The sequence below is a fragment of the Podarcis bocagei genome (genome assembly GCF_964188305.1).
Source record: "Podarcis bocagei genome assembly, chromosome: 12".
NCBI lineage: Eukaryota > Metazoa > Chordata > Lepidosauria > Squamata > Lacertidae > Podarcis > Podarcis bocagei.
In genome coordinates, this window is record NC_138137.1 from 52417599 (window position 1) to 52560498 (window position 142900).

Consider the following 142900-nt stretch of genomic DNA (forward strand, 5'->3'; position numbering starts at 1 on the left):
CTGCATGTGCTGTACTTTGTTAATACATTCCATGTAAACAGTGCATACTTTTTCATGAAGAGTCAATTTTGGCCACTTCTCGAGACAGATTTCCTAGAGAAGACAACGCTATTGTACAGTTGAGTAAAACAGTCTCTGTAACGTAAGCCCAAAGGGTTAAATCCCTTGAGGTTTGTTGATTGTCTTTCAGCTGTGATCGGAGCAAAAATCAGTAGATTGAGTGATAATAGGGTCAGTACAATGGTGCAGTGCATCATAATGGAATATTTCAAGCCCTTTAACTAGAGTTTTAAAAATGTAACTTCTGTAGTTCCGTTTCCCCCCCTAAGGTGGCTCATTGATCACAATTCCAAGCAATTGTGCTCTACGTTTTAACATCGTGGCGCATTCTAGAAACTTGTGGTAATGATGGGGAAAAAAGGAGTCGCAGATTTTCCTCCTATGGTTTTTATATGCATTTTTTGGATGTTTTTGTTGATGTTGCAAACTGTATACAGCTTAGCTTTTCTTTTCAACCATTTCTTAAAAAGAAAAAATACATTTTACAGCTTTTTCATATTCTCATACTCTTGTAGAATCTAACTTATTGTAAGCGGGAGCAGGGGAACACTTCGATCTTCTGGGCAAGAAAAGCTGAGTTTGAATTCAAAGTTCAACTGGAAAAGAAACATCCCGATAACAAAATATTGTAAAGTGGTTTTTATTTGAAACAGAAGCACAAGTGCCTTTTTAAAAGAGGCAGTATTAGTAAAGTTAGGTCCCTGCCTGCTAGATGAGCACTCCTCTTTTCCTTAATGGTGGCAGCTAGATGTAAGCTATAGCCTGCAAGCAGCATGGGAGCTGCTTAAAATTGAGCAACATGCAGGCCGGTGGCATGCTTTTAATACTTCCCATGTCATCTAGTAATTATCCACAAATGAATGTTGCACCAACCAAGTGGAAAATATCCAGAGTCTGATACTTACGAGTCATTTGACTGCCTTTTATGGGTGTTTCGAGGATTATGTGTCCTTCCCCCACCCTCCCACGCCAGCTGTGGTAGAAAGACAAAATGCAACATTACAGCACCTTTTGGATATTTTCCTCTTAGTTTTTGTCTAGGGGTGGTTGAGTACCCCATGGAGCACTTGCTTTTATACACATCAGATTGTCAAAGCAACTGCCATGTTACAGAAAGATGAGCTTTGGGTTGTCCCTAAACCTTTGTCGCTTGTGCTCCAGATGACACGAAGCACTGCTCTAAACAAGATCTGGTTAGAAATTAAGCTTGCATGCGCCTTTCCCATCTTGACATCACTTTCCATTTGTAAATCCCATTTGTGTGTACAGCAATCTAGTTTGCCACATCTGTGCTACACTGCACACTTTAGTGAAGTTGGTAAATTCATTGGTTAAACAACTGTAAATTTGTCCTGAATTGATTAATATTGGAGAGGGGCTTTGTTCTTATCGACCTAATTTTAAATTTTGTGCTCTCCATGTCTTCATTGAAAGTTAACTTTAACTCCCCCCTCTCCCTCTCCCTTTTGTGTGTGTTTTTAAAAAATCAGCCAAGATTCTAAACTTTTTATTTTCTACAATCCCAGCAATGTAGTTTCAGGAAAGGTTGACAGAGGGCCTGTAATGCCAAAAGGATGAACATGTATTGAACAATTGTATAGAAATAATAATAAAAATCTTTAGCTAACATTCCTAAGCAGCTTTGGTCATTTTTGTTTTAAATATGTGATCATATATTCCTTGGCCAGGTCTTGCCAGAAAGCTCTTCAAAGTTCCTGAAACCAAAATTAGCGCACAGAACTGTGGATCTTTTGCACACTTGCCCTATCAACTGCACCACAGTGTCAGATATGTATGTATATTAAGAGTATTTCTGCTTAGTCCTCAAGTCAGGCTACAAAGTTGGTCTCTGTGCTGCTTTTTTTGGTTGTGTTTGAGCACTAGCTATGCAGGCAGAAGGTCCCAGGTCTAGTCTCTGGCATCTCTACATAGATTGGGAAAGACCTAACAATCTCAGGAGAGCTGCTGCTTGTCTGTGTTGACAAATACTAAGCTCAACAACTGGGACTATCCATTTAATTTTTTTCTGGTTCTTCAATAGTGGAGGAAGAGGATCCTGTGTGGGTTGTCAGTGCCCAGCTCTCCACTGGCAGGAAGTCAAACTTTCAAGGGGGTATGCCAGGTTACTCTTTACGAGGGCCCCTGGGTGGGTGGCTCTTTTGGGCATCACATCCCATTTCACCAAGAGCACAGCTGCCTCAACAGTGTTCTGGACCCGACCCCTCCCAAGTGACAGTTGGGGGGTGGAGGCTATTGGATACATAGATTTGAGGATCAACCTCCCTTCCCCTTCTCCTAAGCCCCATACCAGGGTTTCTTCTCGTTCTCCATCTGTGCTACCCTTATAGAGCAACCATTAGGGCCTCTTGGTACTTGGCCCCAGGGATTTGCTGACACAGAGTGGTGTGCACAAGTTGTTTTTTCCTCTTCCTCTTCTATTGCTTATTTTTGACTATTCGGTTACTTGCTTAAGCACAAATTGAACTGGCAAAGGGTGTACTCTTGCCCACCAGGTATACCTACCTGCTCAAAATTTTGACTGCCTGCCTGTCGAGAGGTGAGCATTGACAACCTACACAGGATCCCCTTCTTCTCTACAGGGAAGGAACTTATTGCATTAAGTACCAATGTTTGCTTCTTGTTCTCAGGTGTTGTTTTTAAACACACACACACAGTGGTACCTCGGGTTAAGTGCTTAACCTGGAAGTCCGTTCTTAACCTGAAACTGTTCTTAACCTGAAGCACCACTCTAGCTAATGGGGCCTCCTGCTGCCGCCGCGCTGCTGGAGCACAGTTTCTGTTCTCATCCTGAAGCAAAGTTCTTAACCTGAAGCACTATTTCTGGGTTAGCGGAGTCTGTAACCTGAAGCGTATGTAACCTGAAGCGTGTGTAACCCGAGGTACCTCTGTGTGTGTGTGTATATATATATAATCTTTGCCTAGTTCTCCAAGTTCTGAAACCATGAAATATAAGGTGTACAAGATAATCCTGGCTCTAAGGAGTTCTTATTCCTATCCAAACTCTGAATAGAACACTTTGGAAGGTGCTACTGCTGGCTGATGAGTGTGGCTGGGAGTTTTGAGGACTGGGCCCTAGCTCATGAGACTGACCTGAAAACGGTTTGGAAAAGATGTATCTCCTTGCCCTAGTAATTTCCCTTGGGGGGTGATGACTTTGCACGAACTTAGGTTATAGTGGGTGGGGGACTTGCTCTGGCTGACCTACATCAAGACACCTATTGTGGCAGATCGAGAGTTTGGATTGCACATTATTCTGGGAGCTAGTGAATAATAAGCAGGACCAAAACGGCAACTTAACTTCTGCAGGGAGTACTTTTAACAAGTATTTTCCAAAAATGGTTTATTTTTAATCTTCAACAAACAGAAGCAGAGAATCAAAAACCATTTTGAAATATACCATTCAACACAGCTAGTGTGATATAGAACATCTGTTATTCATGTTGAATAAAGCCGTGTTCAGAGCTCAGGAGAGGAATCAGCCTCCCTAAAAAGCAACAGTCTTGCCATCGGGTACAATCCTACATGATATTAGCTTATTTGCTCAAGTCAACACATACCTGTCATTAGAACACACTTAATTTGAAAAGAAAAACTGAAATTCAATTATTTTACCATGCATGCATGTTTAGAATTGTCACCTTTAATTTGCAGAGGCTCAGAAGAAATATTTCAGCCACAGCTAACCCCAAGTATAAAACTATAAGTTGCTTACGTTCACCTTGAAACTATTCTTTCAAGAGAGATTTCTAACAAGTAAGGTATCCAACAGGAGAATGAAGTAGCTGTTTGGGTTCATTTCCTACCTCTTTGGCATGAGTATATTCAAGAGGTCTGCATGCACCTCCCTGTCTCCCAGATAACTTTAATGTGGCATTGACTAGAGGAGGAGGATTGTGGGGGCTATGCCACCCCACCTGCATGTGCCAGGGATGGAGTTAAGAGTACTGTAGCAGCTCTTCTGCAAGGAAGCACTGTAACCTGGATTGCAGCCTTGGAAGTTGAAAACACATTAGCCTCTTCTACATGGGTGCCCAGAGAGAGTCAAATTGTAAAGCATTATTTGGGAATTTTAAACATTAAATATTTTGACATATAAAATCAAGGTGAACAGTTGTCACAATTAAAATTGAAACCTAGAAAGAGGGCTAAAAGGTTCTGCTAAAATCAAGCCACTGTGTGCTTGCTAGCTGCATTTTTTATAAAAAAAACAAACTGTCTTGCTATTAGCTTTTGGGCAGACAGCAAACTCTTCACACAAAACAGCATTTTTAAAGAACTTATTCCAAGTCAAATTATCAGTGTTATTGCTGAGCAGTAGTTGCAGATGTTGAAACCTATCAGACAATGAAAGGCTGGCTCAAGATCACTGGAAACAGCTTGAATTCTTGCAGTATTACTGTAATATAGCAACACAATGGATGTCACTGGGTATCAAAAGCCTTATTGTCTGGTACCAATGTCCTTACAGCTGATAGCAAGTGCTGTCACTTTTAGCACTAGATCTGTGCAGTTTCTTCTGTCAATTCCTTGGCCTTTTCATCTTCACTGTCAGGTTGTAAAGCTTTGGTCATTTGCGGGCTCTCAGTCCCATCTAAAAGCAGAAGTGTTTCTTGAGCACCGCCATCAGCTTTAGAAGTTGCATTTACAGAGATATCCACAGGAAGGGATGGCAAAACAGAAACTGAAGGTGCTGCATCCAACTCTGGCTGAGGACTCGAGCCCTCTGCATAAGATATTGAATCTTCTGAAACTGGAATAGAGGCCTGGTCTGAAAAGCAGAAATCAAAATTACAGAAAAAACAATGCCTGTAATTCTCAAAACATGAAGCCCCTGCAGGTGACTGAAGAAAGCAACATGAAATCAGTAACTAAGCTACCATGTACTCTCTAGAATTAACTCTGCTAAATTATGAGCAATTGTGACTTCTTCCATGCTTACCCAACAAACACATCAGATTTTAACTAGCTTATTTAAAATAGGACGGCAGATCAGATTCCGGTAGATTGCTCTGTGACTTGCAGTAGATGAGCAAGGTTTTTAACTATAACAACAATTTTCTCAGCTAAATTAGTCTGCTGGAATGAAGAAAGGAACCAGAAGTGCACTTTTGCATGAAACAATACTCAGCACAGTTAGATCCTGGCACTGAAAACAAATCCCTAGGCTCAGAGGCACCCTTTTTTCTTCTTCTCTAATTCTAACACTGATTTCAACAGGGCTGCCCTGAATACACCAATATTTCATATTGTCTTTAGTCTTTATGATGCCAGAAGATTCTTTGTTTATTTTTCTAAAAAATTGTTGTCAGTAACCAGAATTTAGTAAGGAGGTATTAAAGGTGATCACACAATCAATATGTTGGTTGTGGATTTGCATACTTCTTACTTAACTTTACTTTCTCATTATAAACACTTCAAGCTTTCATATCTGAGCAAAAAGCAGACTAAAAATTGCCAATTTTTACTAAGACCCATGAACAGTCATACCATGGGTTGCAAACGCTACGGGTTGCGCATTTTCAGGTTGCGGACCGCGCAAAACCCGGAAGTACTAGAACGGGTTACTTCCGGGTTTCGGCACATGCATAGAAGCACAAAATGACATCATGCGCAGAAGTGCTGAATCGCGTCACACACGTGCACAGACATAGTGCTTCAGGCTGTGAATGCTGCGGGTTGCGAATGTGCCTCCCGCATGGATTATGTTCGCAACCAGAGGTATGACTGTAGTAAATGCTGCAATCTTTTGTGTTTAATTTAAACACAAACATTTACAGTAAATGATGTTTGTGTTTGAATTACCCAAGTGCTTGCTTACCAAAGTGTGAATCAATTCCGTTGTTAGATACCAAGCTATCAGTTGCTGCAACAGTGTCTGGCAAGTTGAAAGAAGCAGAGGAAGGCACCTTGACTGTTTTCACTAAGTCAATTAATTCAGGAAAAGAAGCTCCAGACATATCTATAAAACCTGGAAAGCAATGGGGAAGAGAGAAAAGTATAGCCAATAATTTACAAGAGAAATAAATTGTTTAAAGGTGAAATTTCTTTCCTATTCCTAAAGGTAAAGGTAAAGGTACCCCTGCCCGAACGGGCCAGTCTTGACAGACTCTGGGGTTTGTGCGCCCATCTCACATCTATTGGCCGGGGGCCAGCGCTGTCCGGAGACACTTCCGGGTCACGTGGCCAGCGTGACAAAGCTGCATCTGGCGAGCCAGCGCAGCACACGGAACGCCGTTTACCTTCCCGCTGGTAAGCGGTACCTATTTATCTACTTGCACCCGAAGGTGCTTTCGAACTGCTAGGTTGGCAGGCGCTGGGACCGAGCAGCGGGAGCGCACCCCGCCGCGGGGATTCGAACCGCCGACCTTTCGATCGGCAAGCCCTAGGCGCTGAGGCTTTAGCCCACAGCGCCACCCGCGTCCCCGCGTTCCTATTCCTAGCTACCACCAAAATGACTTGTAACTTAGAATGCGAATGCCATCAAGAAATTTCTGCTTACCCCTCTGTTAGCCATGAACAGCCTGATACAAATATGCTGAAATCAGTGTAAGGTGTTATCTGACCCTTCTGGAATTACGGCATGAAGTCATTCTTACTTTGGCAAGCGCCTTGGCAAAGGTATTCCTAACCCTCCACACCCATCTCTGTTTGTAGGCTTATGATTCATGGGGTGGTAGGTGAGATTCTGAAGGATCCTGTCACTGCAGGGGTTGGACAGCACCACAGTCAAGTTACTATTCCCATCAGTGTCCTGCATTGTTCCTCTCCCCATAAGCAGACTACATTCTGCAAATTCATAGTCAACACAGCTCTTCTTCATTACAGAATTTCTGCACATATGAACCTGCATATAAAAACCAGTCACACAACTTTTATGCTCTAAAGGTCAACAGGTGAACAGATTACCTGGATCCATGACTCTCTGCACAGGAGGAGGAGGCTGAAGAGAATTTTCTACTGAATACATATTTACACTTTGATCTGTGCTGTACTCTAAGCTTGCTGGTTCTTCGCTTTGGGAGTTTGGTGCTAACAGAGGAGCCTGAAATAATTTATAAAACAGAAAGAGTTGCATGCTTCAGAACAAGGAACACATTCATTATCACTAAGCAAAGCAACTACAAAGTGGGCAGATGACATGACCTCATTAGGGGGCCAGAGGCTTATATTATAACCTCAACCTGGGCAGAGTTTCCAAGGGGGAAAGGCTGCTTTCCCCTCTGACCCAGAAGTGCAATGCAAGCCAATCAGCCCAGCAAACCCTAAACAATGGTGTCCACAGATGCTCAAGAAGAATGTAACTTAGCTTATAGGCAGGTAAGTGGGACACGTCATGGCCCTCTGGAGGAAGGAACAAAAGTGAGTAGGTGGAGAGACTGTATGTGAGCTGCCCATAACTCCTGGGAGTATTACAGCAGCTGCACCCTGCCCTTCGCATATTAAAAATAGCAGCACCCACAAGCACTGCAGTCATCTTTCACTGTGAAATGCCTACCTCTGTATAGCCATTGGTTGGTGGTTCAGGAGGTGTGTCTCCCAAGGGCAAAGGAGAAGGAGGACCAGCTTCTGCCTTTTTCTTTGGTATAGAAGGCTGTGTTGGAATTCTGTGCAAATAGCCATATCCAATGCCACACCCTAAACTGCACAAGAAGATAAAAGAAAAGAAAAAGAAACAAGCTTGCACCCTTGAAAAATTTGTTTTCAAAGTAACTGACAGAAGCCCATTTGACTCAGATCACAAGTAGAAGTCTATCTCTCTAAACTGGAGTGTGCAGCCCTTCTTGGCCCCTCTAACTTTGGGGCAGAGAAAAATCTTAAGGCTATAAGTGATGTATATTAGTTATGAAGCTTCCAGTCCGCACTCGCCCCCAGGAAGCAGGGCAACTTGCTTTCCTCCACTTTTCCCTCAGCACAAATAAATACCATGGCACCCAAGAGACCTAGGCATTGCGGGGAGGCACTGTGTCTGGTAAGCAGTCACACCAGACCTCAGCAGCCACTTTCAAGAGGATTTTTTGTTAAGGTTTTAGGGTGTCAAAAGGGAAAAGGCAGAATGCTGCACGAAAGAAACATTTCAAGTCTCTTTATCCTAATGCAGCAACTTACAAAAAGGACTTTTCCCAGTAGCATAGCATTGTGGGTGGTCAGAGGGGCAACAGAATGCTGGCAACATTCCAGTTTTAAAGACTCTTGACCCAGTGTGTTCTGATTGACAGATGGCTCTGTCTAACCAATAGAATGAGTGGCACGTAACCAATAAAGGTGCTGTTTACCTTGGGAAACTGGAATCAAGTGTTAAAATTACTGCCAGATTTCCCCAACTCCCTTGTGGGATGACAAACTTCCCTCAGCTTGTGTACTGCAGTAACCTAGGAAATGAAAGCTGAGTAAACTGGAATTGTTTATAAAGGGTCAGGCTGCCCCTTGGTCATTCACAGAGGACTAAAATACATATTCATGAATCGAGTCCCCTACTTACTGAAGCCTGAATGGCAACAGGATAGGAAAAGGAGAGAGTCTGCCCTAAACATGCAGGAAAATACAGGTTGGCAAGGGGGCAGAAACTCCAAAATCCAGCACATGCACACTTCCTCTTGGCTCTTAGCTCAAAAGCAGGGACTGGGGTGGGTGGGGGACTATTAGGGGCAGCTTCCCCCACCTAGTTCATACACACCTGTATTTCACAAAAGGTCCCTCCACACTGCTTGAGGCTCAGTATCAATGAATGTGAATTAGCTCACACCTCAACCACATGCAAAGGACCATAAGGAAATACGGCAGCTAGGATCAGGGGCTGGGTGCAGTTACCAAGACCAGTAGAGAAAATATGGCCTCTCAGTTGCACACCTTTATCACTGGTCTATTTCTGAACTGCCACCCCACCTCTTATTGAAGCAACACCACCACCTCAGATTTTGTTTCTAGGCTGCCTGCTACCCTTCCTCTGCTCCATCCCTGACACATCAATCAACACACACCTTGGATCCTCATCTGTCTTTTACATTGCATTAAAATGCAAAGAAGGTAAACCCCTGGATGAGAACTGCTGCTTCTGTGTTGTGCTGGTGCCAAGGCAAGTGTTCAACAGGGATAACACGAAACACAGGAACTGTAATGGCTTTCTAGGGTGCATAATTCTCCCACACTGTGGATCCCATGGGGCTAAACATCTTCACAGCAATGTACAGGAAAGCATACTGTGATAAGTAAACCTTGACCTCATTTACAGACTATCCTGTCACTCACAAATCCATACCTTCCTTCTCCACCCCAGGCTCCATTGGGGGTCACAAAAACCTCTCGACAGGAATCAGCTTCTGTGTTATAGACCATCAGTTTCAACGGCTTCCCCTCATGGGTTTCAATCAATGAGAAAAAATCTTCTGACTGAGAGAAAAAGAAGACTTGTCATCAACCCAACAGCTGCACTCTAGAACCTCTCCCTGCCTGCCATTACATGATTTTCAGGTGTCCTGTTGCTGTGTAGGACAAAGAATGACTAGCTAGAATTAGCAGCATGTTCTTTGGATATGCCCCTCACAAGGTGTCCTATAGGTAGCTGCCAAAGTACAAAGCAGCAGGAAGCAGGTCATTGCATTAATCTGTCAAGCTTCCATGTGCAATGGACAGGTCAGAAAAGAGGACAAGATATGAAGCAGTTAAAGCCAGAATGGTGAATCTGTGGCCATTCAGATGTTGCTGGACTACAATTCTCATCCCAGACCACTGACCATGCAGGTTAGGATTGATGATAGTTGGAGTTCAACATCTAGAGGGCCACAGGTTCCACCATTACTGCTGCGTAGGGCAGGATGGTTTGACACCGCAAGTGCAAATGCAGGAGGGGGAAGCAGGTGCTTGGGGAAAGTAAGAAGATCACCCATGAAATGGTATTGGGCAGGAGTGGATGTAACTCCTTATAGGACTGTTGGTTTTAAACCTCACCGCTACTGCCATCAATCCTCTGTGCTAAACACCTTTGGCTCAGCAGTGCAGAACTCCCCAGCCCAAGGGCCCAATTCAGTGTGCCAGGTCATTTCAGCCAAGCCATGCTGTCACCTGACGTCAAGTGCAAGACAGACAAAGCCAAATTCAAATGGGAAGATTGGTAACAAACTCTGAACTCTTCCTTTGCTTCCTCAACTTGAATTCAATGCTTTTTCAGTTTGGCTCCTCTTTTCCCTTGCTGCCCTCCCAGCCCAAACCATCTGTCAAAACGGCATGCAGAGTTGGGCCAATTCTCCACCCTGGGTTTAACTGAAATATCTGTAGAGATGGATCCAGCTTTTCTTCTCTTTGTTTCTGCATTCAGCTTTCCCAACCCTTGAGAACAAGAGTGGGTGAACCTGGATAGCTCAGTTGGTTGGAGCATGGGTGAATATTTAAAGACAGCTACACAATTTGCTGTCAGATCGTGAAGTTGAGGCTCCAATACTTTGGCCACCTCATGAGAAGAGAAGACTCCCTGGAAAAGACCCTGATGTTGGGAAAGATGGAGGGCACAAGGAGAAGGGGACGACAGAGGACAAGATGGTTGGACAGTGTTCTCGAAGCTACAAACATGAGCCTGACCAAACTGCGGGAGGCAGTGGAAGACAGGAGTGCCTGGCGTGCTCTGGTCCATGGGGTCATGAAGAGTCGGACACGACTAAACAACTAAACAACACAATTTGCACAGAGAAATTTATATCTAGTCCCAAAGCAAAGACTGGGAAGGAGACTGCATGTGTAGAATAGCTTAAGCCTGGGGAATACTTGCTACAATGATCATAGTGCAATTATAGGCATATCTACTCTGAAACTGAATTAAATGGGGCTTTCTCCCAGGTAAGTGGCTATGAGATTGCAGCAGCGATCACTGAAAACTGTCTAGCCCCACCCCCCCTTTCAGCCAATGGTGCAACTGATGACTCACTTTACCTCCTGCAGTATCTGATCCGATCCAACAATATAATCAGTGTGCGGCTGCAGGCCAGCCAGCGCTGCTGGGGAAGCCGGTTCCACATCCTAGAGAGACATTGATCAGTTATGTTACCTACGCCTAGTCAACAAATCAAGCAGTGAAAAGCATATACCCAGTTGTTTGCAAACCATGTTCCCAGAAACCCTTGCAAGCTCATCCTCAATAAGAGATAAGATAATAGCAGACCAATTCCAGGAAAGTTGTCTACTGTTACCAGACCCACCCAGCATGGCAGAGGTGAGTGCATGCTAGCAAAACACTTTTTCCTGGGGAGGGGGAAAATGGGCGCCATCTGGTGCACCCTAGAATGCTCTGCAATGTGCAGTCAAGTCAATGTGGAAATGTTTCCCTGCAGAAGAGGAAGTTTGACAAACGATGCCTTTATTCAAAAAATATCACCATGAAAGGGGAGGGGGACGAAGAAAATAAGCCCAGAGCTGACCATCTCAAAATCCGCTCACCAGAGGGGTTCCCATGTTAGTCTGTTGCAGCAAAAGCAGCAAAGGGTCTTGTGGCACCTTAAAGGCTAACACTATATTTTGCAATAAAACTGGTTAGTCTTTAAGGTGCCACAAAACTCTTTGCTGAAGGATTCTTTCTTGGGATAAAACAATCAAACCCTAAATTCAAAGTGACAGAGTAAGGAAGTATAGTAAAAATGCACAACCATCTTTTCCTACTTACCAGCACATGCCACACATGCTCACTGGCTCTTTGGAAGCTACAGAACCTCACGCTGGCTCCCAGGAGTCCCTGCCCTCCCCACATGTTGCTGGGGACCACCTCCACTTCACGCACTTTCATCGTTTTAATGTTGTACACCTCCAATTTCACAGCCTTCTCAACATTGGCTTTCAGCAAATCTTTTAAGATGTCCCCTTCTTTGTTCTCAAAAAAAAAAAAAAAAAAAAAAAGAATGGAAGGAAAGGAAATGTAAGAGGTTTGTTTCTGGACAGTAGCCAACAGACTGCTAGGCCGCCGCCAACAACAACAACCACAAAATATATTTATAATTTGTTTTTTAATGATTTTATGATTTTTTAAATGATTTTATAAGTTTCCCCAGCCACACTGGGTGGCTCCCAGCAGAATAGCAAAATCACTATAAAACATCAAACGTTCAAAACTTCCCTAAACAGGGCTGAAACCAGTTTAAAGATTCACAGAGGCTATGTGGAGGGGCAGGCCAGCAGCTGCAGAAATTGAGGTTGAAGTATCAACTTGCCTTCCATAAAGTAGATATTTCCTAATACCTTATGGAACTGACAGCCACAAGATGTGCTATGGCCACTAACTTTAAGATGAATTAATTTTATTAATTCATTAAACATATCTCCTGCCTGCTTTTCCAAGAGAATGCACTGGAGGAGAACAGCAATAAAAATAAATTCAGCACTTCTTGAGGCAATAAATTCTGTTAAGTTTATTTTTAAAAGAACAGCCCCAACTGAAAACAGAGGTCCCATATAGCTAAGGCAATTTACCAATACCTCTGAATACCAGGTTCTGGGGATCACAACAGGAGGAGGGCTGTGGCCTTTATGTCCCATTTGTGAGCTTTTAGTCATGCAGCGATTAGGACATTTAACAATAGAGGTACTTATTTCAAAGCAAATCCCTCTGAAATAAACAGGAGTTGCTTCTAATCAAGCATGATTAGGTCATAAAAGAAATGTGCAAAAAAATAAACACCACCATTTGCCATGTCTTTTTCCAATGAAACGAAGTATATTTGGTAGCCATAATATACGTGGGCCAAGAAGCTTCAAACATGTTAATTATTTACAGGGTGATATTTGAACAAGTGCTGAAAACTAGTTTTGTGACGTGATAACAGGTCAACACCCTCCTTCCCTTCCCTCCACAGCGCAACACACCCACCAGCTCTGATGAACAAGAGATGTTTGCAGCACAAACAGATCCCAACCTGAGCAAGTGTACCCAGCCATTTACTAGAGGAGAAGTTGGGGCATATCTGATATCGGGAGAAATCTCCTTTCCAGAGCCCAATATGGCCTTGTCCGTTACATCCACGATCAGAATTTCCAAAACAAACAGACACATGTAAAGGATGGAATTCTGCTATTTGAACAGATTTTTTTACGAGGCACCTAATCACAGAACCACCCTTAATCTCATGCAAACTCAGAAGCACAAGTTAGTAAAAAACCTGAAACCTTTGTTCATACAGGACACTCACAGCCAGCCATTTCAGATGCTTCCATGGCCATCAGTGGGAAGGACCTGCTTGCAAGTTCACGCTCTGCCCTTCTGAGTCACAGGTACTATGACCAACCAAGCCCTGCATAGGAGCAGCCTCCCTTATGACTAAACTTCCAAGCAGATGAACCTACAACATTGTACGGTCCTACTATGTTTTTCAGAAGGGAAACATGAGCAGCTGGGCAGAACCATAGCCCATATCTCCCAAGTGCTCTGTGCCTATCCGGCAGTTCTACTTGCTGACTCCTAGTTTTCATTTATTACGGTAATTCATTAGTTCCACTTATGCACCAACTTTCTTCCACCACAGAGTTTAAGGTAACATACCGTATTTTTCGCTCCATAGGACGCACCTGACCAAAAGATGCACCAAGTTTTTAGAGCAGGAAAATAAGAAAAAAAAAATCTGACTCAAATGTTGTACTAAACTATTTAAAACAGCAAAGTGGGTGGCTCCTGTCCACTTTGCTGCTTTAAAGCAAGCCACGGTATGAAGAGATTGGAAAAAGGACAGACATTCCATTATAATGTAGCTGTTTTCATTATCACTGGGAAGTCAGTATTGGCAGCAGTCACAAAAATTAAAATTTGAGCATTTTACTGTTATTAATCAAGAATATTAATAGTCAGGGAGAGAAACCAGGGCTGTGCAAATGAGAAGTGCTTGGAGTATGGAGGAACAACAAAGAGATCAAATGATTGTGCTCCAGTTCCTAAATCTCTGAAGTTTTCTCAAAACAGGCATGGTTGTTTTGAAAGGAAGATTCAAAATGGGGTGACTCAGCAAAGAACTGAGGAGGAAAAGAGGGCAAATAAATAGCTTCCATTCAATAACAAGAGAACACAATGTTTTTGGTTTGGTATAGGTGGACTGTATTTGTAAGAATTTTTTTAATGAATTATAGATTTGGAGTGGAATATCAGTGCCTCTTTTCAGCAAGAAAGATTAGCTGCGAGGAACATGGTCCACACACAAACACACAGGATGTCCAGTTATAGTTGTGCAGTTTAAACTGTTCCTGAGCCAGATGCCTGCTCAGTTTTAGCTGAGCTCACTATTACTGGTTTGTGGAGATGCTTTGCATGTATCTATGACTATTTCTGCAAAACTGCTACTTGAAGAAATCCCCAAACTTAATATTTTTAAACTTCAAATGGAGCTCAGAATCCAGTTAGGCAATCCTTTGCAGTTGAATTAGGAGGCAGCGAGAGACAGCAATTTGCTGCTCCCCCACCCCCACCCCCACGAGCAGCCCAGGAACACACAGCCTTCCCTCTGCTTGCAAACCTTGCCGGGTTTTCAGGGGAAAGCAAAGGCTGTAGGCAGAGAGGTGTGGCTCCCCCCCCCCCCAAAGAGCAGCCCAGGAACACACAGCCTTCCCTCTGCTTGCAAACCTTGCCGGGTTTTCAGGGGAAAGCAAAGGCTGTAGGCAGAGAGGTGTGGCTCCTCCCCCCCCCCCCAAAGAGCAGCCCAGGAACACACAGCCTTCCCTCTGCTTGCAAACCTTGCCGGGGCTTGAGGGGAAAGTAAAGGCTGTAGGCAGAGAGGTGTGGCTCCCCCCCCCCCCAAAGAGCAGCCCAGGAACACACAGCCTTCCCTCTGCTTGCAAACCTTGCCGGGGCTTCAGGGGAAAGCAAAGGCTGTAAGCAGAGAGGTGTGGCTCCTCCCCCCCCCCCCAAAGAGCAGCCCAGGAACAAACAGCCTTCCCGCTGCTTGCAAACCTTGCCGGGGCTTCAGGGGAAAGCAAAGGCTGTAGGCAGAGCAGTGTGGCTTCCCCCCCACCCCCAAAGAGCACCCCAGGAGCGCGGGGCAAAGGCGCACAGCCTTCCCGCTGCTTGCAAACTTTGTCGGGGCTTCAGGGGAAAGCAGAGGTTGCCGGCAGAGCACCGTGGCTCCTCCCCCCATCCCCGAAGAGCAGCCCAGGAGCACACAGCCTTCCCGCTGCTTGCAAACGTTGCCGGGGCTTCAGGGGAAAGCAGAGGCTGCCGGCAGAGCACCGTGGCTCCTCCCCCCATCCCCGAAGAGCACCCCAGCAGCGCAGGGCAACAGCGATTTGGCTCCAGGGACCACACATTCGCTCCATAAGACGCACAGACATTTTCCCTTCCTTTTTAGGAGGAAAAAAGTGCGTCCAATGGTGCGAAAAATACGGTACATGCTATCATTGGGGGGGGGCAGAAATCTGTCATCCAAGCACTGAGCAGATCTACTTAGCTTCAGAAAAGTGGCAGCTTCATGTACCTTCAGGTCATGCTTTTGGATGCACTTATTTATAGCACACCAGCAACATACTTACCTGCTAGAGCTCAGCATTAAAAAAAACCCCAGTGACTTTTGTTAAGCTACTTACCAGTCTGGTGTGTCCTATTGTGAGGATGAAATCAAAGAACGGCTCCAGTCCAGCCTGCTGAGCAGGGGAGTTTTCCTGAACCTGAAAAATGGCAGAGTTTTACATATAGATGAACCAAATGAAAAAAATGTCAGTGGAAGCACACGTTTTCTAAATTATGTAATGCAAAAAGTATTCATACCAAGCATGCTTATGAGCTGACAATAAGAGACTTGTCTTTCGGCAGTTGGGAGAAGTTATACTGGCCTAGAGCAAAAAGAAAATACCACAGCCAACCATCCTAACAAACATGATCGATGTATTGCTCAGAACCCCTCTCCTCCCTAGCCAAACAGAAGCCAAAAGGAACTTTGAAAGGCAGACATGCGGTCCATCTAGCTTAGTATTGTCTACACTGATGGTCAGTGGCTCTACGGAGTGTCAGGCAGGAGTCTCTCCCAGTGCTACCTGGAGCTGCTGGGAATTGAAACTGGTGCTCCACCACTCAGTTACATCACTTCCCAAAATAACACATGCATCTAAGAGATGCAGTTTCACAACAATCAAAGAGGAAACCTGTGGAAGACAAAGTGCACAGCACAGAGATAATACTATGCAGTGCAAGTCACAGGGAGAAACTTTTAAGCTCTTCCTTCAAAGAGGAGACCAGGTATAAGCTGTGTACAAAACACCAACTGTGAAATACCAATCTGCTGCTGCCTCCATGCTTGATATGCTTTCAAGCTCTACAGGCCAAGTTGGGAGCACCGGACTGGTCTACCTCACAATTCAATTTTATCTAAGTAATTCTTTTGTTGCACAGATGGGCTGGGCAGACATTACAAAGAAATGCACGGTCCACCTATTTCCAACGGCAACCAGGAAATACCAATATATATTGCACCCACAGGAAGCACAGTGTGGCTTACACAAGGGATCCCAAGTAATTTCTCAGACACCAACTGTCAAGTAGAAAGACGTGCTTAGCTTTAACAATAAAACAATGTAGTTCTTGTGCTCTCAAGATTATTCACCTACAATCAGAAGCTGTTTGTGGTAGGTTTACTGAATGACAACGTGTACAAATGTGATTTGCTAAGAAAAAACTGCAAGCATAGCTAAGCACTACAGAGGCTGGATCCAGCTGCACATAAGTTAGTTGCACTTAATTCTCATTAAAACCAACGGGACTTAAGCCACAACCAACCCATCACATTGATTTTAATAAGGCCTATGTGCAATTAATGTGGCCCAACCCATTCTATTATATGTATTTATATCTCATTTTTCTATGTTAAACATTCATTTAAACTGGCTTACAAATTTTGTTTTAAGATATAGTGAATGGTAAGAGAAGCATCATAATGTACCATTTTGAAATAGTAAAAGCAGCTGGAAGGCAAGACATACAGTGCTTCGAAACAGGGACTTAATATTGCAAATGAGCAGTGGAGAGCTATTCCAAATGGCTTGTTGGCAACAAAGGGTTTTTTTAATACAAGATTTTCTCTTGTGTATTTTGTGCAGTTTGATACCAACCATGTGTGGATACTGCAAAGCAAAAAAGAAAACTTGCATGCATGAGGAGCACTAATCCCACAATAAACACCCACATTTAGAGATTTTACTTTAAGAATGGCCACTGAAGCAACACTGTTTTCAGCAGACTTTTAAAAAACATAGGCTTAGCTCCTTTGGGAATATACATTCTGTTAGAATTATGCAGTGCACATCTGCATGAAGTTATTTTTAACAGTTAATTTTTCTCCAGAGCTCTTGGTTTCCAAAGGAACCAAAGATTTTTGCACACAAACAGAAGAGGAAAGAGTATCATAACTGGATAGTCAGGATATGTGCCAAGGGGTGTCACAGGGCAAAAATAAATAACTATGGGTGAGAGTGCTGGACAAGGAAATAGCACATCATCCCTTAACCAGTGGAAGCATTTTCCTATTCCCCCATATGTGTTTGAGCCCCATTTTTTTTTTAAGGTTCCCTCCACAAACAAAAAAAATGTAAGAACTGGTTTAAAGATTACTGAAAGCTTCTGTTCTCAGTGTGCCATGTTCTGCAACACAAAACAGATTCCACAAGACTTTGAACAGCATATGCACAGCCCTGGGGAGAGACCTTATTTACACAGCTCTCCCTGAAAAATAAAAATAAAATTGAATGCAGCAGAACTTTGTGCATTCGTAGTTCATCACTTCTGCACAGAACAGGCAAATCAGAGTGCACAGTTCATTCCAAGCTAGACATGTTAACCATACTCTCCCACAGGAACATACAGTGGTGCCCCGCAAGACGAATGCCTCGCAAGACAGAAAACCCGCTAGACGAAAGGGGTTTCCGTTTTGGAGGTGCTTCGCAAAACGAATCTCCTATGGGCTTGCTTCGCAAGACAACAATGTCTTGCGAGTTCCTGCTAGTTTTTTTCCCCTTTCCCCCCCTTTTTCTAAGCCGCTAAGCCACTTATCAGCTGATCTGATCAGCAGATAAGCCGCTAAAAGCCGCTAATAGCGCTAATCAGTCAATGGGCTTGCTTTGCAAGACGAAAAAACCGCTAGACGAAGAGAATCACAGAACGGATTCTTTTCGTCTTGCGAGGCACCACTGTATTTGAAGAGACAGTGCATACCATTCTAGAACATTCACAGGGCAGGAGTACTGAGCAGGTGGAAGGGGAGACCAATCCAGTACAAGAATTTATATACATTAACATGAATTACCAACTGCACAGGTTGGTAAAGTGTGCTTCAAATTCACTAGCTGTTACTTTTTAAGCACTAAGCAGCTGGAAGGACCATCTGCATCCATATGAGCCTGCCCTGCCCTTAAGATTGACCACAGAGGCCTTGCTTGCAGACCTGGTGATAAAATCTATCAGGTCTGTGGGTACCAGAGTGAGGGCCTTCTCAGTGGTGGCTCCATCATTACAGAATTCCTACCCATGGGAACTGCACTTGGTTCTCTCAATGATTGCCTTATAACAGGCTCTGGAAAACCTTATCTGTTTACATCTGCTTTTAACCAATCAATGTCTTGATTTCTGTTATTATTCCCCCTGCCCTTTCATTCTACTGTACTGCTGGTTTTTATATGAAATTTGTATTGTATTATTTTGTTAAATGATGTGAACCACCTTGACAGGGCCCTGATGCCCTGATAATAGTTCCTCTGATGTAGCATTCTAGGCTAGTCAAATGTCTCTGACATCTACAAGCAAAAGCATACCCCTGCTGTGTGTTCTCAGCCTTTGTGAACATGGAGGTTTCATTTCACTTTTACAGCTGATAACCAGTGAGAACTGGTAAACCCCTTCCTCCATGAATAAGGACCTTATAACTTCTTTTTAAATGGATGAGGTTTTCATTTAAACTGAAAAACTGTTCATTTGAATACGACCAAAGCTCCCGTTGATCCAGCCCCACCATAACCCAAAACCACAGCATTAAGATGACATTATGATGAAAATGAATCATGCATGGTGTGGATAAAGTTTAACAGTTAGCTGTGCTCCCTCACAACCAGCGTTCAAACTCCCATTGTTCTAGGTGCATTTTGCAACAAGGAATTTCATTAGTGCAAGCAGTTTTTGAGCTTTATGGGGGCAGTCCTGCGCCTAAGATTTCAGATTAAAACTGCAGAGTGGAACAAAAGGAGGACCTTTTTCTGCCTCTCCACTTCCAGGCATTCTCTGAGGACTGGAGAAGAGACCCTATTAAGAATATTGGGGGGGGGGGAGAGGCAGCGGAAGCATGGCTTTGTTTTTTGCAGTCGTCAGATTAGGACTAGACCATGTGAAAAATGAATATAAGATTTTAGCTCATTTATTTTCAGCTTTGTATTCTAGTTAAAAAAGAAGTGCAGCGACATTCCGCTGTTGCGCCCATAACCTAGGTTTAAGGTGCCACTTAGCTCCTAGCTTTCATATCTCTGTTTCTAACACTTCTCACAACTCAAGATACATCCATCAATTTCTGGAGATAAAAGAACACATTTCTTTCAACGTGTGGAATTTACATGGAATTCAAGTAATGCATGGCCATCTTAATTGGGGAATGCTTTAATGTTGCGCTTATCGTATTTTTAGTGCAGTTATTGCATTGCTTTTATTCCGTGAGCCAGAGACCTTTTTATGTTATAGGCCAGCCTATAAATAATGGAAATCAGTAAACGATTTCACCACTACAAGAGACAGCTATGGCTGATGACTTTATAGGGGTATTGGGTTGGGGGCAGCACTCAAGAGGATTCATCTGTCAATGGCTACCAACCACAATGGCTACATGAAGCCTCCACCTTAGTAAGCACAGAAAGGAAAAGGAAGGAAGGGAGGGAGGGAGGACGCAACAGTGGGAGAGGGGTGCTGCCCGCCTGCCCTGCACTTGTGGGCATCTGGTTGGCCACTGTGGGAAGTCGAATCATAGCTGTCAACTTTTGGATTTGAAAATAAGGGATCAGCAGCCTCACCTGCCCCAGGAACAGTCTACAGGATATATAACAATCCGGGATAGCAGTGGGAAGCGGTGCTGAAATAAAGGAATTTCCCGCAAAAAAAGGGAAGATTGACAGCTATGAGTCGAATGCTGGAATCCACGGGCCTCGGAGGGTCTTTTCCAGCAGGATTCCGCTTATGACGCTGGCGCTCAGATAGACTGCCTCTGCATGCGGAGGTTCCACCTGGCCGTAACAAACCGCTGATGGAGGAGAAGAAGAAGAGGAGGAGTTTGGATTTGATATCCCGCTTTATCGCTACCCGAAGGAGTCTTAAAGCGGCTAACATTCTCCTTTCCCTTCCTCCCCCACAACAAACACTCTGTGAAATGAGTGATGCTGAGAGACTTCAGAGACGTGTGACTAGCCCAAGGTCACCCAGCAGCTGTATGTGGAGGAGCAGGGAAATGAACCCGGTTCACCAGATTACAAGACTACCGCTCTTAACCACTACACCACACTGGCTCTCAGAGGCTTTCTAAGCATACATTACACCTATTCATAAGCACTCCATTAAAATCTGACACCAAGGTGATCCCAACATTTGTGCAAGATCTCATACCCAATCCACAACCTGCTCTTAAGAACATAAAGAAGAGCCCTGATGGATCAGGCCCAATGGCCCATCCAGTCCAGCGTCCTTTTCTCATGGTAGCCAACCAGATGTGTATGGGGAACTGGCAAGCAGGACTTGAATACAAGAGCATCTCTCCCTTCCTGTGGTTTCCAGCAACTGCTGTTCAAAGGCATTACAGTGGTACCTTGGGTTAAGAACTTAATTCGTTCCAGAGGTCCGTTCTTAACCTGAAACTGTTCTTAACCTGAAGCACCACTTTAGCTAATGGGGCCTCCAGCTGCCGCCATGCCGCCATCATGCAATTTCTGTTCTCATCCTGAAGCAAAGTTCTTAACCCGAGGTACTATTTCTGGGTTAGCCAAGTCTGTAATCTGAAACATCTGTAACCCTGAGGTACCACTGTACTGCCTCTGACCATGGAAGCAGACCATAGCCTCCAACATGACTGGTAAGCATTGATCGCCACAAATCTGTTTCTAAAGAAATTGCTTCTATGTTCAGGACCTCCCTCAGCAATTGTAGAGTTGGAAGGGGCCCCCAAAGGTTATCTAGTTCAAGCCCCTGCGATTCAGGAATCTCAGCTAAAGCATCCAGGGCAGGTGGCCATCCAAACCTCTGCTTAAAAACCTCCAAGGAAGGAGAGTCCAGGAGAGTCCAGAAGAAGAAGAAGAAGAAGAAGAAGAAGAAGAGGAGGAGGAGGAGGAGGAGGAGGAGGAGGAGGAGGAGTTTGGATTTGATATCCTGCCTTTCACTCCCTTTAAGGAGTCTCAAAGCGGCTAACATTCTCCTTTCCCTTCCTCCCCCACAACAAACACTCTGTGAGGTGAGTGAGGCTGAGAGACTTCAGAGAAGTGTGACTGGCCCAAGGTCACCCAGCAGCTGCATGTGGAGGAGCGGAGACGCGAACCCGGTTCCCCAGATTACAGTGGTACCTCTGGTTAAATACTTAATTCGTTCCAGAGGTCCGTTCTTAACCTGAAACTGTTCTTAACCTGAAGCACCACTTTAGCTAATGGGGCCTCCTCCTGCCACCGCGCCGCCCGAGCACGATTTCTGTTCTCATCCTGAAGCAAAGTTCTTAACCTGAAGCACCATTTCTGGGTTAGCGGAGTGTGTAACCTGAAGCGTATGTAACCCGAGGTCCCACTGTACTAGTCTACCGCTCTTAACCACTACACCACACTGCCTCTCCTGCGAGCTCCCTGGGATAATAAGGCAGTAATACTGAATGACAACAACTGGCAGGAGGAAGCCGGGCTGCGCTTCCCTTCCTCCTCCAGCTGCTTCAGCGACCGCGTCCGGGGAGCTCGCCCTTACCCCGTGCACGTGATATCCCTCGGAGCCCCCGTCGGGGACTTCGGAGCTGGAGCCCAGCCCCATGAGGGCCACCTCAGGAACTCGGAGGAGACACCGCCGGCGACGCCATCCTCGCCCTCCCTCAAGTTCCAACGCTGCAGCGCCGACTGAGCATGCGCAGGGAGGGCAGGCGGTTGGGCGGAGGGACGCCAGCTGACCACGGAGCAAGCCGACGCGCTCGCGCTCTATAGGCTGAGGCCGCCCCCCTCCACGTGACGGGCGGCCCGCGCGCGCGGACAGGCTACCCGTAGTTAACCACAGGGAGGGCGGGGGCCTTCGCGCCTCGAGAAAGATGACGGGGAGGATAGGAGGGAGCGCGAGAGGTGGCTTAGCAACGGGGAGCGGAGAGGGGCGTGGCCGCAGGTAACCACGCACGCCGGGCGGCGGTTGGCTGCTCGAGGTGTTCGTCTTGAGGAAGGGAAGGCGGCGCGTGCCGTTGTGGCGGTTGGCGTTTCGAACGCTGCTGTCGGCGGCCATGGCTGACGAAGACCCTCAGGCCCTGGTACTGCCTTTCCCATCCCAAAGGGAGAGAAGCCGCCTCACGGCTTGGCTGCGGCTGGTGGCAGGCCCCCGTTATTAATTCGTGGGAGCCTTTCCTGTAGACGGCTCCCCAGGTGGCTCTCACGCCGACTTTCGCCCGCCCCGCCCCCCTCCTTCGCCTACCTCACAGGGTTGTTGTGAAGAGAAAGCGGAGAGGGGGCACTGCGTACGCCATGCGCTGCCCTGTATCCATTGTGCTGAGCCTCCCCACCTGAGCGGGGCGAGATTCCAGCGGTCCAAGGCGATTACCCAGGGTCTGGGTTCCTGGGGCAGCGGAGATCGCGGTGTATTTATTGTTGTTGTTGTTTAGTCGCGTCCGACTCTTCGTGACCCCATGGACCAGAGCACGCCAGGCACTCCTTTCTTCCACTGCCTCCCACAGTTTGGTCAAACTCATGCTGGTAGCTTCGAGAACACTGTCCAACCATCTTGTCCTCTGTCGCCCCCTTCTCCCTGTGCCCTCCATCTTTCCCAACACCAGGGTCTTTTCCAGGGAGTCTTCTCTTCTCATGAGGTGGCCAAAGTATTGGAGCCTCAGCTTCACAGTCTGTCCTTCCAGTGAGCACTCAGGGCTGATTTCCTTAAGAATGGAGAGGTTTGATCTTCTTGCAGTCCATGGGACTCTCAAGAGTCTCCTCCAGCACCATTGTGCTGTATATAATTGCAATACATAAAATAATAAAGTGACAAAGTGAATTCTGAGAAATTTCGGGAGCAAACCCATTTCCTTTCCCACCCCCTCTTCTTAAGCAGAGACTATATGTGACCCTGACTGTTCTGCATGCCCACACATTCCTCTCCCCCGCCCTATCGAGGGAGGTCCAAGAATTGTGTCTTGTATTTATGATACACCGTTTATTGGCACACATACACATCCTGATCCTGCGACAGAAAGGTCTTGCTCCTCCCATAGCCACCACCTTGGATTCAAGCAGAAACCAACCATGAGACCCCCGAGTATAGGGCGGTGTGTTCAATTAGAAACAATAATTAACCAGAAGCTGCAGTTAGTGCAGAATGTTGCACTGCGATTGCTGAAAGGAGTGAGACCTTGCCAGTATATAACATTTGTGCCCGGAGATCTGCATTGGCTGTCAATTTTCTACAGGATCAGGACTATTAATATATAATGCCCATAATAACTTGAAACCTGTGAGATCACCTTATATTTGCCTTCTCAACCACTACAGTCTGGGGAACTAGCACTGTTACAGGTGCCACATAATACCCATTCCACATCTGTAATAAATCATTTTAGTGTGGCTGTACCTACACGTTGGAACTCCCTGCCTATTGATACTGGGCAGGTGCCTTCACTGTACACTTTAGCACATACTAAACATATTTGTTTGGGCAAGCCTGCCCAGTTACCTAGAATGCTGGTGTGTTTTTAGTTTATTGCTGGTTTTAATTTTTTGAAAGCTTTAATTGTTTACTAATAATGTTATTGTTTTATTCTTTTTCTAAACTGCTTTAAGGAATTTTACAAAACTGGTATATAATTTTTATGAAATGCATAATAAGCAAGCAAGCAATGATTTTCTCTTTCTCTCCCCCTCAAGGCTAAAATTCTATACTATGCTCAAGAAAAATACTTCAACTATGTTGTTCAAGTGACAAACATTGAACTGGCAAAACATGCTAATGATCCAGTGCTGTTGTTTTTCAAGGGTTTTGGAACATTGCTTCTTGGTAAATACTTTAAATCAATAAACTTTGAAAGTGCATCTTTCTAGAAACAAAATACAATGTAAAAGCCTAATTGAGCTAAATGAGGTTTTTTTTTTAATGCATCTGAGTTCTGCATACCAAGGTAACTTGAGAACTGGAAAGTTTTAAAAAAGATGATACCTGAGCATATCAAAGGCTAGGAAACACTAAGTTTCACATTAGGAACTCACCCCAGACTGAGGTGTGGAAGTGAAAACAGAAAGCGCACCATGCTTGCATATATCTCTGGTATTGTTTTAGCATTCTGATAACCCACCATAAAAATCTGGCACTCCCATGAGTCAATTGTATTACATCCTTGCAGGCCGAATTCAAGAAGGCATTGTACTACTAGAGAATGCCCGGAAGCGCCATGTAGATGTTTCCTTATGTTGCCTCCTGGGTCTCATTTATGCGCACAAAAGATGTGAAAATGTTGGTAAGTTCTGTGCTATTAAATACATTTTGTGCCATTCATCACAAGTTGTCAGAAATGAGAGATTTGGTGTTTCCAATAACAGTATTAAAATCAATCAAACAAAAATTGAGGGCAGGGGTAATGTAAAAAAAATAAATAAATCAAAAAGAGGGTATGATCCTGCCATCTTGAGTATGGAAGCTTGGCAGAAGACACAAGTCCAGGAAAGAAATGTAAAACTTCAGTGCACAGTTTTGCTAGTTACACTTAAAATTAACTACACTTTGGGAATAACAACCAAGACCTAGAGTTTTAGAAGTTCCGTCAGTTTCAAATGCAATTTGACTTAAACAGTTTTCACATTTAGAACATAACATGAAAAAGACCTGCAATTCTCTAAGTATTTCATACCTTGCACACTTCATGATGTAACTTTCCTCCCCAAATTGTTTTCCTTGAATCAGCCCTAGGAGCTTATTTGTTGGCGTATCTTGTGTGATACGTGAAAACCAGACAAGTGGATAACAAGGGTAGCATATACCACTACCCGTCCTGTTTACTTTCAGATACTTCTGCTCTTTTGGACTTGGACACCAAATTAAAGGAAGTGCGGAAGACGGCCGGAAGTAATGCATTGTATTATGCTGGAATGTTTCTGTGGCTCCTGAATAAAAATGATAAAGCAAAGGAGTATGTTGACAGAATGCTGAAAGTGTCTAATGGAGCAAGAGAGGTAAAGTGATCAGGCTAGTCACTGAACATTGAAATGTGCCAGACCTATTCAATACTTCATAGAATGTAAGCCAGAAAAGCATAGTTATAACCTTCTTGCAAGTGTCATCCTTGTTCAAAGACAGCCTTCCTCATGCATTGCCCTTCTGGATCAGAAGGACTCAAGCACACAAAAAGGAGCTGGGAGCAGGGAGATATCTGCATCCAGCACTCAAGGTTGTATGCATAGTCACCCTGGAATGTGTACCAACTACCAAACAGATGGTAAACATTGTCAGTTCTGACAGCACCAAACTGTCAGCACTTCTGTTTCAGGAAGGCCAGAGAGTGACTCTAGACATCTCCTTCACCCTTCCCACTGTGACAGATGTTCAGTGCTGGCAAAGCTGACAGTGCCAACCATCTGTTCAGTTGAGGAAGTCAGCTGAAATATATGTGATCAGCCTTCTGAACTGGGGCCAGTGTACTACCTAATCTTCACTGTGTTTCTCATTGCTTATTATGAAATCAGACCTGTTCTTTCACATCATCGTGAATCAGTCGATAAACTGCATTATCTTATAAACGTATACACAGCAGTAATTCCCAGTGAGTTAAATGCAAGCTCCCTGGTAAGTGTGCAGAGGAGGATAACAACTTGGTACTTCCATGTTTTAATACCAGGTCCTTCATTCTTAAAAACTCTTAACTGTCATCACCCTAGTTTCACTAGACAGCTCATGATTGAACTGAAAGTGATGAAGCCAAATCTCACAAAGTGGATTTCTCCACTTTGGTACAAACGCAAATTAAATTAAAATTGGTTTTGTTTGTTAAATGAAAGCACCCCTTATTTGATCGGAACAGACATTCCTTAATTGGTGGTTTTTAAGCAGAGGTAGGATGGCCATCTGTTGTGGATGTTTTAAGTTGAGATTCCTGCATTGCAGGGATTGAACTAGATGACCCTCAGGTTCCCTTCCAACTATACAATTCTATAATTCTATGACAGCAGGATGCAGGAGAATTCTAGAAAGTATCCTTTGGATCTGAGGATGCTGGAAGGGAAGCAAGTGCAGGAGTTGGTAATGTGGGGGAATGAAAGCTTTGCTTCTGTTTCAGTAGAGGTCTTCACAGTACTATGTTCTTCATAGATTGCTTCCTGTAATCATTCAAAGTCCCAATGAGTCTTGTGGTCTCTGGCTCCAAGAGCTTCTCAAATCTTAGTTCTGGGAGAGGGAGAAGTTTTAAATACAAAACCTACAACCTTAATTATCAGTGTGTTCCAAACGTGTATCACACTCTTCCTGCTCAGTTGGTGGTGAAACAGCAGAATGTGAATTGTCTTGGCAGAAGGATGGTATTTGTTCTTAGTTATATTTTATCAGAAAATACTAGTGTCTTAAGGTTTCTTATATATTTGGTTTCTAATTGCGTTTAACTTTTGTATCTGAAAAAAAGTAATTGTATGGGAACTATTAAATTGGCATTCTGTTGGCATACTAATGCTGTAATTGAAGAGTTTCATTACTTTGCTGAGGAGGTGTTTGTTTTTTCCACCTCTGCAGGGACTAGTTTTGAAAGGATGGATATATGTTACCAGTGACAAAGCTCATGCTGCTAAGAAGGCTATAAAATATTTGGATGAAGGGATTCAAGACAATACAGAAATATTTGGGATGATGGGAAAGGTAGATAATTTCCTTTTAGCTTTGCTATCATTCTCTCTCTCTCCTTTTAGACAGGATAACCAAGTGGTTAGAACTATATCCCTGGAGGCTGAAACCTTGGGGTACTGCAAATCCAACTCCAAAATCCTTTAACTTGATCCTATGCAGAGCTAGGTGCACTGAAACCCATTGAAATCAGTGGTCATATCTGTCACTAACTCTATGTCAGATCGCCTGGATATATCCTACAAAGTCAAATTTAGGAGGTTTGGTCTGAGTAGAACAGAGATGACCAAATGTCATTTGATTATATATTTGCTTGTTTATTTAAAAGACTTTTAGATCACTCTTCAAGCAAAGTTGCCTCTTAAAATGGTTTAGAACCATGTACAAATATAAACTCATAAACTCTCACAGTTAAAGCAGTTAAAACATATCAGATTTTAACCAAGAAACATACAAGCCAACATACCAACAAAATAACTCATCTAGTTCTAAAAATATCATTTGATAAGGCCATGATGAAAAAATGGGCTGCCATTATTTTTATTAATACCTTTCCTAGAGGAGCCCAGGATAGCAAATAAGTGATAAAACAAAAACATTTTAAAAACCTCTTAAAAACAGTATTATTTTACTGTTGTTAGCCGCTCTGAGCCTGGTTTTGGCTGGGGGGGGATATAATTTATTTATTTATTTATTTATTTATTTATTTATTTATTCTTTAAAAGAATAAAATGTGATTGACTGAAACTCCACTTATTTGCCACGTTGATGACAGCATGTGTACACCATACTTGTTTTTTAAAAATGAAACTTCTGCCATAGGCATCTCTCACCGGGTAGCTGCCTTCTGACTACAAAACTGTATTGGATTGATTTTGCTGGCAAAATCCAGGATAGGTGAATGTGATGTGACTCCATTATGAACTGGCCACAGAAAGTGGTATATATCTTGTGTTGACTGCAGTGGCATACATCCACTCAAGTACCTATTTCAAATGATACATATTTTTTCTCTCCTCACCCCCCCCCTTCCCACTTTCTATAGGCAAAATATTTCATGGTGCAACAGAATTACTCCGGAGCTCTGGAAATAATTAGCCAGTTAGTAGTTACTTTCCCTTTATTTACACCAGCCATTGTCATCAAGATGAGACTACATTTAGCATCACAGGACTGGGAGCAAACTGCAGAAGAAAGTAAACGGTAGGAGATGATTTTCAGCAACGGAAGAAATTGAAACGTGCCATTTCATTTGTAAACAGGTTGGCCAACCTTTGTATAGGAAGCTGCCTCTCACTATGAGTCCTGTATTCCTGACTAGCATGGTGACTTTGGAATCTCAGGCACATACTTCGTTGTGACCCTGCAGGCTGGGTATGAATCTTGAGGCATCTGCCCTTTTGAGGGATAGTGGGTGGCTTGGTTTTCCCTTAGACTCCACCAGGGGCTTATCTGCTGGCACTCAGGCTGGAACCCACTCTGAGGGCTCTTCTGGAGAATCCTCTGGAAGCAGGTTCACCAGGGAGTCTCAGGATCTTCATGGCTGGCAGCAGGAGACATATCTGCTTCTCCAAGTCTTTGGCTAATGGGAGAGATGGCAGTGGTCAGGGATTCTGAGAGCTGTCAGTTAAAGCATCTGGAGGGCAGCAGTTTGGGAAGAGAGGAGTCTTTCCTAGTCCTAGAGATATCAGAGATTGAACCTGGAATGTTTTACATGCAAAGCTTGTGCTCTTCCATTGACCTTTGGTTCTTTCCCTATAAAGTGTTTATTTAAAATATAATCCTAATTCTTAAGGATGTTCAACATAATGGCCAGTAGGTGTCCCCAGTACCTGCACAATTACAGACTGTTGGCTACCGTGTTCTGTGCTTCATTGCCTTCCTGGTGTTCCTAAGTCTTCTAACTCTTTCCACGTTCAGCCGATGTTGATATGTCACAAAATCCATTTCCCCCTAAAACAATCTTTCCCACTCTCCAATTTGTCTTTTAAAATTATGAGATAAATCCTGTCTTTCTAAACCTTAAACTTGTTTTCTCCTTTATCTGAGTGTGACTGTAGCAATAAGTATGTAGCTTTTAATTAATAATAGATTTTCTTTCTTTCAATAATAGGCATAATTGAAATTAAAATAGCATAAATAAGTCATTTATGCTATAATTTGCTTTTCTCTCTTAATACTTTTGAACAAATTCTTGTTTAAGAATCCTAAGTAAGGATCCAAATGATATAGATGGACTCCAGTACATGGTTGTAAATCATCTTGCTATTACTGGGAATAAAGTTTTGGTGAGTGTTATATATTTTTTGATATTTGGAATATAAAATTGGTGTCCTAGAATTTTAAAACAAATGTAGTCTTCATGGTGCTCTTTGCCCACAATGATTTGATGGGAAGTTTATCATTAGTAATGTTGCCTTTGTGTACTTTTTATATTAAGCATATCTATACTTGAGGATATGTTTGCTTCATAGATACTAATACATGTATGTAGCATAATGTGAAGAATTGGACTCAAAATCCCAGATTTTGTTTTTAAAATCAAGTGCCTAACTCTTATGTTTAAAATGTGTACATAGTTTTTCACCTTTGGCTAACTCCCTACTTGTTATGCCATTCAGTGTATTAGATATAAAATCAGTGGCAGTGTCTCTGATTTTAAAATATTAAACTTTTTAATGCAGGCACTGCAAATGCTTAGAGAATTTATTGTTGCTTTGGAGTTGAAGGAGCCCCAAAGATCCGAACTTCACCTTCAAAAAATCCTTGTAATCAGCAGACTGGTAAGGGCATGTTTACCATTACTATGACCTATCTTGCTTAGTAATAATTTGTTTTCTTTCCTATCTTTGGTGCCTTCCCCATTTGAAATATTGTGGGTGCCCCCTGCCAAAGAAGTTCTTACAAATGTGTGGGGAAATCTAATTTACTAGCTAGCTGTATAAATTGATAATGCTTAGGTCCCCCCCCCCCCACATAATGAACAAATGTAATTATGCATTTTCAATACTTCCATCCCACCACATGGCATTTTTGATCATATATGTGCTTCATGAGCATGACATTAATTTTTTGCCCTTTAAATTATGTTCTGTTTAGTGCGGGAAGAATCAAAATATCCTCCGGGAAGTGTATGAGTTTGTTAATGACTCAGGTAGCAACCTAATATCTAGCAATGCACATTATGCAAATGAGTTAGGATATCTGCTAATCCTTCAAGGGAGTTGGAAGGAAGCATCTGAATGGTATGCAAAAGCCTCAGAGTTGAATGAAAACACTGCAGATTCAATGACAGGTAGGCTGTTAAGAATTTATTTATTTTTAGTTTACTTTAATTTAGTATCTGTCTTTCTTCAACCTAATAAAATAAAAACCTTTGGACCGTGTGCCAACCTCAAGTTACTTTTAGGTCTGGTGCATGGAGTTACCTGGACTCTGGAGGAGTGGATACATATCTGTCATCTACTATATACAATAGTGACATCTGATGGGATGCTCAGTGTGTGGGGCCATATGTGTGTTGGCCTGATATTTCTCTCCCTCAGAAAAAGGGGGCATAAGAACCAATTTGTCCCCTTATTCATACAGTCTTACATGAGGATTTTTCACATCAGATGCTACACTATGTGTGTGCTGGAGGCAGAGGAGGTTATGCATTTGCTCACCCACTGTGCAAAGAAGATCCACCACCCAGAAAGATTTATGTTCTTAGACACAGACCATCTTGTTAGGACCATAGCAGTCTCTCCTGAGAATTTTCTCACTTTATAGTTTTGATGGAGAAAGGCTGGAATGAGTCTCTAGCATTTAATGAAGAGCTCAGTGTGTGTAAAGAGTGTGATTCATCCAGGCAGGGACATGTGACTTGAAGCTAGTAATATGTAATTTGGCTGCAGCCTCTAGCTCAGACCTGCCCAGCTGTTACAGGCAGTAATATGCAAATTGGCAACAACTTCTAGCTCAAGACTGCCCAAACAGTTAATAAGATTAGTGAACTGCACTGGAGGCTTGTCTGTTAGAGCAAATAGGGCTCTGCCCCACCAAGCTCAGCCAGCCCTTAGCTAACCCCCACCTGCCTACTTTCTTCCAACAAATCCAGGGAGTGGAACTGACTGACTGTCACTTTCCTGCTTCTTAGTCCCAGTGTTGCTCTCATATAACTCAGCAGGTAGGAGGATGGAGTCAAAATCAGAATTAATTAAGTCCAATTGTAAGGGGCTATTTTAACTGTGACACTGCAAAAAGAAGCTGCTGCACTTTAAGGTAGCATTGGGTGCGAGGCCACAGCTCTACCCTACTCAAATTCATGATACTTTCCCAATATGACCCCTCATCCCCTTAGCGATTTAGAATTTAACATTTGTGGTTGTAATCCAAAGTACATTTAATCATACTTACGAACATGTAATTTATTGCTGATAATTACTTTTCAGGATCTATATGGTGCCAGGTGCTTGGAGGGAAAATAGAAGAAGCAGAGAATCAACTGGAGTTTCTAAAGGAAGTTCAGCAGTCTACGGGAAAATCTGCAGTTAGATTACACTTATTTCCTTTGATTTCTTATGTATATGCTTACCATGAATTGTCAAATGCAGGTGAACACCTGCCCAACCCCATGTAATTGTGTTTCTTTGGGCAGTGGTCACTGCAGTCTCTTCTGTATTTTCCACCCTGCTTAATATTGCTAGGCTCCAAAAATTTCAGAAGGGTTGGCAGCTAACAGACCCTGGGATGAATTTGGCCAAAGAATGCCACTGTTCATGTTAATCCCCACCTACCTCAGGTCACCAGTTTTATTGGGTAGAAGTCTGTTCAATTGCATTTCAGCGCTCTTGTTGGCTGTGCTCAGAAGTCCTACCATAACTATAACTGTATAACTATTTAATACTGCATTTGTTCCCAGCACATCTTCGGCTTGGCACATTAGTTTGCTGAAATGCAGCATGATGTAAAGGAATGCTGGAATGCCCTAATTGGTGGGGCAGGGAATGACCTTGTTCTCATCCCTGGCTTCTTTTAGAGAAAATATGCCACTCAGCTAGTCTTCCTGGTACATTATTAGAGTTGTAATTTCCCCATAACATTTAGTGGCAAAGACATTCTCTGCTATTTTTGGATGGATACAATGCCTGCTTTGCAAACCATCAAATTGTACTCTTGTCACACAATAATTTCTGCATCTTAGGTGGCACTGTGGGCTGCTGTACAATAAAGGCATTTATGTGCATAATGATAAATCCATAAGTATATTTGCTGTTTAGCACTTTTGCATGACTTCACCATATATTATTGTGTGGATGTAAAATATATCAGCTTCTAAGGACTGGGAAAGTGTCTATTACCGTATCTCCCTCTACAGTCTTTGCCAACCTTGATCAGAAGAATGCAGGGATGCTTTTAATTCATTTTGAGGACCATGATTGAAACTAGTTTAACAAAGCAAGTTTAGGTGCTTCCTGAGTTAAAATCCAGCCTGAGCTAATAACCTAAGCAGAAAGAGAAGGGTTGGGTGGGTCCTCTCCACACATGAAGTAGGAGAGAGATGAACCTGCCCTCCCAGTTCCCAAACCCTAGTTTATTTGTACATCTGCAGTTCTGCACATTCTCATAGATTATCTGAAGGGAAGCTTTGGGTTGAACTTAAAACAAATCTCTTGTTCATTAAAAATTCTGTGTGCTGTTTTCCCACAGCTTCTAGCTTATCTTCAAGGTGTGATTGCTTCAAGGAAAAACAATGATCAGGCTGCCTGTGCCTTTCTCAACCAAGCTGCAGAACTTCATTGTTCTGCTTTGCATGGACTTCCTCTAAGCATTGAATACTATGAAAAGCTGAATCCCATGTTTATGATTGAAATTGTGAAAGAATATTTGGTCTTCTGTCCCAAGCAGGTAGAAACTTGAGTTTTGCACTCCCCATTTTGCTAAATAGTAGGATTTATTGGGGGTTGAAAGGTGGCAGCCTTTTACATGATGGATTTGCTTGTGAGGAGAGAGCTGGAGACTTATAGTCAGTGTTTGAAGTAGGATGAGATTGTGTGGGATGCCATCCTGCTTATTTTTCAGGTACACCTAAAATTATCCTGTTGTCAGTAATGTAAAACCATTTCAGGATGCTGCGCAAAGCAAGATTGTACAAACACTACAAAAGTAGACTGTAGCAGAGCAGAGTTATTTGTGGAGCTGGGAGAGGCAGGCACTTGCAAAGATAGCAGTCCCACAACAACCAAAATCCTGACCATGAGCACTGCAACCTCTCTCTATTTACCAGCACGAGGCAGGAAAACTGTGCTAGGATTTACAGAAGCACCACCTCTCTCAGTAAGCATCTTTCCCAGTCTGATGCTTGTGAGATTTCTGTTTCCTTTGCTAGCTACATTCCAGCTGCCCTGCTGTTTCTCCCCGCTTCACCCAAGCAGTTGTGGGGCCCAGAATTAGATTATTTATATACTACCCTTCTCACAAACCACAGGGTGGTTTATGACAAAATCAAATAAAGCTAAAAAGAATCTATAAAAAGGCACAACCCTTTAAAAATGACAACACAATAACTCATAATGAATCACTACATAACAATTACTGATAGCAGCAGAAGGAACGACATAAATGTTCCCATAAGCACTCAGATATATTCATAGAAATCATGTGCAATGGGTAGGCAGATTGAAGTTCATAAGTACCATGACCTCTGGGCTAGACTTGGGGATTGTTTACCAAATACATTAATTGTACTCTGTATTTTATTTTTCTGGAAAATAATGCCATTTCACTTTCTCTTTGTAGCCTCGGTTACCAGGTCAAGTTTTATCTTCACTTCTTAAGCAAGTAACTATAATTTTGAATCCACTTGTGAAAGCCACCCCTGGAATGATTGAGCCTCTTTATCTAATGGCACAGGTTAAATATTTATCAGGTAAATTGAGTTCTGAGTGTCTACTCAAGAAAAAAGTAAAAAATGCTTCTGGATTTTAGATTGCTGGGAGTTGCTTGCAGGGAATGAGCTTTTAACTATTACTGTTTCCTGCCCTTCACCTTAAGTTCCTAGGGTGGGTTACAGCAATTAAAACACAATATTACAAACAGTTTAAAAGAATTTAACTGCAACTGAATTAAAAAGCCCAAGCTTCTTATTGTTACCGGAAAAATCCGAGGGCTCCCTTGGACAAAAAGTAAAGACACCAACCAGAGTAAATTGGAGCAAATCAGCAGCCTGTAGGCTTGGCCTTTATTGAACTGTTGCAACAGGGTGTTCCCCTCACTTGCAGGAGAGAGGAAAGACACAGAAAAATGGTGTGCAAGGCCTTATAAAAACTTTTGAAATTCCCACCCTGTAGATCAATACCACCCCCAGAAACATCATACATACATCACAGAAAGGAGGGGTTGAGGGAGGGGTGGTGGTGGTGGTAACCTGAGTCACCTGGCTGGTTCCCTTCTCCCCCTCCCCATGAGTCATTTTCAGAAGAGAAAAGGTAGTCGCAGTTTCCTGCCCCCTGAGGGAAGATCTGATCATTGTCCTTTGTTCCAGTCCATGCTGAATCTACTCCCATATGCAAGTTCTTTGTGATCTTGATTGTCTTCTGTCTAGGACCATCAGGGCTGGCATAGCAACTGGGCAGGGCTCCTGTGGATGTGCTGGGATGTTCAAGGGATTATGGCTGGCCTGTATCAAACCTTCCCCATTTTGTAGTCCTTCTTTCATGGAGTAAAATAAAAGTGGAACAGTGCAAATCCAATGTATGGTTGATTTTTCTATGAATTTATAACAGAAGCGTAGCGTATGTAGTGTGTGAGTGTGTGTGAAGTTTGTACAAACTGAATGATTGGGGGGGGGGTTCCTGCTACATTATTAAGCTAAGAAGCAATAATGGTTCTGATCCTTGACTTGGGGATACAAAGATCAAAGACAAAGGGGCAGAGTCAGAGCTATACACTATACTTTCCAATCCCCAAGAGAACAAAATCACATTAAAAATGGGGTTGGTCCAGTTCCCAACTGAGAGCTCCCAGCTCACCTTGCACTACTGGAGGGGCGATAGCACAAATCTCAATTCTCACGAACCATAAATATGAAGAAGACCGTATTTAAAAGAGCACTCAGGGGGTGAACCCATCTTTGCAATTTGCATGTCATTCCAGCTAATCTGGTATTTATGTATGCCATTTGGGTAAGGACTGTAGCTCAGTGGTAGAACATCTGCTTTGTATGTATAAGGTCTCAGGTTCAATACCTGAGGGGGAAACTCTATCTTAAACCCTGAAGAGCTGCTGCCAGTTAGTGTAGACCAGGCTTCCTCAACCGCGGCCCTCCAGATGTTTTTCGCCTACAACTCCCATGATCCCTAGCTAGCAGGACCAGTGGTCAGGGATGATGAGAACTGTAGTCTCAAAACATCTGAAGGGCCAAGGTTGAAGAAGCCTGGTGCAGACAGTACTGAGCTAGATGGACCATTCATCTGATTGGATGTACAGCAGCTTCCTATATAAGATGCTTGTTCACCCATCAGTCATGCTTCCTCATGCTTTTGAGCAGGCTGTCTACTTTTTTAAAAAAAATCATGTGTATATTTGTTTACAAAATTATCCTTTGCTTTATTAAAAACAAAACCTGTAAATGTTTATAAAACAGTTGCAAAACTGCTCTAGGAGTTGGTTGGTGATATCATAGTAACTAAGCTACCAATACACCTTTCACGGTTGTTTTTACTCGAGTTCAAACTGAAAATGCTACAGACATGCAGAACCGAGTTTTCAGATCTCAGGAGACGAAACAGTACATATTATAATCACCATTGTTCATTACTGCTCCCAAAATATTCCATCTGTCTTCACCTTAACCACACTGAATAGCATGGGATCAAGTTAGTAAACTGTTGTGCTTGCTCAGAAAGGCCTACATAAGATTAAGTAAAGTATAACTTGGTTTTTGTAAAAAAATGGCCTGTTGAGAGCAAAACAACATGTTAGGCTATTTTGCAGGAGAACTAGAAACTGCCCAGGGGACTCTGCATCGTTGTTTAGAATTGGATCCGACATCAACAGATGCCAATCTTCTTATGGCCCAGATCCACCTCTCTCAAGGAAACATCAAAGAATGTGTCCACTCACTTGAAATTGGAGTCAGCTACAATTTTGAGGTAAGATGGAGCCCAAAAGGAACAATGTAAATGCTTGTGAGAACAGTCTTTACTCTGGCCTTGCCTGTGGGTCTGCTTGTGAGGACCAAGCTTACAAGCCTTTTCCTTGTTACTCTACGTGCATGTGACCAGCACACATGCAATTTTAGGATGAAGTTTCATTATTTATGTTTTATTTATGAATTATTTATGTTTTATTTATTATTTATGTTTTCTTTATTTTAGTTTCATTTATGAAGCAATTTTAGGATGAAAAATTTTAGGATGAAGTTTGCATTGGATGTTCTTACTAATGTCCCTTTTTTCATTTTTGGGCAGCTTCGTTATTCTCCATGGTATCACTTCATCAGGGCTAGAGCACTGAATAAAGCTGGGGAGTATCCTGAAGCCATCAAAGTCTTAAAAATGCTTATCAGTTTACCTCAAATGAAAGGGGAAGCTAAGAAAGGCCAAGGGCCCCGTATAGTTATAAGTGAACAAGTCTCCATCTATCTGGAACTCGCTGAAGCTCTTCGATTCAACGGGGAACTGGTAAGAAGTTCTATATATTATCTGCTCAGTAAATGCAATGTATAATATTTTTAAAGGAAGCAAGACCTTCTGGGGTAAAGAGCAAACCTGATGAACTCACTCATTTTAAAAGTAAACTGGTCAAAAATAAACTGGAGAAACTAGCAATTACATAACTTCAGATGTTCTTTTATGTTCTTTGAAGGGAAGATTATTGGAAATGATTTCTGCAAGAGGTTGAATCAGATCCTGCAGTTTTATTCAAAACCTAATGGGCTTATCTGTCCTGAGCCCATTCACTGGTAGCAGATTCAGGACACAATGGGAAGGACTTGCGTCAGGTAGCGCATTATACCATTGTCTTTTGGAACTCCCATTTCAAAAGGCACCAGTTTAGATAGAACCATAGAATTGCAGATTGCTACAATGCAGGAGATGGGATGCAGGTGGCGCTGTGGGTTAAACCACAGAGCCTAGGGCTTGCCAGTCAGATGGTTGGCGGTTCAAATCCCCACGATGGGGTGAGCTCCTGTTGCTCGGTCCCTGCTCCTGCCAACCTAGCAGTTCGAAAGCATGCAGTGCAAGTAGATAAATAGGTACCGCTCCGGCGGGAAGGTAAATGGCGTTTCCGTGCGCTGCTCTGGTTTGCCAGAAATGGCTTAGTCATGCTGGCCACATGACCCAGAAGCTGTACGCTGGCTCCCACGGTCCATAAAGCAAGATGAGCGCCGCAACCCCAGAGTCATCCGCGAACTGGACCCTAACAGTCAGGGGTCCCTTTACCTTTACAGTGGTGCCCCGCAAGACGAATGCCTCGCAAGACGAAAAACTCTCTAGACGAAAGGGTTTTGCGTTTTTTGAGTCGTTCCGCAAGACGAATTTCCCTATGGGCTTGCTTCGCAAGACGAAACGTCTTGCGAGTTCTTGCGAGTTTGTTTCCTTTTTCTTAAAGCCGCTAAGCCGTTAATAGCCGCTAAGCCGTTAATAGCCGCTAAGCCGCTAATAGCCAAGCCGCTAAGCCGCTAATAGCTGTGCTTCGCAAGACGAAAAAACCGCAAGACGAAGAGACTCGCGGAAGGGATTAATTTCGTCTTGCGAGGCACCACTGTACAATGCAGGAATCTTAACTAAAGCATCCATGACAGGTGGCCATCCAACCTCTGCTTAAAAACCTCCAGTGAAGGAGAATCCACCATCATGTGAGGGAGTCAAATGATTTCTTTCTGAATATTTGAGCCTTTGCTCATGGAACTCAAATAGATCAGTAATTTGCCTTGTATTAAGGAAAAGCATATAAGGAACACAGTGATTAAAATAATAGGTTAAAGCTGAGGTTTGAAACAGGAAGTCTCCAGTTCAAATTTTGCCTTTCATGAACTCACTCATCAAACCACTCTCAGCTTCAGTTCTCTGCAATATGGTGATAGTAATACTGATCTGCTTTACAGAGCTGTTATAAAGTTGACTTAGATTAATGTATATGGAGGGTTTTGAGTGTTCAAAAACTGCTATATAAATGTTAATTCCTATTATTATTATTATTATTATTATTATTATTATTATTAGCAGTAGCATTACCTTTTCTATGTAGCATTTAAGTTTTTGAAAAATTTCCATGTATTGTTTTAACATTCTAGCATGAAGCTACTAAGATAATGCAAGATGCCATTATTGAATTTAATGGGACACCAGAAGAAACCCGCGTCATGGTTGCTAATGTAGATTTGGCTCTCAGCAAAGGGGAAGTTGATTCAGCCCTAACTATGCTGAGGAATGTCACACCATGCCAGCCGTATTACACTGAGGTTAAGGAAAAAATGGCTCAGATATACCTTCAAGTCCGAAAGGATAAGAGACTGTATATTGGATGCTATTGGTAATGTTTCAAGTTATTTTTGCTTTTTGCAAGTATTCTTTTTCATATTTTGCTTGAGGGGCAGGAATGAATCCAGAGCATTAGAGCAAGGATTATTTGAGAGACTATCAGAACCTTTTAGAACAGAGGTGCCTAACCTTTGCAGCGCAAGGCCTGCAAAGTTAGTCACTGCCCTGAGAATCACATGCCAGTGATGGGCATGGCTAATACACACTTTCTTGTGTGTACAACACACATACGGACCACATTCACTCAGACAGCCCCACAGCCTCATCCTTCTTTCAAACAATAGTGTAGAAGGGGGTGATTCTTCCCCATCAAACCACTGTGTTGGGAGGACAGATTTTCCTGCTCCAAGTACAGCACTGTGATGCAGACCCTCCAAGTGTCCCTATTTTCCAGAGACATCCTGATTTAGAGAAGCCGTCCCAGTTTCTGATTTGATCCCAGAATGTCCTGCTTTTCCTTAGAACACCCCTATTTTCACTGGAGAAATGTTGGAGGGTATGGAGTTATCTGACCCTCAAGCCGTCTGAAGGCAATCCTGTATAGGGACGGTTTTTAAAAATGTTTTATTATGTTTTTATATATGTTGGAAGCTGCCCAGAGTGGCTGGGGCAACCCAGTCAGATGGTTTGGGTACAAATAGTAAAATTCTCATTCTGGAATGGGACGTCCCTGTTTTCAGCAGAGAAATGTTGGAGAGTATGTGTGATGAAGAGGAAAAACATTATCTGTTCTTCAGGCAAACCTCTATTCCTAACACAGCATTGTATTGGGGAGGAAAGCCCCCATCTGCTTACCTTTCAAAGATGCCTTCTTCTGATTCAGCACCATTTCTAGGAGCTCTTAGCACTTGGGAAACGGGAATATGTGCTTTTTTACTCTTACTATATCTTACTTTATTGGATGATCACTGGTTCTAGTATTATTAAAGAGGAAGAAAAGATTATCTCTACCTACTTTCTCCAAACCATGTGTAATTTTATACCCCTCTATCATTTTTTATTTAATTTTATAAATTTTATACACTGCTTGATTGTAAATAAAAACACACACACTCAAAGCAGTTCACCAAAAGGTAAAACAATAAAATAAAGAAAAATATACTTAAAATGTATAAAAAGTGAAAACACTAAAGCAGTTTAAAATTCACCTCAACTTTGTTAGCATCTGAGTAGACTTCTCAAAACAAGAATGTTTTTTAGCTGGTGCTGAAAAGAGTACAGTGCCTCTATCATATACCCACCTTCATTTCCCCCCCCCCTCGAAACTACAAACCCCCAAATGTTGGACCATCCCAAAGGGGAGGTGTTACAGCCCTTTGTATGACTTTAAACATAACACATTCCCCCAGAGTCAGTTCACATATTCAGCAGACAGTCATCAGGTGTAGAGAAGTGGAATTATGCATATGCATGTATGAATGAGGCTTTAATGTACTAGTGGAGCACCAGTTGCTCACTTCCTCAGGATGTGGTACAAAGTGACCTCGCATATATCTGATCCTGCAAACCAGGTTTATGTTTGAAGGGTAATTCACTGGCTTTATTCTGGTGTTGTTTGGGGGTTCATAATCTGTAGCTGTATCCATTTTAGGGACTATTACAGTTAAGGCTGCTGTGCCAATTTAAAAGTGTGAAGCTCTAAAATCTTCTTGTGTTTACTGAGTCTGTTTGTCATTTCTTAAATGACATTCCATTTTTTAATCTAGTGAGTTGTGTGAAAATATGCCAAGTCCTCATACAAGCCTTCTGTTGGGGGATGCCTACATGAATATTCAAGAGGTTAGTGTACAGTGATAAAATGAAAATTTTATACCTAAAAAAACTAAAATGCTACCCCAACTCCCAAATGAAATTGAAACTAAGACTGTAGTCCTGTGCATTTTTACTTGACAGTTATACCTGTTGAACTCAGTAGGCCTGACTTGCAAGTAAACATGCATAGGATCAATCTACTCATCACTGAAGAACACCAAACAAAAAACTCCAAAAATAACCATATTAATATTACAAAAATAACTGCAATTTTTCTGTCCCTTATTATAGCCTGAGAAAGCTTTGGAAGTTTATGAAGCAGCTCAGAAGAAGAATCCTTTGGATGCAACAGTAGCAAGGAAAATTGGGAAAGCTTTCGTGTCCACCCATCAGTATAACAAGGTTGAGAAATAGATGGTTCTTTTTGCTAAAAATTGTTCAGGTCCAAGCCAGGGAAGCAAGCAGCCTGGTGTCTTCTCTTGATCCGTCCAACGAATAGAGTTTTTACAGCAGTCTGTATTCAGATGTGTATTTTGAGACATGGCCTGGGATCAGTCTGCTTGGTTTCAGAGTTCCAAGGTGCCAAGTAAGGAATTTATACATTGATTCAACTATGTGTGTGTATCCCAGGAGACAACTGGGGATGTCTACTCAGTTTCAAAAGAAAAGAAAAAATAGATCTAAGCTACACAAACAGAAGAATTTGGTATAGCTCTTACTGGGCTTTGTCACATCAGGCTAGCGGTTGGTGGCTGTGTGTTTGAATGCTTCCCCATTTTAAAAATCCTATCAGGGAGATGTATTTTAACCTAGCCCTCTCCCTGATATTATTTTTTCCCCCCAGGCAGGAAGTTTTTCTTACATTGGAGAACATTAAATCTGCAGCAGAATGTAACAAACCAGTATAAGCAGCACAGCTCTAAGACTTGCAAATATCACAAAATATGTGTTTCATTTGTAACTCATAGCTGAAGTTAATCTGTTCACATGTACTAATTTATTTCAGGCTGTCAATTACTATGAAGTTGCTCTAAAAATGAGTGAGCAGGACTTCTTGTTCCATGATCTTGCCGATCTCCTGTTGAAGCTGAAAAAATTTGGCAAAGCAGAGAAAGTTCTAAACCAAGCACTAGATCATGACCCTGGTAACGTCTCTCTCTTTTTTTTGGAATCTTCCACTGGAGCTTTCATCTTGACTTAAAGCATAAAGATATTTTCTGCATGCCTAGACATTTGGAGAGGAACAGCCCCAGCGAAATGACACCCTAGTGCTGTCACATTGAAAGATCCTGATTGGCCACTTGTTTATGACCAGATATTAAGCAATCCTACTGTTTGCAGAGCAGTGTGTTGACACTTGTTCCACAAGGGATGAATAATAATTCATGTCACTGTGTGTCGTATTACTCCTTTTTGGGTATGCCTGACACCAGTCAAATGCTAATGATGCAAGTATCCTCTAGAGAGAACACACCATTTGAATGGCAATGCCCATCAACTTTGTGGGGGCAGCCCCCTCAAATATTTTATTGGGGGGCAAAGACTCTTCAGCCCCTAGGCGTTGGCTCCTATGTTCCAAGGCAATATCAGTTCAGCTTCCTAAGTTCTCACCAGTTCTTTCAGCACATCTGTACAAAATTACTTGTCCAGCCCTTAAACCATAACAATTCCAGTAAAATGTTTTTCTTTCTAGCTACTACCTAGGAGTACGGTAAAGGTAAAGGTACCCCTGCCCGTATGGGCCAGTCGTGTCCGACTCTAGCATTGTGCGCTCATCTCACTCTAGAGGCTGGAAGCCAGCGCTGTCCGCAGACACTTCCGGGTCACGTGGCCAGCGTGACGAAGCTGCTCTGGCGAGCCAGCACCAGCGCAGCACACGGAACGCCGTTTACCTTCCCGCTAGAAAGCGGTACCTATTTATCTACTTGCACTTAACTGTGCTTTCGAACTGCTAGGTGGGCAGGAGCTGGGACCGAATGACGGGAGCTCATCCCGCTGCAGGGATTCGAACCGCCGACAATGCGATCAGCAAGTCCTAGGCGCTGAGGTTTTACCCACAGCGCCACTCACATCCCTTACCTAGGAGTATTGTTGGTCATTAAACTTTTGCACTGCAGAAAATCATAGCCAGTGTTTTACTGATGGTCGAAACACCATACTGGTATAAAATAATGATTGCTTTGTTTAATTTTGCAGTTGATGATCTGCCATCAATGAAGAAGGATGTTAGGAACCTGATGTTACTAGCAAAGATTTGTGAGACAACTAAAAGAGGAGAAGTTGTTCTGGATACTCTGAACACGGTAGAAAACCAATGTTGTATAAGCCTCATGTACTCCTGGGGATGATTCTAAAGTGATTTCTGAAATAAATATAAATAATAAATAGACTTGGGTTTTTAACCCAAGTTTGAATTAAGTAGAAACTTTTTATACTAATTAACTAATTCTAATACAGTTTAAAGACTGTGTAACTTACAGTATACTTCAGATACAGAAGTAGACCAACTGGAAGGAAGTAGTACAAAGCACTAAATAGAATGCTTATTCAGCAGTCCTCATTCTTGTATACAATATCTAATAAAGATGCTAGGATGGGTATACCCCACAATGCCTTCACTTGGTATATTTGTTCATTTTTAAGGCATATGACATCCAGCAAAGGATACTGAAGCGTGTCCGTGTAGAGCAGCCTGAATTGATTCCTTCCCAGAAACAGGTGTTGTTAATGATCTGTGTACAGTTTGCCAAGTTCTACCAAGCAGAGAAGGAATATGAAAAAGCTTTGAAGTACTACACGGAAGCTCTATCCTGCGTTCCAACCGATAGTAAGGTAAACATGATCTTCAGTCTCCAACTGAAAGGAATGCAAAGGAATGTCTGTACTAAGGTTGAGTAAAATGTTCCCTACCCAGCCTTTCTGGTTGTTGGGATTATTGCAATAAACAAATGTTTGATTCATTTCATTCTGCATGCTCCAGATCATTTAACACGGCTTATCTATGCCTCAACTTTCAAAGAGACTAGGATTCATCTTGTTATTTATTAAATGTATTGGTTGCTTTTTCTTGCCAAAGGCAACTCAAAGCAATTTACAACGAAGTCCTAGTGTGTGTATTCAAAACATGTTAGTGGATCAAACAGGGGAAATGGATTACGTAGGACTGAAGGTGCAAATTCTAAACAGTGAGGCCTAAGCCTTCAGACCCAAGTCCAGGGCCCTGCAGTCTAGTCCAGTCTCTCCAGTGACCACCCAGAGAGTGTCAGATGTTGGGGGCATTGGCAAATGGGCTGATACTGGCATGCTGAGGCCCACTGATGCCGATCACCAGTTATCTGTCCTTAATTTTTTTATTTAAAAAACCCATTTTATAGACAGGGAGTGAGTTCTATGGAATGAGGACTACAAACATCTGCCACAGTTATCATTACCAAAATGATCATTACCAAAGATCCATTGCTGCTTAAAATACTTTTCCATTTTATTTTCAGATAATGTTGGAATTAGCTCAGCTGTATTTGATGCAAGAAGATACAGAGCAGTGTGAGCATTATTGTACTCTCCTGCTTCAAGATGACGAGAGCAATGAAATTGGAACAATGGTAAACACTGTTATTCTTTCTTCCACTAAACTTAAGCTTTGCTGGTGTACTGTATATCTTTATGAGCCACCAGGTAGGAGGGGTTTTGAAAAGCTTCTGAAGTAAAGCCCAGCTGTTTCTACACACCTATGCAACTGTGTGGAAGGGATAGGAGGATTCACATCAGTCTTAAACTACACAATTTTGACTAACATATTAGTGACACAGAGCATGCTCAAACATAGTAATGTCTTTCAGATACCAAATAGTGCTTCCCCTTCCTGGATACTGCACCTCATGCATCTATTACAGGTGCTTTAAAGAGCAGAAGGAGCTATTTTATGTCAGAGTTTGCTTTGGGAAAAGCCTTTAACAGTGCAGGGGAACCACTACTGAAGAAAATTGCTGCCCAAAGAGATATTTAATTTGATTTTGTATTGTCCCTCATGTATGAAAATGGTGGGTCAGAGAAGACTTATTGGTGGGTTGTCAATCAGCAGCTAAGGGTGGGGATTGCAGATGGAATTATGGAAATACACTTTCAGATCATAAGGACGATGAGTGGGGAGGAAGAAATTAATACATACAGACAAGCATAAACAAACATGGTCAAGTCTGCCACACATATGCATGGGAACATAGGGCCTTTGTAAACACGATGAACTACTGTACTTTGATAGTATATGTGTTGGGGGGGGGGGAAATACAAATCACATGGAATCATAGACTTGTAGAATTGGAAGGGACCCTGTGTATCATGTAGTCCAACCGAATATGCAGCTGCCTCATATGGGGACAGAACCTGCAACCTTGGCATTTTGAGCACTGTGCTCTAACCAACTGAGCTATTTCATGTTTTGTGACAACATTCATGTTTTCCTGGGTATGTTGTGCATGCATACTATGTGTATAAGCAGTGAAATATGTGTATAAGCTGTCACACGTGAATGTGTATGGTTTTCACTTGTTTTACAGTCAAGAAGTGTTGTCCGTGTAAGAAATTGATCACATTTGAATCATCCCTCAATCCCTTGAATCACCCTGATACTAACACAGGGCTAAACTTAAGAGTCCTCATTGTTCCATCTCCATCCTGGAAGGCTGGATTTTCATAAACGTATTTGTCAGAGCTGCTTCAAGATCCTAGCTCACAGAGGATCACGCTAGCCAGCGGTCATTAAGTAAAAGTCTTTATTGAATTACAGTTTCCATTCTCACGCTGCTGTCTGCAACTCTACGTCTACTAGCTAGATCGGCGAGGCTCCGTCTGAGTCTCCGCCCCGTGCGCACCAACTTAATATCCTAGCCTTGCTCCACCTTTTCCTCCTGACTGTCCTCCTCTGGGTCCCTCTACCCCCCGGGGCTTCTTCCTTCCGGGATTCTTCTGACGCTGACCCGGACCCTTCTGCCTCCTTGCGCCGGGCTTTAGGACCTGGTTCCCTTTCGGGGCTGCTCACTGCGCCGCCTTCCTCTGCATTTGAACTTGGCGCGCGCGCCCAACCTTCCACTTTCCTCTTAACCGTTTCTTCGCTCCCCGATGGAGGTGTGGCCACTCCTGACTCCTGCCCTCCCTCCTGTGGTGAGCTGCCAGCGCTTCCCCCCTGGCTCCTTTCCTCTTCCCTGCTTCCTGGCGGTGACGCTGGTCCCGATTTCCAGCTGCTCCCCCCTGAGTCTCCTCTGGCTCTATCTTCCTGGGGTGCCTCTCTAGATTCCCCCCTTGCCCTGGCCACTGGTGCTCCTTTCTGTGAATCCTCTGATTCACTGGAAAGACTGGGAGATCTCGGGTCGTCGTCATCACTCATCCTTTCCTCTGTCTCCTCCCCTTCGCTCTCTGTTTCCTCCCTTGCCCGTGCCTCTGCACCTAAACCCCTGACATCCATCCCCCCCTCGAAGCCCCCCAGTCCCCCCTCCCCTCCTTCCGGTGCTGGAGCTGGGGGCTGCTGTTGCAAAGGGACGAACGTCGGATATCGGTCGCTTCCCGTGGCAGGCCTCCATCGGAACTCTTCCGGGTCTTCCTCCCTGCTCTCGTTGACGACAGTCACCTCCTCTTCCATCTCTGTGCCGCCGTGCTCGAAACCAGGGTCGTCCCCGAAAATGTCCATGTCCGTCTCTCCCGCACTTCCTCCAGGCGGCAGTCTCCGCCCCGTGCGCACCAACTTAATATCCTAGCCTTGCTCCACCTTTTCCTCCTGACTGTCCTCCTCTGGGTCCCTCTACCCCCCGGGGCTTCTTCCTTCCGGGATTCTTCTGACGCTGACCCGGACCCTTCTGCCTCCTTGCGCCGGGCTTTAGGACCTGGTTCCCTTTCGGGGCTGCTCACTGCGCCGCCTTCCTCTGCATTTGAACTTGGCGCGCGCGCCCAACCTTCCACTTTCCTCTTAACCGTTTCTTCGCTCCCCGATGGAGGTGTGGCCACTCCTGACTCCTGCCCTCCCTCCTGTGGTGAGCTGCCAGCGCTTCCCCCCTGGCTCCTTTCCTCTTCCCTGCTTCCTGGCGGTGACGCTGGTCCCGATTTCCAGCTGCTCCCCCCTGAGTCTCCTCTGGCTCTATCTTCCTGGGGTGCCTCTCTAGATTCCCCCCTTGCCCTGGCCACTGGTGCTCCTTTCTGTGAATCCTCTGATTCACTGGAAAGACTGGGAGATCTCGGGTCGTCGTCATCACTCATCCTTTCCTCTGTCTCCTCCCCTTCGCTCTCTGTTTCCTCCCTTGCCCGTGCCTCTGCACCTAAACCCCTGACAGTATTTATGACTTGTGAAAAGTCAAAAATCTGGCCCTTTCTGAAGCATTGATACCATTTGGTCTGAGTGTGAAATAGCTGTTCCTTTTCTAGATGATGGCCAACCTTATGTTCAGAAAAGAGGCATACGAAGAAGCTATAAGTCTGTACCGGAATGTTCTGGAGAAATCTCCAGGTATTTTGTAGCATTTATATACTGGAGGGGTTTGGGGGGGGCATAAAAAGGGCCTCTAAAGCATCTCATGAGATAAATACAGTAAACAGGAGCATTTTGATGAAAGGGTGTCTGTGTGTCTGGATGGGTGCATGGCAAAATGCAGATTTGTTTGTTTCTTCATTTTTCAACAGAAGAGTGTTTCTTCTTTCAGACTCTTATATGTGAACAAATTATCTGTGAAATAAGTTGGAAATACATATTTTAAAAATTGTGTGCTTTTAGATAACTTCTTGGTAATGGAGAATTTGATTGATTTACTGAGAAGAAGTGGTAAACTTGATGAAGCAACACACTTTTTTGAACTGGCCAAGAGAAAATCACCTCGAACAGCTTTGGATCCCGGTTATAACTACTGCATGGGACTTTATTGCTGGTAAATCATAGAAACCAGTACTAATGGGAGTCACAGACCAAAGGCCCAACCAGAAATGATGAGGCTGTTCCATGATAAAGATCTATTGTTGCTTAGAAGCTACTGGGGAGAAGGGAATTTAGAACATAACCATAGCACTGTGAGAGACAATTTAGTGGCTCTTTCTTCCTGTGCTGTTCTTCACTGCAAGTTCTCTCCATCTCCAAGTTGCTATTTGTCCTCTTTCTGTGAGTGAAAACATAGGGTGCTTCCAGACATGGGCTTAAGAATGCGAATGAGTCATGATTTCGCAAATGGGTAGTTGGCAACAAGTTTGGTTCAATAAATAAAAAACTTAATGGATAAATCTGGATTAAATGGCCAGTGTTATGAGGCCCACTGGCTATCTTGTGGAAGCTCTGGAAAAAATTGCATGCTTAAGGATTGCCAAGCCCTCAAACCAGTCTAGAAATATCCTTACCTGTGAGCTGGGAGGGGTGGTTTGCATCAGAAAAAATAGTACAGGTGGAAAGGTGTTTTGTTTTCTAAAAAGTTGTGCTGTGGTTCCAGTTCCAGGTCCTTGCAGGTGCGATGTTTTTGTTACTGTTCCTATTGTGAAAGTTCCTAACCATGAATCTCTTGTGCCTCATCTGATACGGTCCTTAAATCCTGTGCAATAGCCCTGCACAAATAAACCAAGGAAACGCGTTGTACAGTCTCCTTAATAAACGTATCCTTTTTGTTTTTTCAAACTAGTGAGCTACTTTGTTTCCCCACTTGGAAGTATGCTTGAGAATTTGACCGCTCTTACTTTTACACACTTTTCAATTGCACACACTGGATTTGTTGTGCCTAGAATTTCCTTTGGCTTAAATAAAGTCTATCTCCTTTTTTTTTCTCATGGTCCCGCAATAGGAAATTTCTCGCCGCTTCTGACCAGTTCAACACAGAATTAAGTGCATCTGAGTCCTATGATTGCTTGCAGCTTAAGCACACTTTCCTCTTTATTGAATTGAGGCCGTCACCTTGCACTGAACCCTTAGATTGGATTTGGCAGGGAAGAAGAATACCGTATTTTTCGCCCCATAAGACGCACTTTTTCCCCTCCAAAAATGAAGGGGAAATCGGGGTGCGTCTTATGGGGCGAATGCCTGCAAGCCTCGCGCGCCCGGCAGGAGGTCCGACCGGGTGCGCGAGGCTTGGGGCGGCAGCCTGTCGCCCGAAGCACGGGGAGCCCTCTGGAGGGCTCCCCCTGCTTCGGGCGAGTGTCTGCAAGCCTCGCGCACCCGGCAGGAGGTCCCACCGGGTGCGCGAGGCTTGGGGCGGCAGCGGACTGCTTGCGCGCACCTAGAAGCTTGGGGCGGGCTGAGCTCAGCTGGCCCCAAGCTTCTAGGTGCGCGCAAGCAGTCCGCTGCCGCCCCAAGCCTCGCGCACCCGGCGGGACCTCCTGCCGGGTGCGGGAGGCTTGGGGCGGCAGCGGACTGCTTGCCGGCATGCAGAAGCTTGGGGCGTGCTGAGCTCAGCACGCCCCAAGCTTCTAGGTGCGCGCAAGCAGTCCGCTGCCGCCCCAAGCCTTGCGCACCCAGCGGGACCTCCTGCCGGGTGCGGGAGGCTTGGGGCGGCAGCGGACTGCTTGCCGGCACGCAGAAGCTTGGGGCGCGCTGACCTCAGCTTGCCCCAAGCTTCTGGATTAGCGCAGCGCACCTGGGGGGGAAATAAATTTTTTTCCCTTTATTTCCCCCCCTAAAATCTAGGTGCGTCTTATGGGCCGGTGCGTCTTATGGGGCGAAAGATACGGTATGTGGATATATGCTTGTTAACAAGACTGATATTTTAAGGGTCTCACATTTCACCTAGGTCTTCAATACTTTCTCCCCACAAACAGGCACATGATGCAGCCCAATCAGGCACTGAAGTTCTTCAACAAAGCACGTAAGGATAGTGACTGGGGCCAGAAAGCCCTTGGCCATATGATTCAGATATGCCTAAATCCTGACAATGACATAATAGGCAGAGAGACTTTAGGAAACCAGAATACCATGGATACTAGGTAAGGAAAAGTCCTGTAACAGAATATGAAAATCACATTCTTAAAGTCAACTTGAAGTACAGGCATCCCCTCGTTTACACAGGGATTCCATTCTGGACCCCTGTGCACTTAAGTGAAATCACGTAAAGTAGGGAGCACCCTTTAAAAGCCCTCTCTGCCGCTCCCTCTTCAATCCATGCCAAAAATACTGTATTCAAAAATATCCAAAACTAGAATTGAAACTCGGGGGCCCAGTGGTGGAGCATATGCCCACGCTGCCCAGGGCAGGCACCCCCCCCCATGCCCCAGAGTTCAGGGTAAGAGAGTGGTTGGGTTACTGCTGCTCACTCTTAGTGTATTTATAGTCTTTGTTGGAAGACACCCAGAGTGGCTGGGGAAACCCAGCCAGATAGGTGGGGCACAAATAATAAATTATTATTATTATTATTATTATTATTATTATGGCAGAGACATCACCTTGCCAACAAAGGTCTGTATAGTTAAAGCTATGGTTTTCCCAGTAGTGATGTATGGAAGTGAGAGCTGGACTATAAAGAAGGCTGATCGCCGAAGAATTGATGCTTTTGAATTCTGGTGCTGGAGGAGACTCTTGAGAGTCCCATGGACTGCAAGAAGATCAAACCTCTCCATTCTGAAGGAAATCAGCCCTGAGTGCTCACTAGAAAGAACAGATCGTGAAGCTGAGGCTCCAATACTTTGGTCACCTCATGAGAAGAGAAGACTCCCTGGAAAAGACCCTGATGTTGGGAAAGATGGAGGGCACAAGGAGAAGTGGATGACAGAGGACGAGATGGTTGGACAGTGTTGAAGCTACCGGCATGTGTTTGACCAAACTGCGGGAGGCAGTGGAAGACAGGAGTGCCTGGTGTGCTCTGGTCCATGGGGTCATGAAGAGTCAGACACAACTAAACAACAAATTATTATTATTATTATTATTACTCTCCTCCTGCTCTCTGCAGCCAGGTCAGATATGACCCAACAACAGAGCTGCTGTGACCACGGCTGAGGAGGGTTGCTCTCTGCCGCTGGGTTGGAAGAGCTGCTGCCGCCAGGCATGAGGTGTACTGCCCATTAGCCTGCCATTTTGTTACCCCACTCAGTCATGACACCTGGGGTGGCTGCACCCACCGCACTCCCCTTCCTTTGCCTCTGCTGGGGCCAGCTGGAGGCTTCCTGGGAAAGCGACTGTTGCTGTTGCGCTACCCTGCAACTAGCTGTTAGGTGGGGATGCTGAGCAGCTTAAACAAAGCCCATTGCACCTCCGGCCTCTTTGGGGCTTCCTCCGCCTTCCAGAAATAGTGCTTCAGGTTAAGAACTTTGCTTCAGGATGAGAACAGAAATCGTGTTCCGGCAGCGCGGCAGCAGCAAGAGGCCCCATTAGCTAAAGTGGTGCTTCAGGTTAAGAACAGTTTCAGGTTAAGGACGGACCTCCGGAACGAATTAAGTACTTAACCCGAGGTATTGGGAGAGGGAGGAAGCAACTTGTATGTAGCCTTCTGCTGAACTCATAGCAGTTCCCTAGATTAGGATATAGGTGTATGTAAATGCTTTAATCTAAATCAAATAATGGTCATACTATTGTTATAGAGTCAAGAGAAGGTCTTTGATAGCCTAGGAAACAGAAACTGTTTTCTTCTTGCTAGTAATCTCAAGGAAAAGAAAGAATCTGAACAGCATGGCATACGTACAGCCGAGAAGCTTCTCAAAGAGTTTTATCCTCACTCACAAGAAGGGCAGAATCAAGTAGAGATGTTACAGAGCTACTGCTTAATGGCCACGAGAGAGACACATAATGTGGAGAAGGCCCTGAAAGTATTTACTGAAATGTGCCAAAATGAGGTAAAGATAGTTTCTTCCATGAGTGGTAAGCAGCTTGGAGAGGACATTTATATTCATGGTAGTGGCTGCTGGCTAACAGTAAAAAAAGCACTGGATATTTCTATGGATGTTTGACACCAGAAACTGTAGTATATTGCTATCTCATAGATGAGACTCCTTAGGGATTATGGGAGTTGTAGTCTAAAATAACTGGAGGGCCTCAGGTTGGGGAAGGCTTCTGTATAATGACAAGCTACACCATGCAGTTTCTTTTGCGTGGGGTAGCAACATTTTATTTTTTCCGCACATACTGTATTTTCTGGCGTATAAGACTACTTTTTAACCCAGGAAAATGTTCTCAAAAGTCAGGGGTCGCCTTATACGCCGGCTACAGCAGCAGTTCCTGCAGCAGCTCCCCACCAAAGGATAAAACGACAGCAAATTAAATCAGAGGACACCAAACTCTCTAGATGAAGCAGAAATATGCTTGAAAAATGGCCCCAGAAGCCCCTAGCCACTGGGAAGTGGAGTGGATTTCCGAGCCGGACTGGAGATTGTTTTTTTAAATTTTTATTTGGTGTGCATTGGAAGAGGGGTAGTCTTATACGGCGAGTATATCCCAAACTCTATATTTTAACTGGAAAAGTTGGGGGGGGGGTCATCTTATACGCCCAGTCATCTTATACACCGGAAAATACAGTATATTTTCTTCACACCACTACTTTATGCCCATTTACGTAATGCACCTAAATCTTCAGTTTATTCAGACGGGATGCATAATCTGTTGCTACCCTTAGTCTGGTAGGTTCCTCACTGTTAGAAGGCCAAGACACTGGTGTTCTCTTACTTCATAGATTTCATATGCAAATGATCTGTGATTATAAAAGAAAAGTGATGACAGTTAGCTGAATTGTTCATTTTAAAAACAAAACTTGTCTTTTATATATCTAAATCAGAGGGACAGCGTTTCAGCCATTTTAGCAGTGTCTCAAGCATACATGCTTCTTAAGCAGCCACTCAAAGCCAGGAACCAGCTGAAGCGCTTGATGAAAGCAAAATGGAATTTGACAGAAGCTGATGACTTAGAGAAGTGTTGGATTTTGTTGGCAGACAGCTACACTGCATGTGGGAAGTTTGACTGTGCAACTGAGCTAGTGAAGCGCTGCTTGCGGCACAATAAGGTAAGAGGCTGGGAGTCTATTATAGTGGCAGAAGCACTTCCCTCTGGATTGTGCTCTTAGAGAAAAAAATGCTTAAAATACTAACAGTCCAGGAGTGATTTGTTTTTGCACTATATTTTTTTTTCTTTTAAGTCGTGCTCTAAAGCTTATGAATGCTTGGGATATATCGCAGAAAAGGAAAAGGCCTACAAAGATGCTGCAGCCAATTATGAATTAGCTTGGAAACATAGTCACCAAGCAAATCCTACTGTTGGTAAGTAAAAAAGTTATTGCTTTGGTTCTATAGCTCTATGGGCTGAGGCAGTTAGGATAGTGAAAACAGTGAAATTGCTCTCAACCAGTTGTGGAAAATTGAGGGTCTAGCAGAAATAGAAGTACACGTGCAAAATACTAAAACAGTAATATTATTCCTGTTATCAGTAATAATATTTCTTATACCAGTTACCGCCATACATATTGAACAGTACATTTTATACATATTGAACAGTACATTTTATAACTCTCCAGTTTAATAAAATATCATTTTGATCTAGTTTCTGCTTGTTTAATTTGCCAGGTTTATGATTCTTACAGTGCAATCGTGTGTATATCTAGGTTAGAAGGAAAGCCCAGCTCCCAACTGTGTATAGGATTGCAACATTAACTAGTCATTGTATAGTTTTCTGATGTTATGCATGGCAATTATCTTCAGATTATTTTTAAAAAGCACTGAAGACATTAACTGCCCTTCCCACAAAATCATTTCACTGCGTCCATCATTTACTATTTTGTTTTTAGTTAGCAATTGATATTAAGCAGAACACTAACCTTTTCCTTTCTTGCTGTAGGATTTAAACTTGCTTTCAACTATCTAAAAGATAAGAGATACGTGGAAGCAATAGATGTGTGCCATGATGTAAGTACTCCAAACATAAATCTGTAAACAGTGCTTGCTATAGACCAGAATTTTCAGTTTTTATTCTCAGGGTACCCTATTGCCCTTGATTTTGCGGTCATGCAACCCACTATGATTTTGCTCTGGAACCCCTCCACCCAGCACAAAACTGAGGGTATGTCCAACACTTTCTTGCAGTTTCACATAGCTGCAAAAAACTGACTTTCAATGAAGCTAGTCTGCCTTTCCTGATCTTTTTGAGAAAAACGGCAAGCTTCTTTGTTCCTAGGAACACAAGGCTGGATCTATCGTAAGTTGCACTTAGTTGTCATTGATATCAGTGAGACTTAAGTCAGGACTAACTTGCTCCATTGATTTCATGGAGATTAGCCTGGATCAGATGCAGAGTTTGATAGCTGCCAAATTGTGGTTGATTAATATTAAGAGAGTTTTTAAAATGTGTTAAGATATTTATTTACAACATTTTTTTAAAAGCTAATCATTAATTTCTTGTTTATTAAAGGTTCTGAAGGCATGCCCAGAATATCCAAAAATTAGAGAAGAAATTTTGGAAAAGGCTCAAACAGCAATTAAACCTTAGAGTGTTGATTATATCACTCCTGCGCTATCTAAAACTCTGTCAGTGGAGTTTGAACATAACACCATAATTTTCAATAAAGTTGTCTTGTGCAGTTTAAAGCAGCTTAATTGGTAGTATTACAAGCTGCAGTAGCCCTTTGCCAAAGTAGCTTACTGGGAAGGAAATTGGCTTTAGCTACGATTGCTAAATAAGCCTATCCAATTAGGATTCAAACCGTGACTTTTGTTTGAATGGGCTGCCTTGGTCCCCTGACCATGGCAGAGTGCCTTGCATTTTGCCTGTCGAGCTGGCTGATGCTCCATTCAGTGTTTCTCAGCCTTGGGTCCCCAGATGTTGTTGGACTACAACTCCCACCATCCATGACCACTGGTCCTGCTAGCTATGGATGATGGGAGTTGTAGTCCAATAACAGCTGAGGATCCAAGGTTGAGAAAGGATGCTCCATGCACACCTTACATTTGAAGCACATGACATTTAAAGCACATGACCTGAAGAATCCTAGGAACAGGTGCTAAGGTGGTGCAGTGTGAAGAGGGCTAAACCATTGGGGGGGGGGGTTATAAAGTCCCTTCACTTGCCCTGAATTTGAATGGGTATCCTTCAAATTTAAATCTCCCTTCACCAGACCACTTTTCCATTTATGAATAGTGTTGAAACGAGCTATGAAAAAGAAGGGGGGAAATGAACGTGTTTTTAGTTCCAACTGCTGTTAGCTTCAGAAAGTTAAGGTTTCTGATTAAAGTAGGTAGGATGTAAAAGTGCTTAACCTGGTCTAGATGATTCCTAGAGTGTCCAAGAATTGATACTTGACATTATAACCATCACTGTTTAGGACAAATGCTTAGGCACTGGATCCTGGCTTTCAAACTTGTCATGACTGATATTAAGTGTGGCCATTCAACTTCATTTTCAGCCTGAGCAATCCTCTCTTCATCTGTTAAAAAGGAAATCAGATGGCAGCTTTAGGGGCCCAAAGCTGCAAGAGATTGTTGTTTGTACATAAAAGGGGATTACAGATCCCCAAACCCTGAGGCAATGCCATTGGAAGCCTGCAGTGGGAGGCCCTCAGCCCTTAAATTAAACTTCGCTTTCTTGCTGTTTTTCTTTCTTTCTGTCTGCCTTTAAGAATTGAGCACTGGCGCCATTTGGAAATCAGAAAAAAATCACTTGTCCAAGCATACCAAAGGCCCTTCTGCACAGTACACTACAACAACTGATGTTTCCCAGGAAGAATACAGGAGGCTGTGTCCAATCCCATCTCTTCAATGAACATACCTGTAGGATACATGCATTTTCAGACACCTGTTAATCACATTCAGACGTTTAGGTGGACAGTTACAAAATCTTAGTGGAATAGCCTTGCCAGCCAAGCAAATTAATGATTAATTCATTCCACAGTTTTCAGTGCATTTCCCTATCACTTTCCAAACTGCATAAAGTGAAGCTGCTTTTTAAAAAGTAGATTTGCCTTGAGGTACCTTAATTCTAAGTAAGCATGCAAAAGTTTGTGCGTTAGCATAGGTCCCAGTCCTTTTCCATTTCTTTTCTTCCCCTAGATCTGTTGCCCAGCCTGCCATTCAGGAAGTCAGAGATTTCCTTCTGAATCAAATTCTAGATCACACAATAAAATATGTACCCCAACAAATTATGCAAACATGATAACATTTTGCACATTTGTCTGAGTGGTTTCATTTATCCCAGTTGCAGAACCTTTACAGCAGTGGTCAGCAAACTTTTTCAGCAGGGGGCCGGTCCATTGTCCCTCAGACCTTGTGGGGGGCCGGACTATATTTGGGGGGGGGAATGAATGAATGCCCCACAAATAACCCAGGGATGCATTTTAAATAAAAGCACACATTCTACTCATTTAAAAACAACAGGCAGGCCCCACAAATAACCCAGAGATGCATATTATAAAAAGGACACATTCTGCTCATGTAAAAACATGCTGATTCCCGGTGTTACCAGAAAAATCCGAGGGCTCCCTTGGACAAAAACAAAGACACCAACCAGGATAACTTGGAGCAAAACAGCAACCTGTAGGCTTGGCCTTTATTGAACTGTTGCAACAGGGTGTTCCCCTCACTTGCAGGAGAGAGGAAAGACACAGAAAAATGGTGTGCAAGGCCTTATAAAAACTTTTGAAATTCCCATCCTGTAGGTCAAGCCCACCCCCAGAAACATCATGCATACATTACAGAAAGGAGGGGTTGAGGGAGGAGTTGTGGTGGTAACCTGAGTGTCCTGTCACCTGGCTGGTTCCCTTCTCCCCCTCCCCATGAGTCATTTTCAGAAGACAAAAGGTAGTCGCAGTTTCCTGCCCCCTGAGGGAAGATCTGATCATTGTCCTTTGTTCCAGTCCATGCTGAATCCACTCCCATATGGAAGTTCTTTGTGATCTTGATTGTCTTCTGTCTAGGACCATCAGGGTTGGCATAGCAACTGGGCAGGGCTCCTGTGGATGTGCTGGGATGTTCAAGGGATTATGGCTGGCCTGTATCAAACCTTCCCCATTTTGTAGTCCTTCCTTCATGGAGTAAAAGTGGAACAGTGCAAATCCAATGTATGGTTGATTTTTCTATGAATTTATAACAGAAGCGTAGCGTATGTAGTGTGTGAGTGTGTGTGAAGTTTGTACAAACTGAATGATGGGGGGGGGGTCCTGCTACACCGGACCATCCACGGGCCGGATTTAGAAGGCTATTGGGCCGGATCCAGCCCCCAGGCCTTAGTTTGCCTACCCATGCTTTACAGTTTAAGGCTTTCGCAATGCCAAACCACATGCTGCAGTACCCCAGTGTCTCTTTAAACTCAGAAACCTGCTTTGGGAAGTAGCTGTGTGTCAGGCAGGGGGTGGGGAGAGAAAGAAATGAGCTTGCGAGGGCAAGTACACACTTTAAAGCTCATCACAGGAGCTAAAACCACTTGAGGGCAGTTTTGAAGTGGGAAGAGAGCAGTTGGGGAAAGGACTGAACACCTCAAAACATTTTTTCTATTTTATTTTAACCCACTAAAATTGCTTCAAAGATGTTATGCACAAATGTCTGCGTAGCGTGAGAAAAGGGTGCCATTTCCAACTCATGCCACTAGGTGGAGATGTCGCTACACAAAGGTACACCTTAAATCTTAACATAAAATAGAAACATCAGCACTGAATGATATATGCAGGTGCCACACTGAGTTATACTTTACTCCACTGCTGTGTGTTTGGGAATGACGGGGAACTGAATTAATGAGGATTCATTGCCTTGCTTCCAAATATTATCCCGGGACTGATAATATTTGGTGAAAGGTGGACTCTCCCAAACCTAATTTCAAAATGGATTAAGAGGATGTCTACTGGACACCCTCAAATCCACCTTTTTAAAATGGGAAGGAATCAATGGGAGCTCCTGCCTGCACCCCTCCTGACCTGAAGAACCTCCTGATCGCAGGAGGGCTTGAACTCTAGTGAATGTGCCTAGAGATTTATAATAAATAATAATAATAATAATTTCTTATTTGTACCCCACCCATCTGGCTGGGTTTCCCCAGCCACTCTGGGCAGCTTCCACAGAGACCAAAAATACACTAAAAGTCACACATTAAAAACTTCCCTGAACAGGGCTGCCTTCAGATGTCTTCTGAATGTCAGGTAGTTGTTTTTCTCTTTGACATCTGATGGGAGGGTGTTCCACAGGGCGGGCACCACTACCGAGAAGGCCCTCTGCCTGGTTCCCTGTAACCTCACTTCTCGCAATGAGGGAACCGCCAGAAGGCCCTCGCCACTGGACCTCAGCGTCCGGGCAGAACGATGGGGGTGGAGATTAAAATCATTGCTTAGTGCCCTAGCAAACAGACGGTTGTGGTCCAGCAGTTTTAGAGGGTGAACCCATCTCAAAGGTTTCAGAAGCACCTTGAATATTTTAAGCCAGGAATGAGCATTTTCTGGCCCCTTGGTCACATTTAGCAGTGGGCAACCTACCAGGGCCTGTGTGCCAGCAGTTGGCAGGACTAGAGGCAAACGCAGCTGTTTGACCAGGGAACAGGAGGAGTTGCTGGGGAGATGCCAGGCAGGTGCGCATGGTGCAATTGATGCTCTTCAGGTATGCAAGTCTTTTGCACTATCAGCACAGCGACATCCGCAACAAAATGACAGTCTGTATCCCCGCCCTGTATGGATTTACCATATTAAACCATTTAAAAATCAAAAGTAATAATAATAAGGATTTACCATTTCAATGAAAAAAACCTGCTAAATTAAAAACCGCTTTCCAATCCCCCAGTTGTGACATCTGAATTATCCACATGGAGGCAGACTTTGTTTTTGACCCCGGCATAAGGATCTTGGTTGCTCTTTGGCAATTAATATTATTTATACTAGAGCACAATGTGCTTCATTATTGTGGCCGTTAGAGGCCACTGAAGATCCCTAAATTACTACTATTATTTAAATGTATTACTCCTGTACATTTAATCCGCTGTTGGACAAGACGTGCTCTTCTTCTTTGTTCTTGAGAGAGGGGGGGTGGAGGTGGGGAGACAGACATCTGTTATTGGTAAATGGATTTCTTCATGGTTTGTGGGAGGAGCAGGACTTTTTAACAATCCCTGCTACAGAAGGTTGGGCGTGTAGCTGGGAGTTGCCCAGTGTATTACCATGGCAACGCTGAAGCAAATATAAATTGTTCCTATGGTTACTTCAAGCAAAGAGGCGCATAGCTGATGCAAGGATGGCAAAAATACCTGCAGCTCTCTAAACCGAGTTGGATGGTTGCCTTGGGGAGCAGGTGAGGCTAGTAGTGCCTTTTGAAGTTCCAGAGTTTGACAGCTTCCCCTTATCTGTAGAAGCCAAGGAAAGGAAAGCTATCTGCACACCTGTTGAATCTCGGCCTCAGAGTCAGTAGAGACTGGAGACAAGTGTGATCGGGATGAGGGGAACTCAGACACCACCAAACATCAATCCCAAATATATGGAAACTCCCAAAATTAAGTTACATTCTACCAAAACAACCCCACAAAATGAGCTGAATTTGTGTTGGCTTCAGTGCTTGCTTAATATTGCTCAGTCTAATAAAATAACACAGTACAACCGTACCTTGGTTCTCGAACAGAATGCGTCCCGCGAGTCCATCCTGCAGCCAATCAGGAGCCGCGCCGGATGTTCGGCTTCCAGAAATCGTTCAAAAACTGGGACACTCCCTTCCGGGTTTCCATCATTTGGAAGCCGATTTGTTCGGGAGCCAAGGCGTTTGAGATCCAAGGTACGCATTTGCATACACACCGTACGAAATCCAAGGTATGACTGTATGTAAATTAAGGCTAGAATCCTACACCCACTTACCGGTAACTCGCAGGCACTTACTCTTGAGTAGACCTTTATTGGAGGCCTGTTCACTGCTGCAGCGGATCAGGAATCGCATTACAGATATGATGTTCCAGGGCCACGCAGCCATTCAGATCTGAACACGTCACGGTGGCACAAAGGCAGTTCAGAGTGAGAGCAAAGCACAAGCCGCTATGAAGCGCTCAAGTGCAATGAACACAGCCCCTCCACAACGTATCATTAGAAAAGGATAATTTTCAGCATGCTGTGATCTAGTATATATGTACATGCAGGTATGAACCAGGCCCCTGAGTCCTCCTTCTCTGAGCCAGATCACAGTCCCATCCCTACTCTGCCAGCCCTTGCTTTATATAAACCCCTTATTGAGCGAAGACTACTTGTCACTTTTATTTGGCTCTGAAACATGATGAACGCACCTAAGGTGATGTGTAGAAATCAGGGACCCAGAGGACTCAAATTCAGCTCCTTAGGTAACAAACACCCTAGGAACGCCTTTGGAACGAGTGACAATGAAGATTTATTTCTTTAAAACAACAACATACATTGCCACTAGCAATTTTGTCCAGATAGATAAGGAAAATCCATTTCAGACCCTGCTAGAAAAAGCAAGGAAATTTGCCCGCTTGTTTTCTGAAACTCAAGTTGGGAAAAAGTGGCTCGCATACAACCATCCCTACAGAGGCTTTAACACAAAGCAGGCTGAAAGGCCAATCAAATCATGCAGCCAGAAATAATTATTCAAATGAACCAGAGTGCTAACTTGCAGGGTGCATTCTGAAGTGCAGAACTGCGTTATCTTGACAGCGGAATTTTGCTTGGAGAGGGGCATACAGAATGTAACCCAGTCTTGGAAGAGGGAGGGAGGAGGAAATGAGTTCAGTTCATATTTTAAGGGGAACTTCCCTAATTTGCTCTTTATATAATAACACATGCACTGAAACATAGCCATCCTTTGAAATCTGCACTTTTTCATAATTTTGCAATGCAGTTTTCTAGCCAAGCAATAGGTACCCAAAGTGTGCATAAAAGCCAATACATCAGTGAAGACAACATGCAAAAAGAAGAAGAAAAGTGTTAGATTAAGGAAATCTGCTTTGCAAAACTGTATATTGGGAGAAATTTGCACTAAAATGAATTTCCATGAGGACTTCTTTTTAAAAAAACAAATCACAAACTGCTGGAGAACTGAACTTCAAAAAAATGAAAAATATGAAACATAGAGAAACCAAAATTGACAGGTTCACCTGTCCCTACCTAGGAAGCACATTCAGATACAGTGGTGCCTCAGGTTACATATGCTTCAGGTTACATACGCTTCAGGTTACAGACTCCGCTAACCCAGAAATAGTGCTTCAGGTTAAAAACTTTGCTTCAGGATGAGAACAGAAATCGTGCTCCGGCGGTGCGGCGGGAGGCCCCATTAGCTAAAGTGGTGCTTCAGGTTAAGAACAGTTTCAAGTTAAGAACGGACCTCCGGAACGAATTAAGTACTTAACCCGAGATACCACTGTACAACACACATTATTGACACACTATCAATACATAAAGTTCTCCATTACTTTACTCAAACACGTCCCTTAATATATTCCTGCTTTGCAGACGGTTAGACTAGATGACTCTTGGGAGTGTGCCTTCTAACTCTAAAGTTCTATGATTGCAAGATTGTGCTTGGAAAAGCATGCATTTAATCGTGGGGCAGGCGTGTCTTCTTTTTCCTCCTCTTTTCTCCTGGCACCAAGTGGGGGGTGAACTCTCTTTTCCCTTGGCCACCTACTGTTTGCTGCATGGCAATCAATCTGCAGAGACCTGAATGCTGCATTCTGTGAATTGTCAGAAGGCGCCAGCAAGTTTAATACGTTATATAAAAGGGGGGGGGAGGAGAGAGAGGAGGACTGTTAACAGTAACGCTTGTTCCCCGAGCCTGGCCACCCAGAAATGATTTCAGCCACTGGATTGTTTTCAAGAAGCTTCGACCTCCTTGTCTGAACAAAATGCTGGGCGGGGGAAGAAAACAGGAGCTTAACACATCCAGCTACTTCTCTGTTAGGCGACGGCACACTCACAAATGAGATTATGGCTAGACTCTTTGGAGTACAGTCCCAAAGATCTGTCTAGTCTAGCATCCTGTTTCCAACAGCACACAGCTGGATTATCCTCTCTCACTGTCTCCAGCACCTGGTATACGGAGATAATGTTGTGTCTCAACAGGGGGGTTTCCTTTGTTTACGTATTTAAATTGATACCCCACCTTTTCCTCCAAGGAGACCAGCAACAACCCTGTGAGGTAGGGCCAAACCCTGGCTCTCTTATCAGTCATGGCTAATCACTGTTGATCGACCTACTCCACATATTGTGTGGTTTTAAAGGTAAAGGGACCCCTGACCATTAGGCCCAGTCGTGACCGACTCTAGGGTTGCGGCGCTCATCTTGCTTTACTGGCCGAGGGAGCCGGCATACAGCCTCCGGGTCCTGTGGCCAGCATGACTAAGCCGCTTCTGGCGAACCAGAGCAGCGCACGGAAACGCCGTTTACCTTCCCACCGGAGCAGTACCTATTTATCTACTTGCACTTTGACGTGCTTTCGAACTGCTAGGTTGGCAGGAGCAGGGACTGAGCAACGGGAGTGTACCCCATCGCGAGGATTCGAACCGCCGACCTTCCAAGCGGCAAGGGATAAAGGAGCAGTTTTTTCTTAGAGCACCTAGGAACAAAGAACCCTTCACCCCCATTCTGCCCCCACACAACCCAGAAATCGGCAGCCCCGAATGGCAAGTTGTGAAAGCGACTACTGCCGGGCCTTTTGCCGGGAAGAGATTAGATTTCCACTAATCCGCTTCTCCCACCCACCCACCCCCCGTATGTCGAGAAGGAGTACACGCACCAAATATTCCAAACCAAAAAAAGAGTTTGTTTTATTGAAAGTGTAATGAAATTTTCTTCATATTGCTTGTATGAAATGAGAGACAGCAGCTTGTAGGCAAAAGATGCTTTTTTTTGTTGTTTTTTTGTTTTACAAATGAAAATTTGCACCGTTAAGCACTATATATATATATATATATATATATATATATATATATATATATATATATATATTTGCTTTCGTAGATTTTCACGGGTACAGGAATGTAGGTTTTGGTGTCTTCGGGTGTCTTCCCGTGTAAGAGTTGGGGTGTCTAGGCGACGTTTCGACGAGGTCTCACTCGTCATCTTATATATATATATATATATATATAATCACACACACACTCACACACACTGAGATGAGAGAAAGCAAACATAAAGCTGTTGAAACCAAAGAGTTTCAATCAATACATTAGATAATTACAGATCGTGTCAATAAATACCCAATTTTGTTTTTCAGGTTTCTCTCTCTCTCTCTTTTTCTTTTTTTTAAAAAGAAGACAGTTTGAACAGGCAACATTTTATACAAGGTACAGAAAGGGGAAAATATATATCTATTTACAAATCAGTGCACCCTGGGGTGAGTAGGAGCAGGAAGTTGGCACCAACAAAAGGAAACAAAGAAATGAATAAATTAGAGGGGGGGGGGAGGGTCATGAAGGCAGGAGGGTTTTCTAACACCCTCAATCTCCCAACATTCATTTTAAAATGACGTATGCAAAGGAACGCAGGAATGTTCTAAAAATTGTTGCTTTAGTGCCAAAGAATAAAAACAAAAATAGAAAAAGCAGTACCAAAAAAACACACCCCCAAATGTGCCAAAGCATTTTTTTTTAAAAAAAGTAGGCTGAGTTTTTTTATTATTATTATTTTAAAAGACTCCCACAAATTAAATAAAAAACGGTGTATGTATATTTTAAAAAGTTAAGCAGATGTTTAAAGTTTTCTCACAGTGGGATAACCCCTTTGCACTAGATAGATGCCAGATTATTCTGTAGACATTTTCTCTTTACCACGCAGGTTTGTTAAAGGGGGGGGGACCCCTCTTTGCATAGACCATATGGGGCAAAGTCTTTCCAACCAAAAGGTTCCCATGTGGAAGGAATTCCGGGTGCTTTGTACATCTCTGGGAGGTCAAAGTGCAGGTCTTCCAATCTCAGGAGAGGCAAGAATTCCATCTATTTCCATTAACGAAGCTTAGGCCACTTTTTTTAAAAAAAAAACAAACCAAAGCACAGCCACTAGGCCCAACCATCAGGTTAACCAACAAAATCCTAAATGTCAACTTTTCATGGCCTAAGGGAATTCTACTGAAAACCATCTTTGACCTGTTGCCGTAAGTGGGATTCTAGTTCACTAGAGAATAATCTTTGAAAGAAAAGGTGCGCAATTTATCCGGATGGTTCTGCCTCCTCCTGCTAATAGCGCCATGGGCAGTCAGTACTGAAACTGCAGTGGCTAAAGATTGTGGGTAAAGACCCCCAAAGATATCCCAAAGCACCCCGAGGCTTGCGAGCAGCCCCCCCCTTTGCAATTTTTGCTCTTTCCATTCCTCTAAAAAATTGCAACCTTGGCAGCTCCAGAATTGGTTCCTCTATATATTCAGGCAGCATAGTAATAGATCAGATTGGTTCTATCAAAAAAAATCTCATGGCCAAATCCTTAAGGACATTAAATAAATTACAAAATAATTTACCACACCATTTTAACCTTTCCTCTCTCTTCTTTAAATAGTTCATTCTATTTCCCTCTCTCTTCATAGTTCCCGGCCTCCCCTGGCAGAATTATGGACATCACACACAAAAGAACGGAACTGTGATTTCATTTTTCAAATGGTTATAGCGACATACAACCTTGTGATACAGCGCTTGAGTCCTGAGCCACACAGCGCTGCAGTGATGCATGGAGAGTGTCTTTCATGCTCAGCTGCAGCAGCCAATGTGCCGCATGCTCAGAAATTCAAAGGCTCTCCTACACCACAGGTGTGTGACCCAGAGAGAGGCCCTCTCACTTGCACCATTTGTGGCAACGACACTCCCCATTTCCGCATTCATATCTGCACTGCAAAGCTACTGCACAGATTTAAAAACCAACCTCCTAATCGTAACCTCTGTGGTCCACTAAGGAAGAAATGGAGCCCCTTAACTTTTGAAGCTTCCCTGGCTCCCATCACGCCCAAGCCAGCAATGATGGGAGTTCTAGTTTGGCAACACCCAGAAGGTCCACAATCTCTCCGATCCAAGAAGAGGGGCTGGGGAATCTCTCAAGGAGTCTTCTCAACTCTCTCCTAAGATGACTAAAGTTCTGAGAAGTTCCATTTAGAAGCCCAGAATGGTTTTGTAGTGTGGATATGGGGCTTATGCAAAAGACAGGGGATGGGGGATTGTCTTTTACGGCCTTGAAAATATAACAACTCCTCAGTGTTTTAACCAAGAGGGGGAAATGGGGCACCTGAACCCATTGAGGCAGGCTTCGGCTATTTGCAGGTCCTTGATAAACCACAGTCCTACCCAGGCATGAACACGAAATAAATAAATACAGATATATTATGCAAAAAAAAATAATGATTGTGCACATAATACATCCGAGGTATGACTAATTTAAATAAGATTCGGCGCTCAGTTCAAGCTTCGAAGGCTACTTGAAAACTGTGGAGGTTTGCAATAAATAGAGAGCATGGGGGGAATTATGTATATAATAGTGTGTGTTGTGTCATTTATTCTGCTTCCTTGTAAACCTCTTCCCATTTAAGCAAGAGCAAACTCTTCAGCAAATCATTCCCCCCACCCCACCCACAATAAATAGAATTATATATACTTAGACTTCCCAAAGTAGCTTGAGAAAATTGTCTGCAAACATTTGAAGACGTTCACAGAAGGTGCTTTGTGGACGAGCAACGAATTTCTCACGAGGTCTTTCCCCACCCCCACCCTTACGTGCCCCCACCCCCAAATACAAAATGCAGGTAAATTGTGTTTAGCAAAAAATTGCCTTCCACGCCCTCCCCACCCCCAAACGCCGAGAGTTTTTTGCACAAACAGCAAGAAAACCGATTGCGGCTGCAGAGTTTGTTTTGTCTTCCTCCAAAGTATCTGAAAAAAGGAACAAAATATTACGTAGCATTTCCTTCTCTTCCGGGAAGGGGTTGGCAGTTTCTTGTGGGGGTTTCCCCCCTCCTCGGCTTTTCCAAAAGCATTTAAACCTTCACTGTTTCCATGAGAGAGGACTTAATGGCATCTTCTAGGAGCTGATTGTCTGTAAAAGGCGCAGGGGTTTCTGGGACAGATTCGGACAGGCCAATGAGGGACTCCAGAAAGCACGGGCTCTGATCCCCGGGCTGGGGCAAGCTGGGGAAATTCGGCAACTGGAGCTGCAGCGCCGAAAAGTTGTCCAGGTTCTCGTACTCCTTCAACGAATTATAAAGGGGTCCAAGGTTGTAGTCCGAGAAGGACTGGAAGAAATCCAGAGAGTCCGAGGAGAGGCTGAGATCCATGTAGCTCCTGGAGCCTTGCTCCATTGAGGCGGCGACGGCGGAGGAGGAGGAGGAAGAAGAAGAGGGGGCACAGGAAGGAACGCCCGCAGCCTGGGCAGCCCTAGGCAAAGTATCCTCAAGAAAACAGCTCACCCCCTGGTTGGCGTTCTCGTCCAAACACCCCGTGATGTTCGACGAATGGTTCAGGGGGTGGCCAGAGCCAAACTTGTCGGTGGCGCACTGGTTCTCCACGTCCACGCTGAAGAAGCCGGTCGGGTGGAAGGAGCTCAGGTTGTCCTGGCAGTTGCTAGCGGCGCTGCTGTCGTCCTCCGTGTCGGAGTCATTGAAGTGGAGAATGCGGGCCAGGCCGTCGTCGTCCACGTCCGACTGCGACTTCTCGGAGGGGACGGCCTCGTACGGCTCCTCCAGGTCCTCGCTCTGGTTGGACGACACGGAGGAGTCGGTCATGTCGCTGCTGCAGCTGTTCTCGCCAATGGCCTCCAGGTCCGTGCTGAACTGGAAGGCAGGCGCCAGAGGCACCGTCCTCTCCTCAAACGCCGCCTTGCCCACGGGGCACCCGAAGGGGAGCAGCCGGTCCCGGAAGAGGGGTTCAGGCTCCGGGCTCCGCTCCGGGCTGGGATGGTTCTTCTCCAGCTCCAGTTTCATGATGGTATGGATGAAATGTGTCTGCACCCGGGCTTGGTTGAACTCGATTCGGCCCTCTGTGTTGCCGCAGCCGTCCTTGGTGCAGCCGCAGGGAAACGACGTGTGGTCCATCTGGGGAGCAGAGGGACTAGATGTTAGTCACATGGCATCTATCTTTAAGCCTTTTTATTTTAAAAAAAACACCCAACAAGAACCTGCTCATAACTGGTTCAACTGCTTGCTTTTAGCCTGTCAAGTCTGACACATGCATTTTTTTCCGTTTTATTCAACAACAAAAAATTAAGAAAAGGGCTTTTAATAGTGCTGGGCTGCTGTTCGTCTGGCGGTTCCCTCACTGCGAGAAGTGAGGTTACAGGGAACCAGCAGGGCCTTCTTGGTAGTGGCACCTGCCCTGTGGAATGCTCTAGATATCAAGGAAATGAAGAACTACATAACTTTTAGAAGACATCTGAAGGCAGCCTGTATTGGATAGTGTTTAATGTTTGATGTTTTGTTATGTTTTCATATGTACTGAAAGTTGCCCAGAGTGGCTGGGGAAACCCAGCCAGATGGGCAAGGTATAAATATAACAACAGCAACAATTCTACACTTCCCTTCAGCAAAAAATCACAGGTTGGTTCACAAGATAAAAACCATACAAGATAAAAACACAAATAAGTAATTAAAGCAACACCAAAACACTCCCTGTGTTTTAATACAGCTGCCAACACACCTGTGACTTCTACATGTCTGGAGAAGCTCACCTAAGCAGTAACATTTTAAGCAGGTGTCAAAGAGAGAAGACTGAAGGTGCCCCCACCTGGTGTCAGTCACGTTCAAGTCTGTGTAGACAACACTGGGCTGGATGGCCAAACTGGCCTGACAGAGTATAAGGCGGCTTCTTTTGCACCTATGCCCAGCTCGGCACAGAGGAACAAGGTGGAGCTGCAAACTTCTCTGTGTCTACACTTGCCGGGAGGGTAGCAACACGAGACAGTGCCCTTTTTGTGGTGGCTCCCTGTCTATGGAATGCTCTCCCCAGAGAGGCTCGCCTGATGCCATCATTGCATGTCTTTAGGCGTCAGGCAAAAACATCCCTCATTGCCCATGCTTTTTGGCCATTAAATAATCTACGGCCTGTTAAAGCTGAAATGGTGGGGACTGTGTTATTTTATTATGCTGCTTTCATTTTTACGCTCGGTACGATGTGTCCTTAATGTTGTAGACTGCCCTGGTAAAGGGTGGTTTATTAATTAAATAAATTGATAGATAAACAAAAACAGTGTGGAAAGGCTGGCCAATATCTGTTTGGTGGGAGAACTGCCGTCTCTCATCTGCCCCCTGGGCAAAAGCAGCTGTTCACCCCAGCATCCTCCAAGGCTTTTTCCTCGTCTTGGTGCTTCTGACCTCGACCCTATATACCTGAAGGAGCGTCTCCACCCCTATCATTCAGCCCGGACACTGAGGTCCAGCGCAAAGGGCCTTCTGGCCGTTCCCTCCCTGTGAGAAGTGAGGTTACAGGGAACCAGGCAGAGGGCCTTCTTGGTAGTGGCTACAGCCCTGTACAACACCCTCCCACCAGATGTCAAGGAAATATCTGACTTTTAGAAGACATCTGAAAGCAGTCCTGTATAGGGAAGTTTTGAATGTTTTGATGTTTTATTGTGTTTTTAATATTCTGTTGGGAGCCGCCCAGAGTGGCTGGGGAAACCCAGCCAGATGGGCAGCGTATAAATAATAAATTATTATTATCATTCCTTCTCAGGCCCAACATACTAGAAGCAGTGGAAGACCAGCTTCTCCCAGGGCAAGCTCCGCTTTCCCCACACTGGGTCCCATAAGCCCTCTTCCCTGCAAGAAACCCGGCCAAGAAGGCCGCTGCTCACACACACCTGACATTTAATGCCCGCCAGGCTGCAGCTACACGTCTCGGGGTCGCAGAACTCCTGGCAGTCGCAGCCGCAGTCTTCCCGGGAGAGGCGGATACTATGCAGCTCCCGCTTCTCCTCTTTGTCGATCTTCTTGACGCCCATAGCTTTGAGCAGAGCTCGCCTCTTCTTGGCCGGGTACGGCTGGAGGAAGAAGCCGTCTTCCAGCTCGGTGGCACTGGCGTCGATGTCATCGTCAGAGATGTCTTCTGTGGTGAGCTGGTTGGCTTCCTCAGACTCCTTCGTACCGTTCATGGTGAGCTGTTTGGAGAAACGCAGAGGAAAGTTGTGTAAGAAGTAGAAGCTAGGGGCGCCACGGAAGACGGCCGACAATACCATCTCTCCAGCTCACACAAGGTAATTAAGGGGCTGAGATGGGAGTAATCAGCCTCCCGGGTTTCTTCCCGGTGGAAGGGAAGATGCAGTCTCATCTGCAGCTGCCCACAAACCACCCCTGATTTCAAAAAGGAGGAGGGGGTGGGGGCACTGGATGGAAAGCCCTTGAGGGAGTTTGGATCTCCTGGACACTGTCTCTGTGAGCACTTCAAGTTCTATTTCTTAAGATAAAGGATTGGATATAAGCTGTCTTTTACCACCTTGGAAGAATGGCAGATGAAGGTGATAGACTACATGGAACTGGCAGAAATGACTGGCAGAATCCGAGACCAGGGAGAAGAGTCGGTGGAAGAAGATTGGAAAAAATTTAAGCACTATCTATGGAAATACTGTAAAATTAATGAATGTTAAAGGGATGTTGGATTGGAAATAAGTGGTGTTGGTAAAAAGATTAATAAGAATATGTAAATACGTATTGATAACGGTGGAAAATATATTTATTATAGGTGAAGACGCTGAGTAAGGTTAAATGATAAAGGATAAGGATTTGCTGAACTAAACATCTGAACTGGAATACAAAAAGGGAGGTGTGAGGAGGTCAAGAAACTAGTGAAGGAAATACAAGATATGAAAATATTAATCTTTTTTCTGTTTTGTTTATTGGTGTTTTTTTATCTCTCTCTTTTTTCTCCTATTTTGTTAACTCTTTTTTATTGTGTATTTTGTATGTGTTTCGTTTTGTACCTTGTTTAATTTTGCTATTTTTCTTGGCTTTTGTATTTTATGTTTAATTCTGAAGTTATTGATTGTTTATGAAACTTTAATAAATATCATTTTTTTTAAAAAAAGCTGTCTTTTACACCTAGAGGCGCCTAAACCCAAAGCAGCCTTCTGCATGCCCACCCGGTGTCCCACCACTTACTTTCCACTTCAGGGCTTCCAGCTTCTCCTCTTTCAAGCGCTCCTTGAGCTTCTCCCGCCGGACGGCCTCTTGTTCCTTGGAAAACTCGGCCAGCGTGAACTCCCGGGAGAAGTCGTGCTGGCTGACCATGCCCAAGGTGCAGCCCCCGCGGCTGGGCACGCTGGTGAAGCCCTGGCAGCGCGGGAAGTAGAAGACGGTGACCCGGTCAAACTCCACATTGTTGCGCTTCAACCGCTTGCTTTTCTTCAGGATGGAGGTTGCTGGGAGAGAGAGAGGAGAAGCGAGGTGAGCGCTTGCTGCAGTGGGTCATTTAAAGTGCATAATCAATGGCTGAGAATAGGGTATTGAAAGTGAATGAATCTTTACTGTTTCCATCTCCTATCTGTCCCATTGAGGGCTAGAAACCTGCTTTTTCGAAAACCAAGAGGGGAAAACAGTTTACAACACTGAAGTGTCTTTTAACAAAAGGTCACCATGACCGCAATACCTCAAGGACTGCCTCTTTCCATATGAACCTACCCGGACCCTGAAATCATCTTTTTTTCTAAAAAAATATTTCTTTATTCATTAAAAAATCTGCACGTCTATACAAACATTATGTACTATCTCTTAACAGGTAGAAAAAAGAAAATTACCGTATTTTTTGCACCATAACACTCACTTTTTTCCTCCTAGAAAGTAAGGGGAAATGTCTGTGCGTGTTATGGAGGGAATGCCTATGGGTGGCATGCCTACGGATTTTCCTCCTCTAAAAACAATGTGCGTGTTATGGTCGGGTGCGTGTTATAGAGCGAAAAATACGGTATATAAAATAGAAAATTTATAAAGAAAGGAAAAAAGGAAAAATAAAGAAGTAACAAAGAAATAATAATAAAAAAGACCAAGTTATTTACATAGTAAAAGTACTCATTGACACAATCATCTTCTGAGGCCCTTCTTTGTGTGTCTCTTCCTTGAGAGGTCCAGAGGGTGGCAACTTGAGAACGGGGCCTTTTCTGCAGTGGCTCCCCATCTGTGGAATGCTCTCCCCAGGAAAGTTTGCTTGGTGCCTTCATTATACACCTTTAGGCACCAGGCAAAAGTGTTCCTTTTTAACCAGGCCTTTGGTTGATTTGATTGACATCCTACACCCTTTTAAAATGTTTTTTTTTGGGGGGGGGTATCGGTTGTTGTTTTTATTTTATGTATTTTTTTTGTTTTATATTTTGAATTTATTCTGTGAACTGCCCTCAGACCTCTGAGCATAAGGCGGTATATAAATCCAATAAATATGAATAATAAATATGAATACAAGACTCCAAAAACAGACAGATTGGGGGTGCGAGAAGGAACCATTTCCCCACAAGCAGAAATCTAGCTGCTCAGGAATATTATATTATCACTGCAATTAAACACAGTGGTGCAAATGTTGAGGGTTGAAGGTAAAGAGTTTCTGATGGCGATAACAGAAGGGGAGGGGACTGTTTTCCTTACAATAAGGATTCAAACCTAGGTTTGGCTGCGGCTAGTCCAAAACTCTAACCACTAAAAGGATTTGCTGCGACTTACTAACTAGGATACAAAAAAAGGGAGGAGGAGGAGGTCAAAGAAAGAAGGTAATGACAGTTGAAGATTTGAGAATGATGGATTGGTCTTTGAGTGTTTGTGGTGTATTTTTGTTTTTTGAACTTGTATTGTTTAATGTGATTTGTTTTTTCTTGTTTTTTCTTTTTCTTTTTCTGCTTTGTTCTTTTTTGTAATTCTAAAAGAATTTCAATAAATATCATATTTTTAAAAAAACAAAAAAAAACTCTAACCACTAAACCATACTGCCTCTTATTAAAAATGGAAGTGCTGGGTTTTTTGCTTTCCTTTTTTTTTTTTTTACTAAATTTCTCAAAGCGGCTTTTTAAAAAAGAGCTAACCAACCACCTTGAAAGACCCATGCATAAAAGTAAAACAGGGGAAAAGACAGCTCATCTAGAGCAGGCATTCGTTATGTTATTTTTTCATCCTCTTGAGGCCCTTACTCGGCCTTTTGAGGGTCCGACGCCTTTCATATGCATGCTCTCCATCTTCCTGACAACAACCTTGCAAGACAGATCAGCATTACCATCACGGGGTCTGCAAGTCACACAAAGCAGGGGCCATCTCTGCAGAGAGTCTGGACTGCAATTCCTCTACCCGCCTCTAGGGGCAGCAGCCCCCACTGCAACTAGGCAAGGAAGGGCAGAGCTATCAATCACTTTCTCGTTTTTCCCATCTCAAGCTCAGTTCCCCACACTTACACTTACAGTTTTTCTCAAAACGAACAAGTTCTCATGAAAACTCATTCCGTATTTTATCCTCCTAACTTGCACACACATTCTTGCAAAAGCACAGTGCCTTTTTGTTTTGCTATCCTGTGTGATATATGTAAATTTATGAAGGTGTGCATTTTCCTCATTAGCTAAAGTGGTCTTCAAGTTAAGAACAGTTTCAGGTTAAGAACAGACCTCCAGAACGAATTAAGTTCTTAACCTGAGGTACCACTGTATTTTATTTTATTTTATTTTTATTTTATTATGTTTTTACTGAAAATTTATTGGTGTTAGCCGCCCAGAGCCTGGCTTTGGCTGGGGAGTGCGAGGTATAAATATTATTATTATTATTATTATTATTATTATTATTATTATTATTATTATTACTATTATTCTTTCGGAAGGTGCAAAATCCGGCAGGTTCAGCTTTTAAATGCAAGCTGGACCAATTTTTGCCTCCGACCCAGGCACATGTGGAAATATTAGTGTGTCCCTCTCCCCCCACCCCACAGTCTGTACTATACGCTGCTGCACATTTCCGCTGGCTCTCGTTCCGGCGGGGAGACTTGCGCCGTCACACCACACACACACACACACCCCAGATGCCGTCCTGCCAGCCAGCAGATTCCGCAAGACGCAGCCGCGTTCCTGGGCTCGTGACAGTTTTCTCAAGGAAACGTGTTTTCCCCGACAGCAACCAGGGACATGAAATATTCACTGCACGTTACTCCGGCCGTCTAAGCGCACCATCTGCGCGCTGTCAAGCCAAGGGAGTCGGGGGGGGGCTTTTTTTTTGCAGACCAGATTTCTCCCCCCACCCCACCCTCCCGCCCACTTTACTTAAAAAGGAAACAGAGACACCCAAACAGTTTTGTTGGTGAAGCTTCTTGCAAGGGGCGGAGAGAGAGAGAACACAAGATCATCAAAACAGCTGCTTTGAGGACATTTCCTTCGCCGCCCTCTGGGAGGAACTGTAAATCTACAAGCCTAATCTCCAGGGGCTAATTTAAAAGCAGCTGCAAAGCCATTTTTCTTCATAGGCAGGTGATCCCAATGTAAACATGGCTAGCTCAAGTGCCTGGTTTATCTTAAAGCACCTGCCCGATGCGTTTTATGTACATATATATATATTGGGGGGGGGGGGAGGCTTTTTTAATGTTTAACCTTACCGGTGCAATCAGGTACTTCTGCCTAATGCAAATTCAAATGAAAAAGAGGCTTAAAACAAAGCAAAACAGAAAACCCACCAGGCATAGCTGTCAAATTTTCCCTTTTCTTGCGAGGAATCCTATTCGGAATAAGGGAATTTCCCTTAAAAAAAGGAAAACATTGACAGCTACGCCACCAAGACACACAAACATGCAAGTGTGTCAGCAGCGAGGAAAACCCCGCAGGAAATGCAGAACTGCAGCCTGCAGAATCTCACAGGGGGTGGCAAGCGGTTGCAAAGCTCAACCGAGTCAGAGGTTCTTGCAGAAATAAAGAAAGCGCTGCCACCAGCTGTGTGTCCTGGGTTCAAATCTTACCTCCCCCTTAAACTTGCACTCAGCAAGCCACTGAGACACACACACACACCCCTCTTCTGGGTAAGAGCACCACAGAGCAAGTGCTTGAAAGTCAGTGGGGTGTAGTGGTTAGCGTGTCGGCCTAGGAGCTGGGATTCCAGGGTTTGAATCCCCACTCAGCCGCAAAGTTCGCTGAGTGACCTCGGGCCAGTTGCTGTCTCTCAGCCTAACCTACTTCACAGGGTTTTTGTGGGGATTAAATAGGAAGCAGTAGTACCTCGGGTTACATACGCTTCAGGTTACAGACTCCGCTAACCCAGAAATATTACCTCGGGTTAAGAACTTTGCTTCAGGATGAGAACAGAAATCGTGTTTCGGAGGCGCAGCGGCAGCAGGAGGCCCCATTAGCTAAAGTGGTGCTTCGGGTTAAGAACGGTTTCAGGTTACGAATTAAGTACTTAACCCGTGGTACCACTGCATTCTGCTTTGAGCTTCCTGGAGGAAAGGCGGGATATATATTTAATAAAGTTAAAAACTAAATGTGGGATCACCCTTTCGGCGAACTGCTAGCATATGCCTCAGTTCTCCCTCTCGCTGTTTTAAATGATTTTTTTTTTTTAAAAAAAATAACAACCTGTAAAAATTTAATACAAAGTTTGGGAACCGCAAGTTTTACATCGTCTTTGCCATGTCCCATCCTGCCCTCCCACCCCCCAAATGCCACGGCAGGATACGACCCGCACCCCACATTATCCTAGACTTAAAAACCACGTGGGAAGGGGCTGCCAACTCCATCATCCGTCATCTGTAAGACCTCATGCAGGCCATTTTGGGATCTCCGGGGCTGCGAATTCCAGGACAATCGCAAAGGAAGCCCTGCGTCGCCACCAGCTGTGGCCTGGCACCTGCTGTGGCTCCACAAATAGCATGCAAATCCACCCTGCGATGCCAAATTATGCAGATGGGCTGCAGATTCAACAACTTCACACTCCTGTCCCGGTTTTGAGCTACTCCTTTCCAACACAGCCAACTTGAAGGAATACCCTGCACTGATTTCTCAAGGTGGACTCCGTCTCCAGTCGCAGAGAAAGAGGCTCGCTCGTTTTTTTGCAGGGGTTTTTTTTTGCTATAAATAAAACACACGCAAAAATGGCTCTCCGTCCGCTATGAATAATGTCGCAATGCTTAGCTTGGAGCAGTTTAGCTTAAGATGGCAATTTACTGAATTCAATTAAATGGAGATACGCAGGGGTCAAACCAATCTAAGTGCATCTGTGAGACACGTCTGTGCTGGCTTAGCCAGATCGATCTGGAATCCATTTACTTAAAAACTGGCACAACTCTTCCTTATATTAAATAATGAGGCTCCCAGGCCTCTCGGGGGAGAGGAATGAAGCTCAACAGCTGCTCAGGAATCTGCAGGCAGAGGATTAAAAATGTAGTATCTATAGTGACCAGTTTTCAGCTCGCCTGCTCCCTCCCCACCAAGCGTGCTTTGCTAGGGAGAGAAAGCATGCTGGTCATCATTTAAGGTACTGTAACCTTGATCCTACTTGCAAAAAAAGTCAAGGTGTCCGCGATCTTCCTGAAGCTGAGATGATGCGCAATGCCTGCACGATTTAAACTACGTCTAGTTTTGCAACCCCCAAATGTATTTTTTAAAAATGCAACTTAAAACCAAGATGGTTTTTTAAATGTATGTATGCATGTAGGGACATGGGTGGCGCTGCAGTCTAAATCACAGAGCTTGGGGCTTGCTGATCACAAGGTCGGCGGTTTGAATCCCTGCGACTGGGTGAGTTTCCGTTGCTCGGTCCCTGCTCCTGCCAACCTAGCAGTTCGAAAGCACGTCAAAGTGCAAGTAGATAAATAGGTACCGCTCTGGTGGGAAGGTAAACGGCATTTCCGTGCGCTGCTCTGGTTCGCCAGAAGCGGCTTAGTCATGCTGGCCACATGACCCGGAAGCTGTACGCCGGCTCCCTCGGCCAATAAAGCGAGATGAGCGCCACAACCCCAGAGTTGTCTGCGACTGGACTTAATGGTCAGGGGTCCCTTTACCTTTTTATGTATGCATGCATTTAAACACTGCAAGCAAGATACTTTCACAAGTCCTGCGAAAAGTTACAAAAAAAACCACACCCAAAATGTTCAAGAAAATGGCTTTGGGACTCAGTTCAGACGTGAACGATTTTTCTTTTGCTCTAAGCACTTCTTGTCCAACAATGGTGAGCAAGAATGAAGGCCAGAAGAGAGCTCTCCATTGCAGATACCGGTGATAGCTGTTACAGACAGTGACCAACACAGGCACACTGAAGCATCTGCACATCTAGTGGCCCATTAAGAGTCAAAACATATGAGCCAGCCATTGGAGTGATGCACCAGAGAGCTTGCATTGATTTCTGCAAGCCTATACAAAGGTTTCTCCCCCTGCCAGCCAGTTGGCACGTCTCTCTCGGTTCTGCTCAGTAATGTCAAAATATATAAACACATATTACCGAGAGAGAGAAATAAAGTTAAATATTTGTTAATATCAGACTTCAGCATTTGCAGTCATCCCTCGAATGGCTTGCAATGCTTCCCCCCACTTCCCCACCCTCCAAACAAGCCAGGAGGAGAACACAGAAAGTTCATTGTTGCCGCACAAAAGCCAGAACACAAAAAGAAAGCCTCTTTGTTGTTACAAGACTTCCAAGGCATTTGGAGACGGCAGCCGCTTTGCAAGCGTCGCCTAAGTGGACCTCAGAAGCAAAACAGTCCCAGCAGTCTGGTACAAGATTTACCGATTAAAACTATTGCGTTTCACTGGAAAGGCAGCGGAGAGCATCTCTGCAGGATGTTAGGTGCAGTCCGTGGAGAGGTTTAGTGAAAAATGCAAAACTGGAAGCCATTATTAATGTCAGGAGGGGAAGGATGCTGCAAGCCTCTGCCGAGGACAGCCAGAAAATGTTAATTTAGCACACTGGATATTTTGCTGAATAAACTGGAATGCCCGTAACTGAATTCCACTTGTATTCAATGAGCTAGTTAATTCTTTTTTTTTTTTAAAAAAGCGTACGCCCAAAGCTAATTTGTCAACATTTAATTGCTCATTTTAACATTAAAAAAAAATCACTTAACCTGAATTAACATGCTTTGAGAAGCATGAGAAGCATTTCTCAAAATGCAGGATTCTTCTCACCCACTGCAAACTCAATTTTCCTTCCCTTTGGGTAGTGAACTGCCCTGCAATGTGTTGCTATGAAGAGCGGCAGACAAAATACTTCCAAAGCTCTTCCAGGACTTCTCACGCTGACTTTCTGCCCCCTCCCCTCCTCCTTCATACCTGCCTGACACCATCACTTCAACCATTTCCGTTTCACGCGTGTAAACAGGCAACTCGTAAGGTAATTCCCATGTCTATCACAAGGAGGTTTCTGCAAACATATTGCGAGCTCCCAAACCGGCAGGAATAGGCAGACTCCAGAAGAGAAGCAAAAAACTTTGGGCCAATGCAAAGTCCACATTAGAGAGAGGCAGTGTGGAGTAGTAGCTCAGTAAGAAATACGGAGACCCCACGTTCAAACCCCACTTTAGCCACAAAGCTCAGTGCATGGCTTTGGGCAGCTCAGACGTTCGCACACTCCATCTTAACCTCAAGAGTTGTGTGTTCGAGTCCCACGTTGGACGAAAGATTCCCGCATTGCCAAGGGGGTTGGACTAGATGACCCTTGCGGTCCCCTTTGAGCTCTACGATTCATTCGCACAGCCTAACCTACCTCGCAGCATCGTTGTGCGGCCAAAAACGGGGCAGCAGAACTGCGTTTGGCTGCCGCGACCTCCTTGGAGGAGAAGGTGTAACGTAAGAAGTGAATATACTTACGGGTGAAATCGGAGCTCAAGGCCAAACTGGGCTTGATGCCTCCTCCTCCTCGTGAGTTTTCCTCGTCCGAGTCCCAGCCTGAAGACGCCGACGAGGAGGAAGAGAAAGGCGAGCAGGAAGATGAGGAGAAGTAGGGGGCGTCGTCTTCCAGTTCATTGTATTTTCTTTTTAGCACCCCCGTCATGATTAGCGAGAGGTTTTCATATAACTGAAGAGAAAGCAGAGGAAGAAAGGGAAAATGACTGAGCAATCTTTTGGGTCACACTGGGGATGAGGCTTTGCAATAAAACCCGGCGTGAAAAGGAGAGACAGACAGAAATCTGCCTTGCTGTTTGCTGCGAGCCACGCAGCCTTTTAAACGGAGCTACAGCTAATCAGAACAACTTCCTTCAACAACAGTGGACGCTCGGGTTAAGAACGTGATCCGTGTGGGATGCACGTTCGCAACCCAGAGCGTTCGTAACCCAGAGCGTCTTCGCAGGTTGCGATTCGGTGCTTCTGCGCATGTGCAAGGCGTGATTTAGTGCTTCTGCGCATGTGTGATTGCGGAAACCCGGAAGTAACCCGTTCCGGTAATTCCAGGTTTTGGCGGTCCACAACCCACAAAAACGCAACCTGAAGCATCTGTAACCCAAGATATGACTATACTGCCTGCCAGACATGGCTGGACTCCCAACTTTTATCATCATCATCATCTCATGAAGTGATGGCCACCAACCTGGGTGGCTTTGAAAGAGGATTAGACAAACCTAGTTGAGAATTAGGCTCTGTGTGGCTACTAGCCACGATGGCTAGGTGGTCACTCCACTGTCGGGAGGCAGCATGCTTCTCAATACAGTGGTACCTCGGGTTATGAACTTAATTCGTTCCGGAGGTCCGTTCTTAACCTGAAACTGCTCTTACCCTGAGGTACCACTTTAGCTAATGGGGCCTCCCGCTGCCGCCGCACAATTTCTGTTCTGATCCTGAGGTAAAGTTCTTAACCTGAGGTACTATTTCTGGGTTAGCGGAGTCTGTAACCTGAAGCGTCTGTAACCCGAGGTACCACTGTACAGTATACCTGTGGCTGGAATCTCTCGATTCCTGAAAACCCTGTTAACTACCAGCTCAGCTCTCCCCTCCTGGCCTCCTGCCGGGGGCTGGGAATTATAAGCGCTGGCGCCGGCAAAAATCACGACGCGGGGAAAACCGTGAAGCCAGCCAACGCCTCTACCAAGCTCCATCTTTCCTCCAGACATTGCGATATGTTGGTATATCGTGATGTTTATCCGGTGACACATTGCAATGTTGAAAACCAGATATGGCCCAGCCCTAGTGAACAGAAGCCATTTCTACCCTTGGGGTGGCAAACCATGTCCACAACATGCTTTAGGGACAGGCTGCCTAATGCACATTGCTGGACCCCTTTCCCTGTGGAGGTAAGTGCTGGGGTTGGACTGGATGACCTTTGGGGGTCCCTTGTGACTGCGATTCTACAAAAACATAGCCGTTCTGCGTGGAAGGCACCAGTGGGAGCCAGGATCCAGAGGTCTGGTCCGCTAGGTTTGTGTGTGGCCCAAAGGACACACCTTCTAAGTTAATTTTGAGGCCTGGACTATGGTTTCAAAATGGCCACGCGACTAGGGTACGGAGGGGGGGGGAACAGACGTTCAATAAAGCAGAAAGCACCCCCCCCTTGTAGCGCATGGAACCAGCCAAACTGGCTCCCGTCTAATTGCTGTCGACAAGCTGAGTGTTCCTGTAGCCGAAGATGAGGCTTGCAAAAGTCGGGAGGAGGGGGGGGGGTGAACAAAGCCAGAGCATGAATCCCAGCACAACATGTTCCTCCGTAAGGGAGCCCGACACCTCGCCTGCAAGGGGGGGCTGTGCCTTTAATGCAAGCCCCTCGCTGCATTAGCTCATGCTAATTAAACAAAGCCACTCTGCAGGGAAAGCAGCCAGGAGCAGGTCCCTGGTGGGAAAACGCAGCCTTCTCGTGCGCTGGAAAAACACAAAACACAACAGACCACGGCAGAAAATGCAGGGGGTGGGAACGTTTGCCACGGATCCACTCTGGATTATAAACCCTATTTGCTTCCCATCAGAACAGTTTTCCCCAACCGGGCGCCCTTCATATGCGCTGGACTACAACTCCCATACAACGGGCGCCGTAGCGCAGAGCATCCGAAGGGCGCCCGGTTGGGGAAAAGCAGCGTTGGAACAACAGGGCGAATGCCCCCGAAAGCCAACCGCCGGCGGTGTTTGGATTGCTGCATTTTCTTCGTTCTTTCCCAACTGTCCAAACAAACAAAAACCCACAATCCCTTTGGAGATTTCTGGCCTGTAGCTCCTTTGGAACAAGTTCCGCCAACTGAGGAGACAGAGTGTTCCTGTGCAAATCGCACCCGCTCAACAGAAACAGGGGAAAGGGAAAGGGGGAGGGGGGGGACGCTTCGCACAAGGAATCAATGCTTATTTGTCACCCAAAGCAAAAGCCCAGCCCCAATCTCTGGCTCAAAACATCCCCTCCCCAGCTCCCCGTGCAATTTGCAAGCATGTAATCTCCAGCCACCTCCGCAAAGGTGTCTGTTGCAGGCGCAGCCCACAGGTGACATCCGGCCCCCAGAGTGCTCTGACTCGGCCCCTTGCGGCACACACTTTTCTCTAATATTTCACGGTTCACAAGGTAAAAGAGCAAAGTTTGCAACTGCATTTCCTAGACATGTCACTGGTACTGCTATCCGTTACAGTCAGGAAAGGAAAAGAAACCTGTTTATCATCCATCTCTCCCAGGGAAAGCAAGCTTCCTGCAGGACCATAGTTTGGCAACCCACCTGCAAGGTTGGCTATCCATCTGGATAGGGGGCACCACGTTGACTTAGCCCTATTTTACGTCCAAAGTGGGCACCTTCTGAAGCCAGGCCTATTCACCCCACACCTATGAAAGCCTTACTTCTGGGCAATGGAACGTGTATTGCTAAGTGCCACCCAATTGCGCAGGCCAATGTTAGAAAGTCAGGTATATAAAGCTAAATGGCTCCTTAAACCAGGGTCACCTAAACAGTCACCAAAATGGAATGCCTAGTTTCGTTACAACTTTTTGGTTCTTGAAATTCGTTCTGATTGTGCAAATAAAATATAACAGATAGAATTCTACAGGGTGTATCGCTGGTGTGTGAAAATGGTCCAAGACCCAAGGACCCCCCAGGCATGCAGATGGAGGAGACATTAAGCCCCATCCTGTCACCAGGGCATCTTCACTTGGTCACAAATGGTTGATAAAGGTAAAGGTACCCCTGACCATTAGGTCCAGTCGTGGCCGACTCTGGGGTTGCGGCGCTCATCTCGCTTTATTGGCCGAGGGAGCCAGCGTACAGCTTCCAGGTCATGTGGCCAGCATGTCTAAATTGCTTCTGGCAAACCAGGGCAGCGCACGGAAACGCTGTTTACCTTCCCACCAGAGTGGTACCTATTTATCTACTTGCACTTTGACATGCTTTCAAACTGCTAGGTTGACAGGAGAAGGGAGCTCACCCCGTCGCGGGGATTTGAACCGCCGACCTTCTGATCGGCAAGTCCTACGCTCTGTGGTTTAACCCACAGTGCCACCAAGTGCAAAATGTGAATTTTGGCCACAAAGGTTTGAACCCTAAACAGGCAGGATATTAAATAGAAACCCTCATTTTATTTCCCCCACTTTATTTCCCAGAGTTTCTTCAACATTGGCTTTCCTTTGATACTGCTGGACTACAACTCCCATCACCCACAGCCTGATGGTCATGGATGATGGGAGTTGAAGTCCACTAAACTAGCTGAAAGGCAAAACAAGAGGCCAATGTTCACCGGGAAGGTGGGGCAGTCCGTCTCCATGCCGCAGTTTGCCCCCACCCACTTTGAGGGCAAGCTCCACCCACGAATGATACTTCACAACTTTTGAGTATTCGGCGCACTGAGCAGCATTATGGCTGAGACCTATGTTGCATTTGCTTGGTGGCCATTATCAGCCGGACCTCACGTAACCTCACAGCTCCAACTGAGCACCTTACAAAACACTGAACGCCTCTGGCTAGCCTTGAGCGGAAGTGCTTCCTTCGATGGCTGCAGGAATGCCACTCGACAAGCCTTGGCCGCCTGCTGGTGTGTGCAGAGGAACCCAGGCACATTTTGGGTGAGGATTTCAGGGTGAGCAAGCCCTCGAGCCTTCACAAGACTTCCCCCAGCGTCCCTCCTCTTCACGCGAGCCCTTCAAAACACCCAAACTCCGCTGAACTCGCTTGTTTACCCTGAGCCCAGACGGAGAGCAAAATGAGGCATCGCAGCTAGGCTATATTACTCACCCGGTGAATCAAAAGCAGGGCTGCTGAACGCACCGGTTCGTCCACACCAGGCACCAAAATAAAACCACAAGTAGATAACAACAAATTGCAAAAGCAGGAGGGTGAGAAGGCGCTAACATTTTATTTAAATTTATCGGGGTGTGTGGAAATGAAGATCTGGCAGAGCAAGGAGGCGGGTTCGAATCCTTTAAAGGGTTAAATATATTAGCTATCCCTGTTTCACCAAAGGCCTACCAGAAAGAGTTACTTGGGCAGATCAATTGTGCGAATCCTAGATGGGGAAGCAGGCTGTCAATTGCTTTGCCCGGCTTTCCTTATATAAAGGCAGGCTTTAAGAATACAATAGTTTATTTTACTCAAGCCACACTTACAATCTACGCCCTTTAATTCTTATTTGATAATGAATTGATTTTAGAATGCTGTATTATTTTACTGTTGTTAGCTGCTCTGAGCCCAGCTTTGGCTGGGAAGGGCAGGATATAAATAAATTATTATTATTATTATTAATTCAGAACTATGATGCTGAACTAAGGCTACTCAGGGACAGGCACTCTGCACATGGTCAGACAGACACATCTTATCAATCCCTCCAGGCGGCCCAGGGCCATCTGTACGTGAGCCTAGGCTAGAAATATTGCTTTTTTAAAAAAAGATGGAGAGAAGAGTTTTTAAACACCCCCTCTCCAAAAGGAATGAGTAGATTAAGATGGAAAGGAGCCCCTACAGCAGGGCCAAAAGCGATCTCCACAATTTTATTGCACCGTCGATACAGTATGCGTAGATCAGGCAATGCTTTATTCGTAATTAATGTGGAAAAGGCTTTTAGGGAGATTTTTCTCCCCTGCTCCCCCCCCCCAAGACATCAATCCCATTGTCTCTCCCCCCCCCACCCGCCAGCCCCTGCTTTTATTAGTTTGAACTGGAACGGTGCCCAGGTAAAGTTTCCAGAGGGCAACTTCACACATTACGTGAAAGGAAGTGCAATTTAGCTGCTCCCTCCCCATCCTTGGTCCCTGGGCCCCTTCCAGATCTTCCTGGGCCACACAACCCCTATTAATCTCAGCCAGAAGGGCCAGTGGGGGGAGCTGAAGTCCAACAAGACTATTCCTAGTCCAGGGCTAAAATAGGAGCGGACTCCCCTCAGCCAGGAGTTCACCAGGTAGCGCTCACAGCAAAGCACATATGAATTGCTTTGGACGTTCAGGAAAAGGACTGGCATTTCGAAGCACATACCAGGTTCAGAATCCAGAGGAAGGCAAACAACAGAGCATGTATTGGCCCGAGGCACCAGTTGCGTCAGATTTGAACCGGAATAACCAGATCGGAGCAAACCAAATTCCCTCCTGAAAGCTTCGAGGGCTCCTGGATCATTTGGGCACCAAAACGTGTGAGGCAACTGATACCCGCTTGGACTACTGCAATGCACTCTACGTGGGGCTACCTTTGAAGGTGACTCGGAAACTACAACTAATCCAGAATGCGGCAGCGAGACTGGTGACTGGGGGCGGACGCCGAGACCACATAACACCGGTCTTGAAAGACCTACATTGGCTCCCAATACGTTTCCGAGCACAATTCAAAGTGTTGGTGCTGACTTTTAAAGCCCTACACGGCCTTGGTTCAGTATACCTGAAGGAGCGTCTTCACCCCCATCGTTCTACCCGGACACTGAGGTCCAGCACCGAGGGCCTTCTGGCGGTTCCCTCATTGCGAGAAGCAAAGCTACAGGGAACCAGGCAGAGGGCCTTCTCGGTAGTGGCACCTACCCTGTGGAACGCCCTCCCACGAGATGTCAAAGCGATAAACAACTACCTGACATTCAGAAGACATCTTAAGGCAGCCCTGTTCAGGGAAGTTTTTAATGTATGATATTTTAGTGTTTTTTGGTTTCTATGGAAGCCGCCCAGAGTGGCTGGGGAAACCCAGCCAGATGGGCGGGGTACAAATAAATTATTATTATTATTATTATTATTATTATTATTATTATTATTATTACTACCCAAAAAGGGCACTGCAGCTAACGCCTAAGATCCAGATTTCCACGCAGGCCATGAAGGTAGGTTTAAGAATAAAACCATGTAACAACTACTACTACTACTCTCTCAGGGTCTCTCAGATTCCTGCATTCCAGGGGGTTGGACTAGATGACCCGAGGTATCCCTTCCAAATCTAGGATTTCCTACTTTCCGCTCTCAGAAAGATCAGAAATGGGTTTTTATACAAGCATCACATCTCTAGGGGAGGTGGCCCGTCGCCACTCTGCGTGATCCACTGCTCTGGCCTTCCAATAAGCCTTGTCTCTGAGTGGGGGCAGCGATTCTGCCTCCCTCCACCTGCAACAGGTGAGAGTATGACCCTATTGGACCCGAAGAAACAGCTAGAACAGCTGCTCATACCAAAACAAACTACTGGCTCTTTTTTTAGGTACTCTAAAATCGAAATTTGGGAGTCTAACAGTGATGCGCAACATTAATCGTTATTCAGAGAAGACCCACAAACAGATGTGCCTGTCCATCAATTTCAATGGGCCACCTTGGAGCAGAATGCGGCTTGATATCACTGCACGAGGACCTTCAATCTTAATTCAGAGCAAACTAAAAGTTTCTTCAGTTATTAAAAAATTGGTCTTTTTTAAAAAAAACATGTAGAAAAGGGTAGGGCTGGGGTGGAAAAGACTGAGCATGGTATTGTATAGAAACAGATTTTTGCATTTCATTTCCCCTTGCTAAATTGCCAAAACTGACATTTTGTTCTGGGCTCCAGCTCCGCTACTCATCTCTTTGACCAAAAAGAGACACTCCACAACCCATTTTTTCCCTTCCCGTTAACAAAAAGTACATCACGGAGCGGATCAAACCCGCAGGAATTCCTCTTTGGCACAGCCAACTTGGCGTTATCCTGGGAATACTTTCTAACAAATATTCAGCCCAGATGTGCATTCCACTCCGATCTGAACATCCAGCTTTCAAAAAAGAGGGGTGGAGGTCGTGGAGCACAAAAGGAAAGTTTTTTTTGGGGGGGAGGCAGTGAGCAGAAACCGCTAGCTCTCCTGGAAATCTCTGAAGCGTGCAGGAAGGAATGGGGGGGGGTGAGAGATGGGGCTAAAAGGGGAGAGGCAAGCTTTCTAACCTCCTCCGAGGGGTGACAACAACGTTACTTTGGAGTAAGATACCTCTAAGGAAGGTTCTGATTCATTTAAGCCACTCAGAAGGCGGAAGTACCCTAGAACACAGGATATAAAAGTTTCACAGGGGAGCCTGAGGCCACAAAAACACAACAATACCACCTGCCTGAACACACACCTTGCCCCTCGGTTCTCAAGAATGTTTCAGCAAAGCCACCTTCTGCAGGATTAGGGAACAGAAAGCTTCCCCGGAGGTGAATTCCAATTCTGTCAGAGAGGAGCAGAATCCTGCAGCTTGCAGAACAAGCGCATCAGCAGCTGTTCGCCTATGGCGAGTTATGGCCTTCTCCAGGCAACCAGGCTGAGAAAAGCTATAAAGAAGCTTGTGCTCAGGTTGCTTCTTGTGGGGTGGGGGACGAACGTAAACCCATTGCACACTGGATCAGGCCAAAGGTCCAGTTTGACCCTGTGAAATAGGCTAAGAGGCCTTGAGTTTCCTGACTGAGTGGGGATTTGAACTCCGACCTCCCAGGTCCTAGTCTGACACTCTGACCACTACCCCACATTGGCTTCCTATGGGGCAGCTATATAAATTAAGTAGGTAGATAAATATGGAGAAGGCAAAATAGAGAAGGATCTGAACTTCAAGAGAAGCCTTGAAGCTTGAACACATTTTATTCTGGATTTGTTTTAATGTATTGTACACCACTTTGAGATTTTTCCCCTTTAAATATAAAGTGCTATAGAAACAACAACAACTTCCATTGCAAAAAGAATCACAGCATCTAGACTTTCCATTGTGGCGACTGCAACCCCGGTTTAAGGTGCCACCTGGCAATTAGCTCATTTATTTGAGTTTCTAACACCGTTCTAAAGAGCGCTTCGTCAACGGAGATCGATTTTAAGCTCACGTAACCCCAAACCCTTTTCTACACGAAAGGGCTCGGCTTCCACAGCTCGCTGGAAAATGGTGCCTCTGAGGCACGTGCAGAGTGCCTTTCCCCTCACCACAGGGCAACCACAGCCCACCTCCCTCCCCAGAGAACACCTGAGCTCCAGGTTCCTGCTTGCCCACCTCTCGAGGTCAGCTCCTGCCAGGCCTGGCAGCCTTGATTTGGTAAAGGTCATTGTTTGCCAAAAGTGAAGCCAAGGACATTTGGCCAGGGGACTCTGGGCACCGGTGTTTACAAAGGAGAGCCAAAACACTATAGAGAAACCTTTGCAACCAAGCCGCCAAGACTGCAGCAGCCTTCTCCAAAAAGCTGGCTTCACGTCTGCAGAGCTGGTGCCAAGTGTGTGGGTGCTTAGATTGGGCAGAGAGAGAGAGAGAGAGAGAGAGAGAGAGATGATTTACAGTGGAGTGCTACTCTGAGAAAACAAGCGATCTCAGAGTCGATGGCACCAAAACAACCGCCCGCGTCTCCCCAGTCTTCTGGGCTGTTAACACCCACCTACATGGGAGTTATTTTCAGAGCCTGGTGCCATAAATAACAGCACTCAGTTTCCTGAAGTGGGGCGGGGGGAGGACCACTTTCAAGAACACACTCGAAGAAAACGTTCAGAGGATTAAGAGAATTCTCTCTCGAGGGCGGACGGCTTGCAATGGTAGAAGCTGATACAGTGGTACCTCTGGTTACGTACTTAATTCGTTCCGGAGGTCTGTTCTTAACCTGAAGCACCACTTTAGCTAATGGGGCCTCCCGCTGCCGCCACCGGAGCACGATTTCTGTTCTCCTCCTGAAGCAAAGTTCTTAACCCGAGGTACTATTTCTGGGTTAGTGGAGTCTGTAACCTGAAGCGTATGTAACCCGAGGTACCACTGTATATAAGCTAGGAACCAAATGGTTAAACCGAGGTTGCAGTTGCCAAAACAGAATTCCTAGTTGCCATCTTTGGGTAGGTAAAGGTAAAGGACCCCTGACAGTTAAGTCCAGTTGCGAACGACTCTGGGGTTGGGGTGCTCATCTCGCTTTACTGGCCAAGGGAGCCGCAGACAGTTTTTCCGGGTCATGTGGCCAGCATGACTAAGCCGCTTCTGGCAAACCAGAGCAGCGCACGGAAACGCCGTTTACCTTCCCACCGGAGCAGTACCTATCGATCTACTTGCACTTTTGGGCGTGCTTTCGAACTGCTAGGTTGGCAGGAGCAGGGACCGAGCAACGGGAGCTCACCCCGCCGTGGGGATTCGAACCGCCAACCTTCTGATCAGCAAGTCCTAGGCTCGGTGGTTTAACCCGCAGCGCCACCTGCGTCGGTAGTCAGATGCAAAAATGCTCCTGGCTGATTTCAAACACCGGGCCCTGGCTTGTGAGGTCTGTGTACGAGAGCCAGACCACGCATGCAAAAAGTTCAAACCCTGGATGTGGAGACAGGATGGGGCAGACCTCTCTCTACATGCCAGTGGGGGGAGCTGAAGCAATAGTCTGGCCTCATATGTTCCCTTTGGGGTCAGGACAGAATTCCACCCGCCCGCTCTGGTCAACTGGCTCTGGAAATATACTAGGCGTTGGGGATTGGCCACTGGAGAGCCCTGGGCTAAATCCGGCAGTCCAAGTTGAGGTAGCACCTGAGGCAACCCTACCTGCAAAGCTGTACATCTGGGCCTCTGTGGGGAGGGAAGTTAGGATGCTAGTCCCCCAAATCTCATTTTCCAAAACCAAACTAGGCAGGCACTGGAAAGCTTCCAGCAACCATCTTTGCCAACCTTGTAATTTAGCCCACACAAAAAAGGCCACCTTTTTCCAATTAGAAAGAAAGAAACAAGTTCCTTTCCTGGTTACCTGGAGGTACTACCGACTCACCATAGGTGAACAGGGGAGAGGATATACTGAGAAGCTTCTCTTGTCACATTTACAGACCAATGATTCAGTGTGTGCGTCATGCAAGTATTTGTTTTTTTTAACGTTCTCCGACTGCTTGCACACCTAGAAATGTGACGCTGGTGACTGTGAATGTTAAGATATTCTTTCCAGGCCTGAAATACACACTGGAGCCACACATAAAAAGGAGAGAGAGAGACGGAATAATTCTGGTGCTTTCCTTTAAAAATATTCCAAGCTACTTCATACAATAGTTTGCATATATGTGTGTGTGCTGGGAAAAGTGGAAAGGGGGGGGGGAATTTCCACAGCAGTAAAGTTACTTTTTTCCCTACCTTCACCCTGCAATTTCCCATGTAGATACCACATTGGGAAACCACCAGAAACGACCGCACAGAAGAGGCTAGATTCAAGAAGTCCCCTTTGTGTACAGAAAGGGACTCAGCAACCTTATTTCAAGGAACAGTAAATTGGGATTCCCGCTCCTTCAAGCGGTTCCTTTTTTTTTTTTTTTGTTAACTTAAGCCGACTATAAGGTTTCATAATCTCTCTCTGCTGCTAAAAATAGAGTCGGGACAGCAAAGGCTAGAAAGCACACGTACGTTTCACATCCCAGAATAAAAAAGCATGAATCAGTTGCAAGCAGAGACCGGTGAGACAACCAAACCCCAGCCGCCAGAAAATGCAGGCAGCGTTTTGTCCGGGGAGACTGACTGAGAGCTGAGGAAGCCACGATGGGAACACGCACCACGAGAGAAAACAGCTCATGTGCGTAATTCAGCCGCATGCCCCAGTCACACAGGGCGCAATCCTCGCAGAGACGAATGGGAGTCACACGGCCAGGCCAGGCGACTTGGAAGGGGCGTACCGATCATCTGAGCATCGTTAGAACAAATAAAGATGGCAAGTGCCCAGTTAGGGCTAGGCAAGGGAGACAGAGTGCTGTTGCGGTCCAGGTGCTAGATTTCACAGAATCATAGAATTGTAGAGTTGGAAGGGACCTCAAAGGTCATCCAGTCCAACCCCCTGCAAGGCAGGAATCTCAGCCAAAGCATCCATGACAGATGTCCATCCAACCTCTGCTTAAAAAACCCCCAAGGAAGAAAAGTCCACCACATTCCGAGGGAGTCCGTTCCATCATTGAACAGCTCTCGCTGTTTAGGCGCAGGAGAAGCAGTGTGGTGCAGTGGTTAGAGTGGCAGAGTAGGACCTGAGAGAGCAGGGTCCGTATTCCCACTCGGCCATGAAAGTCACTGGGTCGCCTTGAGCCACTCACTCGCTCTTAGCTTAAGCCTACCCCACGGGATTATTGTCAGGTTAGACTGGGGAGTGGGAAGAGTTGTAGGCCACTTTGACCTCCCAGGAGAAAAAGTGGGGTATAAATTTAACAAATAATAGTTAAGTTCAAATCCTCACCAGTTACACACTCAGCTCATCCACCTTACTCTCAGGGCTCTTGAGGAAGTAACCTGGAGTAGCCCTTAGACCAGGGGTCAGTAACCTTTTTCAGCCATGGGCCGGTCCACCGTCCCTTAGACCATGTGGTGGGCCGGACTATATTTTTTTTTTTTGGGGGGGGGGAAATGGACGAATTCCTATGCCCCACAAATAACCCAGAGATGCATTTTAAATAAAAGGACACATTCTACTCATATAAAAACCACACTGATTCCCACAGTCCGCGGGCCTGATGGAGAAGGCGATTGGGCCGCATCCGGACCTTAGGTTGCCTACCCCTGCCTTAGACATATACCCATCATGATCTCATTGCAGGAAGGGTGGCGTATAAATATTACGCTGTATGGGTGCACAAATTTGCTATGTCGTTTTTTAAAAGGCAGGAATTGCTTATCTAGTTTTGCCAAAAAAAAGAAAAAGGTGGAAGCAACAAACTGGACTTCTGGTTGCCTGTGGCGAGGATGGAAAACTTCCAGGTGACCAGTAAACAAGATTTGCAACTTAGCAAAGGAACGTACTGCTTCTTTCTCTTGGAACTCCTGCACCTTGGATGAAGGCTGTGCCAATGCAAAAATAAGGAGGGAGGGCCCCTGAAACGTTCGTACAACCATAGAACAAGCTTAAGATGCCATAAATGCCATTTTAAAACTTGCTCTCTGCATTGGGAACACTCAGCACAACTTTCTACAAGACCTCAAAGCTTTCTCTGCAACCAGCCGCAGGCACTAGGCTAAATCTCCCTCTTTCCAAATCCGGCAAAAAAACAAACCTGAGAACACACTTTGGGGCCCTATAGACCTATGCAAGGAAGCCTGGGGTTTTGGTTTATCAGAATTCAAGTTATTGGGAACCCCAGCTCTCATCGAAACAGGAAATGAAGTTTCTAGCAATACCTGGTGAAATCTCAGAAAGGAAAGGGTTTTTATTCAGGAATTTCTGGCCAGCAGGGTTCACTCTCTTAACACTCCACCCCTCCTCTTGAATCACTGGAGCAGAATGCATTATGCAAAGAGTGTCGATGCTAATTTGCTTTCATTTCCATAATTCATTCAGGTCACAGGATCCAGCTTTTCTTGCTGCAGGACTTAAGAGGCATCCAGCTTAACAGCAGAACCGCCATGTGCAACAGGTACTCGTGGCTGCAGCAATGGAGACACCTCCGTTTTCCCTGCAGGGGGGACGGGACCATAAATTCCCAAATGAAGCCCTTCAGGTGACACAGAGCTAGATGTTTTGCAAAACCTAGTGAGTGCCTGCTTGTGTCTTTACCTTGCACGCAAAGCCCCCAGGCTACAGTTTGATCTGCCCGCATTTTAGCAGGAATCACTCTTTCCATTTCCTGAGCCAGTCCGCGGGCACCCCAGGGTGCTCACACCTAGAACAGCCCCTGGTTCTAACCTGAACGGCTCCCTCCACCCCTCTCTGCAGCTTCCCCAGTGTCTACTCTTCTCTCCGCCTTCACTGGATTTATGAAGCAAGGTGCGTGGCTGCAGCAACTCCCGTGAGCCACTACAGTCACCCAGAGGCTTCTGTTTACACAGAGAAAGGCGTGGCAGTGGTTTGCAGGCTCCTGCCCGATTCAACCCTCAACATTATTGGTAAAGGCGAACGGCCGTGTTAAAAGATGCCGGCAGCAGAAGCAAGTGACTTGGTTGTTAATTCTTTTAAATCAAATTCAAGCGGGGACGGAAGACAAAAGATACAAACTGCCCTCAGTGTCTAGGCAAATCCTCTATTTGATTACACCTGATGAATAATGCAAAGACGGTTACCTTGTTTGTCCTCTGGTGGGTACATTCTGTTTTACCTCTGACGCGTCGGTCTCCAGCTCTTAATAATGTAGGAAGGACTGGGGGGGGGGGGTGTCTAACCGTCTACTTGCTGCATGCCACAATGAAGTCCCTGAATCTGAATGAGATTCGCTACTTTCCTTCCAGAAAAAGAGAACTGAAAAGAAATCAGGCAGGTGGAATATAAGGAAGAGAATCTGCATCGGAAGATACATGCAAGCATGCAAGATACATGCAAGCATGCAAGATACATGCATCAGAAGATACATATAAGCAATCCCTGCAGATTTACAGGAAAAAGCAATGGACATTTCTACTGGGTCTGAATTTCTTTTCTGGCGATCTACACTTTTATGCACGAAGTAGAACAGGAAAGCTACAATGGGGGCGTGCTGAAGAAATTGAGTCATGAACCCGGGAAGCAGTGTTAAACATCAGCCAGGCACCAGCCACAGGTCCAGTTGTGACCACATGATGATCTCTGGGTGTCAGGTGACTTGGAGAAGGATCTGAAAGATTTTCCTTGAAGCTTGAATATGTTTTGTTCTGGACTGTTTTATTTGGTGTTCAATGGGTTGTAAACCGCTTTGAGATTTGTTCTTTAAAATATAAAGCGGTATAGCAGTGAAACAACAACAAACTCACTTGAGGGGGTATGTCACTTACTACTGGCCCAACTCACAGGGTTGTTGTGTTGGCGAGATAACGCAAATGAGGTGCTTTGAATACTTCAATGTCAATGTTGGCCCATTTGGGCCTGGTAGGGCAGAATGCACAGAGACCCACAGGAGGTGGAACCAGAGCCAAAGGCAGGCAGAACCACCCCCTGATTGGTTGTAAGTAAGAAAGTCACCTGGGAGTCACCTGGCTTGCAAGTATTACAGGTGAAAAGGATCTAGGGGTCTTGGTGGACCACAAGCTTAACATGAGACAACAGTGTGATGCAGGAGCGTCCAGATCAAGGGAAGTAATAGTTTCGCTCTATTCTGCCTTGGACAGACCACATCTGGAATACTGTGTCCAGTTCTGGGCACCCCAATTTAAGAAGGGTGTTGACAAGATGGAATGTGTGCAGAGGAGGGCAACCAAAATGATCCAAGGGTCTGGAAACCAAACCTTATGAGGAACTGTTGAGGAAGCTGGGCATCTTTAGCCTGGAAAAGAGGCGACTGAGAATGGCCATCTTCAATTATCTCAAGGGTTGTCACATGGAAGATGGAGAAAGCTTGTTTTCTCCTGCTCTGGAGGATAGGAATCGAACCAGAGGTTTAAAGGAGATTCCAACTAAACACCAGGAAGAATTTTGTGACAGTAAGAGCTATCTGACAATGGAACAGGCTCCCTCAGGTGGTTGTGGACCCTGGAGGGTTTTTAAGTAGAGGTCGGATGGCCATCTGACACGGATGCTTTAGCTGAGGTTCCTAGATGACCCTCAAGGTTCCTTCTGATTGCTGGGTTGAGATCTGGAATAGCAACATTCCAATCGTGCTCTAAACCACCACACCAACAACCACGTCAAGAGAAATAGCGAGTCCTCTGAGATTGCGGGGAAGGGGGGCAACCTGGATCGGAGACAGACTTGGGTTCGAGAGTCCACTCCTCTGCTGTGGACAGTCTACAAGACTTTTACCATCCAATCTCAGCCTCTATTTTGCTCCCTGTAAAATGGGGACAGACCTCACAGGGCAGAGCGGTGAGGGGCAGGCGCTTGTGAACGGCTTTGCAAATTGACTCAGCTACACGACAACAGATGATTCGGTCCCTGATAGACATAATCAATATCTCCTGCTTGCTGCTCCAACTTAAGTCCCCCCTGCCTCCCCCCCTGTAAGCACCATTGGGGAACCCTCAGCCAAACGGACAATGCCTTCGTCCCGACACAGACATCTGTTTTCTGCAGCAACAGATGCCAAAAGGGTGTCCGTTCGTAACTCGAGAGGGAACCGTGTTAACCGTTCTTCCCTCCAGCGTATTATATTCCTCGATGGGGAGGGCGGTGAGGGCACTTGGAAAGAAAAAGCTTGCTTTAAAATAATAATAATAATAATAATAATCCCCCTTTACAATTGCAAATTAATGCTGCCACACTAAAGCAATGACTGGGACTGAAAACAAGCAAAAGAGGCAGACCCAAGTCATTGCGCAGGCTGCTCCTGCTGCTTCAGTATACAAAGACAGTGTGGTGTAGCAGTTAGAGCAGTGGTTCTCAAAGGGTGTGGTGAGCAAGAGAATCAAGTGATATCCAGGACAATCCTACTTTGTTTTCCAATGCCTTATCAATAAAAATATCTGGTGTGGTGCAAGCAAATTGTTAATCTGAAACTGCGACCCAGAGGGGGGAAAGTTTGGGAACCACTGAGTTAGAGTGTTGGAGATCACCAGGGTTCGAATTCCCACTCAGCCACAAAGCTCACTGGGTGAGACCAGTCACGGTCTCTTAAGACTAGGCTACCTCACAGGGTTGCTGTGAGGATAAAATGGGGAGAAGAACTGTGCAGGCTAACCTTGAGGGCCTTGGACGACAGGCGGGGTATACATGCAAAAATAAAAAGACTTAGAAAGAGAAACAGGAGCCTATAGACACTCCAAATGTTGTTCATGGTCTAAACCACTGAGCCTCTTGGGCTTGCCGATCGGAAAGTCGGCAGTTCGAATCCATGCAAACAGGGTGAGCTCCCGCTGCTCTGTCCCTGCTCCTGCCAACCTAGCAGTTCGAAAGCACACCAGAGCAAATAGATAAATAGGTACCACTGTGGCGGGAAGGTAAACGGCGTTTCCGTGCGCTCTGGCTTCCGTCACGGTGTCCCGTTGCGCCAGAAGAGGTTTAGTCATGTTGGCCACATGACCTGGAAAGCTGTCTGTGGACAAACGCTGGCTCCCTTGGCCTGAAAGCGAGATGAGCGCTGCAACCCCATAGTTGCCTTTGACTGGACTTAACCGTCCAGCTGTCCTTTACCTTAGGGATTTTGAGAGTTACAGTGAAGAAAAATTGGCAGTGGGGCAGAAGCAGGGGCTTCCACAGGTAACCCCCCCCCCCATCCCTGCAAGATAAACCACAAAATGCCATCCATATCAACTTTTGGCCTCCAGGACTGTCAGAACAGCTTTTTTATTATTATTAAAGGCTTTGAGAAGGCAAGTAAAAACATGAGCCTGCATCCTTCTCTGGTCTCAAGTCTCTCTCTCCCACCCACAGGAGTTTCACCAAGAAAACTCCTCCTGATCAGTCCTGCCTTTGCGCCAGTAGGTGTTGCTGTGGCTGCGAGAGAATGCAAAAGCAGCTTCCCTGTGGCTCCTTCATCAAACAGCAACCGGAACAGAAACTGCTATTGCTTTCTTGGTCTAGGAGAGCGAGAAATGCAGAAAGAAGGAGAGGCAGCCTTCTTTGTCTGGTTCTGCTCCCATCCAAGGATGCAAACTTCCAGGCTGAGCAGAGACCTGACAGGCAGGAAGGAAGAGTCACGTGCCCTCAAGAGATGCAGGAAAGCTGTACGGGTGTCATAAATGAGTCACTCAGCACACCACAAAAGGCTGTACTGTAGTAGAAAAAGGAGTGCATACCTCAGGACAGCTGGGCAGCCCAGCCCAATGCATATCATGACGTTATTATTCCAAGTGCAATGGACTAGGGCCCTTGCAAGTACGCAGCCTCAAACTCTAAACTCTGCAAGCGACCACAAAAGGAGAAGAGCGAAGGAAAACAGCCCCCGTCGCAGCAGCACCAACGGCAAAACTAAGATCATGCATTTGCAGCCGTATTTTAACTTCTGCATGATCTGCTTAGAAGTTGAAAAGCAACCATGTGCAGCTCAAGTGTGAGTTTTTCCCTTGCTGCAACAACAAATATGAACTTAAATACCTTTGTCACAAATGCATAAGAAACAACTCTGGCCAGGGGATATGAACCCGATGCACGTAATCCTACTATCTGCTGAACCGTACTAATACACTACAAAAGAAATGTTAATTTTCACATAATTGTAGAATTGGAAGGGACCCCCGGGGTCATCTAGTCCAACCCCCCGCAATGCAGGGATATGGTTTGCCACCCACAAAAAAAGAGTCTGCCTGCCGCATCGCTGAATGATGCCCTGTTCTGACCTTGCCTTTGATGGGGGTGGGGAGAAATGCTACTGTCGCTCTGCACTGTGTGCATTCACACCGTTCAATCACTCCCAACACAGAGGCCACAAGTCCCCACAAGTCCCCAGAAGGAGGCTGCCTGCTGTGTCTCTGGATGAGTGCCTGTTCTGAGCTTGCCCTGGAGCCAAGAGACATTCCCTGGAGCGGCTTGTGCTGAACAGCAAGGGGGGTGGGGGTTACATGGGAACAAGATTCAGCTTACGAGTGTGTTCATCAGCACAAAGCGTCCAGTTTTACTTTGAGGGAGGTGGGGGAGTGCATGCCTCCATCGCGAGACATTTGGACAACACTGCCATGACACGGCTTTGAATTCCAACGACGTTATTCAGTGATGCAAACCAGACAGGCTGCCGTTGATGCAATGCCATTGACAAGCAACTGTGATGTTTCAAAGAAAACCCCAAGAACCTATATTTAAGCTGCCTTGTGTGTGACTCACATCCCTGGCATCAAACTACTGCTAAAGCACAGTATTTCCCCAGCGTAACTATGACACATGAGGAGGAGGAGGAAGGACTGATGACAACAAACCTGGGTGGGGTGGGGGGAACTGTAAGAAAGAAAATCCTGAGAACATGGAAAACAAAAATTTACATTTTCCAAAAGTGGGGGTTGTTTCCACAATGGTGGAGTCTCTCTCTCTGGTTCCAGGAAGGCTAAGACCAAGAAACAACCCATTTTATAATATAGTATCTGGCATTCTTGTTTTGGGTTGTTGCTGCTGAACACAATCTGCCTCACATTCTTTGCTAAGATCGCCCCAGGGAGAGATCTTGCCAGTCCCTTAAGAGATAGCCCAGCGAGGAGCCAAATATCATTATCTCCCAGGGCTGGAGAATTTGGGCAACTCAATTAACTTCTTTTGAACTGTTTTACAACCCATCACTCCAGGACCTTAAAGGGCGGGGGGGGGGCGAATGGTAGGAAGAAAACGCGGGCTTGGCTCCCTAAACAGATGCTCGCAAGAATCCAGCTTATAATAAACACACGGTGGCCAGATCAACGTGAGCGGCGGGAATCGAAACCGCAGGCGCCTCGGCAGAGATCAGGTGCAAGGAGGGAAACGAGAAAGCGAGGAGTAAGATCGTGGCGGGGGTGGGGGTGGGAATCAGGATACGATCCAGGCTGCCGCTAGACAAGAAGGGAAAGGAAGGAGAGGCGCTCCCCCGATCCCCAGCCGGGGGAAGTCAGCGCCTCGACGGCGAGGAACCTCGACGTGAGCACGGCAGGAGTCCGGAATCTTCTCAATGTTTCCACTCCTAAGGAGGCAAAATGCCTCCGGAAGAGCCCACTTAACACGATCAGAAGTGGGACAGCCAGAAACGAGCCACTTTCCCGTCCCCCAGACCCAGCTCCGCGCCTCGGCGCACCATTTGGACACTGCGCGCCCCCTTCCGACCGTCGGAACTCCTCCAGCTGCCTCTTTCGTCCGCTCTACAGCGCCCCCTAGAGGGTGGGCAATCGCCTCCCCCACGACCCTCGCTCCTCCGCCCGCTCCGCTTTTCCAACCCCGACTTAACTCCGTTTCACTTCGAATCAACCTCATTTTCTACCCGGGCCGTGAACTGCTCCCATACATCACAGTCAGAGGTCCCCAGCGAGCCCCAACGGAGAGTCCCGGCCGTCGCGTTATGAATCTGCCCCTCTCTTACCCCCCGTCTCCAGGGCGCCCCCTGTCGGGCTCTCTGAACCGAAGCCCTCCGCGCCCGCAATCCAACCTGGACTAGCCCCAACTCCCGCCTCTCTAGCGCCCCCTCTCCCTTTATCCAACAACTGCAGCCGCCGGGGTGGGGGCAGTCGCCGGTCTCGCTATGGCCCCTCGTACCCTAAGTTAGTACCCCGCGGGAACACGCCCCCCAACCCTTCTTCAGGGCGCCGCGTCCCCCGCACCCCACCGCCAGCGCTTTAAGCCCCGAGAGCGCAGCGCAGCGCGGGCCCCGACGGCGAGCCGAGCGGACGCAGACACTCACCGGCGCCGCTGGGGGCTCCTCGGACGGCGGCGGGGAAGGCAGGCAAGCCGGCTTGGGAGGAAGGAGGCTCGGCTGGAGGAGGAGGGAGAGACGGCGCCGCTCAGGCTTGCATCGCCGTCGAGACTGGCGGCGGCTTCTGCTGCGTCCGAGGCTGCGGAGAGACTGGCTGGCTGGCTGCGCCTGGCGCTGGACTGCTCTGCCGCCGCCGCCGCCGCCGCTCCTCCTCCTTCCCGGCTCAGCTGCTGCGCTGCCCTTTTTCGTCAGTGGAAAACTCCTGCGCTCTGACGCAGGCGGTGACAAGGAAGCCTCAGCCAGAGACAGCGAGCCGGAGCCCGGCCCGCTCCCAGCCCACACGCCGCTTCCTCCCGGCCTGCCTGCCCGCCCTCCTTCCTTCCTTCCCAGGTCTAACCCAGCGCCAGGGAGGAGGAGGAGGAGGAGACGAGCTGCCCAGCCGCCTCCCTCCCTTTTTTTCCCCGGGAAAAAAGCGCCCGGATTGGTGGAGCGGCGCCTGCTTCTGCTGCTCGCTGCTGCTGCTGCTGCTGTGTGCGGATTCACACGTGAACTGGGGAAAGGCGCCCGCTGCGTGTGCGTGTGGCTGCACGTGCGCGCCTCGGCCGGAGTTGCTGAGTGGCTGCAAAGCTGCGCGCGGGTTGGGTGTGCTCAGCGCTCGCGAGGTTTACTTTCGAGTAAAACGCAGCGTTTGCACGGGATCGCAGAAGGGGAGTTGGAGGGGGCGGGGAGAGTTATAAGTAGATGTACCTACACAATCCCACCACCACTCCATTTTCTGCTGAGTTGCATCGAGTTTACTCGGGAGTAAGTTTAACTGGTTTCAGACAGAGCCAGCTTCCAAGTGGAGAGCCTATCAGAGAGTTAACAAGCATTTTGGGCAGATGGTAATTCTTGTTCATGAGCCCATATACGGATTTTACTTGAGAGCAAGTGTCATATAACTTGGTGGGACTTGCTTCTGTGTAAACAGGCATAGGGTAGTGCTTTGGTTTTTTCCCCGTGGTTATGCTTATATAATTTTTATTCATTTTTTAAAAAGGATTAAAAACACAAATTTGTTGTTTTTAACAAAATCATTGGGTTTGATTTTCAATTCAGTTTGCTGAATTGAGCCAACCTGCTGCCCTCCAGGTATTTTTGGACTATGATTCCCATCAGTCCCTGCTGGCACTGTCCTGGGAGTTGTAGTTGATATCATCTACCCCTTCTGTGATGGGGCTTTTCCTACCAAGCACACCTAAGCCTGAGAGTGATAGGCCTTTGCCTAGGCCCGTTTACTAGGAACAGAAGCCCAAACACTGGGGCTTCTTCCTAGGAAAAGATGCACAGCATTGGCCAGTTAACCAGGGACCAGTTAACTAGAAAGCTGGGTTTTTTTGTTGGCTGACTTTACCTGCCTTTTGCCCAGGCTGAGCCAGGCTATGTTGGTAGCTCTGTTGGTCGATCAGGAGTCTCATAATCTCAAGGCCGTGGGTTCAAGCCTCACATTGGGCAAAAGATTCCTGCACTGCAGGGGTTGGACTAAATGACCCTAGTGGCCCCTTCTATGATTCTGTATAGCAGGAAATAAAGACCACCTACTTCAAAAGCTTAAGGCAAACCTGTTGTCTCCTTTGTGCTTAAAAACAGACACCTGCTTTGAGGTAGCCCACATTTCTGAGGCCTGCATAAAATATTTTTAAGCGTGTGTGTGTGTGTGTAGATATATATATAGATATATATCAGTTTACCCTGCATAATTTCATCTCTAGGGATACAGGCAGAGGTCTTCTCTTGCACCCATTTACACACATAGCACATTCAGCCTTTCAAGATTATACCAGCATACATTTTCAGGTTTAGCTGCATGGACATGAACCTTTTTCTTTCAGTGTGAATCTCTGGATTCTGAATCTGGCCCCAGTACCAAGGAGGACGGAACTGGATGTGTTGTTGGAGATGCCTGCGTCAACAGCAGCCTCAGGCCCTGCGGATTGGATCAGGCCAGGCCGCCTTAGCACAGCTTAAAAATTAACAAACCAGAAATCTCTCTCTCCCAGTGCTGACTCTCGTGATTCAAACCACACACACCAGTTCCTATAAACTGAGGAGAGGGAAACGTACAGGCTCCTTCCTGTATGGTGCCGATATGTTTCCCCCTTCCGTGGCTAATTGCAGCTCTGGGGGGCAATTTGCATCGAGGAACCTGTGTGAGGAGGGAAGGTTAATTATGATTGCGCAGCACAAACATGCAGTGTTCAAACACAGAACTGGGAATGACAGTTTTCTTTTTATCAAGAGGACTATGCACATTGGCAGAGAACCCCACCACCAAAGGAATTAAAGGTAAAGGGACCCCTGACCATTAGGTCCAGTCGTGACTGACTGGGGTTGTGGCGCTCATGTCGCTTTATTGGCCGAGGGAGCTGGCGTACAGCTTCCGAGTCATGTGGCTAGTATGACTAAGCCGCTTCTGGCGAACCAGAGCAGTGCATGGAAACGCCGTTTACCTTCCCGCCGGAGCGGTACCTATTTATCTACTTGCACTTTGACATGCTTTCAAACTGCTAGGTTGGCAGGAGCAGGGACCGAGCAACGGGAGCTCACCCCGTGGCGGGGATTCGAACAGACAACCTGATCGGCAAGCCCTAGGCTCTGTGGTTTAACCCAGAGTGCCATCCGCGTCCCTTACCAAAGGAGTTACTCTGCTTGAAATGGAACGTGAAACTTCACAGGGCCCTTCCCTAGTCTGCCACCTTCCAGATGTTGTGGATGGCAACTCCCTTGTAGTCCTAAACATCTGGATAGCACCAGAAGGATGCTTCGTAGGGTTAGAGTGCGCACCTTTATCCAAAGGCCACCCTGGTTAACTTGCCAACTGTCTGACCTCACTAAGATCCTCTCTGCGCTTAGGCTTGCAAACATTACGGGCTTAAAACACCATGAGGTGGTGGTTGTTTTTGCTGTGTTTTGCAAGTTGCCATACACGTTTTTAAAAATGTACATTTTACTGCTTAAATCAATGAAAACGACATCAACGATGTTGTATACATCAGCACTGCCGGATGTGTATCTAAGTCCCCTGCCGTTTGTCCACAACAGTGTCTTAGGACTTGCCGATCAGAAGGTTGGTGGTTCAAATCCCCACGACAGGGTGAGCTCCCATTGCTCAGTCCCTGCTCTTGCCAACCTAGCAGTTCAAAAGCACGTCAGAGTGCAAGTAGATAAATAGGTACCGCTCTGGCGGGAAGGTAAACGGCGTTTCCGTGCGCTGCTCTGGTTCGCCAGAAGCAGCTTAGTCATGCTGGCCACATGACCCGGAAGCTGTACACCGGCTCCCTTGGCCAATAAAGCAAGATGAGCACCGCAACCCCAGAGTCGGCCACGACTGGACCTAACGGTCAGGGGTCCCTTTACCTTTACCAATTCAGATCAAAGCTGATTTGGGGGCGGAGGATGTATCAAAACGCAGCATTTCACAAGAAGCTGCAGGATAGTTCTGGATTGTGTCTAACGTCTTGTGAGTACACAACTACCTAAACCATCAAGAGGAGCACATAGGATGCAGAGTAAATGTGGGTATGTACACATTCCTACTTGGCGTAATGAACTCCGTGTTTACCCTAGGTTCAATGCTTCTCATGCACATCAATTGGTTTGTTCTTGTTTGTTTGTTTGTTTTTGCAGCATCTGACATCATTGGCGTCAAAATACCAGCCCATCTTTTTTTGCACATTTAATCTGATTTACACTTTTTGCAGAAAATCCAAAAAGTTTTAAAAGAAACACCAAAAAATTGCAATATCTGAAAAAGCTGTTAGCAATGTTAAGCCCTTGTCTGGAAGCACCCTTCTAAGTAAACAGGCATAACTTTCAAGCTATAAAGCTATCTCAAGTTCTTTGATCAGGAATCTGTAACTAGCTATTTCAGCCGGATTACAACTTTTATGTTCTGAACTACCTTCAGCGCTACAGGATTTGGAGTAAACTTACAAGAGGGAAAAAACAGTACAGTAGATAAAATAAATTGTCTGGAGAGGCCGGGGACAGTTTGACGAGAACTCTCAATTAAAGCTGCCCCTTTACAGGATTAAAACTGCCAACTATTTTTCATCTCTCTGTGCCTATGCATTTAACAGAAGCCTGACAAACAGGCACGAAGGAGACCCTGCAACTTCAACTCCATGCCAGTAAGAAGCATCACCCGAGATGCTGAGAAGTTCTGGTTAAAAGTCCCTAGTTTCAGCCTCTCTGAAAATTTCCCAGTTTCCTTTGGAAAAGGGAACTGTGGTTTTCACCAGTTCCAGCCTCCAGCGCAGCTGTGTGTGTTGTGTCATGGGCACAATCTCTGAGCAGTGTTTCTGACAGAGCTATTGCATGCAACAGAATCCACTCCTGGTAGATTCCCTGTGGGATTGCCAGACCTCCAGGGCTGACCTGAAGCACCAGGTTTGCCTAGCTCCCTCCAGGTGGCAGGGGGAGAGCTTGAATTTCCTGGGGGGCTGGAGTGCCGGCAGTAATGATAATAATCTTAATAACATTATTCTGAAGACTGTACTTGCAGCTTGCAAGCTTCAGCCTGGCACAAGCCAGTTGCAAATTACTGCATAGACTCTGTAGGGGTTTGTCCTCTGCTTCCCTCCTCCCAATTAACCTCCATCTCCAGGGCTTAGAGGTGGGAGGTGTATATTGACTATTCATCCCGATTTCTTTTTCAGGGAGTTCAGACCATGCTGGCGATTGAATGAGAATTCACACAGGCCTCACCTGCACTATACAGTGGTACCTCGGGTTACATACGCTTCAGGTTACATACGCTTCAGGTTACAGACTCCGCTAACCCAGAAATATTGCCTCGGGTTAGGAACTTTGCTTCAGGATGAGAACAGAAATTGTGCTCTGGTGGCGTGGTGGCAGCAGGAGGCCCCATTAGCTAAAGTGGTGCTTCAGGTTAAGAACAGTTTCAGGTTAAGAACAGACCTTCGGAACAAATTAAGTACTTAGCCTGAGGTACCACTGTACTTTTTAAAAGTAGTGTCATACCACTTTAAACAATCAATTTCCCCCCAAAGAATCCTGGGAAATGTAGTTTGTGAGGGGTGCCAACAGTTGTTCGGAGACCCCCGCTCCCTTCACAGAGCCACAATTCGCAGAGTTCCCTGGGAGGAGGGATTTATTGCTAAACCACTGTGAGAACTGTAGCTCTGTGGGGGACAGAGGGTCTCCTAACAGGTCTCAGCACTCTTAACGAACTACAGATCCCAGGATTCTTGGGGTAAGCCACAGGTCTTTAAAGTGGTTGTTGTTGTTTAGTTGTTTAGTCATGTTCGACTCTTCGTGACCCCATGGACCAGAGCACGCCAGGCACTCCTGTCTTCCACTGCCTCCCGTAGTTTGGTCAAACTCATGCTGGTACCTTCGAGAACAGTATCCAACCATCTCGTCCTCTGTCGTCCCCTTCTCCTTGTGCCCTCCATCTTCCCCAACATCAGGGTCTTTTCCAGGGAGTCTTCTCTTCTCATGAGGTGGCCAAAGTATTGGAGCCTCAGCTTCATGATCTGTCCTTCCAGTGAGCACTCAGGGCTGATTTCCTTAAGAATGGATCGGTTTGATCTTCTTGCAGTCCATGGGACTCTCAAGAGTCTCCTCCAGCACCATAATTCAAAAGCATCAACTCTTTGGCAATCAGCCTTCTTTATGGTCTAGCTCTCACTTCCATACATCACTACTGGGAAAACCATAGCTTTAATTATACGGACCTTTGTTGGCAAGGTGATGTCTCTGCTTTTTAAGATGCTGTCTAGGTTTGCTGCGTTAGACCTGCCAACGGACTACAATTGTGCCACCCCTAAATAGCGGCAACCTGAGACAGCCCCCCCCTTCTCATAAAGGGTTTCCCCTTGTCCTCTCAATCCCTTTTAAAGTTTCCATTGCAAATAAGCTTCTGGGGTAACAGTGTGTGTGTGTGTGTGTGTGTGTGTGTGTGTGATTTCTAAACAGAGATAACAAGAGCGAGGAAGAGGGCAGGAGGAAAGCAAGTGTGTCTGTGTGTGTGTGTTTGTGTAGATACATCTTGCTCAATCCTGGGTTTGCAGCTCTGCCAGCTGGAACCAGTCCCTCTCTGCGTTGGGACAAAAAAGAGGCACTTCACCTTTATTATTACTGTTATTTAACAACCTGTTGCGTGGACGGGACAAACCGTGCCGCCTCTTGCCGTCATTCGCAAACTCGCTGGACTTGGGCCAAGGCAGTCCCTGCACTGCACACACACACACACACACACACACACACACACACACAGCCCCGCTCATTCCCCGTTCACCCTCTCCCAAGTGGCTTCCTTGGAAACGTACATCAGGAAAAAGTGATTCATTGATAAGCTATGTGCAGCCTGTACGTTACACTCGGGTACAGCTTGCTAATGTACATTTGCTGAAGCCCGAGTTTAATTGAGGCTGATCGGCGGGAGGAACGGCTGGGAGCGGGAGGGGGAAAGGACAGTGAGACACACAAAAGGGGCTGTGGGTTCACCAGCCTAGCTCAGACAGTAGAGCACGACTGGCTATTAATCTCTGGGGCATGAGTTTGAATCCCACTTCGGGCAATAAGATTCCTGCTTTGCAGGGAGTTGGAATCGATGACCCTCGTTGTTCCATCTCTACAATTCTGTGATTCTACATGCAGCCTGGGAGCACATTCAGAAGCTGTCCCGATACGGTGGTACCTCGGTTCTCAACCTTAATCTGTTCCGGAAGTCCGTTCCAAAACCAAAGCTTTCCAAAAACCAAGGCACGCTTTCCCGTAGAAAGTGATGCAAAACGGATTACCTCGTTCCAGACTTTTATAAAGGACCCCTGACCATTAGGTCCACTCGTGGCTGACTCTGGAGTTGTGGCGCTCATCTCGCTTTATTGGCCAAGGGAGCTTGCATACAGCTTCCGGGTCATGTGGCCAGCATGACTAAGCCGCTTCTGGCGAACCAGAGCAGCGCACGGAAACACCGTTTACCTTCCCGCCAGAGCGGTACCTATTTATCTACTTGCACTTTGATGTGCTTTTGACCTGCTAGGTTGGCAGGAGCAGGGACCGAGCAACAGGAGCTCACCACGTTTAACCCACAGCACAACCCTTAAAACAGCAATTTAACATGAATTTGACTATCTAACGAGACCATTGATCCATAAGATGAAAGCAATAAACAATGTACTGCAGCCACACAATCAATCAATCAGTAGCTGAACTGGGTTCCCCACAGTCACAAAAACAAAACAAAAAGGAGCCACAGAAACACAAAGCAAATAGCAAAAACAGACAGACCTCAGCGTAATGCTCAAAACGGAAGTGTGGCACTCAGATCGGAAGTGTGGCACTCAAAACGGAGCACGTTCGGCTTCTGAAAAAAGTTTGCAAACCAGAACACTTACTTCCGGGATTGCAGTGTTTGGGTTTCAAGTTGTTTGAGTAACAAGGCATTTGAGAACCAAGGGTATAGGGTTCAGATTCCAGCTCAGAAACGTTGAATGGGACGACCCTGTCCTTAGGCCGAGGCAAGCAGCTGTCAAGGCACCACCGACTCGGGTGCGAGTGGGGGAAACGGAGCAACAGGCCGAAGTGTTGGAGGACAGAGCTGTGTCAATGGCCAACTCTGTGTCCCCTAAGCCTCAAACAAAGGATGTTGGCCGTAGGGCGATGGTGGACTGCCAGTCTGACGCTCTCAAATGCTCCAAGTCAGCGAGGTCGGATGCCATTTTTTCTCTTTGTGGGTGCCTGCAGTGCTGTTATTATGAAGAAGGTCCAAGTTGCTCTGCCTTTGGAAACTCCTGAGTTGAAAAAAAATGTTTGAAATAACTTTTTTAAAAAGACCAGAGGCATTTCTGTTAAGCTTTGTTGGCAGGGACATCCCAAAGGCCTTTCGGGAGGTGTTCTTATGTGCAACGGTTGCAGCTCGGACTTTGGTGGCAAAGGGGTGGAAGGAACAAGAATCCCCGACAATAACGGATTGGCATAACAAGCTACAAGAATTTGCTGAAATGGCGCAGTTAACAAATACCCTGAGAAGCAATTCAAAACAAAAATTTATGGAAAAGTGGGATAGATATAAAACATATGTTCAAAAATACAATAAAGGTTCACGATCTACGCTAGCATTTGATTGACGTTGGAGTGAGACTGAGTTGAGAAATAAGACTAAGAGCACATATTGATATAGGAATGTATTAGATAATATGTAAAGAAAAATACAATAATAAGAGGACATTCATTTGTAAAAAAGGAATATACAATGGGAAAGACAGGAAGTCTAGTGTGTTGGTATGTATATGATTTTTGGGGAAATTCTTTTTGTTTTTTCTCTTTGTTCTTTTTTGTGTTTCATTTTCTTTCTAGGTATATAAAATTTGTATATAATTTTTGTATACATATTATAGTAAGTCCTGTAATGTAATATGACAACGTTTACCGATGTAATATAAGAATGTTAACAAATAAATAAAATGCAAATTCAAAAAAGAAAAGAAAAGAAAGAAAGAAACTCCTGAGTTGTCTTTAAATAACTTTTCCAGCTGGGCCATGGCAGATATGCACGTGAGTGCATGCAAGATAGGATCTAAGGTATGCTCTGACTTTTTCCTGCTTAGAAACCCTAGGCAGTGCAGGAGCTGGTCAGCAGAGAGGGCAAAGGAAAGGGCCCTCCCCTCCCCCCAACCCACTTCAACAGGGAAAATCCCATTTCTGGTTGGTTGGATCCAGCTAAGCCTCCGCAGTCTCCCCAGCCCATCCTGCAAATCTCAGGCGGAATGTGCGGTGCAAGGAATGAGAATGCGTGCAAGGCTACCTTGTGCTTATTTGACATTGATATAAGTAAAGAAACTGCTCCTTTTCCCTTATGGGGTACCCAAGAGCCTTTTGAAGGTTCTCTATCGGTAGGAGAAAATAACAGAGACCAACCAGAGAATATTGAGAAGCAAAGCAGTTTTTAAGCCTGATCTTTATTAACGGTTGCAACAGAGTGCTCCACTCACACGCAGGAGGACGGAGGAGGACCCAGAACCAAGGTGTGCCCGCCCTTATATAGACATTTTAAATTGCCCGCCCTGGAGTCCAAGACCACCCCCAGAAACATCATACACACACCACAGAAAAGGCGGTCTACAACAGAAATCTGAGTGCGTTGTTTATATCCTGTCCGGCAAGTTACCTGATTGCATTATCTGGGTTTTGGCCACTCTTTTGTTACTATAACTACTTAATTCCTGAATCTAGGTCACAGGTCACAGGCTCACACCCTGTTCATATCCTGAATGTGCCCTTAAGACAGGATTTGTGAGGACAGGATTTGTGAGGAAAGAGAGAATGGGGAGGTTTCCCACTTTGACCTTGCAGAGAAATATCTGAGGTCAATTTGTTCACGACCTAATCGGTGGGGTTTCAGACATGTGGTTTATATATACAGTTATGAACAAGGTCCTAGAACAATGCAGCAGTATGATTGGTCCGCAGGAGCCACCCAATCCATCTCCAGGTGGAAGTGAATCCGCAACCTGATTGGCCTACAGGAGAATCCCGGAATTAGCCAATCACGTGGGGCCCATTGTGTAAATAATGAATATAAAGCAGATATTTCGGGGGAACATTCATTCCTCCTCACCACTATGAGCTGAATAAAGAGCATGAAATCCACTCTCGACTCCGAGTATATTTCACAAAGCTATTGCATCTTTTGCCCCACTGTCCTCTCCAGAGAAACAAGTTTTGCAAGGCCACATCTATACACTCAGTCCCATGCATATTTGCTGAGAATAACCACCAGTGCATAGCACAGGTTGCCTAACCTGCGACCCAGGGGCTGCAACATTATTTTATGCCCCCCCCACCACACTGTTTCCTGCCTGCCCTATTCTCCCCCCCTTTAGAGTTATTATTATTTATTTTATTATTCCATTTATACCCTACCTTTCCTCCAAGGAGCTCAGTACGGCAGATAAGTTTCACCCCCTGCCTGTTTTATGTACACAACAACCCTGAGAGGTAGGTTAGGCTGAGGGACAGAGATTAGCCCAAGGTCACCCAGCAGCCTTCACAACTGGTGGGAGATTTGAACCCTGTTCTCCCGGGTTGTAGTCCAGCATTCTTAACCACTACAACGTCCTTCCTATTTGTTCGTCCCCTCTGCCCCCATGTAGTTTCAGAACAATTGAAGGGACATGGATAAAAAATAAGTTGACGGGTTTCCCATCATTCTTTCCTGGTTGTATTTGTTCATCCAGAACACCTTTGTCTCTGGCTCCACCCACAATCAGCAATGGCGCCGCCCACTGCCAGCATTCGGCCCCTGAAAGATTAGGAATGTGGGATGAAATTAATGGACTACGCAGAATTAGATTAAAGTTAAAGCCATGGTTTTCCCAGTAGTGATGTATGGAAGTGAGAGCTGGATCATAAAGAAGGCTGATCGCCGAAGAATTGATGCTTTTGAATTATGGTGCTGGAGGAGACTCTTGAGAGTCCCATGGACTGCAAGAAGATCAAACCTCTCCATTCTGAAGGAAATCAGCCCTGAGTGCTCATTGGAAGGACAGATCCTGAAGCTGAGGCTCCAAGACTTTGGCCACCTCATGAGAAGAGAAGACTCCCTGGAAAAGACCCTGATGTTGGGAAAGATGGAGGGCACAAGGAGAAGGGGACGGCAGAGGATGAGATGGTTGGCTAGTGTTCTTGAAGCTACCAGCATGAGTTTGACCAAACTGCGGGAGGCAGTGGAAGACAGGAGTGCCTGGCGTGCTCTGGTCCATGGGGTCACGAAGAGTCGGACACGACTAAACGACTAACAACAACAACAAAACAACACAACAGGAAGGGTCCGAGACCGGCGGGACCAGAGGTTCACCGAAGACTGGACTAAATTTATGGAGTATTTGAAAAGTATTTGTGATGACCAGATTACGTTTCTAGGTTTGCAAGAAACTCTGTGAGGAATAATTTAAGAAATATTGTAAAAATGGAAAGGGAGAGATGATTTGTTAGAAAATGTAAAGGCAATATTAAGTTAAGAATTGCAGGAGAAGTAATTAAGACGGAGGATTATCAGAGGTGCTGAAGGAAGTCCAAACAAAGATATGTGTGTAATAATTTGTGTGGTATGTCTTTAAAGTTTTGTATGCTAAAAATTATTAAAAATATTTATAAAAAAGAAGAAAGGTTAGGAATGTGGCCCTCGAGAGGAAGAAACAGCTTCCCAATTATGACGCGCATGACAGTGAAGAAATTGAATTGGAGGCCTCTGTTGCGCAATTCCATCTCTGAGTAAGATTCTAGTCCTCATCATTGCAGGCAAATATCTTTGGAATTGAAAACATGTGTCACCTTACAGAGGGTGGGGCCGAGGCAGCTTGGCAGGCCCCATGGCCCTGACAGTTCCCAGTGACATACTTGGCTGCATCCTTGGAAACCGGAACCTTGTGCAACCCACACAATCGCAATGACTCACTGCTGTCCTGAATTCACTGTAACCCACAGGCAAGCTCTGTTGTCAACCCACAACGTGTCAGCCAGGAAAGAGTTGCAAACACCCAGATGCATTTTGCAGAGCAGTGAATTTCTGATCTTTAGAACAACAGGGTCCCAAAGCGGGTGGTACTGCCTAGTAGGGGGAGTGCTAAGAGGCAAGGGGGCAACTGTGTGTGTGTGTGCGCGCGCGCTGGTGGGGTAAATGACGACCAGGCTTTGAACAACTTGTGTCAGTGGATCAGATTCATCCATTTTGTAGTATTAATTGAACTGGGTTTTGAATAAATGCGCAACTGACTGTTACCCTTTTGAACTTTATTGTGTTGTCACCTTCCTTAGTGGGCTGTACAAACTGCTGTTCTGAAAAAGAAGAAGCAGCTTTTTATAGGCTATGGTTGTGGGGTGAGTTAATGCAGCGGTTCTCTTAGGGAGTGGCAAGCCCCATTGGTGTAGCGAGAGAGGATGCCAAGCGTGGCTGGAAAATTCAAGGACAAGCAGTGAAATATTTAAACATTGCACTGCTGTGTATAGTATAGTATAGTATAGTATAGTATAGTATAGTATAGTATAGTATAGTATAGTATAGTATAGTATAGTCATACCTCAGGTTACAGATGCTTCAGGTTGCGTTTTATTGGGTTATAGACCCGTCAAAACCCTGAAGTACCGGAATGGGTTACTTCCAGGTTTGGGGGGGTCGCACATGCGCAGAGCACTAGATCGCGCTTTGCGCATGCGCCAAATCGCCGAATTGCAACCCATGGGTGTGCAGATGTGCTGCTGCGGGTTGTGAACATGCATCCCACACAGATCACATTTGCAACCCGAGCATCCACTGTATAGTATAGTATAGTATTAGTATAGTATAGTATAGTATAGTATAGTATAGTATAGTATAGTATTAAAAATATTGGTGTTTTTTTTTAAAGAATATGGTTAGGTACCTTTTCAAAACGAGAATGAGACCATAAAGTGAAACCTAGCTGTGATCCATAATCGCTGTTTGAACAGAGTCACCTTGGCTATTCTTCCACAGCTCTCTATGACATACTGTTGTGAGCAGGGATTTTCAACTCGGACCAATATGGAAGATCAGAAAAGAGAAATACTTTTTTCATGTCGACGACGAGGAGATGAGAGTTTGTTTGCCTCAAATTAGACCTAATGGAAACGAGATTACCTGGCAAAAGCAAGCTCACACTTCTCATACACACTTAAGAGGCTCATTCTTAATTATATTTTCGGAATGAGTCACGTTCTCCAGCCGCTGCATTGTTTTGTACTTTCTGGATAACACACCATGATCATAGTAGTGTTCTATGTTATTAATCAAGCCAGGTGTTCTTTCTTTTCGTTTCTAATGTATTTCTTATCAATAAATAAAAAACAACAACCCGATGTTGAGTGAGCAATATTTTCCCCTGAGAGTGTGGCCCAGAGGGAAATGTTTGAGATCCACAGTTAATAATAATAATAATTAATAATAATAATAATTTATTATTTATACCCCACCCATCTGGCTGGGTTTCCCCAGCCACTCTGGGCGGCTCCCAACAGAATGTTAAACATAGTCTATTAAACATTAAAAGCTTCCCTAAACAGGGCTGCCTTCAGATGTCTTCTAAAAGACTGGCACTTGTTGTTCTCTTTGACATCTGATGGGAGGGCGTTCCACAGGGCGGGTGCCACTACCAAGAAGGCCCTCTGCCTGGTTCCCTGTAACCAAGGGGAGCGTGGCCCCCCAAATGCTTGGAAACTGCTGCTTTAAACACTCAAATGTCTATATAAGGGCTTGCACACCTTTGTCCTGGGTCCCTCCTGCCTCTTACATGTGGCAGTGAGCAGCTTGTTGCAATAGTTAATAAAGATCAGGCTTACAGCAGCTTTGCTTTTGTATATCCTGGTCTGGTCTCTGTGTATGTCTTTTTGTCTTGTATACCACCCTGCAATCTTCGGATGGAGGGAAATTTTAATAATAATAATAATAATAATAATAATAATAATAATAATAATAATAATAATAGCCTTACTAGTTTTCTCTCAAATATATACCTCCCCAGCCCCCCGTAACTGAAGGCACATTTTAAAAAAAGACTTACAGCAGACAGACGCTACCAAAGAGGCCACAGTGCTGCTGTCATTCTTCACACACATACACACACACACAAACACACACACACACCGTGCCCCAAAAGGCAGCGTCACTACAGCAGCAGCAAGAATTCTCATCGCAAAGCATTGGAAGACACAAGACCTACCCACCTTGGAAGAATGGCAGATGCAACTAATAGACTATATGGAGATGGCGGAAATGACTGGCAGAATCCGAGACCAGGGAGAAGAGTCGGTGGAAGAAGATTGGAGGAAATTTAAAATTTATTTGCAGAAACATTGTAAAATTTTTGAATGCTGATGACATTGAAATGAATTGAAGGGGCTCTAGCAACAAGGCAAAAAGTATGAGGGGATTAATAATAGATAAACTAATAGAATATGAATTTGCTGAACCAAATTTAAAAGGGATACAAAAATGGGAGACGTGAGGAAGTCAGGAAAATAAGTTAACTAAAGTGGAGAGATTAAGAAAGAGGGAAATTTTGTTTTTCTTTTATATGTGTTTTTTCTTTTTTTTCTTTTTTGTGTTTAATGTTTGTATTTTTGTATTTTGTATTTTTGTACTCTTGTATTTTGTATCTGTTTTGCTTTTGCTTTTTGTTTTTTCTAAACTTTTCTACTGATAAAACCTATTAAAATTTTATAAAAAACAAAAACAAAAGGCAGCGTCACTTTTTTGAAGAGCCCCCAACACACTGGGTGTCAAAACCCATGCCAGGACTATTTACACAACGAACAGAGACGGGCTTTTAACATATTTTTTATTTGGCACCTCGGATTCTGGCTTGCGAGGAGACCCCTGAAGAGAACAGGGGCGACTACAATGCGGCTTCTTCATGAAAGAGGAAGAGGCGGGAGGCTTGGGGGGGGGGCACACAGGCACCGAAATATGGCAGTGTCTCAGACCGATTCCCCCCCCCCCCCACTGTCTCCAAGCCCAGGTCGGTAATTGATGTTACTGGCAACCAGCCAGGCCCAGCAAGCCGTCCCAGTTTTGAAAGGACAAAACCCTCATTACTTTGTGCTTTCGAAATTCTCCTAAGGTGTGGTGGAGCTGGGGGTGGGGGTGTCTCTCTCCACTGCGTCGCCATGAGGTAATAGGAACTGCCAGACCCTGTTTGTCTGAAAGCGTTTATTGTAAAATAATGATGATGGTGATGATCATGGGACTCCTGTCCCTAGAATGCAGCAGATGGGGATTTTAAAAGGAAAACGAAGATTAAAATGGAAAATAAATAAAGACGACATAAGGGTGTTTTGATCAGAATGTACGTGAAGGAGTGTCGTTGCCGTCCCCCCGACTGCTTTGACTGGTGGAATTGGGACGCAGGTGGCACTGTGGGTTAAACCACAGAGCCTAGGACTTGTCGATCAGAAGGTCGGCGGTTCGAATCCCCATGACGGGGTGAGCTCCCGTTGCTCGGTCCCTGTTCCTGCCAACCTAGCAGTTCGAAAGCACGTCAAGTGCAAGTAGATAAATAGGTACCGCTCTGGCAGGAAGGTAAACGGTGTTTCCGTGTGCTGCTCTGGTTCGCCAGAAGCAGCTTAGTCATGCTGGCCACATGACCCGGAAGCTGTACGCCAGCTCCCTCGGCCAATAAAGCGAGATGAGCGCCACAACCCCCGAGTCGGTCATGACTGGACCTAATGGTCAGGGGTCCCTTTATCTTTACTGGTGTCACATGGGACGCGGGTGGCACTGTGGGTTAAACCACAGAGCGTAGGACTTGCCGATCAGAAGGTCAGAGGTTCGAATCCCCGCGACGGGGTGAGCTCCCACTGTTTGGTCCCAGCTCCTGCCCACCTAGCAGTTCGAAAGCACGTCAAGTGTAAGTAGATAAATAGGTACCACTCTGGAGGGAAGGTAAACAGTGTTTCTGTGCGCTGCTCTGGTTCACCAGAAGCGGCTTAGTCATGCTGGCCACATGACCCGGAAGCTGTACGCCAGCTCCCTCAGCCAATAAAGCGAGATGAGCGCCACAACCCCAGAGTCTGTCATGACTGGACCTAATGGTCAGGGGTCCCTTTACCTTTACTGGTGTCACATAATACCACATTTGTAAGGCTTTGATCGCCTCGTGTGGCGACACCGAAACTTTGGAACTCCCTGCCTATTGAGACTGATCAGGAGCTTTCGCTGTTCTTGGTGCCTGCTAAAAACATCCCCTGTTTAGACAAGGCTTAGAAAGCTTGTTTTAGTATTTTCACCTTTGTATGTTTTAAAGTACGGCTGTGAATTTTTCTTGATTTTTACTGTAAACCGCTTTGAGGTGTTTTTGCTTTTTTAACAATCAAGCGGTGTGTATGTATTGTTAAATGATAGATAGATGATAGATAGATAGATAGATAGATAGATAGATAGATAGATAGATAGATAGATAGATGATAGATGATAGATAGATATAGATAGATGATAGAGTGAAACAAAAATATTCAGGGGTCCCATCAAGGGGTTCAGCTTCTTAAGGAAGACTGGACCTTCGGAGAGAGTGTACCTTTTTAAGGCTCAAACCGGTTGGAAAGGAACAGAGACCAGACCAGGATATACAAAAGCAAAGCAGCTATAAACCTGATCTCAACTATTGCAACAGGGTGCTCACTGCCACACGCAGGAGGCAGGAGGGACCCAGGACAAAAGTGTGCAAGCCCTTATACTGTATAGACTTTTGAACTGCCCACCCTGGAGCCCAAGACCACCCCTCCACACATCATAAATACATCACAGAAGGGGTGTAGCCCAAGACCACCACCCCAGTACATCATACATACATCAGAGAAGGGGCAGACTACAACAGAAATCTGTGTTGTTTTTATCCCGTCTGCCAGGTTACCTGATTGGATTACCTGGGCATCCTGGCCACTCTTTTGTTATGATAACTCCTCGATTCCTGAATCCAGGTCACAGGTCACAGGCTCACATCCTATTCATATCTCAACTGTGCCCTTGAGGCAGGATTTGTGAGCAGTGGTGAGGCTACCCATTCCCTTCGACCTTGCAGAGAAATATTTGAGGTCAATCTGGAAGAGACAAAATGATTTCAGGACTTTTTCTGCGGGTCTCAGACGTGTGGTCTATACATTTATGTTTGTGCTTGCTTGGTACATTTATGAATATTTACATATATATATATATATATATATATATATATATATATATATATGAACTTAAAATTCTTATAACAGTTTGGTCCAGTAGACTTAAAAAATACATAAAGGCAGGCTGCAAGGAGGGTCTGTATGCCTGATGTCTGGTTATAGGAAACATCCGCTCCAGCCAGCATGGCCAATGGCCAGGGCTGATGGGTGTGGTAGTCCCATTGTCCCATGATTCTGTGGAGGAAGCCACATGCTTTAAAACATATGGTGTGTAAGCAGCCTATGTGTACCTTTTAATGTCCCAGTTCCTCTGCACTCTTGCAAAACTGTGACATCGGCGTCTGACTTGAAAGTGACTCAGGAGGCAGCTCTGATTGGCCAGGCCACGTGACGAAACGCAGCAGCCCTTATAAAGACAAAAGGGCTCTGGAAAGGGAAGGGCATGAGAAACCTCCTGACCACAGCAAGGCTCTGTTCCTCCTCACATCCCTCCAGCTTTCCCAGGAGAAAGCTTCCGTTTCTTCCCAAATGGGCATGTGATTCACGGAGCTTTCTGCAGAATTTTGCTGGAAGTGAACTGCACTGTGGATTTGCGGTTCAGGCACCTCGTCCAAAAGGGAATTGGAGGGGGCACAAAGGACGAGGAAGAAAAAGATAAATACATGGATTTTGAGTGGGGACCGTTTAGTTCACGGGTCAGCAAACTTTTTCAGCAGGGGGCCGGTCCACTGTCCCTCAGACCTTGTAGGGGTGCCGGACTATATATTTTTTTTGGGGGGGGGATGAACGAATTCCGATGCCCCACAAATAACCCAGAGATGCATTTTAAATAAAAGGACACATTCTACTCATGTAAAAACACGCTGATTCCTGGACCGTCCGCAGGCCATATTTCGAAGGTGATTGGCTGGATCTGGCCCCTGGGCCTTAGTTTGCCTACCTATGGTTTAGACCAGTGTTTCCCAACCTTTTTTGGGCAAAGGCACACTTGTTTCATGAAAAAAATCTCGAGGCACACCACCATGCCAGATGGGGAAAGGTCACTTTTTACTTATGTAAAAAAAAAAATAAAAAAATAGTAACAGCATAGAAGGTAATGGTTAGGCTAGCATCCCTCTTCCAAATATGCTAGGTTTTTATTTGCAGGGACTGTTCTACATGGGAAAGCATTCAGCACTGTCATTCTCCCATCTGCCATCTGAATTGGTACTATTCTGGGTCAACTTACTCTGCTGCATGTGTAGATGAAAATGGCACCAAGTGTGGGGGAGGGGGCAGAACAGGTTTCAGATACAGGATATTAAGCATACACGTACTTCAGATTGAACTGGTTGCTTGCTTTGCAAGTTTTCATTTCCCAAATGACTGCATTGGCAAGCGCAATACCTACCAGGCTCAACGCCGGTCTCGCGCTGCCGCTTCCCGCGCTCTCAAGGACCCGGGAGGAGGAAGGCGTGAAGGGAATCCCGAAGGCGCAAAAACCTCGCGCATGTGCAGGCCTTCCGCCTGCGACAGCCCAGTAGGCCGGCCGAAGCGAGCGGTGATGGGATGTGGGAGGGAGCTCGCTCGCCGCCCCGCGTGTGCCTATGTGGGGCACGTTACAGCCCTGTGACGTCAGCGCCACGCAGGCAGCCAGGCAGGCAGACAGCGAGAGCCCCGCGCTGGGCGGCCTCTCCTCGCCGCCGCCCCGCCTCTCGCCGCCCGACTCGCCCGCCTCCCTCCCATGGCACACCAGGCAACGTCTCGCGGCACACTAGTGTGCCGCGGAACACCGGTTGGGAAACACTGGTTTAGACAATGTGCAGGGCTTCTCAGAATCAGGGCAATGACGTGCTGGTGATGTGTTAGCATGGACAACACTTTGCACCGGCAAGTGTGGGAGACTGGCAAGGAAATCGACAAACCACAGTCTAAACATACTACGTGGCCCCACATAACAAAAAAAGCAGATAAGGGAAGGAACTACGCACTCGGGAAGGGGCCCCGTCTCTCAGTGCGCTAACTTAGGACTGCTGAGTAAGAGGCCATAAGGTCTCCAGCGTGACTCAGCCACAGAGAGAGCAGGAGAGCGCAGGGAGTGACTTGCAGCTGTGTTGGAAATCTGGCATAATCTTCCGCAGAGCCGGTTAAGAACGATAACAGAGGGGGGTGGGCTTTCTGATGGGTGCCTCGCAGCAGTGCTCACATACACAGCGACAGGGACGAAGCGAGGAAAGAATGTCAGCTGATTCATCACCAGTGAATGGAACAATAATTATTGCCTGTTGCCAAAGTCTAGGTGGACTTTTGGAGACACCGAAGGGTGTGCATAAAGAGAAAATAAGAAACGGAGATGATGATTACTTGCATTTACAACCCCACTTTCTGGTCTCTCTCCATTTTATCCTCGCAAAAACCCTGTGAAGGTGAGGCAGGTTTGGCTGAGAGACTGTGACTGCCCTCCCCCAAAAGAGAGCATAAACTTGCAAACACTACAACCACCAGTTGTTAGAAAGACCAGTCATATTTAGCATTTCCTTTTAACAATCCTGAATGCATTGGTGCAGAAATAAGTCCCACACAGGGGCTTATGGGTTTCAATTGCAGTCTTACAGGATGATCTTTCATGTGCCTATCGGACAGGGGCATAGCGTGGGTTGCTGGTGCCCGGGGCAGGGCAAGTGTTGCGCCCCTGGTGGACTGAGCAGCAGTCCGTCCCTTCACTGTCCCAGTGTCTAATCAAGGGAGACTCTCCTTGCAAACTAGCCTCAACCTGGGAGCAGAGATGCTGCAATGTGCTCTATGGAGGACAGGTAGGCTCTCCACGCCACGGGAACACAGAGCGACTCTGCCAGAAACCACTTCCACCCATCTCCCATTTAAAAGTCTTCTGCCTTCTACGGCAGAGGGAAGAAAGAGCTGATTTTTGTTACGCGGTCTATTAAAGTGAGGGTTCTCACATCCGTACCATTCGCTGCAACTTTCTTTTTCTAACTGGGATTTAACTGTCATCAACAGATGATGAATCCCAGATGTTCAGATAGGCATGTTGCTCCTAAAACCTGCAGGCTTCCTAAAAAGGGATCCGTAGTAGGGGTTTTTTGGTTTTCTCTTTCTGGGGAAAAAATGGATGCGGCTCATGGACTTGTTAACCCAGGGCAGGGGTCTGCAACCTTTAAGACAAAAAGAGCCACTTGGACCCGTTTCCGAAGAAAAAAAAACTGGGAGCCGCAAAACTCGTCATTCTAAAAATAACTTTTTTGTCACTTTTATTATTATTTCTTTGTTTGACCCCTCAGAATTACTCCTCCTCATAGAAACAAACATTAAATTAACAAGTTACCTTTTCGTGTGTGTGTGTTCTTCACTCCCCTTCAAAACAGTGACCAGCGTACATGCCCCCTTTCAATGTGGTGACCAGCGTACATGCCCCTTACAATGTAGCGGGCGGGAAGGTGACGTCGGGACGGTGCGTGACTAACGCACGCACTGCCCCCATGCGACGTCACAGCCAGTACAGCGCCTGCCACAGTGGGGAGTGTCGGGGCGCACAAAGCGCCTCCTCCCCTTGCTAGTATCCACCCCGGAGCCGTGGCAAAGGTGTAAAAGAGCCACATGCGGCTCCGGAGCCGCGGGTTGCAGACCCCTGACCCAGGGCATCAGGAAGGCATGAGTAGGAATCAAGATGTATGGAGTTGAGCATGGATAGGCAAACTAAGGCCCGGGGGCTGGATCCGGCCCAATCGCCTTCTAAATCTGGCCTGCGGACGGTCTGGGAATCAGTGTGTTTTTACATGAGTAGAATGTGTCCTTTTATTTAAAATGCATCTCTGGGTCATTTGTGGGGCATAGGAATTCGTTCATTTCCCCCCCCCCCCCCAAAAAAAAAATAGAGTCCGGCCCACCACATGCTCTGAGGGACAGTGGACCGGCCCCCTGCTGAAAAAGTTTGCTGACCCCTGGAGTTGAGGAAATGATGGAGGATGGAGAAGGGAATGGCTGGAAATGGGTTGATCAAGGTAATTAGCTCAGCAGGTGCGCCAGTACTCACACAATCCACTTACGCACGCTTGTGAAACTCAAGAGCAGGAAATGATCAATATTCTCTTCCTTAATGGCCTGGCCGCAAACTATGAGTGCTAATTAATGGGCAATGAAGGTCAGCTTGGAATGCAGATGGCAGCTACCTGGGGGGCAGGTGACCTGTGTTTTGTCATGAGGGTGTAGGTCAACAAAATGGATTTTACAATTTTTTAATGTAAGCTTGTGGGCTCAAAGCAGGAGAAAAGGTGGCGCTCTTGGTTTATAGGGGAGTAATGGCATTTAAAGATGAATGGAACCAAAGAACATTGGACCACCTTAAAGGCTGTGGCATCAGCTCGGAACTGCTAAATTGCACCTTTATCAAGAATTCAGTTCTTTTCATTTGGGTCTGGATAGAGACAATGGTTTCCTGTGTTGGTTGAACTGGCAGTGCTAAGATGACTGGGTGATGAGCAATTGCAGCTGTTCCCAGGGCCACTCTGCTTCTGCATACATTTGCACTCTTATTTGAACTGTCAGCAGTTTGTAGTTTCTGCATTAGGCTGACTGCTGTTCCTCCGACAATGAAAGTGGGTCTTTAAAACCCTCCTGTTCACTGCCTGCTTTCTTCTCATGAAAGAGTGTGTGTGGTGTTTGTGTGTGTGTGGGCCACTTTTGGTGGCCTTATTCATGAACTAATTGTGTAATGCATGAATTTGAACCCAGGTCTGTCCAAAATCCTAGTCCAACACCACACTGGCTCCCAAGATGCTGAACAGAGGATGTTTTCCAGCCCAGCGTAGTGGTTTTCAAGAAGGCATGAATATCCGAAACATCATGTGAGAGGTGCAGAAATCCTCCCAAAGATGTTCATTTCCAGTAGTATGCATGCATTATTACGCTTCGGTAATTCCAGAGAAAAACATGTTGGTCAGATGTCACAAACAGGTCATTAGCTGCAGGCTATTTCCCCCCTTTTAAACTTGCTGTGTTTTCTGCAAAAAGGATAAAGGTAAAGATAAAGAGACTCCTGACCATTAGGTCCAGTCATGGCCGACTCTGGGGTTGCGGCGCTCATCTCGCTTTACTGGCCGAGGGAGCCGGCATACAGCTTCCGGGTCATGTGGCCAGCATGACTAAGCCGCTTCTGGCGAACCAGAGCAGCGCACAGAAACGCTGTTTACCTTCCCTCCAGAGTGGTACCTATTTATCTACTTGCACTTTGACGTGCTTTCGAACTGCTAGGTTGGTAGGAGCAGGGACTGAGCAACGGGAGCTCACCCCATCGCGGGGATTCGAACCGCCGACCTTCTGATCGGCAAGTCCTAGGTTCTGTGGTTTAACCCACAGCGACCCAGATTAAATGGGGAGGAAATACAAGCTGGCATTTTGATGCCATGTGGACATGAAGCAAAAACATGCACACAGGAGAAGCAGGGATGCTGCAATAAACATTCATCTGGAAGGAGCCCAAAGCGGTGCAGAAGGAGCCCGAAGCTCGAAGCAGAAACTCTTATAATTGTGTTGTCTCTGCAGCCTTGGAGCCACATACCTATCTGTTACAAGGTCTTTCTGATAGCGCTGTAGACACTTTTGCGGGTCATGAGCTCCTGACCTTGGTGTGTGTATGTTTAACTCCCTTCCCCTTCACGAATTAACTCCTGAACTATTGACATTTGCTCTGGGCTGAGCAGCAGGAGGAGTTCAGCTACATCTTGCACCGCGGACTTCTCCCTCGCCGCCTCTAGCCACCAGGAACCCGCAAAGAGGAGTAATTCTTTTCTCAACCTCAAGTCGTAAAACTGACCCTCTTGTAAAAAGGAACCGAATGACTCCGGCGCATTGTAAATAAGCCTGCGGTGTTAATAATTTACTCCTTGCCTCCGTTTTGTTTGATTTTTTAAAAATCTGTATTTTCAAAAAAGTCCAATAAATAAAATTTAACAGAGACGATTCACCCCACTAGGGCAGTTGTTGCTAACCTGATGTCCTTCAGATGTTTTGCACTACAACTCCCAAGAGTTGGCTGTAAAGTGCTGTAAAAGTATAGTGTGGATGCACACAGCCCAAGGCAGCTTCTGCTGTCACCAACAATCCTGGCCACATCAGAGCAACATACGGTAGAGTCCTTGCACCGGTTGCACTGTGCATCCCGCTGGCTCTCCCTGGTTTTCAGTCTGCCGTTTCCCCTTTCGCTGCAGCTTTATTTTCAGTTTCTTCCTGACGATCAGCACGGTGCTTCTGGGAATTATACCCCGGGCCTTCATCCTGTTATTCTTGGAAGGAACTTTATTACTTCCTGGAAGGTGGAAGGCAAGAGAGCTCAGCGTTGCCGGTGACTAGACGGAGACTGGGGAGACCCAGACAAGTCAGACCCTCTCTCAAACTACAGAGCAAGAGCTGGCCAAAACCTCTTACTTATTGTTTTATCTTTTTTGTAAACCGCTTTGAGGTTTTCCTACAATCAAGCAGTATACAAATTTTACGAAATAAAATAACCTTCTCAGTCGGTGCCTGAGGCTCGCTAGCTCTCTTCTGCTTTTTAAAAAGTTGTTGTGGAAAGAGTTCGGCTTCTTTGCTTTCTCTTTCTAGTGACCTAATAGAGACCCCCCCCCTGCAGCTTTCTCCTAGCTTTCTCCCAGTCAAAACAGTACTACTACGTTTCTGCTTCTCCAAGGAAACGATTTTCGCTACCCATTTCTTTAGAATCTTGCTGGCACTTTTGGTTTCTATTCTGCTGGGCTTCTATTCTTGGCCACCGGCTCCACCTTCTCTACTTTTGCCTCCGAAAGCAGGGATGGATCCGGCAGCAACCTACGCGCCTCACTTGATCACAAGAAAGTACCACAACTCCCTTGTTTATGTCATCATTGCATTTCTGGAGGTTCCAAATCTTGTCTCTTTCTTCTTCTTCTTTGGCGATCCCTCGTAGCCGAGTAAGATTGTCTTCCAAAAACACAGTTTTAACAATGAGTCCGTAAGTGACTGTGGAGGCCAATTCTGGATCCACACGTCCTTCCACAGTGGGGACATAGGTTTCCAGGCGGGAGTTGATCACGGTGTGGATTTGCCAAGTGTGCCTTTCTCTTAGTACATTTCTCCCGTGTGTCCTGAGTTCGAGTGTCTTCAAAGCCCAGTACCATAGCTGTCAACTTACAGATTTGAAAATAAGGGACCAGCAGCCTTGAAAATAAGGGACCAGCAGCCTTGAAAATAAGGGACCAGCAGCCAAAATAAGGGACCTGCAGCCTCACCTGTTCCAGGCACTCCAGTCTTCCTGTCCTCCTGCAGTCTGGTCAAACTCATGCTGGTAGCTTCGAGAACACTGTCCAACCAACTTTGTAACCAGAGGTTCAACTGAATAGAATCTGAATCACATGCACCACAAGGCCTATGCAGCCTCAACTTAAGATGGCTCCCCGGCCTGGCTTTGCACTGCAAAGTTTGCAGCAGCACGTGCAACAAAATGGCGTCCAGCATTCGAAAACCCCCTCAGCTTGCATTAACTAGCCACACACAAGGCATGCAAGCTCCACGCCCCAATCGTTCTTAGACTTCTTATTGGGTGAGCAACACAGCCAAGCAACACAGTTGGAGCCTCCCTCCTCCTTGGCCGGCAGGGAGGGAGGGAGAGGAGCTGCTTCCTTTGAAATTTAAGGGACATTTAAGGGACATCCATCAATAAGGGACAGCAGGGGGACATGGCGCTGGAATAAGGGACTGTCCCTTCAAATAAGGGACACTTGACAGCTATGCCCATGACACCTTTGGTAAAGGCTGTTCTCCAATTGGAGCAGTCGCAGGCCAGTGTCCCAGTTGTCGGTGTTTATACTACATTTTTTAAGATTTGCCTTGAGACAGTCTTTAAACCTCTTTTGTTGACCACCAGCATTACGCTTTCCATTTCTAAGTTCGGAATAGAGTAGTTGCTTTGGAAGAGGATAATCAGGCATCCGCACAACATGACCAGTCCAACGAAGTTGATGTTAAAGAATCATTGCTTCAACACTGGTGATCTTTGCTTCTTCCAGTACACTGGTATTTGCATCATTACACGAGAAGAACATGCAGTCTTCCCCTGTCTGAGCTTGCCTGCTGGCCCAGGAAGCCTCTTCTCCAGAAAAGTCTGAATCCTGCAGCTGCTCTCAATAGGAAGTAGTCTCAAAGATCACTCGAAAACATCTTGTTGACTGGTGTGTCTGCATACATCAAAATAAATACACACATTTCAGATTTCAGGTGGGGAGGGGAAGCTTTCTCCCCATCCATCATGGACACCGATGCTACAGAGTACAAGAGGACAGGTCTCCGTCCCAAGGAGCATACAATCTAGAAGTAATCAGATATAAAACATAGGGCGGAGAGGGAAACGGAGGCAGGGGTAAGCAGGAATGCAAAATCACAGAGTTGCAGAGCTGAAAGAGACCATGAGGGTCATCTCTTCCAAACCACTGCAAATGCAGGAATCTTTTGCCCAATGTGGGATTCGAACCTGTGATGGGATGATGAGCTGCTTGTGCGTAAAATCGTAGTCCCTCAGAGTTTGTGCAACTCCACAAACCTCTGTCTGTGACAGAGCTCCTCAGACATGTCTGCCCTAGTCACTTGCAGATTCCGACAGTGGCTGTTTTCGGAAGCGCCTCCAGCATAAAAGCTCCTTAACGGAAACACGTCTTCGGGACTCGCGACATGACAGCTTCCGGCGAGGAATGGGTCTCCCTATGGGAGCTTCAGACACTTCCCCACTGTTCTCGCTGGACGTGTCCCTGAGCCCTCCCTCTTGCTCGCTTTCCCTCAGAGATCCACCCCTCTCCCTGCTAGTTCCTGCTTTAGCTGCTGAGTCTCTCTCAGCCTCCGTGATACTTTCCTCCAGAGACCCGCCTCTCCCCCTGCTGGTCCCTGCTTCAGCTGTTGAGTCCCTCCCAGCCTCCGTGAGCCCTTTCCCCACCTGTTCCTCCGATGGCAGTTCCCTGACATCCACCTCCCCTCCAGGGCCCCCTTCACCCCCTCCTGTTCCCTCTCCTCTGGGCGGTGAGGAGGTAAAACCCCGAAAAGAATCCTCTTCATCTTCAGACGTCTCGAACATTTCCCTCCATCGGTCGCCGTTCCGGCTCGCTGAATCCTCCTCCTCCTCAGAATCTGTAAACCCCTCCAACTCCTCTTCTTCGTCGGTGGTGGCAAAGTATTCCCTCCGGAACCTCGCCACAGGCTGAGGTTTACGTGGGAACCTCTGATGAAAAGTTTCTATTAAAACCTCGTCATTGACATCCTCTGCCATGACCCAGGTGTTTTCTGACTCCGGTTCCCCTTCCCACATTACCAAATACTCTACTTGATCTCCCTTCCACCTGGAATCGAGGATCTCCGCTACATGGTAGCTGTGTTCCCTTTCCTCCATTGCTGGTCCTTGAGTGACCCTCCCTTCTCTGTCCCCTTTATACGGTGACAGCAACGACCTGTGGAAAACTGGGTGCAGCTTCATGTGGTTCGGTAACCGGAGTCTGAAAGCCACTGGGTTGACCTGTTGCGTGACTTCAAAGGGACCCAATCTTTTGGGTCTTAACTTCTTACAACCCCCTTTGAATGGTAACCCTTGGGTTGACAGCCACACCTGGTCCCCCACCCTAATGGTTTCACCTTCTCTTCTGTTTTTGTCTGCCTGCCTCTTATATTCCTCCTTGGCCCTGTCTAAGTTAAGTTGGAGCTGGCGATGGATCACTTCCATTTCTTCTACGAACTGTTCGGCAGCTGGAACGCTCCAGTGCTCCCCTTCCCCCCCTGGGAAAGCCCAGGGATGGCACCCGTAATTAGCCAAAAAGGGGCTCATCCCCGTGGACACGTTCTCTGCATTGTTGTAGGCAAATTCCGCCAACGCCAGCTTCTCCACCCAATCATTCTCTCTGTCATTGACATAACACCTCAAATATTGCTGGAGGATGCCATTGGCTCTTTCCGCCTGCCCGTTGGTTTCAGGATGCCGGGCAGTCGAAAAATTGACCTCTACATGCAGTAAGCTCATGAGCTTCCTCCAGAACCTGGAAGTAAATTGTTTCCCTCAGTCTGAAACCACCCTCAAGGGGGCGCCATGCAACCTAAACACATTTTCTACAAACAATTTAGCGGTTTCTTCTGCCGTGACAGCATGTGAACAGGCTATAAAGTGGGCCATTTTGGTTAACAGGTCTACCACAACCATGATGGCTGTTTTCCCTCTGGACTTTGGCAGATCAGTCATGAAATCTATTGCCACTGCTTCCCATGGTCTTTCAGGTGTGGGTAGCGGTTCTAATAACCCTGCCGGTGCCCGCCTCTCCCCCTTGGCTCGCTGGCATTGGTCACACCCTCTCACATACTCCCGCACATCCTCCCTGACTTTGGGCCACCAAAATTCCCTGGTAACCAGCCACATGGTTTTGTGTTGCCCAAAATGCCCTGCTGTGGGGCTATCGTGCAGCTGCTTGAGTACCTTCTCCCTCAAATCACCTTCAGGTATATATAACGCTCCCTTGTAATACAACGCCCTGTTTCTCTCCTCAAAACCCCCGGGTTTATCTCCCTCCCTCCTGAGACCCCTGAGTTTCTCCTGGGCGTATTCATCATTCACCGTTCCCTCTACCAGTTCCCTTTGCCCCACCAATGCCGCCCCACACACCCAGCGGTCCTCTGGAATGACATGTCTTTCTTCGGGTGCTCCCTCCCCCTCCAAATATTCAGGTTTGCGTGAGAGAGCGTCCGCCCTAACGTTCTCTGGGCCTGGCACGTAACAAATCTCAAAGTTAAATTTGGAGAACTCCTGGGCCCATCTCAACTGCCGTTGGTTGAGCACTTGTGCCGTTCTCCAATACTCTAGGTTCTTGTGGTCAGTGCACACTTGCACCTTATGTTGTGCGCCAATTAGCAGGTGCCTCCATCTCCGGAAAGCCTCATGAATAGCAAGAAGTTCTCGGTCGTACACCGTGTAGTTCCTCTCAGATTTGTTCAGCTTTCGCGAAAAAAAGGCACACGGTCTCCACTCTGACTCCTCCTTCCCTGGCTGCAAAAGAAGCACCAGCCCGTATGGCTCTGTCTGATGCGTCTTTTTCGACTCTCATCTTTTTTTGTAAATCCACATGCAGAAGTTGTTCTTCAGAGGCGAAGGCCCTTTTCAGTTCCTCAAAAGCTCGCTCCGCCTCCTCAGTCCAAACAAATTTCTTCTTACTGCTGAGACAGTCCGTAATGGGCGCCGTCAGGTGGGCAAAGTTTCGGATGAACTTACGATAAAAGTTCCCAAACCCTAGGAACCTCTGCACATCCTTCTTGGTTTTGGGTGTTTTCCATTCCAGCACTGCCTGGACCTTGCCGGGATCCATGGCCAATCCCTTGTCTGACAGGCGGTACCCCAGGAACTCCACCTCCTTGGTATGAAACTGACACTTCTCCAGTTTCACCCACAGCCGGTTGGCTTGCAGCCTGCTCAACACTTCTCTGACGTCTCTCACATGCTGCTCTTCATTCTCAGAATACACCAACACGTCATCTAGGAAGGCCACACAATTCTTGTAAAGCAAAGGCCCCAGTACGTGGTTCATAAACGATTGGAAGCACGCCGAGCCTGCTTGTAAGCCAAATGGCATCACGAGATATTCAAACGCCCCCAAAGGGGTGAACATGGTGGTTTTCCATTCATCCCCTTTCCTTATACGTATCAGGTTGTACGCCCCCCTTAGGTCCAGCTTTGTAAAAATCTTTCCCTTCCGCACCCTGGTCAAAATGTCGTCAATCCTGGGCATAGGGAAAGCCAAGGGTTCTGACACTGCGTTTAACCCCCTAAAGTCACACACAAGTCTCGGCTTGTCCGTGTTTTTTTTATCCACAAAAAACACTGGGCTACCTCCCACTGCTCTGGACTCTCTGATGAAGCCTCTCTTCAGGTTCTTGTCAATGAATTCTCTTAGCTCCTGCATTTCTCTGTCTGACATGGCATACAACCTGCCTACAGGAAGCTGTGCCCCAGGGAGTAAATTGATTTGACAGTCAAAGGGTCTATGCGGGGGTAGTTGGTCAGCTTCCTTCTCACTGAACACGTCGCTGAGATCTGCGTATTGTGGTGGTACCTTCACTTTCTCCATTACTTCCGTCCCTGCTAGGGTGGCTTGGGCCCCTGCTGAACCCTTTCCCCCTTTGCAGTGTTCTAAGCAATGTGCTGAACCAAAGGAAACCACTCTCTGATGCCAGCCCACCAGCGGATCATGTAACGCTAGCCAGCTCATCCCCAAAATAATAGGAGCTCCTCCCAAGGTGGCCACATTAAACGCTATCAGTTCTGTGTGCCTTGCCACCTTCATTATCATTGGGACGGTCTGCAAGCTGACTTCTCCTCCCAACAACTCCCTGCCATCGATCGTGGTCACCTGCAGGGGGTTGCTTAAAGGGATAGTCTGTATCTGGTGTTCAGCTGCAAACTCTTTGCTCATGAAATTGCAGGAGCTGCCTGAGTCCAACAGCGCCTTTATCTTTAGGGGGTGTCCATTTTGCAGCTCTAGCGACACTTCTATCACTAGGGCGGGTTTAGGAGGTTGTGGCGTGGGCACTTTCACTGCTCTTTGGCCTGGCTGCTGTGCCCCGACGGTGGCAGCCAGGCGTTGGCTTTTACTTGCTCCGGTTTTTCCTCCTCTCTTCCCTCAACAGCTCCCACCATCCCTTGCCATTCCTTCCTCTGGGGGCAGACTCTGGCAAAGTGACCTGGCTGTTGGCAGAGATAGCATTTCCGGGCGCCTTTTCCCTCCTTCTTTCCCCCCTCACTGGGCTTTGAAACTGCGCGTGCGCGCGCTGTTCCGATTTCCATCGGCTCTGCCGGCGGGAAAGTTGTCTCTGGAATGTCTGGAATGCGGAACTCCTTCCAACGTTCCCCCTTCCCTTCCCGCCTCTCCAAAGCTCTCGCCTCCTGGCGTGCTCCTATGGTCAGCGCAGATTTGGTCAGCTGGTCCATAGAATCCGCCCTAGGACCCCGGGAAAGTTCGTCTTTCACAGCCGAAGCAAGGCCTTCTTCAAATAGCATTTGAATGGGTGCCGCCGATAAATCCCACCCCAATCTGTGAACCAGCATGGTGAACTCAGTCCAGTACTCACGGACAGATCGGCTTCCCTGCTTGCAAGCCATTAGCTGTCTGCGCACCATTCCCTGCTCAATATCGCTGGAAAACATGAGATCCATTGCACGAAAGAACTTCATGGTGTCCTTTAGGACGTCATTATGCGTTGCCATCAGGGGTCTAACCCAGTCCCTTGCCCCCCTTTCAAGATGCCCAATCACAAAAGCCACTCGCGATTCCTCGTCAGGGAATTCATCAAACTGCACATTGAGGGCATATTGCATCTCTGTTCTAAAGGCATGGTAGTCCTTGGGGTCCCCCCAAACTTCTGCACCAATCCTGGTACCTTTCTGGTGAACTGGGTGGCTCCCCCCTTCTTGTCTGCATCCTGAGCCCTTCTCTCCTCAAGCCTCGCCGTCTGCAGCGCCAGTTGGATTTCCAACGCTCGGTACCTTTCTTCCAAGCTTGGACCCGCTCCAACTCCTGCTTCTCCGGTTCCGGCTGGGTTGCTCATGATGCCTTCTCCTGCACAGGCAGCTTACAAAGACTGTCGGAATGCTGTGATGGGATGATGAGCTGCTTGTGCGTAAAATCGTAGTCCCTCAGAGTTTGTGCAACTCCACAAACCTCTGTCTGTGACAGAGCTCCTCAGACATGTCTGCCCTAGTCACTTGCAGATTCCGACAGTGGCTGTTTTCGGAAGCGCCTCCAGCATAAAAGCTCCTTAACGGAAACACGTCTTCGGGACTCGCGACGTGACAGCTTCCGGCGAGGAGTGGGTCTCCCTATGGGAGCTTCAGATACCTCCCCACTGTTCTCGCTGGACGTGTCCCTGAGCCCTCCCTCTTGCTCGCTTTCCCTCAGAGATCCACCCCTCTCCCTGCTAGTTCCTGCTTTAGCTGCTGAGTCTCTCTCAGCCTCCGTGATACTTTCCTCCAGAGACCCGCCTCTCCCCCTGCTGGTCCCTGCTTCAGCTGTTGAGTCCCTCCCAGCCTCCGTGAGCCCTTTCCCCACCTGTTCCTCCGATGGCAGTTCCCTGACAGAACCCATGACCCATGCTCTCAAGCTCTACCGACCAGGCAAAATGTGGTGGTTTCTGTTTGTACATGTTTAGACTTTGTGGCCAGAGGGTTTGGTGACTTGGGGCTTGTGGAAAAGGCGATTTCAATGAGGGATTTGAAGGGAGGGAGAGAAGTTGTGCCGTTGGTATTGGTTTTAGCAGCGTGGATGGGAGAGAGTTCGCATTTCTCTGAATTTTGCTGTGCTGTTCTCTGGCCAAGTGACATGTACCAACCAATGTGCATGTACCAAGGTAAAGCGTACATGTAAATGAACACAACAGTAAAAATGACATACTAAAATGCATGGTATTGGGGGAAACGCTTTGCAAAAATGTTTATATTTGAAGAAATTCGTATGAAAATGCTGACAGATTTTCAGATGGGCTTGAAGCATAGCTGTCAACTTACAGATTTGAAAATAAGGGACCAGCAGCCTTGAAAATAAGGGATCAGCAGCCAAAATAAGGGATTTTCCAAGGGGCACAGGTATGTTCAACTTCTGAGCCCCTCCGAGCCAAAGGCAGAAAGCCCAGCCAGCAGCCAAACGAAGCCTCAAGCAGTGGTTCCCACAGCGCAGCAACCCGGCAAAGGGGATGCAGCAAGGAAAACCACCGTCACCTCTCCGCTGGGAAGTGCTGAGCAAAGGCGAGTCCCCCAGCAACGCGGCCAATTTGATCGGCACAAGGCATGCAAGCTCCACCCCCCAGTCGTTCTTAGACTCCTTATGGGGTGAGTAACGCAGCCAAGCAACACAGTTGGAGCCTCCCTCCTCCCTGGCTGGCAGGGAGGGAGGGAGAGGAGCTGCTTCCTTTGAAATCCAGGAAATTTAAGGGACATCATCAATAAGGGACAGCAGCGGGACACAGCGCTGGGATAAGGGAGTTCCCCGCCATATAAGGGACAGTTGACAGCTATGGCTCGAAGCCAATAAATCGTGAGCTGATGTGGAATTGTGGAGAACTGAATTCAAGATTAGAAAAACCTTTGCTGGGGCCCATGAGGTCTAACATAATGAGAGGGAGGTAAATGTTGCATTATCCCACACTATGCAATAACACACGCTACTATTATTTACCCTCCAGAGCAGAGAAGCCTAAGCAGACTCTACTCCCTCGAAGACTGACGATCCATTGTTTGCTCAATAGCCCCCAATCCCTCCCTCCCCACCCAACACCTGCCAGCACCCGCTCCTCCTCTGCCAGGCCCGACTTCCCCTCCTAAGCTGCCCTGCTGAGTGAAGACAAGGAGTGCAAGCAAGGTAAGCATATTACTCCAGCCGCCTCAGCTCTATAAATAGTCCCCACGCCTGCTGCCGAGATGGTTTGGGCTTCTGTCAGATCACAGCCAAAAAAACCACCTCAGCTCCCTTTTCACTAACAGCATAATTCTCTGGGGACGGAAAAGGCAGGAGGGAGTCCTTTGGCCTGTGCAATGGGGTGTGTGTGTTTGTGTGCGTGCGTGCAGATTCCACTGCATTGCACAAAAACCCACAAACGCTGTTGAGCAAGAGTGCCACTTTGTGAACATTCGGCAGAGAGATTGGAGGGAGGGAGGGACAGGATTCCCTGGAAAGAAGTCTCCTTGAACTTAGTGGGACTTACTTCTGAGCCTGGTTGGCACTTAAGTCCCTTCCAAAAGAACTGAGTGTCCATCCTGTTTTCTATTTTATTTTATTTTATTTTATTTTATTTTATTTTATTTTATTTTATTTTATTTTATTTTATTGCATTGCATTGCATTGCATTGCATTGCATTTAATTTAAAGAGAAAGGGGCCCCTGACCGTTAGGTCCAGTTGTGGCCGACTCTGGGGTTGTGGCGCTCATCTCACTTTATTGGCTGAGGGAGCCAGTGTACAGCTTCCGGGTCATGTGGCCAGCAGGACTAAGCCGCTTCTGGCGAACCAGAGCAGCACACAGAAACGCTGTTTACCTTCCCTCCAGAGTGGTACCTATTTATCTACTTGCACTTTGACGTGTTTTCGAACTGCTAGGTTGGCAGGAGCAGGGACCGAGCAACGGGAGCTCACCCTGTCACGGGGATTCGAACCACCGACCTTCTGATCGGCAATTCCTAGGCTCTGTGGTTTAACCCACAGAGCCACCCGCGTCGCATGCATTTAATTTAATCCCTATCTTTTCCTCCGAGCAGCTCATGGTGGCATACCTGGTTGCCCTGCTCCTCATTTAATCCCCACCCTGTGAAGTAGGTTAGGCAAAGGCAGGCAGACACAGATAATAATAATAATAATAATAATAATAATAATAATAATAATAATAATAATTTATTTATACCCCGCCCATGTGGCTGAGTTTCCCCAGCCACTCTGGGCGGCTCCCAACCGAGTGTTAAAAACAATACAGCATTAAATATGAAAAACGTCCCTAAACAGGGCTGCCTTCACACACACAGAGGGAGAGATATTGGCCCAAATTCCCCCAATGAGCTTCATGGCCCAGTGGAGATTTGAACCCTGGTCTCCCACATCCTAGCACGACATTCTTACCACTACACCACACTGGCTCTTGTTTGCTGGGAGGGTCTCTAGGTAATAATAATAATAATAATAATAATAATAATAATAATAATAATAATAATAATAATAATAATAATAATAATAATATATTATTTATACCCTGCCCATCTGGCTGGGTTTCCCCAGCCACTCAGGGCGGCTTCCAACAAAATATTAAAATACAATAGTCTGAACTTCCTGGCCGCTTTCCTTATTGTGCAAAATCTGGCTTTTATCTGGGGTGTTGGGGGGGGGGGGCTGGCAAAGGCATCGAACCAACTTTTAAGTTTGCAGGCCTCAAGTTGCCAGTATATAATTGAGTCCCACCAGAAAACAGCGACACTCTGGAAGTGCCCGTAATTAAAGAAATCCTAGTTGATTAATCGCACGAGTCTGAATCAATTAATCCACCCATTAAATCTGCATATATTTGCATATGGGGAAAACGCCTGTCGTGAGGCTAGGGCGGAAACATCAGCTTAGAAATGATGCGCACACCTACATGACAGCCATCTGCCTTCCTCTCCAGGCCAAGCCTACATGTAACTTTGCTGGTTTGGCATTGGGTGAAATCTGTGGTTAAGTGCAATCTGTTTTTAACTGTAAATAGCAGCTGCTTGGAGGCACGTTCACGACTGATGTGCAGGGAGAAGAGATTAATCTTGCCCCACCTGTGCTGCGAAAGAAAGAAAGAAAGAAAGAAAGAAAGAAAGAAAGAAAGAAAGAAAGAAAGAAAGAAAGAAAGAAAGAATTCATGCAACATGAAATTTGTTCCTCAGAAGAGTCTGTGTAAAATACCTGTGTGCATCATTAACAGCCAGAAAAATAAGTACTGCGTAATTAATCAGAAGTACGTTTTAACGGATCTCAAGATTTTTAATGGATTATTCTGCTAATAGTGCACAACCCTATACAAGTCTACTCAGAAGTGAGCACCATAGAATTCAATGGGACTTTTCATGGAGCCATGATGCAGCCACACCCTTGATCTGATCCAGCAGTTATCTTCTTACGTTCTCTTGACTTAAAGGTAAAGGTAAAGGGACCCCTGACCATTAGGTCCAGTCGCGGACGACTCTGGGGTTGCGGCGCTCATCTCGCTTTATTGGCCGAGGGAGCCGGCGTACAGCTTCCGGGTCATGTGGCCAGCATGAGTAAGCTGCTTCTGGCAAACCAGAGCAGCGCATGGAAACGCCATTTACCCTCCCGCCGGAGCGGTACCTATTTATCTACTTGCACTGGTGTGCTTTTGAACTGCTAGGTTGGCAGCAGCAGGGACTGAACAACGGGAGCTCACCCCGTCGTGGGGATTTGAACCGCAGACCTTCTGATCGGCAAGTCCTAGGCTCTGTGGTTTAACCCACAGCGCCACCCGTGTCCCTTCTCTCTTGACTTACTTCCAGGTAAATGGGGATCTTGAAAGTTGCAACCCTGATTTCAAGCAACCATGTTAAAGATCCGGTTGCTCCTTTCCTTTTGTTGTTTGATTGAAGCACCCCCAGCGAATCAAATTTAAGAAGGGAGACATCTGGACTGCGCACAGCAAAAGGAAAAAACCCGAAACGTTCAGTTTTTATCATCTAAAAACCAGGAGAAAGGAGCAGTAGAAAGGACATACTTTGGCTATTGTGTAACTATTCATCGTCACGAAATGATAGTCAAAAGTGTGTCAACTTTGCGGCAGGTGACTGTGGATATGCACACGGCGTAAAAGCAATTCGCATTTCCTTTTATTTATTTGTTCGTTTTACAAATGTTACAATAAAGTAGAGATACTATCTGTACAAAAAGAGGAAAAATAAACATGGGAGAGGGATGTTCTGCGTATCACAGCAAAGCAGAGGCAATCTGTATGGTTGAATATTGTCCTTGTGGCATTTGTCATTCCAGAACATTTTAAAAAGCATCCATCTTCCCGTTAGCTTATCCAACTGCCCCTTTTTGTAATATCTTAATTTGATCATTATCACTGCCTTCCACATTTTCTCAAACCAACCTTCCAAAGCCTTGGGCTTTGCACTATTTCCAGTGTCTGGCCATGCAGATTCTTGCAGCTGCCAATAAGTCTACCGGTACTTTTATTTTCAAATCTATGCCTAATACCAGGGTCCAATTTAAAACCTTCAGAGAACCTTAAGCACTGAAAAGAAAAATGTTAGTAGGACTAGACCCTGGTTTAGGTGAGGCTAAGGAATAAAAAGAGAAGAGGGGGAAAACAGGGGAAGACTCTGCAAGCCGAGTAAAAGGAAGTTCTGCTTTCCCCCATAATGACTCCTTCAATGCCTTTTTTGAAATATCAATTGTTGTTGTTATTATTATTATTATTAATCTGTTTTGTGTATCCTTGCTTTGCTGTTGCTCTAAGCACATGCTTAGCCTGCATATTGAGTAATGCATCACCGCCTAATATTATATGTTTGAAATATCATGAAAGTAATATTTTTGATCTAAAGGTAACATGTAACCTGTCATTTCTACAATGATTTTTTTTTAAACTTACCTCCAGAAGAAGAAGAAGAAGCCATTTGGGTTTCTTCAATGGGTGTCCCCCCCCCTTCCCTCCTCCCTCCACCTTCCTGTTCTTTCTTCAGCAGCAAAGATGCTTGTAGAAGTTTCACTTTCGTCTTCCTGAGTCTTGAGCGCTGCTGTCGTAACATTTCCACTCACAGCGATGTGGGAGATTTTCTGTTTAAAGAGTTCTCTTGACAACATGCTCAAAGCACGCATCAGCAGCCTGGCCTGAACCCATTTGATGGTAGCAGATTCAGGACAGAAACAGAAGGGTTTTCGTCACCTAGCGCATGATACCGTTGTCTTATGGAGCTTGCTATTGCAAAAGGCAGCAATTTGGATAGAACCATGGAACAGCAGAGTTGGGACCCTCAGCGGTCATCTAGTCCAACCCCCCGCAATTCAGGAATCACAGCTAAAGCATCCCTGACAGCTGGCCACCCAACCTCTGCCTAAAAACCACCAGCGAAGGAGAGCCCAGCACCTTGCAAGGGAAACCATTCCGCCATCAAAAAGCTCTTACTTTCACGAAAGTTTATTAGGCAAAATTGCATCAAAAATGTGTATTTAAATGCTGGCGAACTTTTCATAGTTTGCTTTCCCCTCCTTTAAAAAAAAAGGGGGGGACTGAACCTAAGAGTGGAAAAATGAGAAACCCAAATAGACAGATGTTCTGTCGTCCCGCTCCTTTCCCCGCGAACAACCGCTCTATCAGATTTGGAGCAAAAGCCAAAATGCAGAAAACCTAATTGATGTTTGCTTAGATTCAGCGGCAAAGTGCCTTGAAGCCCAAGGCTTGACTGATGCCCTTTACAGAGCCATGCAAATTGGTGGAATCACTAGATCATGTAGCAGTGAAAAAGCATCTCTAAGTTACACAAAGAATTGATGCTTTTGAATTCTGGTGCTGGAGGAGACTTTTGAGAGTCCCATGGACTGCAAGAAGATCAAACCTCTCCATTCTGAAAGAAATCAGCCCTGAGTGCTCACAGGAAGGACAGATCGTGAAGCTGAGGCTCCAGTACTTTGGCCACCTCATGAGAAGAGAAGACTCCCTGGAAAAGACCCTGATGTTGGGAAAGATGGAGGGCACAAGGAAAAGGGGACAACAGAGGACGAGATGGTTGGACAGTGTTCTCAAAGCTACCAGCATGAGTTTGACCAAACTGCAGGAGGCAGTGGAAGACAGAAGTGCCTGGCATGCTCTGGTCCATGGGGTCACGAAGAGTCGGACACGACTAAAGGACTAAACAACAACAAAGTTACACCGGGACGTTGTGAGTTGCCTTATTCTGAGTCAAACCACTGGTCCAGCTATCTCAGTGTTGTCTAGGTCAGACCCCTCACGTGCACCCTGTATTGACTGGGGTGCATGTTGTTTAGTTCTGTGAATCAGCAGCTTGCCCATCTCAGAACAAGTGTGTTACCCGTGCAAATATCACCGCATGCTCTCGCAGAAAACCAAGCGGATCTTGTTGGTCCGCAGTCATCGCCCGGGCCCCGCTTAATACATTCCAGTTCTAGCCGATCTCCTCGTTTCTCAGACTTCAAACCGCCCCCTTTTCAAGACAAAGAGTTTAAAAATATAATTTACTGCACCCTCCTCCTCCTCTCCCCAACATATTTCCAAATCAGTTCAATATGCCTGCAGCCTCTAAAGTGTTTGACTTGGTTCCAACCTGAAGTGTTACTTAAAAAGTCAGAGGGAGAAAAGGGGGGGGGGAAGAGGAAGAAGAAAAAAACATGCGCTGGTGGTTTAAATCCAGCGGCCCCCACCAAAAGATTTAAAGCTGGTGGAGTGCTAGGCATTTTCATAAGCACTTAGTTTTGGAAGTGATCTGAGTTGGAGACCCATGTGCCTGTCAAATCACTTGCCGTTATTAGAAGCTCGGAACAGCCTCTCCCGGGGCCTCCACTGACTTCCACCCTTCCTTGCACACATACCAATAAGCCATTTGGAACACATCATGTCCGGAGGCTCATTTAGAGTTCACGGCGGAAGCTTCCCAAGGCTTTTATAAAGAGAGCTTTTGTATCTTGGGACGGGGGGGGGGGGTGTGTGTCCCTGGGTTACTGAACAAACTCAGGGTGCAGGCAGAAATGGCAGAAATTTGCAGGTGCCGAGGCAAAGGCAGAGAACCTTCGGTCTGAGGGCCACAATTTGCTCATGGGGAACTTTCCTGGGGCCGCACCTCAGCTGTGGGCAGGGCCCAAGACGAACATGAACAGATCAGTGTGACATTCAAAATGGAAATCACAGGTTTCTCTCTCTCTACACACACACACACACACACACACACACACACACACACGCACACGCACAGTTTATCTGAGAAAGCAAGATGCATTGTTGCAGTTCAAGGACACATTCCAGACATCCTAAATCTCCTGAGGAAGGGGTTTTATTATTTTATCTATTTACAGTCATACCTCTTGTTACGTTTGCTTCAGGTTAAAACTTTTCAGGTTGTGTCCCGCAGCGACCTGGAAGTACCGGAAAGGGTTACTTCCAGGTTTTGCCACTCGCTCATGCACATATGCTCAAAATGACGTCACGCACATTCGCAGAAGCGGCGAATTGCGACATGCGCAGACACGGGTTGCGTTCTGCTCATGTTGCGAATGGGGCTCCAGAACAGATCCCGTTCACAACCAGAGGTACCACTGTATTACATTCGTATACCGCCTTAGTGTGGTGGAGAGCCAGCGTGGCGTAGTGGTTAAGAGCGGTGAACTTGTAATCTGGTGAACCGGGTTCGCTTCCCCGCTCCTCCACATGCAGCTGCTGGGTGACCTTGGGCTAGTCACACTTCTCTGAAGTCTCTCAGCCCCACTCACCTCACAGAGTGTTGGTTGTGGGGGAGGAAGGGAAAGGAGAATGTTAGCCGCTTTGAGACTCCTTTGGGTAGTGATAAAGCGGGACATCAAATCCAAACTCTTCTTCTTCTATACCTGCAGGTCTCAGGGTGGTTACCACAAAAAATTGCAATGTAAAAACACACAATAAGAACAAAAACAAACCAATAGCACTCCCCACATCCGCAACACATTTTAAAAGGGGATCGGATGTCAATCTGCCAAAGAGGAAAGTCTTCACCTGGTGCCTAAAGGTGTATAATGAAAGTACCAGGCGAGCCTCCCAGGGGAAAGCATTTTGCAAACAGGGAGCCACCACAAAAAAGACCATTCTTGTGCTGCCACCCTCCAGGACATAGTGGGGATTCGGCTGTCGAAAAACTGTGCTCGGCAGAAATTGCTGAAAGAAGCTCAACAACTTTGGCAAAATATGACTACCCTATATTGTGCCCTGGAGCCGCATGGAGCCTGGCTAGTGAGGGGTTGTGGCTAGAGGAAAGGGCACAGCCTAGGGAGAGTCCTGAGGGCCTGATGGAGAGCCCTGGGGGCCATAATCAGGCCCTGGGGCTGTGCTGCTAATGCATCTGCAAAGTGGTAAACCGAGGCGGACTTTCTGAGGGGAGCTTACTCTGACCAAGGTGGTACGAAAACAGGACGTTCCGGGGCCAGTACCTCAGGCGTTGGCACTTGGTGTCCTGGAATCTGCTGGCAGACCTCTGTTTGGTTTCTGGTAGGTCATCAAGAGTTTCTGATGGTTTGGGAACAAAATAGCTCCTCTCACCACCCAAATTATTTTGCTGAAATGGAGAAAGTAAGGGGGCAGGAGCTGATGGGCAGGAGATAACCGGGAGCAGATATACTAAAGAGTGCAAATATATCTATGTGCATATATTAGTGAAAGTAACATATAAACATATTGAATCTGGAAAAATTGCTTTGCAAAAACGTGTATGCAGGCAAAGGTGTGTCTGTGAGGAGAAATGTGAGCTAAAATGCTGGTGCATTTTCATGAGGCCCTTTTTCTAGTGTTAGAAATCTGAAGTTAAGACAGAAATTGGCAGAAACTGAAACTGACAGATTTGCCCATCCCTAGTCAGGAGTATTTCATTTATTTATTGCATTTACAACCTTTCTTTTTCCTCCAAGGAGCTCGTGTTGTTCTCCCCCTCCTCATTTATAACAAACACAACAACCCTATGAGGTAGGTTAAGTAGAGAGGCAGCGAATGGCCCAAGATCACCAAGCGAGCTTTGTGGCTGAGGTGGAATTTGAACCCAGGTCTCCCAGGTTCTAGCCCAATACCCTAACCACTGCACCACACTGCATCTCTCAGGGTTGGGTTGGAGCTTGGAGGGATGTGGTACATTGGTGGTAGAGAATCTGTAGCTCTGGCTTTTCAAAGCATAGTTCAGGTTTATGGACATACTTACTGATTTCCGATATTTGCTGCCCGGTCAGCAGCTAACAGGCTTTCACCCATGGCCACCCAGAGAACTGTGTGGCCCAAATCCCCAATGCATACCAATGGCATAAGAGTGGCTGGCAGGCAAAAAAAAAAACCTCAACACTGAGGTCGGAGGAATAAAATAACACTGACATCTCCTGTGAGCTTCTCCTTTGGCAGGAGTTAGCCCACTGTGGTCTAAATATAGGATTGTGCAAATATGATTTGGGGGGAATTCCAAAAGCAGGTGGCCAACTACAAGATGCTCTGGCAAATTAGAGCTGTGAGCACATTTTCTTCAGCGTTGCAAAGTTGGCTCTTTTTGTTGTTGTCCTCTTTCATGAGAACTAGAAACTTGCTCCCTTCTTAAACAAACAAAGGAAAAGTTGAGATTTACCACTCTTCCAAATACAAGTCTTGCATCATGCACAAAGTCCTATTACTTGTAATTATTATTTGCCCACTGCCAACGTAGGGCGTTCTGGAAGGAAAGGCCGTCTTGAGAAAGGAGTAAAAAATTCAAGTTATTGATTTACTTTTCCTATAGATGAATATTAACTATTAGAGCGACTTCATGAAATGTAATTCGAACTTCGTAGCTGCCCATTTGTTTCATTTTTATCCCACCCTTGAATTCCTCCAAGATACTCGAGGCGATACCCAAGGCTTTCTCAGTTCTCATTTTAACTTCACAACATCCCTGTGAAGGAGGTCAAGCTGAAAGAATGAGGTCGCTTGTGTAGTTTTGTGGGTGTTTGGAGATTTGACTTCTTGTCTCCCAGGTCTTACTTACTCTAACACTCTGACCCAGGGTGAGGAATCTTTTTCCAGCTTGAGGACAAAAATCCAGTTTTTGAGATGTGTTTGTGCCACATGACCATTGTGGGCGGGGCCAGAAGCAAAACAGGACAGAACAACAACTGTTAATTTGTACACTAGACTCGTTTCTACACCTGTTCACACAACTCTCCTCATCTGGGCGAGCAAGGAGACATTATCAGCCTTCAGGGGCATATCCTGGACACTCAAGGAAGGGTCAAAACAGGGCTGGGGTGTGGCTCAGGAGGTTGCATGACCCAGGGAGAATCCTGAGGGCCGGATAGAGAGGGCTGAGGGGCCGCATTCTGCCTCCTAGCCCACCGTTCCTCCTCTGTCCTCTAAGCACTACACCACACTGTCTGCTCATATCTGCTGGGGAACAAATTGTGCGGTTCTCTAGATGACACTCTGCCATAGCTATCAATTTACAGATTTGAAAATAAGGGACCAGCAGCCTCAAAAATAAGGGATCAGCAGCCAAAATAAGGGATTTTCCAAGCACAGGTATGTTCAACTTCTGAGCCCCTCCGAGCCAAAGGCAGAAAGCCCAGCCAGCAGCCAAACAAAGCTCAAGTGGTGGTTCCCACAGCGCAGCAACCCGGCAAAGGGGATGCAGCAAGGAAAACCACCGTCACCTCTCCGCTGGGAAGCACTGAGCAAAGGCGAGTCCCCAGGCAACGCGGCCGATTTGATCGGCACAAGGCATGCAAGCTCCACCCCCAGTTGCTCTTAGACTCCTTATTGGGTGAGCAATGCAGCCAAGCAACACAGTTGGAGCCTCCCTCCTCCCTGGCCGGCAGGGAGGGAGGGAGAGGAGCTGCTTCCTTTGAAACCCGGGAAATTTAAGGGACATCATCAATACGGGAGAGCAGCGGGACACGGTGCTGGGATAAGGGACTTTCCCGCCAAATAAGGGACAGTTGACAGCTATGCACTCTGCACCCTCTCAGAGGCACTGTTTGCTAAGGACCGAGCCCCCGGCCTTGACAACAGGTTCCGGAATGGATGCCCAAGTTAGGTCCTGCCTTGGATGCTACGCAGTTGAGAATGATGAAAAGCGACAGGCGCTTGAACTCTGCGGCTGGCCCTCCATGTGTGAAATGAGAACAATATGTTGGCAGAGGGGTCAGCTTGGAGTCAGAAGAAAGCCTATCTCCTTCCTTTCTGGCTCCTCTGCCTTCTTGCCTTCCTGCCGGGAGAAGTCGGTGGTGTTCGCCGAGGTCCTGTCAAAGCCGCAGAGTGCTAGCAAAGGCCTCATACGAAACCGTCTGCCTGCTGCCGCTCGTAAACCTGGAGAGGTAGTGGCTGGTATCCTGCCTCCTGGACGAAACGCAAATAAACAGAGGAAATGAGGAGCACACGCCGTGTCTGGGGTCTCAGCCTCGCTGAGCCTGGAGAGGTAGACCGAGAGACTGGGGCTCAGCAGCCAAGCTTCAGCTCCAGGTCTGAGGCAGGACTCCTCCAGCAGGAATATTATTTCTCAAGATGCTACAGGAGATGTTTTGTAGCCTCGTATACACAGGGCTTAAATCCCAGCGCTGGGGAAGCGGACTGGAGTCGGAGTCAGCGCTTGTGTCTACACCGGTTAACCGCTCCGATACCACCCTGAAAAGAAATCGTCACGAATTCACAATAAAAAAAGGACTTTCCTCTCTTCCAATGTACATGGGGCAGTTCTGAGTTTAAAGAGAAGGCTCTGCTGCTCTCTCCAGCTAGATTTTCTTTTATATATATATATAATTTTTATTAATTTCAACATACCAATTATTACACATTCCACAGAACTTCACATCTTATGCAATCTTTTTGGACTTCCATCAGCACCTCTGATGATCCACCATTTTTATCATTTCTTCTGCATTTCTTAAATTCCTATTGCCTTTAATTATCTCAACTCACAATCCACCTCTTTAACCATTTTTGCAATAATTCAAATAATTTACCTCACAAAACTTCTTGCAATCCTACAAACGTAATCTAGTCATCACAATTACTTTTCAAATAGTCCGTAAATTTACACCAGTCTTCTGTGAATCTCTGGTCCTGCAGGTTTCGAATTCTTCCGGTTAGTTTATCCAGTTCTGCATAGTCCACTCCCCAGCTAGATTTTCAAGTTACACTACTCCACAGAATCGAGAAGGTTTCCCGGGCAGCAGGCTGTGTTTGTATTTCTCTATGAAAAGCACACACACCATTTTTAATTTCCCAGCCGATGAGTCACGCCTTGTTGCCTTACAAGTCAGAATTTAATTCATCACATCCTGTGTCGAGAGCTGTGTGCGCTGAGAAATGTCGGGGGTTGGTTTGGCTATTTTTGCACGGAAATGGTAATGTCGTTCGTTCTTGGGAGAAAGATGCTATCTCTGCTGCTAAATTTTATTCGAGATGAATGAGGTTGTTGTTGTTGTTGTTTTAAAGACAAATGCTGTGTATACACCATGCATTTTGTTTGTTTGTTTATTTATTTATTTGAAATAAATTTTATTAGTATTTTCCACACAACAACAACACAAAAGATATAAAAAAATAACAATACACAACACACAAAAATCAACATTCAAAAACTAAAGAAAGCAACAACAAAAAACAACAACAAAACATATCCCTATCTCACAAGTTAATATTAAAAACACTAAAACAACAACAAGAAGACATTGACTTCCACCAATCCCACAGCACCTCCTTTATCTCTCATTGTGTCTTCCTGTTTTCCTGTTTTCTTTATCATCTCTATCCTAAGATCTATGCATTTAAAACCACATCCCCTTACCCTCCAATAATCTTGGGAACTGTCATTTGCTAAGGGTATGGGAAAGTGTAGCGCTGTGAGAGGCAAACTAGAGTTCCCAGGATTCTTTTGGGGAGAGGGGAAGCCATGTGTTTTAAATGTACACAGCCAAAGCCCTACAATTCCATGTATCCTTACACAGAAGTAAATCCTACTATGTTCAAAGGGGCTTACTCTCTAGTTAGGGTGTTTTCTAGGATCGTAGCCAAAGATCCTGTCGTCATGTCCCTACTCAGCAATAAAACACATTGGCTGGCCTCGAAACAGGCACCAATTCTCATCCTTGCCTACCTCAAAGGGTTGTTGTAATAAAAATTACAGCATGTTATGAGAAAATTATATGAAATTGATATATCGATGGTATGTAACACCGAGTAAACTGGCAAAAATGTAGAAATCTAAATCAAATAAGTGTTGGAAATGTAAAGAGAAAGAAGGTTCTTTTTATCGTATGTGGTGGTCTTGTAGTAAGGTTAAGGCTTACTAGGAAATGATATATAATGAAACGAAAAAGATGTTTAAAATAACGTTCGTAAAAAACCCCAGAAGCTTTTCTCTTGGGAAATATAGGGACAGAACTACCTAAAATGTATAGAAACTTATTTATGTATGCGACTACAGCGGCAAAAATGTTACCGGAAGAATAAGAAATCAAGGTAGCAAACTTTTTTTTTTTAAATAAGAGAATGGAAATGGTTAATTGAATATTTACAGATAAATTGTAAACAGATAATAACATTGGCAGGATTATTGCAATAACCTGCAGTTTCGTAAGAGTATACATTTAAAGAAGATGACTAAATGAACAAATTAAGTTAATTTGGATATGCAGAACATATTAAAAATAAATATAAGGAACCGCAGGAAGTGGGGGAAGGAAGTCAAGTTTTGAAATGTCGAAACGATTGTAAAATCAGCGAAATGTTTAAGTCTGAAAAGTATAAATAAATAAAAATTCCAAAGGGTTGTTGCATTGAGTTCTAGCTGTCATGCAAACTCCGCAATGGCCATTCACACATGCTGGTCACCCCTGGCTGATGCTATCAAATTCAATACAGTGGTCCCTCGCAAGACGAATGCCTCGGAAGACGAAAAACTCGCATGACGAAAGAGTTTTTCGTTTTTTGGGTTGCTTCGCAAGACGAATTTCCCTATGGGCTTGCTTCGCAAGACGAAAACGTCTTGCAAGTTTGTTTCCTTTTTCTTAAAACCGCTTGAAGAGGTGCAGTTGCGACTTGACCGTGCTTCGCAAGAAGAAAAATTCGCAAGACGAAAAAAACTCGCAGAACGAATTAATTTCGTCTTGCGAGGCACCACTGTACCAAGTTGCAGATATGAAGAGTTGTTCTGCTTCCAAGGGTTCCTGAATCTCAGAGGAAGCCTCCCTTCCCACTGGGTTGCTACAAACAGCGGGCCATGCAGTAAAACTCCCCTTGGCTTCTTCCCACCCTTTGCTCAAAAAAGGGAAAGTCGCGGGAGCCCTGGCTCATTCCATTCCTAAACAAAACGGATTGTCGGGCGAAGAGAACGGCTTCGGCGGAATGTTTGACATCATGCCGTGTGCATTCCAAGCATCCTGGCGGTGCTGCCTCTTCCCCGGAAGATGTTTGGCATCCGGGGCCAGGAGTGTTTTCTTGGGGGAAATTGATGTTCATCGTTCCAACATCCGCTCTGGAGGACGTTATTCCACTTGGCATCGAAGCAGCTGGAAACAGCAGCAGCAGCAGCAGCTCCCAATTGCAGCAATCAGAGAAGAACCATATTACACACAGTAGGGAGAAAAGGGAAGCAGGAGAGAAATGTTGAGAGGGGGAGAGAGTCTTTCCGAGCACAGTTCAAAGTGTTGGTGCTGACCTTTAAAGCCCTAAACGGCCTCGGTCCAGTATACCTGAAGGAACGTCGCCACCGCCATCGTTCTGCCCGGACGCTGAGGTCCAGTGCCAAGGGCCTTCTGGCGGTTCCCTCATTGCGAGAAGCAAAGCTACAGGGAACCAGGCAGAGGGCCTTCTCGGTAGTGGTGCCTGCCCTGTGGAACGCCCTCCCACCAGATGTCAAAGAGAAGAATAACTACCAGACTTTTAGAAGACATCTGAAGGCAGCCCTCTTTAGGGAAGCTTTTAATCTTTAACAGACTACTGTATTTTAATACAGTGGTACCTCGGGTTACATACGCTTCAGGTTACAGACTCTGCTAACCCAGAAATATTACCTCGGGTTAAGAACTTTGCTTCAGGATGAGAACAGAAATTGTGCTCTGGCAGCGTGGCAGCAGCGGGAGGCCCCATTAGCTAAAGTGGTGCTTCAGGTTAAGAACAGTTTCAGGTTAAGAACGGACCTCCGGAACGAATTAAGTACTTAACCTGAGGTAACACTGTACTGTATTTTAATACTTTGTTGGAAGCCGCCCAGAGTGGCTGGGGAAACCCAGCCAGATGGGCGGGGTATAAATAATAAACTATGATGATGATGATGATGATGATGATGATGATGATGAAAGAGAAAGAGAGATCCAGTGCTATTTTTCTCGAAAAAGAGGTGCTGGAACTCACGCTTCCCTTGTT

The 142900-nt window shown here is 45.9% G+C and overlaps 3 protein-coding genes and 2 long non-coding RNA genes across 8 annotated transcripts; 1 reads left to right on the forward strand and 4 right to left on the reverse strand.

Annotated features, from left to right (window-relative positions):
* Positions 1-828: 828 nt before the first annotated feature.
* Positions 829-22134, reverse strand: GORASP1 (golgi reassembly stacking protein 1). 2 transcript variants are annotated; one of them, XM_081163810.1, is made up of 9 exons: positions 21989-22134; positions 15619-15699; positions 11729-11932; positions 11002-11088; positions 9338-9468; positions 7577-7721; positions 6988-7123; positions 5900-6049; positions 829-4849 (listed from the first exon to the last, which is right to left on the reverse strand). In XM_081163810.1, the coding sequence occupies exons 1-9, from the start codon at positions 22049-22051 to the stop codon at positions 4578-4580; spliced, it is 1269 nt and encodes a 422-aa protein (XP_081019936.1). In that variant the 5' UTR covers positions 22052-22134; the 3' UTR covers positions 829-4577. The 2 variants fall into 2 exon arrangements, with proteins under 2 accessions (XP_081019936.1, XP_081019937.1); XM_081163811.1 differs by lacking the exon at positions 21989-22134 and having other exon boundaries at positions 11729-11925.
* Positions 22135-22424: 290 nt separating this feature from the next.
* Positions 22425-53871, forward strand: TTC21A (tetratricopeptide repeat domain 21A). 2 transcript variants are annotated; one of them, XM_081163480.1, is made up of 29 exons: positions 22425-22529; positions 24130-24259; positions 24603-24716; positions 25262-25428; positions 26975-27097; positions 28128-28285; positions 29286-29370; positions 29767-29865; positions 30182-30377; positions 31516-31613; positions 32774-32971; positions 33863-33992; positions 36059-36216; positions 36535-36747; positions 38364-38602; positions 40317-40389; positions 40654-40764; positions 41369-41507; positions 42559-42665; positions 43006-43194; positions 43854-43964; positions 46774-46855; positions 47120-47270; positions 49135-49299; positions 50943-51138; positions 52074-52298; positions 52431-52551; positions 53126-53193; positions 53696-53871. In XM_081163480.1, the coding sequence occupies exons 1-29, from the start codon at positions 22503-22505 to the stop codon at positions 53771-53773; spliced, it is 3951 nt and encodes a 1316-aa protein (XP_081019606.1). In that variant the 5' UTR covers positions 22425-22502; the 3' UTR covers positions 53774-53871. The 2 variants fall into 2 exon arrangements, with proteins under 2 accessions (XP_081019606.1, XP_081019607.1); XM_081163481.1 differs by lacking the exon at positions 49135-49299.
* Positions 41895-42580, reverse strand: LOC308569759. The gene is made up of 2 exons (XR_014000819.1): positions 42442-42580; positions 41895-42062 (listed from the first exon to the last, which is right to left on the reverse strand). It is a non-coding gene; the product is annotated as an uncharacterized lncRNA (long non-coding RNA).
* Positions 53872-54317: 446 nt separating the features above from the next.
* Positions 54318-58307, reverse strand: LOC308569773. The gene is made up of 2 exons (XR_014000838.1): positions 58224-58307; positions 54318-55048 (listed from the first exon to the last, which is right to left on the reverse strand). It is a non-coding gene; the product is annotated as an uncharacterized lncRNA (long non-coding RNA).
* A 4160-nt stretch (positions 58308-62467) lies between these two features.
* CSRNP1 (cysteine and serine rich nuclear protein 1) lies at positions 62468-96930 on the reverse strand. Of its 2 annotated transcripts, none has more exons than XM_081163676.1 (5): positions 96567-96930; positions 76947-77154; positions 69304-69563; positions 68010-68306; positions 62468-66249 (listed from the first exon to the last, which is right to left on the reverse strand). In XM_081163676.1, exons 2-5 carry the CDS (start codon positions 77128-77130, stop codon positions 65197-65199), a joined length of 1794 nt encoding a protein of 597 aa, XP_081019802.1. In that variant the 5' UTR covers positions 77131-77154; positions 96567-96930; the 3' UTR covers positions 62468-65196. The 2 variants fall into 2 exon arrangements, with proteins under 2 accessions (XP_081019802.1, XP_081019801.1); XM_081163675.1 differs by lacking the exon at positions 96567-96930 and adding an exon at positions 87920-87988.
* Between the last annotated feature and the right edge of the window lie 45970 nt (positions 96931-142900).

Coding starts and splice junctions, on each gene's coding strand:
- GORASP1 (XM_081163810.1), bottom strand. CDS start 22,051: ATGGGGCTGGGCTCCAGCTCCGAAGTCCCCGACGGGGGCTCCGAGGGA. Junction 15,700..21,988: donor AGGGATATCACGTGCACGGG/GTAAGGGCGAGC, acceptor GCCATTTTTCAG/GTTCAGGAAAACTCCCCTGC. Junction 9,469..11,001: donor CGGATCAGATACTGCAGGAG/GTAAAGTGAGTC, acceptor TTTTTCTCTCAG/TCAGAAGATTTTTTCTCATT.
- TTC21A (XM_081163480.1), top strand. CDS start 22,503: ATGGCTGACGAAGACCCTCAGGCCCTG. Junction 25,429..26,974: donor TGTCTAATGGAGCAAGAGAG/GTAAAGTGATCA, acceptor CCACCTCTGCAG/GGACTAGTTTTGAAAGGATG. Junction 40,390..40,653: donor CCTACATGAATATTCAAGAG/GTTAGTGTACAG, acceptor CCCTTATTATAG/CCTGAGAAAGCTTTGGAAGT.
- CSRNP1 (XM_081163675.1), bottom strand. CDS start 87,973: ATGAGCTGTTTTCTCTCGTGGTGCGTGTTCCCATCGTGGCTTCCTCAG. Junction 77,155..87,919: donor CGTGGCTTCCTCAGCTCTCA/GTCAGTCTCCCC, acceptor CTTTCTCTTCAG/TTATATGAAAACCTCTCGCT. Junction 68,307..69,303: donor TGGAAGCCCTGAAGTGGAAA/GTAAGTGGTGGG, acceptor TTCTCCAAACAG/CTCACCATGAACGGTACGAA.